The sequence below is a fragment of the Molossus molossus genome, unplaced genomic scaffold (assembly GCF_014108415.1).
Source record: "Molossus molossus isolate mMolMol1 unplaced genomic scaffold, mMolMol1.p scaffold_m16_p_3, whole genome shotgun sequence".
Taxonomy (NCBI): Eukaryota; Metazoa; Chordata; class Mammalia; order Chiroptera; family Molossidae; genus Molossus; species Molossus molossus.
Window position 1 is genome coordinate 47,832,425 of NW_023425366.1, and position 121,896 is coordinate 47,954,320.

The 121,896-nt window shown below is 43.8% G+C and overlaps 2 protein-coding genes across 3 annotated transcripts; both read left to right on the forward strand.

Annotated features, from left to right (window-relative positions):
- Positions 1-759: 759 nt before the first annotated feature.
- LOC118642003 (40S ribosomal protein S6-like) lies at positions 760-2,721 on the forward strand. The gene is made up of 2 exons (XM_036279676.1): positions 760-1,471; positions 2,603-2,721. Exons 1-2 carry the CDS (start codon positions 760-762, stop codon positions 2,719-2,721), a joined length of 831 nt encoding a protein of 276 aa, XP_036135569.1.
- Positions 2,722-19,614: 16,893 nt separating this feature from the next.
- On the forward strand, positions 19,615-116,134 carry MAP1B (microtubule associated protein 1B). Of its 2 annotated transcripts, XM_036279013.1 has the most exons (7): positions 19,615-20,028; positions 28,749-28,850; positions 90,101-90,183; positions 93,229-93,369; positions 103,403-109,910; positions 112,713-112,951; positions 114,167-116,134. In XM_036279013.1, exons 1-7 carry the CDS (start codon positions 19,845-19,847, stop codon positions 114,320-114,322), a joined length of 7,413 nt encoding a protein of 2,470 aa, XP_036134906.1. In that variant the 5' UTR covers positions 19,615-19,844; the 3' UTR covers positions 114,323-116,134. The 2 variants fall into 2 exon arrangements, with proteins under 2 accessions (XP_036134906.1, XP_036134907.1); XM_036279014.1 differs by lacking the exons at positions 19,615-20,028; positions 28,749-28,850 and adding an exon at positions 87,076-87,100.
- Positions 116,135-121,896: the final 5,762 nt, after the last annotated feature.

The window sequence follows — 121,896 nt, forward strand, 5'->3', positions numbered from 1 at the left end:
ATGCAAAATATTCAAGTACAAGATTTCTTTTTAATAGAAGGATCAGTCTTTAACATTGCACATAACCTATTCAACAAGCATTTATTGAGAGCCTCCTCTAAGCCATACTGTACACAGTACCAGGGACACACACTGAATTAGCTAGATAGGGTTCTCAGATGCACCCTTCCTTTTGGCCCAGCCTCCTGAAGCTGATACACTAACAGGGGCAGATAGACTTTTAAATGGCTTTTTCTACTGTTTTCAGGAGCCAAGAAAAATCAGCAATAGGTAAAGTTATTTTAAACAAAATACATAGGTTCAATTATAAGTAGTTCCTAAAAATGGAGTTCTATTTAGAGTATAAATACACCCTGAAGGCAAAAGACACTTTTTGCTTTTCTTTGGGATGCAAACTGTCCCTGAAAAACAGCAACGCCTTTTAACAGGAAAATAAACATAAACAACACTGAAGGTCAGAAATAGGGATGTAGAAAAACAGGACACGAATAAGTCACGGTTATTTCAGGGAGAAAATCAATGAGGACCATAGTGTGCTGGGTGTAATGAAAAATCCAAATACAGAACCCATAAGAAATCTAAGGTGGCTTGAAATTTATCAAATAGGTCAGGCTCTACTGAACTGTGACCAACACAGAAGCTTGGAAAAGTGTACTTTGCTTAATCTTTCTGCAGCGGGCTGGGATATGCAATCTAGAAATAACTCTCCAGTATGGGATGGGTGACCGGGAAACTCAAGCCACACTCACGTGCTTCGGGATGAAGCTGAACATCGCTTTCCCAGCCGCTGGCTGCCAGAAACTCATTGAAGTGGACAATGAACGCAGACTTCGAAACTTTTATCAGAAGCGTATGGCCACAGAAGTTGCTGCTGATGCCCTGGGTGAAGAATGGAAGGGCTATGTGGTTCGAATCAGTGGTGGGAACGACAAACAAGGTTTCCCCATGAAGCAGGGTGTCGTGAGCCATAGCCATGTCCCCCTGCTCCCGAGTAAAGGGCATTCCTGCTATGGACCAAGGAGGACTGGAGAGAGGAAGCGCAAATCTGTTCGGGGCTGCACTGTGGATGCCAATCTCAGTGTTCTCAATTTGGTCATTGTCAAAAAAGGGGAGAAAGATATTCCTGGTCTCACTGATACTACTGTGCCTCATTGCCTGAGTCCCAAAAGAGCTAGCAGACTCCGAAAACTTTTCAATCTCTCTAAAGAAGATGATGTCCGCCAATATGTTGTGAGGAAGCCCCTAAACAAAGAAGGTAAGAAACCTAGGACTACAGCACCCAAGATTCAGCGCCTTGTTACTCCACGTGTCCTGCGACACAAACGTCGGCTCATTGCTCTGGAGAAACGACGTACTAAGAAAAATAAGGAAGAGGCTGCAGAATATGCTAAACTTTTGGCTAAGGCGAAAGAAAAGTGCCAGGAACAGCTCGCCAAGAGACGAGTCCAGTCAAAAATGAGCTTTTCTAGGAGTAATAAAAAAATAAAAACCATCAAATCTCAAAAAAAAAATAGAGCCACACCCACACTTCCATAATGTCCCCATCATCAAGGCATAGTGGGGTCACATCAGGTACTGGATCCAGTCCAGTGGAAAATGAGGTTCAGGGACATCAGTCCCGCTGCCCAAGGCTTGCAGAAGGTGCTGAGTTAACAGAAAGATGCTCTAGGCATGTCCTGTAACTATAGTTGACGTCTATGTATTGAGCCCCTACCACGTGCCTGACACTGTGCTAAGCACTTTGGTTGTTTTTCAATGTCATTCAGTGCACATTTGAAGTAAGTACTATTATCACCCTGTATTAGAGATAAGTAAAAGAAGGCATAGAGAAGTTTAGCAACTTGCCCAAGGCCATTTCCGCTGTTCAGTGGAAGAACCAGAGCCTCTGTTTGTAACCTGTCAGCTGTGGGTGGGGGTGGGGGGGGGGTGGGTCACTCCCTTCCAAAGGCTGCCTTTCCCACCCTGGATGAGAGAGACACTTCTTGCAACATTTACCGCTGTTCCCTCTACTCACGTGGACTTTTCTGTGATCAGATTGTGTGTTTGAAAGACATTGTGAATTAATCAATTCTTCTTCCCAAAGTGGAGGGAGAGCTGGATAATGACAGGGTCAGGGAAAGTTTTATCAGAAGCCAAATAAAATAAGGATAAAAATGGACAGAGGCAAAGCCCTCAGAAAGGGGGTGGTCAGGAGCCAGCAGTGCAGTCCAAGCGTCAGCATGGCCAGTTGGCTTGACTCCCAGCGCACTAGGGCCAAAGGGAGATTCGGAGGGGAGGAGACACAGGCTAACTTCAGAATCACAGGGGAATGTTGAGAAAAGAAGTCATTTTAGATGCTTAGGGGTCAAGGTTGGAGGAAAGAGATTCAAACGATGTCAGGGATTCCCCCCCGGATACAAGAGGCTGCAGGAGGGGTAAGGGCGGGCACGACCCATGCCCAGGAGAAACTCATCAGCGGGATGAGACAGAAACCCGCCTCCCTGGGGCAGCCATCACCCGACAGCCTCCAGATGGGACTGGCACCTCTGCCGATCCCATAGCCTGACGTAAGGAAGAGCTGGGATTTAAGTAAAAGGGCAGAAAATGCTGACTTCTATTCAAGACTCGGAATTGCCTGCAGTAGCCAAGGCTCCTCTGAAGCACGTGCTCAGGAGTCGCCAAGTGTCTCACAGTGAACGAGAAGGAATGGTAGCGGGAAAGGAGCAAAAAACAGGAAACTGAAACCCTGGTTTCCAGCAAAGTTTTGTTTTTTTAAATTTACTCAGTGTCTATAAAAAGACATTTTCCTTGGGAAGCTCTGGGAGCACATAGCGTGGCACAGAAGAAGACAGGGGTACAGGTCAGCTCCCCGAAGGAGTTGCTCCTGCCGTCTTAGAGCTCATTCTCCTATCCTTTATATTTAGGTAGCAGGACATTTTCCTATTAAATATATTGATTGAATGTTTAGTCGTTATTATTTAGGATGAGAAGTCAGATACACAAATATTGGTCAATAACCACTTCCCGGGATCAGCTCCCTGCGGGCAGTGGGGGCAGCGGATGACAGTCTCGGGGGCGCACGCGTGGCTCGTAGGCCAGTACGGTGGCCTCCATGTAAAGATGACCCAAGTGGCACCTCCTCCCGCATTTCCACACCGTGTGCCACTACTTCACGCTGCTGTCGTGATTCAAGTAAAACGCTTTTTCAGATCCACTCCGATCCTTCTTTTACAATTCCGCTTTGCTTTGGTTTGTTTTTACTCCTGATGATTAATGTATTTTGAAGTTTCAAATGTTTTCCGGGGCAGCCGGTTTTTATATTGACTGCAGGAGGGCAGGCGGTTTAGAAGGCTGAGAAACAGCAGTTTCGTCCTGTTTGCTGGAGGCTGTGATAAAGCTGTTCATGATAGTTGTAATAACCTTCCCCCGCTGGTTCCTATTCTGGAGAACGAAAGCAGGGGGCCTGAGAGACACAATGTTTCCGACGCCTGCTCCGAGCTGTGAGGGCAGCAGAATGCCCCATACACCGGGGCTGCTCTGAGTCTGGTCACCACGCGCCCTCCTGTAGCCCTGGCAGATTCTGCACACTCCTTACTGCCACGCCATCCTTTCCCACGTCATGTCCACTGGACATGCTCTCACTCCAGGGTGTGGATGGAGGAACGGTGGTCCAAGGGCACCTGCGATGCCGCCTCATTCCACGTGGACTCTGTGTCACTTCACAATCTTTCCCACTGCATTTTGTCCAGTGAACCTTCCTTTATTTTCCCCTTTCCCTGGTTTTCCATATCTGCCCTTCTGCTCTCTGGAAAGCGTGCTCCATGAGGGGAGGGACCAAGTTTGTTTTTCTCGCCACTGTAGCATCATTGTAGGAACTACTACCGCATCTAGTACACGGTAGGTGCTTATGAGGATGCACTGACTGAATGAATGTCTGAGTGACCAAGTACACGAGTATCTCTTTGTGCGCTGATACCACAACTTAGAAACCTTTCTTTTCATCTGCTCGTCTGTATGTGATTTCCCTTTTTCCTATTACTTTTCTTTTAAATCTTCAGATAGAGTGGGAGGAAGGGGGAGAGAGAGAGAGAAACATCGATGTGAGAGAGACACATCTATTGGCTGCCTCCTGCACAACGTTGGCCAGGGCCAAGGACAATCTGTAAGGAGGTATGTGTCCTTGGCCAGAATCAAACCTGCAACGCACTGGTCCACTGAGCCAAACCAGCCAGGGTTCCTATCACTTTTTAAAAGTGCTCACATGTACACACAAAAGAAATCCATCTCTGAAGTAACTAATCCATAAGCAACTATAGAATTCTAAAGAGAACCAAGCTCCATTCAGAAATGGCAAAAATTTGAAATGCCGTCTAATGAGAAATCAGATACTTGCTGACCATGGGATCCAAGAGAAATTGCCCACGATTTTCTAAAAGGCAACTATTTTAAATCCCAGGGGTTTTCGGATGTTCTTGCCCAGCCCCAACCTACTAGCGGGTGATTGCCACGTGCTCTGTGAGAGTCACAAAGACGAGAAGTCCCGAGCCAGGCAGCTGCACAAGCAGTCCCAATCCTGGGTCTGTTCCCACCCAGTCCTCCCCACAGCCCAGCCCAGAATGTGGGGTGAGACTGGGCACAGCCATCCAGAATGCCAGGCTACGTAGCAACTTCCCAGAAGGAACTACTCAAGAAATTATGTTTCCCAAAGTGTCTTACCCCCTATGTTAACAAATGACCACAAATTTAGTGGCTCAAAACAACATTCATTTGTTATTTTACAGTTCTAGGGGTCAGAATTCCTGAGATCAAGGTGTCAACAGAGTTTCATTTCTTCCAGAGGATCTAGGGGGGAATCCACGTCCTTGTCTTATGCAGCTTCTAGGGGTACCCACGTTCCTTGGCTGATGCCTCTTCCGCCATCTTCAGAGCTAGCAGTGAACCTTCACTTTTTAATCTCTCACTGTCTCTCTCTTCCTCTCACCTCATGACATCTCTCTTTCATCATCACATCTCCTTTAACTCAGACTTCCTGGTCTCCCTCTTATAAGGACCCTTGTGATTATACTGGGTCCACCCAGGTAATCTCCTCATCTCAAAATCCATGACATTATCACATCCCCAAAGTCCCTTTTGGAGAGATGCAAATTAAAACAACAATGAGGTATCACCTCACACCTGTCAGAATGGCTACCATCAACAAATCATCAAACAACAAGTGGTGGCGAGGGTGTGGAGAAAAGGCGACTCTAGTACACTGCTAGTGGGAATGCAGACTGGTGCAGCCACTGTGGAAAACAATATGGCATTTCCTCAAAAAATGAAAGATTGAACTGCCATTTGACCCAGTGATCCCACTGCTAGGAATATACCCTAAGAAGCCTGAAACACCAATCAGAAAGAATATATGTACCCTTATGTTCATAGCAACACTATTTACAATTGCTAAGATCTGGAAACAACCCAAGTGTCCATCAGTAGATGAGTGGATAAAAAAGCTGTGGTACATATACACAATGGAGTACTATGCAGCTGTAAGAAAGAAACATCTCTTATCCTTGAGACGATATGGAGGGACCAGGAGAGCATTATGCTGAATGAAATAAGCCAGTCAGAGAAAGACAAATATCACATTCTTTCACTTATTTGTGGAATATAATGAACAAAATAAGCTGATGAACAAAATAGACCCAGAGACATAGTAGTAGGGTACAGACTGACAAGCCTCAGAATCAGGGGATGGGGGTGGGGGAGGGAAGAGATAAACCAAAGAACTATATTCAGGTAAAGGTAACCATGGACATAGACAACAATGCTGGGGGGGTAGAGAGTCGGAATCGGTAGGAGGGTGTCAATAGGGGGAAAAGGAGAAACATCTGTAACAAAAACAAATAAAGTCCCTTTTGCCAGGAAAAGTAAGGTCATCGCAGATTTCAGAGATTAGGACATGACAGATTTCTGAGGCCATTGTTGTCTCTACCACACCACTCCATCTGCTTTCCTTCCGATAGCCTCATAAGGTGGCCTTCAGGTCCTTCCCTCTCCCAGAGCTAAGCACACTCACAGGCTGCTAGAGGCTTCCTTGTCACCTCCTCCTGCTGAGTGTTCCCGGTCCTCCAGGCTGGATGCGCCTGCTTCTCCCTCCACACTCCTGTGAGCAACGCAGACCCTCAGGGCATTTCTTTCCGCTGCCGAGCATGTACTTGTATGTGCACACGTTACTTCCTGACTAACCTGAGCCAGGAACCAACTCTGTGCCCTGCTGGGGCCTGGAGCAGTGTGGCAGATTGCAGGGGCAGCTGTTACTGCTGGTTCTCAGCAGAGGACAAGTGAGCCACTGCTCTCCGGGCCTGGTGCCCTCCAGATGTGTTCTCCAGAGTCCCGAGCCAGGACCCCTCGCCCTCGCCCAGGGCACCTCCACTGCGGAGCAATGCCTTCCCTTCCTGTGAGTTGGCTGGACTCCACAAGGGCTTCCCTTCCCGTTTGGAAATTTTGTCCCTGGGGCCAGGGAAGGCAGCCTGCATTTAGGTCTGCAGCTTCCCACCCAGCGCAGGCAGGGCTGGTATGGCTTTGCCGTTGGCTGTGGCAGCTGCGGCTCGTCCGCAGGGCCCGCTGAGAAGCCGTCTCCACGCGGGCCTGGCCGTTCCCACTCTAATTCTCCTCCACGCAGGAGCCGTCCTCTACACGTGTCGGGATGACTCGCTTGGCACTTGTGCTTGGTACGAGCCTGGGCTTAATAAAAAGGCACCGGTTGCAAACGTCCCAGGCTCATATCAGCCTCTCCCTGGGCACACCCCGCCCCACGCCGGGCGGAATCTTACCTCCCCAGCGGGCAGGAAGGTTGGAGGCTGGAATGAGAGCTGTTTCATTGCCGGGCACTGGCTGAAGCTTGGGGCTGAAGATGAAGTGGATTCAGGGCATAGTGGGTGAGAGAATGAAAACATAAAATCAAAGTTTCTGCTCTGACACATTTCACCATCCACAGGGGAGAAAGATAAGTTACCCAGTCATTAAAAACTCTACAAATCTTCTACCAGCAGAGTGCTGTGGAACTGGAAAAAATAGGTGGATCCTTACCTCACAGCCTTCGTTTGGATTCATCTGAAATGTTAAACATGAAGTCTTAAAAGTACTAGATAAACTCGGGGAGAATTTTTCTTACATAATCTCAGAATGACAAAGACCTTTCTAAATATAACACAGGATCCACAGACCACAAGTGAGACAATAGCTAAATTTAACTACATAAAAAATATCTCCCACAGCAAAATCTAAAATTCATAAAGTGTAAAACAATACCAAACTGAGAAAAAAATATTCGTAAGGTCATATTACCAAAGAAGGCTGAGTTCCCTAATGTATAAAGAATACATTCAAATCGATGAAAGAAAAACACTAACCATCCAATCAATGGAAAATAGGCAAAAAATACAAAGAGTTCACAGAAAATTAAATGCAAATAAAATTGGCCAGCCTCACTTATAATAAGAGAAATGCAACTAAAATTATATTTGCAAAAATCAAAAAGTTTGAAACCATTTATATTGTGAGGAATCAGAAGCCTAGTCATATATTACTGGTAGAAGTCCCTACCGGTACAACCCCTATAAGGGGGTAAATTTTCAACATCTACCAAAATCACCAACATGCAGATCCTTTGATTCAGTAATTTGCTAGGAATTTATTTTAGGGTTAGTTTCTAACCTATGGGAAATGACATGTACAGAACATTATTTACTGTAACATTGTTTATCTTATCAAAAGATTGGAAATAATCATCAAGAGAGGAGTGATAACAATAGAAGACTGGTAAATTATGATATTTTCATACAATGGGATTCGATGCATAGGTCAAAAAGAATGGGGATGCTCTTTACGCCAATTATGGAAATATTTCAAAGAGATCTTAAGTGGCAAGCAGGGTGCAGAACAGCGTGTCCAGTGAGCTGCATTATACATTGAAGAATAAAGGAGTAAGCTACTAGCTGTTTGCAAGAATAAATTCAGTAAAGTTCTTCTGGTTGTTTAGCTTATGCTGGTCTCTTCATGTAGATTGTCCTTCCTCTATCTCTGCTTATTGAAAAAAATTCTTCCAGGAGAATTTCAGATGTTTCTTCCTCTATGAATGAAACCTTATTGATCTTCTGAATTAAACACTTTCTCACTTGAACAAAACTGTACAATTATTAGAATAGTTTTAAGGTTTTGGGTAAGGGATCCTTCCTAAGCAAGACAACCCCCAATAATTTATAAATGAAGAAGATTGGTTTAACCTTATACAATACTTATTTAATATTATAACTAGTAAAGACATCATAAATGGACAGAAACTTAACAAATGGAGCATCATGTATTGATAACAAAGTCTATATAAATAGATCCTACAGAAGTTTCTCAAAAAAAGTTAAACACAGAATTACTATATGATCCACCAATTTCACTGTTAGGAATATAACCAAAAGAGATGGAAATATATGTTCACCATAAACTTCTATATAGAGTTTCTAAAGAAAGAGAGAGAAGCTCCTACAAACCAACAAACATAAAACCACCAACGTCCAACAGGAAAAAGGCATATTTTAAGGAAAAAATGTAGTTAGTTAAAAAAATAAATAAATAAAAGCAAATAAAAATGCTCAATTTTAAATAACAAATATTTTTTTACATTTGATGAGCAAAAATTACAAAAATTTATACTATAGTGTAGGGAAACAGGCAATACTGTGGTGGGAATATAAATAGTTAAATTTTTTTTGTAGGGTAATTTGGCAGGAGTCAATAAATGTTAAAATTATGTATCACCTTCAATCTATCTATTCAACTTCTAGGCATCTGTGCTCAGAGATACATATATGCACTTAGCACGTACCAGCATGATCACTGTAATATTATTTATAGTAGGGGAAAATGACCTCTTAAAGGACCACCAGGGGGAAAAAGGTACATGAACTATAGTAAATTCATTCTATGGTATACTGTGCAGTAGTTTAAAAAATAAGATAGATGTCTACATATTTGTATAAAAGATAAAGAGAAAATTCCATTGAAGTACAGTATGTAAAATATTCTGTGTATGGAGGAAAAGTTGCATGTATGAATATGGGGTATGGATGTGTATATATACACTATATCACTAACAGTAGTGACTTCTAGAAAAGGGAATAGAATTAGGGGTGGGGAAGGAGAAACTTTGATTTTCTGCTTTACCCATTTACAAGGTTTTGTTTATTTCCTTGTTGTTGAAAGGTGATGAGTGGAGGGACCCAGTTCACATAGTTAGGAGAAGGAACTTGATCTTAGTCAGTTGGTCTCCTAGTGTGATATTTCCCCTACTGTTCCACCAAAAGAAAAAAGGCACTTTCTGAGTTAAAAATTATTAAACAGAAATAAGAATGAGACATTTTCCTCTGGCTATGAAGGATACTACTGAATGTTTAGAAACTTCCCTCTATAAGTAGCCTAAATAGCCACTGCTGAGAGTGAGACCCACTTATTTTATAGTCATAGAAAATAGCTGCACCCACCATGGCCCAGCACATAGATTACACTTTTAAAATCTTCTCTTGTGCCCGGCCAGTGTGGCTCGGTGGCTGAGCGTCATCGACCCATGCACCAAGAGGTTGCCGGTTCAATTCCTGGTCAGGGCACATGCCCAGGATGTGGACCAAATTCCCAGTGGGGGGCATGCAGGAGTTCAGCCAATCGATGTTCTCTCTCGTTGATATTTCTATCTCTCCCTCCCTTCCTCTCTCTCTAAACTCAATAAAAAATAAATAAAATCTTTTCTAATACTCTATACCTTGTAAATCTTTTCCCTATTTTTTCTTCCTTTCCTCAGACTGTTAATTTTTCTAGAACTAATTTAAAATTTGGAAAAAAGGACTAATCAATGTTGAGTAAAAAAAAACAAACACCAAAAAAACAACAACAAAAACCACTTTAACTCTTAAGAGACCTATTGCCCTAAATTATATTGTAGAATCACTTTAGTTTTATTTACTTTAGTTTTATTAAAAAAAATTTTTTTTAATCCTTGCAAAAGGATATGCATTTACTAATTTCAAAGAGAGGAAGGGAGAAGAAGAGAGAGAGAAACATCAATGTGAGGGGGAAACATCTATTGATTGCCTACATGCCCCAACCTGGAATGGAACCCGAGACCCTTTGGTGCACGCTCCAACCAACTGAGCCACTCCAGCCAAGGCTAGAATCACTTTAATATTAAATAATAACACAACATCAGAGGCTAATTTGATGTGAAATTTACTCTGGCTTTTAGGTCTTTCTCTTTATTCCCCTTCCCAACCAACATGTTTGCTGTAGTTTGTTTGCTTTGATGCCTATGGCATGGGGGGAAGAGTGTTATACAGGGAAGGTCATGGACTTGGAAGTCTGACATGCCTGGGTTTTCACAGGTTTTCTGTGATTTGGAACAAATTTCTGCATGTCAGGTTTTCATCTGTTAAATAGCAATAATAATAACTCATGGAAAAAGAAGAAATGGTAATGAAATTAGAAGATATTAAAAAGTAAATGATAATGAAAATGCATGTCAAGATGTATAGGATACAGCTAAGAGAGCACTTAGAGAGAAATGTATAATTTTAAATGCATATATCAGAAAGGAAGGAAAACCTAAAATCAATTACCCGAGTCTCTCAAGGAGCTAAAATTGGAAATAAAACCCAAAGAACTCAGAGGAGAGAGGGGAGGAGGATTGGGGGTACACGCTCCAACCAGGTGAAAAAGGTGAACAAATGAGAAGTACAGATTGGCAGTTACAAAATAGTCACGAGGATGTAAAGTACAGCATAGAGCATGTAGTCGGCAATATTGTAATAACTCTGTATGGTGCCAGGTGGGTACTGGAAATTTCAGGAGGAATCACTTTGCTAAGTATATGACTGTCTAACCACTATGCTGTGGCTAATACAAAATAATATTGAATGTTTAAAAAAAAAGAAATCAGAAGAGTAAAATAGTATAGATAAGAACAGAATTAATTAAAAAATATGTAGACATATGTACAATAGAAAATTATCAGTGATGCCAAATGTAGTTTTTGGTAAAGAATATTAAAATTGATAAATGAATAACAACAACAAAAAAGACAGAAAATACAAATTATCAAGATAAAAAATGTAAGAGGCCTTAAAGCCATCAAAATGATAACAAAACCCACTTCTTAGAAAGTTTGTGGGAATTCACTGAAGCAATATACATAAAGCACCTAGCATAGTAACATGGCTTATAGAAGCCAATCATGTAGTCACTGATACACTTTTATTGAGATCATGCTGTATGCTGGGCACTGGGAACCCTCAGGTGAGCTGGTGGGTATGTATCAGTGTGGGTGGATGGACAACATTCTGGCCTCCATAGAGCAGAGTCCAGTAGTGAAGATAGGCAAATTTGAATAATTACCTATAAATATAAAATTGCAATGATGCCAAGCAATACAAATAAGAAGCGGGTCATGGGGCTAAAAGTGCATATAAAAAGGTTAACTGACCCGGTGAGAAAGGACAGAGACGGTTTCCTTAAGGAAGGATGGCTGAGATGCTATATCTGCTGGACAACTAGACATTAACAGGTGAAGTTAACTAGTAAGAACACTTAGCAGGGGGAGGGTATGGGGAAAGGCCTTGCACTGGGAGGAAGCATGGCCTGATGTAAGTTCAGTGTGGCTGCAGCTGAGAAGTACAAACGAGTGGAGGGCTAGATAAAGCTAAACAGGGGCCAGATTTTGTGGGACCTTGCAGGTTACACTAAGGGGTTTGATCTTTATCCTAAAAACAATGGGAAGCCTCTGAAGGGGTCAAATAGGGGTGAGGTGACATAACCAGGACAGAAAAGATCACCCTCCACGTTGTGTGATACAGGAATGGGATGTGGACATGCTGATTTCAGTCAGATGACTATTGCTGCTGCACGGGAAAAACAATAGTTATAACTACTTCTCGTTTATGATAGAAATTGAACTGGAAATAACTCAATAATCCCAATCAATAAAAGGCTAAGCACATTATAGTAAAGACAACAGGTTAATATGCAGCTATAAAAAGGGGCGGGAAATATTAATATTAACTTCGTGAAATCATGACGTTATCTCCAGAATATTTGTTACGTCAAAAAAGCAAAGTGGAAATATTGTGTATATATGCTGCTGTTTGTCTAAAAGATAAACATTTTAAAAATGGAAGGCTAAGTAAGCCAAGGAAAAAAGAGTTATTTATAGGAACAGTGAACAGAGTGGAAGACAAAGGGATAGAGACTGGAGTTCTCAGAATACAATTGTTTTGTAGATTTGACTTTGAAACCACATATTTTACATAGTAATAAAGCAAAGTTAAGCAACATTAAGCAAAAAAATCAATTCATAAAAACTGGAAATGAAGCAAAATAAACCTAATTATGTATTGAGTTAGTGGTGTAATCATAGAAAAAATAATTCAAGTGACTTTAACACTGCATCCCTTGGGATATATCTAATAAAGAAAATTGCAACAAAAAAATTCCTAAATAGCTTTCAGTAATCCTATTGATATTGGTAGCATTTTTATTGTTATTCTGAGAGTTTTATGTATGAATTGTGGGATAAAACAAAAAAGGAATCATTTTAGTGTCTTTGGCAACTGGAAATTTTGGTTCTCTAGTGTGATACAATCTAAGAACAAAAGTAATTGCACAAAAAATGTAAACTACTTTTAGTAATTATGTTGTTGGCAGAAGTGTTGTATATTTTACCTGAGACTACTGTGAGTGTAATTTGTATATATTGTTGGATAAAGAAAATGAGAAATTATCTGCTCTTCTAATTCTATCATCCTTGATGTCTTTGAGAACTAGAATTCTTGGCATAAGACAAAGGAAATACATACTGATGTAAGATTGAAGGTTAAGCAAAATCCCTTTAGTCCTCATCCTGAACTGGCAGTATTGAACTCATAATGTATTTCATCTTGAAAAAAATTTATTTTCTGTTCCTGTCCACTGAAAATACCTAAAAACAGTGACCAAGGTAGTAGCAACACGTAACTTCTAGTATCCAGATTATGGTCTCTAAACACCATTTCCCACTTAAACCAAGGTTAGAGAAATGGCAGATTCCAGGTTCTGAGGCCAGATATGTATGTACAAGGTGAGCCAGAAACATCTTATCATACCACTGGCCAAAGACATGAAAATTAAAATATCAGACTTCCAGTCAAGATGGTAGCATAGGTAAACGTGGTATTGCCTCCTCCCACAACCACAGCAAAATTACAACTAAACTACAACACAACCATCATTCAGAATCACCTGAAATCGACTGGTAGGAGGGGCAGAGGCGCAGATGGATTGGTCCCACACCCACCTGTGGCAGATACAAATCAGGAGGATACCTCGGCTGGGAAGGTCCTCCCCAAGGACTGAGGGGGCCTCGTCCCACAACAGGCACCCAGCTCAGGGTTCCAGTGCCAGAAATAAAAGTCCCCATAACTTCTGCCTGGAAAAACCAGTGGGAACTGAGGCTGAGGGAGGCTGAGGCTGCTGGAGCCCCAGGCAGTTCCTCTTAAAGGGCCCGCACATGGACTTACTCGGACCTACTCCCTCTAAGCTCAGAGGGGAGGCAGCTTGAGGGGCACCAAAGACATACAGGGAAGAACTGAGATGTCTGGCCTTGGGATGAGGGCTGGAGAGGCAGCTTTCTCCTGGAGAGACATGCTGGCAAAGGCTGATGTTCCTTTGGTGACTCCTTCCCTGGGGTGGCAGACAGCTGTCATATCTGGAACCCCAGCAACCTGGCTCACACTGTTTGTCCTGCTCTGGTGATTCCCTGAGTCCCCGCCCCACTCAACTTTCAGATCCACCCAAGCTGTTTCCAAAGGCTTTACCATAGGATTGGCCTGTCTTGGATCCTGCTTCTGAGTTCCCTAAAATCTCTCAAACAAGCAACATCTGGTCTCAGTGAGGCCCATACCTCTTGTTAAGTGGCCCCAGGTCTGGCACTAGAAGCAAGCAGCCTTGGTTCACAATTTGGCTTTTCCTAGGCACCTTCAAGCCCAGCACAAGAAGCAGCCATCTACAGATCACTTTGTAGCTTAACCTTGCTCCAGAGCCAGCACACCCAGTAGAAAGCTTCAAACCACATCAAAACACCACCACCCAATCACCTCCACAAGTGACACACTCAATGACTGGACTCCATGGTAAGTCTTGCTGTGTGGTGGGCCCCTACTCAGCTGATCCTCCAAGGTAGTCAGAGGCCAGTGGTCAGTGGGAACAGGCAGTCCTTGCAGCTGATCAGCCTGAGCAAATCCCTCCTATTGACATGCCAACAGCAATCAAGACTCAATTACAACAGAAGGGTGGACAGTCCACACTAGGGGTGCACCTTGAGGGCCCAGCTGGGGTCATCAGGTAGGCTGTGCCACTGGATCCTATAGGATAATAATCTACCCTACCAAGCCTAGGAGACATAGAAACAACCACAGGGAAGCAGCCAAAACGAGGAGACAAAAAAACATGTCCCAAATGAAAGAAAAGAACAAAACTCCAGGAAAAGAATTAAACAAAATGGCCCTGGCCAGTTTGGCTCAACGGTTAGAGCGTCGGCCTGCGGTCCGGAGAGACCCGGGTTCGGTTCCCGCTAAGGGCACGTACTTCGGTAGCAGTTTGTCCCCGGCCCTGGTTGGTTGTGCGGGTGGCAGCCACTCGATGTGTCCCTTCACGTCGATGTTTCTCTCTCTCTCTCTCCCTCCCACTCTATCTGTACAAAAAATGGAAAAATATCCTCGGGTGAGGATAAAAAAAAAAAAAAAAGAATTAAACAAAATAGACATAAGCAATCAATCAGATGCACAGATCAAAACACAGGTTATAAGGTTGCTCAAGGAACTTAGTGAGACCTTCAAGGAACTTAAGGTGATCTCCAAGGAACTTATTGAGAACATCAACAACATAAAAAAGGAATGAAGCATGCACTAACTGAAATACAGAATAAATTACAGGGAATCAATAGTAGAGCAGGTAAAGCCAAGAAGCAAACCATCGATTTGGAATATAAGGAAGCAAAAAACACCCAATCAGAACAGCAAAAAGGAAAGAGAATCCAAAAAAATAAGGATAATGTAAGGAGCCTCTGGGACAACTTCAAGTGTGCCAACATTCGCATCATAGGGGTGCCAGAAGGAGAAGAGAGAGAACAAGAAATTGAAAACCTATTTGAAAAAATAATGACAGAAAACTTTCCTAACTTAGTGACGGAAACAGACACACAATTCCAGGAAGCACAGAGAGTCCCGAACAAGATGAACCCAAAGAGGACCACACCAAGACTCATCATCATCAAAATGCCACAGGTTAAATACAAAGAGAGAATCTTAAAAGCAGCAAGAGAAAAGCAGTTTGTAACCTACAAAGGAGCTCCAATAAGACTGTCAGCTGATTTCTGAAAAGAAACTTTGCAGGCCAGAAAGGAGTGGCAAGAGATATTCAAGGTAATGAAAAGCAACAACCTACAACCAAGATAACTCTATCCTGCAAAGCTATCATTTAGAATCAATGGACATATTAAGAGTTTCCCAGACAAGAAAAAGCTAAAGGAGTTCATCACCACCAAACCAGTATTATATGAAATGTTGAAGGGTCTTCTTGAAGGAGAAGAATAAAAATGTGAACAATAAAATGACAATTAATACATATCTATCAACAATTGAATCTACAAACAAAATGAGCAGGCAGAACAGAAACAAACTCATGGACACAGAGAACTTTTTGTTGCTTGCCAGATGGGTGGGGGCTGGGGGATGGGTGAAAAAGATGAAGGAATTAAGAAGTACAAATTGGTTATTAGACTGATGAACCTCAAAGGGAAGGGTTGGGGGAGGGTGGGATGAGATAAACCAAAGAACGTCTATGCATATATGCATAACCAATGGACACTGACAATAGTGTAGGGAAGGCAGGAGGGGGGCAGGATAGGGGAGGAGGGGGGTCAATGGGGAAATAAAGGGGGGGAACATTTGTAATACATTCAACAATAAAGATGAGTTTAAAAAAAGAAAATTGAAATATCAGCATGAATAGTGACTTCAAGTTATATTTTTAATAATATAAAAATTATTAATCACCTTTGGAGGATGTTAAGAAATTAATTCATTATTTTGAAAATCAGTAAACAAAGAGAAAGAATCATGTGTATACCCTTTCTTTCCTGCATGAACTGTACCTCAGGCTAACCAAGTGACAGGGAGAGATTTCTCCTAACAGAGGTCTTCAGGTGTCAGATAAAGAAAGAATAAAATTAGATAAGTATTATTTTTCAACTCTTAATAAAATAATAAATCTAGGTAACAATCATCAGTGTGGCTGTTAAGATCTCAGAATGAGGTCAACAAGGGTTTTTTTTGTTTTGTTTTGTTTTGTTTATCCTCACCCGAGGACATTTTTTGCATTTATCTTCAGATAGAGCGGGAGGGAGAAGTGAGGGGTGGGAGAGAGAGAGAGAGAAACACTGATGTGAGAGACACATCAACTGGTTGACACCCACACAACCCCAACAAGGGACAGTGCCAAACTACAACCAAGGTACATGCCCCCAGTGGAAACCAAGCCGATGCTCCAAGTGCTGAGCCAAACCGGTCAGGGCTGAGGTCAACCATTTTTTATGTGCCTCCTGAAGGAAGAACACAGTATCACCTAAAAGAGATCTAAGACATATCAATCAATTGAAATACATGGTCCTCATCTGGATTTGGATTTAAACAAGCAAATGGTAAAAATCATTTGATTGGGGATAATGGGTACATGGAGATTTCTTATATTCTCTCTACTTTTCTGTGTTATAAATTTTACATAGTAAAATGTTAAATAACAACAACAACAACAACAACAACTAACTTCCATTGAGTGCTTGTTGCTTACAAAGCACTGTTCTAAGACTTCCCATATTTAAATTGTCCCCTGTATTATTTTCCATACAAACAACTGTGCACCTACTTTTGCCCATCCGTGTATGTTAATTTTCCCCTTCCGGCTCCTTAGAACTGTATTTGTTTTTTTTTTTCCTTTAGGAAGGGGAGTGTTACTTTTCTAGTTTTTAGTATCACTTAATATTTTATTCTTGTTTCAGAGTTGTTGGCATTTGAGCCCAACTTGATGTCACCTGCACCTTTTGTAAGAATGCTTTTAATCCATTGTCCAAGAAACCTGGGCAAACATGTCTACTGTTCAGTCTTACTTTGAGTGCTCACTATATTCCCATCACTGTATTAGGTATTTACACATTATGTCACTTACTCCTTTCTTACACAGTTATTCATGCAGTTATACTGATATTATTCTTCCCAGTATCTAGATAAAGAGACTAAAGATCAAGAAGAATGTTACTTATCCAAAGTCACAAAGCTGTAAAGTAGCAATCGGCAGCTCCAGTTTATCTCTGTTTTTTTAACATGTATGTGAAGACATGGGTGGTTCATGGTCATGGGGTTTAACTGCACTGACACAGCAAGAAAGCTCTGTTGTTGTTTTCATTCAACCTTCTATTATGTCATGAAGAATAACCCAGGTGCTAGTGTGTCGTTAACACCTCTTTAACAGTTGCTAATCTCTGTTTTTAATCTAGAGTACACCTCAGAGTCATCTTGAGCAAATAGCAGTATGTATCGAAACTTTAATCACATTATCTTATTTTCATTATGCTTATTCTTAAGGATACTTTATATTTATAAGCAATACTAGTGTTTCCATTTATATAGCAAAAAAGAATTTCATTTAACAATAAAATTAAGTAGCCCTGGCCGGTTTGGCTCAGCAGTTAGAGTGTCGGCCCGTGGATCAGAGTCCTGGGTTTGGTTCCCACTAAGGGCACGTGCCTCGGTTGCAGTTTGTCCCTGGCCCTGGTTGGGGTCCTGTGGGTGGCAACCACTTGATGTGTCTCTCACTCTTCCCCCTTCTCTCCCTCCTGCTCTATCTGAAGATAAATGCAAAAACGTCCTCGGGTGAGGATAAAAAATAAATAAATAAATAAATAATTAATAAATAAATAAAATTAAGTAAAAGAAATAGATCTAAAGGAAACTATTACATAAATAAAAGTGATGGTGGTTCAGAGAAATGGAAGGTAATCACTAGATGAGATTGGGCTCCAATGGCTGACTTGGAAAACAGTGTTCCTCGCCAGAACCTCTCCCCCAGTGATGGTCTCTGGTGCTGGGGTCACCTCTCTAACAGCAACAGAATGCCTTCTCTTGACCAAGGCAGAATCTGTTACCACCTCACTTGGAAACTCTTTGTCACTGTTTACTGCTGAATGCACCTCACCAGTGAGCCTGTCACAGACCCAAAGTGCTGCAGACCACACAGTTATCTTTATTCCCCACTTATCAGGCTGGCATGTATGTAAGATGGGGCCACAGCCTTTGGCTGCTCATATGTCTCCTATGCCACGGTTTCAGCAAAGAACTAAGAGCAAAAAGTTTATCACCAATAAGTCATGGTTGTTAATACCTAAGACTACAAACTATTTTGGAAATCTTAGCATATCCAGGTGATTTTTTTTTTTTTACTAATATGTATTCTAGTATTAAAACTATATTGACTGCTCTAATTTCCATCCATCCCTCTTTCCTAAGCTTCTGATCTCCTAGTTATGATGGTACCATGTTTGCACATTTTGTTCCTTCCTTACCTCCACCATCCCTTTCCTGGGACAGAAGCTATATTCAGTATGTTTGTGAGAAACGGTTGTAGATGTGCTGCCTTTAAACAACATTTTTATGAGTTCTTCTAAACATAGACAAAGGCAATAAAAATTCCCAATGCTTCATATATTTTAAAAGATATTGTCACATTTGCTTGTGTGTTCCCTAAGGAACTGAAAAGTACATTATACTTATTGTAATCCTGCTGGGTAGAGATAGCATCTTCTCTTTATTCTTTATTATGCCTGATACTATCTGTTCAGCACATTATTAAGAAAAGAAATCTGTATGTAGGCTAATGCATCTGTATTCCTCTCATTTCCTAAGAATACCACAAACCCAGTACTTGATCATCATTGTGCCTTGCAGAGTAGGGTCCCAAGCCAGAACAATAGGTTTAGTTTTTGCATTTTTTAGATGTATTCTTTAAGTGAAGTTGGTTAATGTTGGTAAGTACTGTATGTCGTCCTAATCCAGAAGGCCAAAGAAAAGACCGGTTCTGTCTTCCTGGGCAGGGTACCCTGAACATCATGCGGGCTATACCATAGCTCCTGACAACCTGGCTTCATCACAGGACACGAGGCAGAGGTCTGACTTGTGCACCTCGGACAAGATAAATATCCCCATTCTACAAATGGAAACCCATCCCGTTTTCCTGCACAGGGTGGGGGTTTGGGGTGGTCAGTGGGTGTGTGAGGGATGTAGGATGGAATGTTTTCACAACTGCATCCAGGGCCCTTAGGTTTCCCCAACCCTTTGACTCTCGGCCCTGCCCTGACCATTGTCCGCACACCTCGTCCCTCCAGCTTCCGGGCCGCGAGTGAGATGATTTGCTGCAGATGACATCAGCCCTGGGCCAACGGCTGGAACAGAGGAGGCAGCCACCGCGTGAGGATGTGCGGGGTGGTCCTTTCCTCCTCGTCTTCCTCCTCCTCCTCCTCTGCTCCTTGCCTCTTCTCCACATAAAAGCAGCGCCGCCCCGCCCGCTCTCACTCCCAACTCCGCTCCGCCGCGCGCTCTACGAAAGGGCGGAGGGGGAGGCGGCGCACGGCGCCAGGAGGAGGGAGGACGCAGGGGGCGGAGCGGAGACAGCACCTTCGGAGATAATCCTTTCTCCTGCGGCAGAGGAGAGAAGCAGCCGGAGCGGGACACCTCGCCGAGGCATAGTGGGCCGGCAGGATGGCGACCGTGGTGGTGGAAGCCGCGGAGCCTGAGCTGTCCGGCAGCATCACCAACCCGGCGGCGTCCACTTCGCCCAGCCTGTCGCATCGCTTCCTCGACAGCAAGTTCTATCTGCTGGTGGTCGTCGGCGAGATAGTGACCGAGGAACACCTGCGACGCGCCATTGGCAACATTGAGCTCGGTAAGAGGCCCTGCGCCCCCCACGGGACGCGCTCGGGGAGACGCACAAACGCGACCCCACCCAGGGCGCAACAGCCACCCTCTTCTTCAGGCGCGCCCCGCACCCACCTATCCCTGTCACCTCCCGCATACGGTAGGGATTGTTCTCTGAGCTAGTTTCAGAGAATAATGCGAATATGATTTGAGACCTAGTGGGAGAGTCTCTCCTAACCTTGAGGGATCTGTCACCAAGGCTGGGTCCGCAGATCCAAGCTAGCCACCGCCTCTCCCTCTAAATGAAATGCAGGTGTCAGAGGAGCAGAGGCCACAATAAAACCGCAGTCACAGGAAGCGCTTATGCAGCCACTCCTTTCAGCCCCTCTCTCACCCCCACAAAATAATGGACATCCTTTTCTACGCCAGACCTGCGGCTAAAGCTCCATGTGCCAGGGCCCGCATGAGAATCATCCTCATCACAGCACCTCAGCCCCTGAGAAATGCCTTTTCTGGCTTAAAACCTTCCGATCTTTTCTTTCCTTGGAAAGACTAGGCTAGTCCTAGAGCCACGCCCGTACCCCCCTCCCCCGCCTCCCCCCGGGACGCAGATGGGGAGCTGCTTGCACTTCGTTCCCCGACGGTGCCCGCCTCGCAACGGCCCCTGGGACCTTGGTTACAGCTTTGAGAAAGGACAATGGGACCCCAAGTTGCGGGGTGGGGCTTCTTCTTTTAAAAGTCTCAACCTCGGGAGTGATGGCTGGGGGTGGGGGGGGTGGGGGGGTAGGGGTCGGCGGGCAGGGCCAGCGCCTCTCCTGGTGCGCGCACTAGGAGCGCGCTCCGCAGAGGCCGAATAGCGGTTCGCCAGGGACCCTAGGCGGGGCCGTGAGGGTCCCACTGGCGCAGCCTCGGGCACGCGGACCAACCCTCCCCTCAGCCCCAGCAGGGCTGCAGCAGTGCTTCCACCTGCCTCTGCACTGCGGCGCCCCCATCGGGCGCAGCCTTCCCGGGCCTCGGGCTCGGGGGTGCTGAGTGTCCCCACCACTCCCTCAGCCCAGCTTTGTTGCGCTCCAAGTCCCCGGTTGGCAGCCCTGGTCTCTGCCTTTCCCTTTACCCCAGCGTCCCAGACCTCCCCTCGCCCCTGACAGAAGTCGCCGGGTCCCCCCTAGCCCCAGCCCGCGATCTTTTTCTCTTGGGGTGGTGCTGGAGCGTTTCTGCCAGGAGACACCGGCGGGTGGGCGTGGTGCAGTCCGCAGTGCGGTCTCTACGGCAGCCCGAGGCGGACAAAGGGCGTTCACGCAGCCCTCGTTCCCCGCCGCCCCCTAAAAAAAAAAAAAAAAAAAAAAAAGACGAAAGAAAAATCTTATTTTAGATGAGAAAATAAACGCTTGTCAGTCATTTGCCCCTGCATTTGGAAACGGCCGCTTGTTCCCAGAACAAAAGGCTGCAGGGTGGGGACCGGAGTTGCAGACCTGGTTCTTTTGTTTAACTTTAAACCGCAGATTTTCGCTTTCAGCTGTGGGGGAAAAGTGAGCAGAATTAAGACTATTTTATGCGCGGGGAGGGGGGATCCAGAATAAAAGATTCCAGTAGTGATATGCTTTATTAAAGCATCTCAATAAGCCTTATTTTCAAACTATAGGCTTTTAATCTGATCTGTTGTAATTTTCTCTTGGAAAATTTCACGTGTACTGATTTTGGGTGTGGCTCTTTATGAATCAGTGACTGGCTTTTTAAAAAATGTGGGTGTTTTGTGTGTGTGTGTGTGTGCACCATTGCCAGGGAATAATAATACATTAGGAGGTGCTTTTCTGCCTATAAAATTTTCATAACCACCCAATGTGGTTCCAGGAGAGGAGCCACCGTCAGTCCCATGTTAGAGATGGGGGCCCAGAGAGGCAGCAGTGATAAGGGGACCAGCTCAAGGTCACACCACTCTAAGTGATACAAGTGCTACCCCTGCAGAAGCACTGGTTTTCTGGTCCTGGTGTTACGTTATTGCAGGGCAGGCTAATATCAGAGGGAGATCAAACACAGCAATTTTCAGAGCTTGCCTTTGTATAGTCATCCACTTGTGGGCTGTGCCCATGCAGGGAGGTGGTTCAGAAATCACTTTCCCACCATAATTATCTTCCTGCTTTGTTACTCTGCTGATCATCCTTTCAGTATCCCATTCCTCAGGGGGTTCATTCAAGCTGCTTCCGTTTGAGGATAAAATAGACACATTCAAGGACTACTGTGAGGTGCTCTCTGTCCTTACTCTTTTTTACACTAGTAGCTCTTAGTGATAAAGTTCAGATTTGTCTTCCTGACTTTTTTTTTTAATTTTTAAAAATTTTAATGAAGTAGTATATAAAGAGGAAAAGGCAAGAATTATAGATGAGGAACTCAGTGAATTTTCACAAAAATTTCACAGGAAACACCTGTGTTTTTCAGCCCAAGAACCTGACATTACTGGAATCCCAGAAGACCCCTCATATTCCCTTTCCAATCACTATGCCTTCCTGAGTTTGCATTTCCTAATTTGGTCAGGTTTTTGCATGAAAATCCGAAATGGCTGTATTGATCCCATTAAGAATCAACCAAGTGAGTGAGTAGAGCCATTTCCTTACACACAGTAACAGATGCTGCTTTCCTCTAGAGATTGCTCTCCTGAGCCCTAGGGTCTTGGATACAGCTCAAGCTGCAGGGATTTCCAGTGCTAAGTGGTCCCATAGCTTTTCAGACAGTGTGAGATGACTTAGCAACAGGGCAGACCAGCTCTGCTTCCCTGTGCCTGACACATTGCTGTCTTAGCCTTCGGGTCCCAGCTGGGCCTCCTCCAGAGGTCACTCTGATACCAATTCTGTGGCTACTGGTGCCTGTGGGCTGAACTGTGTGAAGCAAGATGGAGATGCTACAGGGGCTTCAACTCTGTATGCTACAGGCTGGGAAAGCAGTTCAGCATCTGTTAGTCTTGCTTTCTATTTGCCCTCCCACCTTGACTGATACTCTGTGGGTTTGGAGACCCTGGTGACTTAGATTTTTGCCATCTGATTATTGAGGAAGCCTAGAAAATCAATCTGTAGGAAGATGGTGGTAATGCATTAAATCAACAGGCTTGAATCATCCCAGTGTGGATGCTTAGTAAATGCTTCTTGAAACCAAGGAAGAGATGGTCACTCATTTTCTCAACTGTGTTCAAGAAGCAAAATGTAGGGTTTGGTCATTTCTTCTCAAATTTGAAACAATAGTCTTTCCTCAGACTCTTCTAGATTTATTTGATTAGTTATGTGGGACTTTATGCCAAACCATTGTCATTCCACCAACTACCGCTTCTTGGAACCCTTTTTGCCCTCTTCCTTATTAGTGCCCAGCATGGACTTAGCCATGCCATTTCAGCAGAGCCCCAACTCCTCCGTTTATTTTAGGACATAGACAACATGCATCCATGCCTTGCAAACTGAATTCTAGAGCCTTGTGAAAGGAGTTTTCATTTTATTTATTAAAAAAATATTTTTTCCTTCATTGATTTTAGAAAGAGAGGAAGTGAGAGGGAGAGATAGAAACATCGATGAGAGAGAACATTGATTGGCTGCCTCCTGCATGCCCCCTACTGGGGATTGGGCCCACAACCTGGGCATGTGCCCTGACTGGGAATGGAACTGGCGACCTCTTGGTGTGTGGGTTGACGTTCAACCACTGAGCCACACCTGCCAGACCATTGTTTCATTTTATTGCTTTAAAGGAATACTAAGCGTCAATTTAATACTTTTAATTACTATTAAAGAGTGTAACCTTCCTCTGGTATCAGCAGAGTCAGCAAGATTTGTTCATAAAAAAATAGATGTGTGTAAATTAGATGTAAATTTAGCTGAATACATTGTAACTTTGTGATGTCACTTTATTGAATATTTTCAGTCTATGATGGCTAAGAGAATTAAGAACCCAGGAAAGTTTGGGGTTTAATTTTCACTTTATTTCAACAGGAAAAATAAATCAACACATGGTGGTGGTTAAAAGAAATGTTAAGTTTTAAATTTATTATATTCATCTTTATACTTTTCAAAGTCAAAAGGCAGATGGCTTTCTGCTTACACTGCTTAATTGGTCTTATCTAAGGGTTCTATGATCCTTGCTGAAATACAAGCCAGTACCCAGATTTAAGGTCATTATTAATCTTTTCTAAAAGCTTACTTTTAAAATAAGTTCTAACTTCTAGACTAATAAATTATTATATATCATTTCTTTTGTTTGTTTTTAATGTGAAATGCTCTACAAGACCTAAATTATTTATCGTCAATGTTTTGAAATGTTGAGCTCTGTATATAAGATATTGTCAGCATTATACATAAAATATATATTATGAACATCAAGTTGTAGGCTGAAAAAAAGGAAGAAGGATCCTTGCCAGTGTTGTCCAGTGGTTAGAGCATCAGTCCATGCACTAAAGGCTCACAGGTTCTATTCCCAGACAAGGGCAGGTACCTGGGCAGCAGGTTAGATCCCTTGGGGTGGGAAGCAACCAGTCAGTGTGTCTCTCTCACACTGATGTTGCTCTATCTCTCTCTCTCCCTCTGTCCCTCTCTCCCTGCCCCCCACCCCCCATCTCTCCCTTCCACTTTCTCTAAAAACCAATGGAAAAGATGTCCTCCAGTAAGGATTAACAAAACAAAACAAAAAAAAGGGGAAAGGGAAATCAAAGGTTAGGTCAAGGAAAAATATAGGAAAACTTTTCTCTGAGAAATAAAAACCTTAAATTCAGCACTTCCTTTGTTTTAATTCTGTGTCTTTATTAGTTTATGATACTAATCTGACTTGATCACTTTTTAGCATAGTTTCACAAACAGAAGCTTAGAGTTATTAGATTAATCTTTTAGGTACTTGCAAGAAACGATGGAAAAGCCAGTTTCTCAGAGGAAGCAACTGAAGCCCATAGAGGACAATTGACCTGTTAAAGGCCCAGATAACCGTCAGAGAGAGCCCATGTGCCATTTCAACATGGAATGCATAGCCATTATGTTCTGCTTTCTTTAATCCACTGTCTCTTTTAGGAATATAGATTTTAACCTTTAAATGGAAGGTGCTTTTTAAAAATTGTTGGTTTCATGAGATAATCCTGCAAAATGCTTGCATGATTGGTAATCTTGGGCAGATCTAACCTGTACAAAGTTAGGGAACCTGGCTCCTCACTGTTCACCTTGACTTCTCTTGTGATGACCTTCCCCCCCCCACACACACATACTCATACATACAACCTTTTCTCCTTGAAAACTTCATGTGCACTAATACCCGCTGGGGTCAGAGAGCTGAGGTGGGAAGACCCTTTGTTACCCCCTGATCTCTGTGCCTGGAGAAGTGCCCGCCAGAGCAGTGGCCCTCCTTCTGGATTAGGTGGGAGAGTTCTCAGCATGCCTGGCCATGGGCCGACTTTCCAGGGCTGAATGATGCCCTCTGGGCCCAGAAGTCCAAAAAAAAAAATGGAGGTTTATCTCCTCCAGCTAGCTGGTGGAGTTGCTCTGTTTTGCCCCCACCTGGGTAAGCCAGTAAGGGGCACAGCCTTCATAGAGTCTGGAGAAGCAAAGCCTCAGAGAAGAGCTTGACCTGTTGTTTGGGGGTGGGGGAGGGGTCACGGAAGAGTCAGAGAAAGGGCCAGGGATGTATCCTGGCTTCTCTACAACCTGTCAGAGACCAGGGTGAGCTGCTTCTGAAAGCCTGTTCAGAGTGACCCGTTTCCTGAAAGCCAACACCCCACTGCCCCCTCCAGCCATGAATTCAGAGGGGAGACTGTGGGAAGGGCCAAAGAAGATATATATGAGCTTTGGAGGACCCACTAATGGCTTCCTCTTAGACACAAAGGGGAGATACATAATCCTGCTAAATGCAGTATGAACCTTCACTGAGAAATACTATTTCTCTTTACTAATATTATCTAGCAGAAGGTACAAGATAATTTCAGAGTATTTTTAAAATTGGCATAGAAAGTGGCCTGGTTCCCAGATATCCTTTCTAATTAAAATAGTCAGTCAGTCCATTATAACCTTTATTTTTTAAGCGGTAGTAGTGATTATGCATTGTTAAGAAATAGTTTGGCTAGAAATTACTCCTTTGAAAGAGAAGCTTAATTTTTTTGTTTCATTGGGAGCATAAAAATGAGAACTATTTTTATTGGCTGTTCACTAGTGTAATTTAAAATTACTAAATGATTTTTCTACTATTTCATACTTTTCCCATTGTTAAATTACAAATCAAGCAACCAGGAGTTTATGAAATATAAAGCAAACATTTAATTGCACATGTCATGACAAGTTAATTGAGGCCAAGGGAAAAATGGCCAACAACAATGTAAGAGCAAGTCTTCACATAACCTTAGATGAAGTCATTCAAATGGTGTAGCGCCTCGGACATTACACAGAACAAAGGCAGAAGAATTGTATGAATTTAATTTAAATACATATGTCTCATTATTAACTTATTGACCCAACTTGACAAGCCAGAAGACAAAGTGGAGCTCAGACCTGAGCACAGCAAATCCAATCAACAATTACTAATTAAGCAGCTCAGACAGGAGCTCCAGGATTTTTCACACTAGATGAGTATATAGTATATGTATAGGTGGAGGTAAAATATTCTAATGAATTCAGGCCTCTCAACCTGTCAAGCTTTCTGTGAAACAAAAAGAACCCATTTATCATTTCTGCACTAAAAAGATCCACAAAATCTCAACATGCCTTTCTTGTTAAAATTTAAATACTCCATTAGCACAAATGCAAACTGAGACTGTTAATGTTTCCAGGGAGACCCATAAAATTATCCCTTATAATTTAGCCTCTCTTTATGAATGTTAACTCTTTCACACCTGAATGCTTCCCCTGGATGTATGAGAAATTTCTACCTCCATTTAATGGACATACATCTATTGGAATATATTCTTTGTAGCTGAAAGGTGTTTGGCCCTGGCTAGTATGGCTCAGTTTGTTGAGCATCGTCCTGTGCACCAAAATGTCACCGGTTCAGGGTGCATACGGAAGGCAACTGATTGGTGCTTCTCTCTCATATTGATGTTTCTCTCTCCCTTTTACTTCCTCTCTCTCTCTTTCAAATCAATAAAAAAACATTTAAAAAAGAACAAAAAAGTTGTTTGGTGTATAATCTGGAGGTATTTTTGATGTGTAGACAGCTGAGTTTCCAGAATCTTTGGTAATGTGTCTTTCTTTCTTTCTTTCTTTCTTTCTTTCTTTCTTTCTTTCTTTCTTTCTTTCTTTCTTTCTTTCTTTCTTTCTTTCTTTCTTTCTTTCTTTCTTTCCTCCTTCCTTCCTTCCTTCCTTCCTTCCTTCCTTCCTTCCTTCCTTCCTTCCTTCCCTCCTTCCCTCCTTCCCTCCTTCCCTCCTTCCCTCCTTCCCTCCTTCCTATCATCTATCTAATCTACCTTGATTATTTGCAAGATAGGAAGAATGAACAAGAGATAAACGGTAGTACATGCAGATACTCATTTAGGATTTACAAGTGTGTTTAAATAACACAGTGCTGTATGTACTCCCAACTCTGTGTGCATGACTAATGACCAGCAGAAATGATGGTTCACCAGCTGTGTTATAACGAGTTTCAAGCCCCTGCCTTTAGTAGGTATGCGGTAAATGACTGTTCTAGAGATTTTTTTCCTGGCAATTAAATATGCTCCACGCAAAGGTACAATTATGAATACTACATACTGGCCCTACCATGAGCCACCTATTTGGGAAAATATAAAAAATACGTAAAAAACACACACTCCTGAATTTTGTGGTTCTCTAGTTGTCCCTGGCTTGCACCCTCGATCTCCCTTCTCTGATGTCCTGTGGGTTCTCTGCCCCTCATTGTTGGGAGGGCAGAGTGGGGAGGAAGGAGACCAGGGAGGGAGGGTGTCCGCAGTCCTTGCCCTTTGTCCTCTCAGCCCAGCTCCCGGCCTAGAGCATGGAGGCCTGCAGTTCTGTGGGAATAGACAGTTCATGGCCCCAACTCTGTGGAAAGTTTATAAGATATAAAAAGTTGCCACATTTCTTTGCTTCTGGGAAAGAAAATTCAACACAGTCAACAACTGTGAATGCAAGAGCTGCTTGCCAAGTGAGGCAGGTAAAATAAACGCCCGGGAGGACAGACAGGCCAAGTCTTGAAGATTGAGGTCCAGCCTTTTTCTCAAAGCTTGCACACATTTTGGATTGATATCCGGGGTTGGCAAACCATGGCAAAAAATGGAATGGTTACAGGCAAGACACTGTATGTGCGCACGAAATGCATAGGCATGCAGGCTGCAGAAACAGCGCCGGAAGAGCGAAGGCCTGGACTTGCATGCCGGCCCCCCCATGGCTGGTTTCCCACCCTCATTCTGCATCTTCTGGCCACTTGCAGATGGACCATGGGAAAGCCAGATTGTCTGGTGGCCTCCTAACTGCTTCAGAACTCACTCCTTCTGTCCTTTCTACTCCCTCCCTGGAGTAAAGCCTGTCATTTTCCTAATAACTGTTTTCTTTTACTCTCCCAGAAAAACTGCAGTTACGCTTTATGGGGACAGAAGTTCAGTCCACATTGCTAGTTGCTTCTCCCTTGTGGCCTGGGAGAGGCCTCCCCGGCCCTCCCATCCTGTGGGCATCACTGCTCATCACCAGGCTCTTCAGAAAAGGAGTTTCCACGTCCTCCTTGAAAGCCTAAGAAATGTCACAGTGATGCTCTCCAAACCATTCTGAAATGACTAACTGGAAGTCTGTCAACTGTCTGTCTTTCCCTCCTTAGGAATCCGATCATGGGACACAAACCTGATTGAATGCAACTTAGACCAAGAACTGAAACTTTTTGTATCTCGACACTCTGCAAGATTCTCTCCTGAGGTCCCAGGTGAGGCTGGGGTTCAGTATTAGTTAACTTCGAATTTGAAAGGATGGGGGATTAGGCCATTGACTAGAAAGTTCTGCCTGGGGCATCAAAAAGACTTTCTCTTATTGCTGAAGGATTCTTTGTATTTGTTACTATCTACTAGGTTAGCCAGAGCCATATTTTAAGAAAGTCAATTTAAGTTGTCACTGTGTGGATTATACAGCTGTCCCCCCAAAATATATATAGGGTATCTGTAGAGTCTATTACATTTTGAAAATGAAATGTGTTTTAATAAGCGCTGGCTTTGTAATGATTCAAAGTTATATATACATTTTTTGGGGGGAACACACTATGTATTTTGTGGATTCTTAGAGGTTTTTTAAAATTCTGGGGTAATTTTTTTTTTTTCTATCTCGCTGTACTCTGACCTTAAGGGATTACAAATTATTTAAATGTTAATGAATCCCACAACCCCCTCCCTTCCAAGGAAAAGGAAGCATCTGCATTTCAAAATATGTATGTCATCTTTGCAGTATCACCCACTTTTCTTAGTGTGGGTAAAAATATCTGAAGTTCCAACTGCTGTTAAAATAGCCTTTCTTTCAGAGACGAAAAAGAATACTACAGAAAAATTAAAGGTAAGGACACAAAAATTTGTTATATGCGAAGATGCTCCCACTAACCAGCCTGGGAATGTACCCTTGTCACCAGAAAGGGACAAGGACTGAGGGGGTCTGCCCCAGCACAGTCTGGAATGTGCGGGTTCGTAAGATCATAGCAACAAGTGTAAGCCTATGTGGAGCTGCCTTGGCCCTTTAGAAAGAAAGTCATAGAGGCAGAAGAAGCGAGCCAGCTGGGCTGTGTGGACTCAGGAAAACAAATTACAGAGGCCAAAGGAGGGCCCTTGGAGACAGGTTCAGGGGGTTAGTTCAGGATGAGCTGCTGCAGCCTGCTGCTCCCCTGATTGCAAGTCTCCTGGGAGCTTTCTGAGCTTAGAAAGAAAGCAAGGATACATGCCTGATGAAATCAGTGGGGAAAGACTTGAGTAAATGCCCAAGGGAGAGCGCACACTGGGTCCTTTGCCTTAAGAATTATTATCTGTTTTCTAAAGGTGTGATTTTTAGGGGAAGATCTCTATAGGTTAGTCATCAGCTTTCCAGGTGGGTCCTCTGATATGCTGATGGCAGTTTTACCTTCAAAGAACAGTCCTGGAAAGGGACTGGGACTGAGGTGGGTCTGCCCCCTGTAAGGTCTGGAATGTGTAAACCATTTGCTCCTAAGTGTCCTTGGTTAGGGAAGATGCGATCTTGTGATTTATCAGCTGGCTCTAAATTGCTTGGCTCTAAATTGCTGGGCTGTCTGCTAAACTGTCTATCTCAGTTTCCTCATTCCACTTGCCAAGAAATTTTCCTAGCTTCTGACTACCCTGCCTCACCCTGACCTCTAGGACTAGGAGTATAGTTAGACTCACTTATCTTGTCTTCTTCTTGAGAACAGTGACCCCTATTTTTCCCAGTTGGTCACATTTAAGATTATGAGCAGAATTGCTGGCCCATAAAGACTTCAAACCTGGGACTTTTTCTCCAAATCTCTGCTGTTGATCCATCGTAGATGCTATATTGCATTTTATTTCTGGAATACCACTTACATTTTATGTAAAATAGAGTAAAGAATACTCTTTTCTGTCTACATGACTTTGTTGCATGATTGCTAATTTTATTGGCATTGATATGTAATCAGGAATGGGGCTCAGCCTTTTTTGACTGACCACAGCATATTCAGTTAGCCTTGTCCATACTAACATTTGAAACCACTTATAGAATGTCAGTACCCTTCATGAATCACACTTGGCTGCAGCAATATGCCCATGAGACGGTCCCAGTTCTTTTCTTCGAGTCTGATGTTAGAATAAAATCCCATATATTCTGGTTAGCAAATGAACTGTGGCCCTCAAGCATGGAATCAAATAAGTGTGCTAAGAAGAACATAGCAAGAACTGGCACCTTAAAAGTTAAACCTGCTGCAAAGCCACATGCAGAATCAACTCTTTGTATTGATTATCGGACAACACATGATTTGCTGAAGTAAAGGTACGGTATGTGGTTGTTGCTCTCGTCATCACTGTATCGTATTTTTATGTCTTACACATTGCTATAACTTTTAAAATTGTCTCGCAAAAAAGATAATAAGAGAAGAACCCTTTTCCAACAAGTATGTTTCAAAATGTAAATCCAAGCTTTTATCCTTTCTCTGTAAGTTGTTCTGGCTTTCTTATTATAACTGTTTGTAAGACTACTTTTCTTGTTTTGTTTTGAGGGGAGTTAAACAAAGCCTGTGATCCCCATTGTGTTCATTCATATTTGGATTGACTTTATAGAGTGACAGCTGTGTATTGCAGAATGCAAGGCTGCAAGAATTGCTAAAGAGTTAACCATTTTTGGACCAAAGACCTAGCATTACCCTAGTGGATGAGGAAGGTGAAGTCCCGCAGCCCCCCACCCCGCCACTTTAGCATAATGTACTATTCTTCCTCCTTTTCCCGCCCTTACCCACTCTAAGGGCTGATTACCAACCTGGCTGTATCAGTGCTGCGCTAGGTGCCGTGTCTAGAGATGGCTTATAAAAGACTGGCGATTGCCTCAGATGCAGCCAACAGCTTGCGCAGGCAGCACAACCAGATCTGTCCCTTTGTCCTAGTTTTTAAACATGGTTTTGAGGTTCAGTTTGCCTATCTCATCACCAGGATTGCAGGTGTCATTCAAGACCACCCTGAACAGTTCAGTCATCTTGAACAAATATCCTTTAAGCAGGAACCTGGACTGTGATGCTTTCACTGCAGAAGATAGGGGTCATATGGTATGAATGGTGAGGTTGTAGGTCCCCCAGTTCTCCAGAATGTGAACCCTGGGATCACGACGCCCTGACCAACTCTGGTGTACTATGATTCTCGGAATGGCCAGTCATCGAGGGCCCTCGTACTCTCTGAAACCTGTTGCAGCATTGCTTTCCCCAAAGATCCTTCAACGAGCATCTGCTGTGTGCCCAGAGCAGGTCTCTGCTGATGTGCCCCGATGGAAAACCATCCCTGGCCTCATCTAAGCTGGGCCCAAGCGAGGCAAGTCATCTTGAGAGAAAACACTAGGTATTCTTTCACGAGTACTCCTCGGGCTTTCACGCAAATGCACGTTGAACAATTCAGTCTTTTCAAACAGAGCAACAGTCTTACATTTCCTTATATTTATGAATTCAAATACTGTCCTAAAAAAATTTTTTTAATCCTCATTTGAGCATATTTTTTCCATTGATTTTTAGAGAGTAGAAGTGAGGGAAGGGGGGAGAGAGAGAGAGAGAGAGAGAAGAGAGACATCAGTGTGAGGGTCACACATCAGTTGGTTGCTGCATGCATTCTGACCAGGGCCAGGGACCAAACCCACAACCCAGGTACATGCCCTTGCCCAGGAATTGAACCTGGGACCCTTTGGTGGACGGGCTGACACCCTAACCACTGAGCCACACCAGCCAGGGCTAAAATTTTTGCATATTATAGCATGTTTTTGTATCTTAATCATGTTGGATGAAAATCATTTTTGTAAGTCTTCCCACAAGAGTAGAGTTATGCTTACCATGCTTCATTCTCCATTCCATTTGCTTCTTTCCCTAATTTAACTTTTATTGTTATCTATACATAACAGTAGAGGAGGATGTCTCCAAGGGTTAAAGGAAGTGGTCCATGATTACCCGTGTCAGACAGACATGTTTTCAAAACAACAAACAAATACAAACCAGTCCAAGGACAAGGGATACCAGAAGAAAAACTCATTTTAATTTTCTTTTTTCATCATTGTGTCACTTCTGCCTATTAAAATAATTTAAAAAAATTGAGAACCCAAATCCTCACCAGCAACATAGCATAATGATGAAGAGTAAAAGTCTTGCTCCCAGCGCTGACAGTTACTTGCCATGGGATCTTGGACAAGTCACTTAACTATTTTATGCCTCAGTTTATGAAACAGGGATGATCACTTCTATCTTAGAATTTTCATGAAGATCAAATGAATTAATGCATGTAAAGATTTTGAAAACAGTGTTTGTCACACAGTAAAATAATAAACATAAGCTAGTGTTAAATTGTCTTCCTACTGAAAATCTATTTGACTTGTATATTTGGTGATGATTGTTATCTATGGGAAATACTGAATTTCTACATTGGCTAACTTTCTTTTTGTAATGATATTAAAATGTGTGTTAAAGATGTTTCTCAGAGAAACAACTGCCTTCAGCATTGTCAGAAGAAACAGAGCTTCTGATTATGTAAAGGGGGCAGCAACATTCCATGACTGAATTTAAGACGGTCCTTTGGGTGTGACAGCAAAAAGGAGGCAATGCATTGAGGTGCTGGCTTAGCAGAACCATAGGGCAGTATTGAAGGTCATTTGCAAAATGGTCCTGTTGGTACCCATGGGAGGATGCTGATGTAGGTGAGGGTGCTAGTCTGCTTTCTCACTGTGATAATCTATTGATGAGTAGGGGAGGAAAATATTTTTATACACCTCTCTAGGTTTTGTTCGCTGGTCTATTAATTAAATTGATGTAAAACAGATTAACGGGAGAAAAACAAATTTAACTTTACAAAGACAATAAGACCCAAGGAAGGGCAAGTTGGGCAGTTTAGGGTTTTATGCCACCCTGAACTAAGCAAAGCAATAAAGGCCTGGAGCTTCAAAGGGAGGAGGGTGATTTATAGGACAATAAGAAGAGCAGATGTTTGGTAGGTCATTCATGTAAAAGTTATCTTTGTTAATAGCTCTTTCTGTGAGCCAGGCCCCCTAATTAAATTCTTCTAGGTAGTTAAGGGAAAAGTAAAAGTATTTCTTGAGTTTTCTGGGTCTTGCCTTCAGCTCAAGAAAATCCACAGACCAAAGTGGCATATTTTGGGGTCACATACCCTGTTGCCTTCAGGGGGAAACTTCTTCCACTCCATTCTACCACACTGTTACTTCTTCTACTCCCTCCAATCAGCAAGTGACTATAGACGTTGCCAGTTTTAAGAAACTGAGATTTCTTGTGGTTTATGTTCTTAGGCAACTGAATAAATAGTAAGACCTTGGCATGTTTACTTTTGTCATAAGTTGTATAACTCCTAGATCACATTCATACAAACCTTGTAATGTGTATATGGGTGGTTCTGTTTAAGAACCCAGAACCTTTCTCTAGAAGATAAACAAACCACAGCTGAGCGTGCTCAGATTTGTGCTGCTAAAAATATCTGGCTTGGAGATTGGTTTTTGATGGAGAATTCAAATCAAGACCCCTAAATTGAAGTAATGCGGATCCTCTACTCCCTTTGACATTAACGAGGCAAGGTTTTATAGTATTTCCCAGTAGAACGATAAGAAAATGCTGAAACGCCTTTAGCAAAGGTCTAAGAATATTTTCAGTCGTCTCCTTTCTCTGTCTAGACTTGTATGTTTAGTCTGTTGTTGTACAGAATTATAGCCTAATTGTATGTGCCTAGAATGCATCAACTGCTCTATGACAGGGAGTAATGAATGTGTTTTCAGCCCAGCTCCCAACCTTTAAACAATAAAGCACACAAATACATGTTCAGTTGTATTCAAGAGGCTGACTTAACCCTCAAGGAACCTGCACTTTCAGAGGGAACTTGATCCCCAAGTTTTCTCTCTCCGGTGCGCACAGAGGGGCACTTGCCCACATGCCAACACCGCTCGGCTCACCTTGTCTCATTGCAGCGTCATCTAAGGTTATGGAAGGGATCCTAGTATTAGAAGAAAATGACAAATAGCCTTATTTTTGTTGAAGTAACCAGACCTCTGTTTAACATCCATTGAGGTCAATGCCGCCTGCCTGGGAAGGAGACTCCCTTTTTAATGCAAATCACTCGCCTTTCTTCCGCCCGGCCTCTGCCCCCAGCCTCCCCTGCGGGGGTTGCAGTCGGTGGGGTAATCAGCCCGCCTCCGGCCCTCTGCTCCCATTCACTGGAGCCGGCAACTGCCTGGTCGCCCCTGCCCGAATCCCTTCGGGAGGATGAAAGGGCCCCATTTTACAAAGGGAAGGACCAGAATTTTGTAGTGTACGCTACACAAGGTGTAATTCCTGTGAGGTTTACATTTTGCGCAACTTTGAAACATGGGGATACTTTGTGTCCATAGAGCCTCACACACTAATGTGTTTATTTTTCTGACGCAGGTTTGGCCACCAAAAAGTAATAACATGGTGTTTCATTGCCACTCATGTGTCTTCATTCCTTGGGATTGTTGATGGCTCATTCAGACCACCCTAAAAATACCTACTCATCTCACTTTTTTTTTTTTTTTTCAGTAAAAAGGATGTTTTACTCTATAAACTGTAATGGCTCTCAAGCGGTTCTAATGGGCGCGCATAGGCAGGAAGGTGGCAGAAAATTGCCTGCTTGGGCCCAGTAACCATTTGGGGGAATGTCAGTAACCTGCCATTAAATCCACTAAGTGCATTCCAGAACAGCTTCTGACAGTGCCAGCTCCGAACAGCTTTTGTCTTCATCGCAGGAACCGGAGCGCCGTGGCTTCTGCTCGCAGTTGTTCTGAGCACCCTGTCTCAGCACACCGCCGAGCCACTGCGCCCCTTTGCGCTTCCTGCCGCTTTGCTTTGTTCAGCATTTATGACAGCAGGCTAGAAATAACGATGGACCGTGAGGAAGAAAGCATAAACAGATGTCTTTTTTAAAATGTCAAGTACTATTTTTGAGTGCTTATTAAGAAGCAAGGAATCACACAGGATTAGATAGAAGAATAAGGAGTCCCCACTGTTCATAACTTAGTTGGAACAAATGTCATTCACAGCTTTAAAACACACTAACAAAGAGTGTTTTCTTAATTTACAAACTGTTGAGTGAGTGGTGTGTGTCTGGGAGAGAGAGAGACAGAGATAGAGAGAGTCAGAGAGAAAGGGGAGATAGAGAGAGAGAGAGAGAGAGAGAGAGAAAGTAGAGAGAGACAGATAAAGTAAAAGAGAGAGAGGAGAGAGGAGAGACAGAGAGAGAGAGGAGAGAGAGAGACAGAGACAGAGAGAGAGAGAGAGAGAGGAGAGAGGAGAGACAGAGAGAGAGGAGAGGGGTTAAGATAAAAATTCCTAAAGAAAAGAAGGGTGAGAATGAGATCATCACAAGCACAGCATTTTGATTGTTCAACCACAGATTCAGTGGCAGTGACAAAGGTTACCCAGGTATCAGCACCCCCACCCCAAGCCACAACCCAAGACTAATTAAATGCTACCTAGGCAACCATCAAGTATCTCCAAACATCATACTCCAGGGCTTCTGCCTTTGTTTGCTTTGCTGTGGTCTAAGGGTAATTTCTATTGCCTGGGAAGTCAGATTTCCTTGGTCATAGGAAAGTGTGAGAAAGAAAGCAGTGCCCCAGGGAAGTGCACTTAAAAATGACCACGGGGACTGGAGAAATTAACATAAACACAAGACAAAAATAATGTTATTTTAATAAACTCCAACCTACGGGAAAGAGTTGCCTCCACTCAGGACTGGCGAGATAACGGCTTACAAAAAATGCAACAAGAGGTCTACACATGATATAAAATTAAATGATCTCATTAAAAGCAAACCAAAGAAGCCTAGGGAAGGTGGTGTTTCATTGGGTGTGACCTGTCTGCTGTTGTACCTAACACTTCATTTTAGAGACTCACACTGAGTTTGCTTCTAAAAATTGCCTTCTGTGTTTGATTGTCTAGGGGTTAAGATAAAAATGAACATCCCAAGGACTGTCTTGGTTGGACAGTCCTTTAAACCTGCCCTTTGCTGGCCCTTTCTTTCTTTTTTTAAACCCTCACCCGAGGATATTTTTCCATTTATCTTCAGATCGAGTGGGGGCGGGGGAGGGAGAGAGAGAAAGATTGATTGGCTGCCTCCCGCATGAGTCTGACCAGGGCCAGGGACACACTGCAGCCAAGGTGTTTGTCCTTGACTGGAATCAAACCCACAACTCTTTGGTCTGTGGGCCGACGCTCTCAATGCTGAGCCAAACCGGCCAGGGCATGCTGGCTCTTAAACAGGTTTCATCGGAGGCTATGAGTAAAGGAGCCCCCGTTGAGCATTTGGACAAAATTCACAGATTTCCTTGTTTGCACATCACAGGAATCATCTGGGAAGGAGCAGCTGGTGCCCGGAGGGAGCACCACATACCCAGTGCACCTGCTCCACCGGTACTGCTCCATGTTCAGGTTGCTTTGGGGTTCCTGAAATGTCAGTCAATGGAAGTGTCCCATTTGGACAAGTTCACTTGATATCACTAAGACTGAAGATGGAACAAATCCTGCAGCCCAGGCCAGCAGCGCTCTGTGCACACAGAGTTCCAGAGTCATTTTGAGTGGTTGTTCCTGCCTTCTAAATTCTCACCTACAGGTTTTGACGTTTGGAAAGACCTGCAGACAGATGGGGAGAGGGGAAGGGGTGGAGGAGAGGAAAGGATACCTTCTAATCCATTTGGTAAGAGAGAATCTTTTCGCAATAGATGGTTTATCTTTTCAGAAGGTGCCCTAGTATCAGCCCCAATCTGTCATTAAATGTTTCCGTAGCAGTTCCTGGAGTAAGACACAGGTCTAGTTCCTAGCTTGCAGGCCATTAGAAGATGTATAAATAATTCTGGCCTAAGACTTGTTTACAACTGAACATGGAAATAAGATAACTAACAAGTTAATGTACCATATGTGTCAAATGAGAATTTTGTAGGAGGATACTTCTGTAAGTTGTTTGTTCAGGCTATTTTTAAAAATGCACATGCATAAAAAATAGTCACTAAGATCGTATTATCCACACAAATCAAGCAGATCTAATGCAGTGGGTTCTCTTTGTCACCAAGGAATTTTGGATCCAAAGTGAATTAATTATTCCCTAGTTTGGAGCTACATTTTGAGTTAAGCACTTTAATTTAATTATGAAAAGACTGGTGGACTATTTTAAGGATTCAGGTGAGCATGTGAGAACAAAACTGCTGAGATAAATGTATAGGCTTGATCTCAAGATTGTTTCCCTCTCTGAGTGCTGGCGCATTGTCCATTGGCGGACTCGGAAGACACTTGGGAGAGGTTGTGAAAGTGAAAGGCTTTATGGAAATAAATCTGAAGTAATTGGTTCTCTGCCTGAGGCTAGAACAGACACTTTGGAGAGCTCTGATTCAGCTCTCCTGAGTCAGGGAAGCAGGAAGGGGATTTGTGTTGCGGGGTGTTTCCCGGGGCCCTCCCCTCTCCAGAGTCCTGGACGCCTGGCCTGCTGCAGCCGCTCGGGCCCACCTGAGACTGCTGTTGCCCAGGTAGCCCCCTGAAACGTTGCTGTGAGGCCTTTTCTCTTCTGCCAAGTCAAGGGCTTAGACTAGATGAGGGTGCCTGAAACTGTTCAGTTAGCCGTTCGTTCTGGAAAACGTCAACAGCTAGTCAGTGGGAAAGAATTCCATTGTGAAAGAAGTGGGAACTGCAGCATACTAGGTCTTGTTCTTTGAGGAGTCATAAAGTAGGTAATTGCATATAAATAAACCTGCTTAATTTTGTATAACCATAAATTTTCTTAACCTATTTGACTAGTCACTTCCACCACCCCTTTCTCTAGGGATCTGGATTTCTCTAGAACACAGTTTGGGGAAGGATGGACCCAGTGATCTGAGTCTCTGCCAGTGTTTATACAGGGTGAGGCGAAAGTAGGTTTACGGTTGTTTGTATAGAAAATAATAATACAATAATAATACAAGAACTCTGTGTTTTGCTTACTCACAACTGTAAACCCACTTTTGCTCCACCTGGTATTCTAGGATGCCGTGAATTTTTACTAACCTGCCTCATCACTGACCCGGAGAAGGGAACTTGTCCTGTTTTCTGTTTAGCTTAAAATGGTTTTTTATTCAGATTTCCCCCCACCAACGAGAGAATTTCGTTCAGAAAATCTGCCTGTTCCATCTGATGGGGCTGTTAATCTTAGGGGCCACACACAGCTTTGTGACACTCAGGTTGGTTTCCTAGTTTGGGAATTCTTAGCCCTTTGCTTTTCCTTCTGTCTTTACCTCGCCGACGAACCAAACTAGATGAAACTTGATGGTGTTTGCACAGTGCCAAACACCTGTCTGGAAAGTATTCCGGAAGTCAAATTCATGAGTGTTTTATCTACATAATGCCAAACAGGAAATAGCTGCACTTCTTCCATTATAATTAGAATTTCCACATTGATGCTCAGTGCTGCACTGAGCCTCAGATTAGCTACTTAGTCACAGATTTTAGAAAGAGGCTGAAGATTAAATTTCGTAAGTCCTGGGGCTCATCTATAGGTTGACTGTGTTAAAAGCACCAGGTACAGCATTTGTGATGGCTAATTGAGAATGGCCTGCATTGTAATACGCATGATCAACTATGCATATCTTGTCATGTGAACACTCAATTAGTACAATGTCATTTAACAGGCGAGAACATGCAGATATGAATGCCCTTGGGGAGCCATGCTCAAATCACATTACTACTGACAGTGTATGACTTGCATGAAGGTAATCATTGTCAGAAAACCATGATTATCCGGAAAGAAAAGTGATTTTTATGGTAATATATCATATGATTGTTGGTATCTAATACCTTTAAGGTAACAATTTCAATTTGTCCTATGCCTAATTTGATCATGTTTGCAAAACATGTTTAATTCATTTGCTAAAACCTATACACAATGTTATTTCTACAGCAAACCTTACAGAGTGTTCTAAAAACCAAGTCAAATCATCTATGTACAATAACTACATTAATGATAATATTTCTATGGATGAGAAATAAGGTGGTCTTGTTAATCAAATATTCTAGTTAATAGAGAGTTGCCAATAATTCCTTATGGGATTATTATTTTTTGAAGTTTTAGAATTCAATAACATAGTCTTTTCTTTTATATAAACACCCCAAATTTATCTAGAATTGACTTAGAATTGCTAAACCAAATTTATACGTTAGCCCGGAATATATTTAAACCATAGAAAACAAGCACTTAGAAATCTGTTAGTCCTTCTTCCTCCCAAATAGAGTGATATTTTCAAAGGGATTTTTAAAAAGAGAAGTATTGCACTCCGTGGGCAAATATTGGCATGTTATTGAAGCACAGGCCCAGACAGATGCTCTCAAACAGGAGAATGCACTTTGCCACCCACTTGGAACCCAGACTCAGAACAGTCTCATTTAGTCTTCCTTGGATGATTCAGGAAGAGAGCCCCCTGGCTTCAGGTCCTAATTATGAAGGTTAGTGGAAACTACGCTGTCAGAAAGCGAGTTCTTATTACAGAAACATTAGTGAGCAAACCCTTTATATTGGGTTGGCCTAATGGCCGTCTCAATTTTATTAACATGGTTGTATTTCTATCTAGAACAGTGTATACCTCTCAGTAGTATACTGCTTGTGAAAAAAAGAATCATTCATTCTAGGTACTGCAAAAGAACTCAAGGCTGCTGTAGAGAGAGAAGGGAAGTGTGGAGAAAGTAATGATGGCAACTTTTACATAGCTTTAATAAAATCTCTAGAGTTTGTAAAATATGCGTTAACCCACTTAGTTGTCCTGTTGCACAAACTGTCAGTGCACCCCACTCCTAAGTCCCGACCGTTTTTCCTTTCTACTTTCTCGATATCTTGCATTGAAAACATATTTTTAAAAATAGATCATTGTTTTCTCCATGAATTGTTTAGCTTCCTAATGAGCTAATAAACACAAAAAACCCAACCAAGTGCTAAAAGAAATGAGAATTGAGGTTTTTTTTTTAAAGGCATATCGCCTGTGCTTGTCCAAAATAGCTTTAGATCCTATGAGTAGATAGGTTGTATGGCTAAAATTGTGTAGACATTTACACACACATATGTAATTATATGTGTGCAAATGACAACTTTTATATTATTTCAAAAAACATCTTCCCTTTTAAAGAAGTTAGAACATCCAAGTAAATGTCTGTTGATGAAAAAGGACATTTTATGTGAGTGTACCTCCTTTCCTTCCATTGTTTTCTCATCTGTATAACTCATACTTTTCCCCTAGCTAATGTCATCTATTTCCCCTTTGTTTCTTTTTTCTTCTTCCTCCCATATTTTCTTTAATATGCCCTCTCCTACTCTCCAATCACAGCCTTCTTTTCTGCAAATAATGCTGGTTTGGGTTATTTTAAAACATCTATTGATATCAGTGTCTGCTTTTTAAAGGAGACATTATATATTAGTTATATATATTATACTGTCTTATTTTTGTTTTATACATAGAACTGAGACTATTTGGAGTCTTTGGAATAACATTCCAGCATATAAATATAAATGAAATAACTTGACAAATTGAGTCACTCTGGGGTCATCCAGAAATATGATTCCATCATCAGACAGAAATTTCTGTTGCTGGAATCTTTTAGCCAGCAAATGGATTTTCTGTGCTTGGTAAGCAGACTTATCAAAAATATTAAACTAGTTGCCCCCCACCCCCCGTAAAAGTTCCAACTTACATCTTAAAAAGAAGGAAAAGAAAAAACCAACAAACAGAAACCTACTTCAAATGAGAACAGTGGAGACCAAAGAGCGAGCTTGAATCATAGGGCTAGATTTTTAACCTTGCAGGATTCTAACTTTTCAGAAATGGCTTTTTCCCAGTTGCAACTGAGTAATAAGAGCAGAAAAAAAAAAAAAATGCAGTTATCTCTTGACCATAGAACTAAAGAGGACTTAGGCTAATGCCGTTGGGAAAGAGTCTTAGAACAGTGCCTGGCACACAGTACCACCAGTACACGTATGATGATGAATGATGAGGTGTTGTTATGGGTTTGAGAAAGTATTATTAGCTCTTAGTTTTAAAATTAAGATGCATAGGAAATCAGAAATTTTGCAGTGATTGTATTGCAAACAATTTTAATTACAAGCTTCCTTTAAACTTTGAGGTGTGTCAAAATGTTTCTTTACAAACTATTATTCACTTTCAGGGACTTGGCAATCTAAATGTTCTGGTTAAGAGCCAGTGTGTTGAAAAGCAGTGGACAGAACCCTTGGAGGATGAGGGTGGGGTTGGAAAACCTATGCTCCAATCCCCACTCTGCTACTACGTAGATCTGCGCCATTCTAGACACATTACTTACCATTTATGAACTTTAGTTTCATATCTCTAAGGTTCCTTTTATGTTTAAAATACAGTGAAAAAAAAGTCAATTTAATATTTTTTTAATGATTTTCACGCATAGTTGATAAGCATTGCTAATGTGCAAAGCCAAAATGTGTTATCAGTATAAAGATTTTTGGAATTCTTAAGATAAAATTACTTGCATGGCTGAACAATGAATTAAAACACGTACACTCAGTCTATTCATTAAACAAATGTGTGTTACTTGTCTTATGGGGTCTGGTCCTGTCTCAAATACTGAGGTTAACAATAATAAGCAAAATAAATAATCTGCAGTTCCTACGTGGTCTCCCATGGAGCGCTCAATCAAGGTAAGGAGGCAGACATTAATGAAATTGTCATACAAATATGTTTCACAATCTGTGCTAAGTACCAGGGAAGAGAGTATGGAGCTATACAAGAATATGAAAGAGGAAACTTATCTAGTAAGGGGAAAGTGAGAGAACTGTAGAACTGAGATTTGTGATAAAACCTTTTTATTTTATATTGAAGACTTTGGGCACTGTATTTATGTTTCCCTTTTAATGCAGCACTAACAATTCAGCCTAATTTCACAGGTTCTAGTCTATATAGGCATTTCTTGAATTTCACAGGGATCAATATGAGGTTACAGTAGCACATTTCTTAGGAAATAGGAACAATGAAATAAACATGATTTAAAAATATTTCTATGGAGATTCATTCTTGTAAGGATTCTACTGCTTGGCTCTGAGTTAAGAATGAAAGTAAAAAGGAATTAGCTGAATTTTTATTGGCCTCTTTTTTAAAAAAATACTTTTTCTTTATTGATTTTAGAGAGAAAGGAAGGGAGAGAGAACATTGATTGGCCACCTCCTGTATGCAGCCCACTGGGGATTGGGCTCACAACCTTGGGCATGTGCCCTGTCCAGGAATCAAACCAGCAACCTCCTGGTGCATGGGTCGACTCTCAGCTAGTGAGCCACACCAGCTGGGCTTCATTGGCCTATTAAAGGCATTTAATTACAAATCTGCTGGGCTACAAATATCCCAGTAATAGAGAAGTGAAGCAAGCAAAGTCTCTGGATCAGAATTTGAGGTTTGTGTGGTAACCTAACTATGGCTCCTGAGGCCCTCTGGGACACACCCTGTGTACACCCTGTGTACAGCACCTTCTTCCCAGTGTCTTCCCTGAGTCTGCTTCCGAGGTATCCACTTGTTCATTGTTGATGCTTTGTTAGGCCAGTCATCTCTTACTGATGTTGTCTTTTTAAAAGACAGTTTATCAGCAGCTGTTTGCATCACATCTCTAATCACTTGTCATGGTCATTTACCTCTGGTTTAGATGTCCACTCCCCTTCCATGGCCATTGCTACCCCTTGGCCCGACTTGGTGATGTATCTAAAATCTCAACTTTTGCACAGAAAAATAGTTTATTTTTGGAGGGTATGACTGAAGCAGATAGGCTATGTATTATTTGAAACCTATGCCTTTTACTGGAAAATATAAAGGCTGGATTTACCATGAAGTTGACACAGAGCTGACTTTCTTGTTCAATGTAGGATTTTATGCGAAGGTGTTAGAAATGTAGCTGCGTGCAGATGGGCTCTCTCAGCCGTTTGCTCACTCCCCAGTCTTAGCTACTGTCCTGACTTTTCTCTGCAATGAAAATACAGTGATACCTCGGTTCTCGAATGCCTCGGATTTTGACCAAATCGGTATTCGACCAGGAGATTCGAGAAACTTTTGTCTTGGAATCCGAACAAATATTTGGAACTCGAACTTCCGAGATGAGCCGAGTTGAGCCGAATGGCGTTCATTCGGCCCAGCGCGCCTTGCTTGCGTCCTCAGTGTGAGTGCAGAGAGAGAGTCACGCTTTGTGGAGAGAGTCACGCTTTACACTGAATTTAACCCTTAGACATACTGTACACTTTTATTTCTTGTTGAGACTTATGTTTTTCTACATATTATATACAAATTAGGCCAGTAAATAGGCATTTTCTGGGGCTTGGAACGAATTAATCCAGTTTCCATTATTTCCTATTGGTTTCATTGCTTCGGTTCTCGAACAATTTGGTTCTCGACCGTCCTCCTGGAACGAATTATGTTCGAGAACCGAGGTATCACTGTATGTTATAAAGCCCTGGCCAGTTTGGCTCAGCGGTTAGAGCGTTGGCCCGCGGTCCAGAGAGACCCAGTTCAGTTCCTGCTAAGGGCACGTGCCTTGGCTGCGGTTTGTCCCTGGCCCTGGTTCGGTTGTGTGGGAGGCAGCCACTCGTTGTGTCCCTTTCATGTCGATGTTTCTCTCTCTCTCTCCCCCTCCCACTCTATCTGAAAAAAAAATAGAAAAATGTCCTTGGGTGAGGATTATAAAAAAGAAAGAAAGAAAGAAAATATGTTGAAAAGAAATGTGGAGATATAAATATTTCTCATTAAATTTCCCTCTGAAATATTCTGAACCCTTTCATTCTGCAGAAGGGGACAGTGATGTACAGGACAGATGTGAGGTGCCCCCCGAACACAGGGAAACATGTCCAAGGGCAAATGATGAGGTGGGAGGAGTATAGAAACAAGTCTGAGTAGGGGAATTGTACATATTTGTAAGGCTGAAGCAGAACCATAAGTACAGAAACAATGAAAAGGATAAATGTGGAAAAGACTGTGCCTCAGTTTCCTCATCTATAAACCTACCCTCTGGAGGATTTATGGAAATTTGGTGGCTGTGGAACATGGGAAGCATTGGAAGGGTGGCCAGACCATATTACGTGCTCTGTAAATGTCTCCTGTTGTTAACATACGTGTTGTTTTTCTGAGATGGAGCATGTTTTTGAAGAGTGTTCAAAAAATGTGTACAGTGTTTTGATTCCCTTTGGAGCTGTTCTTTCTCCCCCTGCCAAACTCTTCTACCCTCTACTTTTCAGTATGTGACCATTTCTTGACTCTAAATCACCATGGCCAGTTTTTCTGGTTTTGTGTATTTTTATGACTATCTCAGAAATTCAGACATTTGGGTAAGGCTATATCAGGTTCTTTTTTTTCTGGTACCCTATTAACCCACCAGCCTTTCTGATTCCAAGTCAAAGTGATAATTAAATGATGTCATCTTTATTTGTGAAAATCGGTGATACTTACAGAAAGTAGTGCCATTTTGGCATCTTGGATACACTTCCAAACCTTTAAGAGCGAATCACGCGTGGCATTTGAATACAAGCTCTCTGGCAAACTTTCTTGGTTCCGTGGTAAACAGCATACCATTCTTACTGTAAATAATGTGTAGATATTTGTACTATAAACCAGTTGTTTACCAAATATGTTATCTTTTTGAAGAAAGAGTTTTAGGTCCAGTGCTGTTTTTAAAAAAGGAAGAAAATCTTTATTAATGACTAATACTTTTAACCTATTGTTCAAGGAAATGAATAAGAAATGTTAGCCAAGCAGGAAAAGCTGATTCATCTGGTTGTAATCTTCAAATGACCCGCAACAGTTGCTATTTTATAAAACTACAGTGTTACCAACAATAATTTGTTCGGACTCATGGTTTCTTTATAGCATTATCAATTTTTTATACTTGAAGTTTCCTAGAGCCAAATATTTCCGTTTACCTAATCAGGACTTTACATATTTCAAAAGTGTATATAAATCCCTCTCTTCATGAGGGTAGCGTAGGTAACCCCTCCCCAACTTCTAGCTGCTGCTTTAGGAAGCGCCACGTCCCTTTTACTGTCACTGGATGAACCCTTAGGAATTGCAGCTTTCTTTTCTAACCTTTGGTTTCTGCATGTTTAGGAGTGAGAGTTTAATGTGTGCACATGTCTTTTGAGTCACTACAGTTTGACTTGGTTGAATGAGAAAAATGCCATTTTATTTAAATGGTCACTTGGGGATATAAAGTTTGCATCAGGAAATCAATTCTGAATCCATGGCTAAAACAGTGCTTTGATTCCTGCTTCTTTTAGGATGGTCACAGCAGGACTCCACCATTGCTTTAGTGGGTCCAATTGTCTTCCCAGGGAGGGCCCAGTGGGAAGGGCTTGCGGCACCTCCCAGCCACCTCCCTTATCCTGCATATTAAGCCTGTAATTACAGCGGATGTTACATTTGTCCTCAGCTCCTGTGGATGATGTCATTGCATGTCAAACAGGGGATTAGCATGAAGAGAGAAATCCTACTGACATTTTCATTTTCATTAAGAAGAACTTGGTTTTCCTTCATTTTGTTAGCAGGAACTGTTGTTTTCCTTCATCAGGAGACATTTTCTTAAAAGGAAAGAAAGAAAAAGAGAAACTTGAGAAGGTAGAAGCAGACATGCACTGACTGCTTGGACGGCAGTGTGCTCTGCAGCGCCGCTCTATCAATTAGGGAAAGAGTCTGGGACACAAAGCAGGCCTGGGAAATCTGCTCCCTTCTTACAAAGGCAGAATATCATTCTTCTCAAAGCCCACAATGCCTGGGCCCTGCTGCAGAAAATGCCCTTGAAAAAGCAAAGCAAAGACTGTGGCCACTGCTGGGGAGAAAGGGCGTGCAGGTGGCTGGTCCCATCAGTCTCTGAAACGTTTCCCTTTTTCATGCTGGCATTGATGGAGTATGTCATAAAGTCTCATTCCTTACATCTCAGGGTAAAGCTCTTAGTTCCCTTCCTATCTGAAAATAATAATAATAATAACAATAATACATCAAGGAGAGAGGCCTGATGTTGAAGATGCTTTGATCTCAGAGCTGAGTCCTTGGAAGAACATACTTTTTGTCTATCATTTCCAACTCTTCCAAAAAAAACAAACGTAAAAAGAATATCTTGATCAGACTTGGGGAAAAGGAGTCCTCTCTTCTTTTGGAGCAATATACCAGTAACTCTGCCTCAGAAAAGCTGGGTTGAAAGACTAGCTGCAGCTTTTAGTTAGCTCTGTGACCTTGGGCAACTGAATTGCCCCGAGCCTCAGTGTGTTCGTCTGTACAATGGAGTTAATAGCAATAGTGCCCACATACCATTGAGTTGTGCCTGGTACCTATTGGCGGTTGTTTTTCATTTCCAAAAACACTAGCAAAAAACAGCCTAGTGTTCTGAGGTGACCTGATTATTGTAACTCCAGTGAGTAAATGTGGCAACTTCCTCTTTTTCCTTTTTCTCTCCCATTCCTGTCATTGTCTTGCAAACAGCAGATAAGGGAACTGACTCTTGCAGGTCTAGATTCCCTCCCTGGGCTGTGGACCTGGAAGCTATAGAAACGAGGCTTTCTGGATTAGATAGGCTTTGGAATTTCAATCTTTTGCAATTTTGCCACAGCATTGGGAGAATTTTTATTTATTAATTTAATTTTAATTTTTTTTTTTAATCCTCATTCAAGGACATTTTTGCATTTATCTTCAGATAGAGCAGGAGGGAGTGAGGGAGAAAGAGAGAGAAACATTGATGTGAGAGAGACACATCAAGTGGTTGCCACACACACGACCCCAGCTGGGTCCGGGGACCAACTGCAACCGAGGTACGTGCCCTTAGCGGGAACCGAACCCGGGACTCTCCGGTCTGCGGGCCGATGCTCTAACCGCTGAGTCAAACTAGGCGGGGCAGGAGAATTTTTTTTTTTTAAAAAGTCCCCACGGATTTTTCTTGGGAGATTTTCAAACCCTTACAACATTTCTCAGTTCTTTATATTTGGACACCAGAATTTTCTTAGCATTCGGTTTCTTTGGAACAGAGTTGTCCTGTGCAGATTGGATCAGATCCAAATTAGTCCTTTTACTAGGTGATAATTTTTTATCCAGGTTGCCCTGAGGCCTTTCTATTTTCATTTTTGTTTGTCCTTGAAAGGTAGCTGGTGAGTTATTTCTCTTTCCTCATCTGAATTTTCAGGTCCAATGACCTAGCTGATTGTTGCTTGTTAGAATGATATTTAGAAGTAAGATACTGAGTTGCACCTGGCTTGGAGGTACAGCACTACACTTAACCCAAAATCTTCAGCTGCAATTCTTTCAGGTCAGTGTATTTCGTCATCTGGTTGGAAGGAAACCTGAATGTGCCGAGCTCTGCGTGAGTGTTCTAGATAGGACTAGACCATCTGAATCACCTGTCCTGTTGCCTTCAGATAGAGTGAGGAGCAGGGAGAAGGGACTGACTTGGGCTGAGCACCCACCTGCTGTGTATAGTGCCGGTTACTGCACTAGATGTACCTGTGCACACGTGCACTTTTTGAGTTTCCCAAGTTCTGTCCTGACTTTATGAAACATTGCCATCGTGTCCTCCACTCACCCCCAGCACGTCTCAGGTTATCTGCAATACAGGACAGCTCTTTTACCACAATTTACCTGAATGCGAATGGAACTCATAGGAAACATATTACAAATAGGAAATCAGCAATTGCTTTTGGAAGCTGAAATTGCTGTCTGTAGATGGCCAGGTGCTCTTTTCCCAGGTGGCTGATCGGGCAGTTGGGCCATCTTCCCAATGGCTCAGTTATATCCTTTCCAAGCTTTCGGCATGGGGCTATCATCCAAGGCTTGTCCTCATCTGTGGGTTTGTTTCTCTGGGATAAGTTACTATCTGTTCTCCACCAACCCCTGTTAAGACCTCATAGACTACATAGTAGAAAAAGGGAGACATTCTCACTTGCTTTTCACTGGGGATGTAATTGTTTTATTCTTACCTGGCCTCATCTTTTGTTCTCTCTACTTGATTGTCTGCCAACCAATTTCTCCCTTCCCCTCCAGTTAGAGTATGTTCTTGAGTAGTTTTGCATTCTCTGTTTGCTAAGATGAATGAATGATATATGAATCTTCTTTGGGGGGAGGGCAAGGACAATATAAACATTTATTAAAAATTTGTGAACTCAGTTTTGAGTGTTTTATATACATTTGGTCATTACAAGTTGTAGAGACATTCGGATTTCTGCATCTTTTCCACCTAGTGGCCTGCATGGCTTCACTGTTACTGAAGCCTGTGTTCATGGCACACAAATCATCAGGGTTATTGGAGTGATTGACATTTTTGTTTACATCAGAACTCTCAAGAGCTGAGTAATAATTCACAGTACCATAAGTCAGTTCAGTTCATTCATTAGGATGACTTTTTACAAAGCAGCTATTGCATTTTTCTTCCTAGGGATGTCAGACCAATCAGTGATAGATGCTGTAGGTCGGCTATTGACCTCCATGAATATGAGTGAAATCAATGACCTGTTGGCCCTGTCGTTATACCTAGTTGATCATCTTGACAGCCTGTTTGTGTAGAACCTTTGAGTGGATTGTATTTCCTAGATCAGTTTACTAGGGGCATAAAGGCAATAAACGTGTTCCACAACTGTCGCTTTATGTAAGTCACACATTAAGCCGCATTTTCCAGGTGAATTACATGAAAACCTTCTGGTCATTAACGGGCAGCAGCTTCCCTTAACTTACCTGGCCAACTCAAGCCTGCGTGGATTTTAAATGATCTACAACTTAGAGCCTAATCCCGTGTAGCAGAAACTCTGGTTTGAAGATGTCTCTTTCTTTAACAACAACAAAAAAAACTTTTGTAAAAGTAAATTCATTCATTTGATTGTTAAGTTTTGGTTTTCAATTCTTACGATTCTTTATAACAAGGCACACATACCTGAGTACAAAATTGGCACCAGAAATGCTTTGAGATGATTTACAACTAAACTCTGCTTTATATTAATAATATCTAATATGAGTTAAAGCATTTTGGTCTATTTTAAGTAAAGATATTTAAATATGAACAAATATTTTTAGTCATGTATATGAAATATCATAAATAACTCCAATCATTCTTCTTTTGTTTCAAAACCCTTAATATAATCAGCATGGAAAAAGTATTAACTCTGCATTCTATTTGGAAATATGAAGGTTTACCATCTATTTTGTTCTTACCAGCAGGTGGCATGAGTTATTGCTATGCTGGTGACAATGTAAAAACCATTGCATCTTGTCACTTTACATTGTTATATAATTAAAAGTGATTCCCAAAGTATTTGCCCAGTCACAAGTTTAATGTCCTTATTATATAAAGAACTCTTACAAATAAATAAGTAAAGCCTTAACATTTCTATAGAGAAATGGACACCTATATGATTATATTTATACACACACACACACACACAACTGGAGTAGGGAGGGGGTCTGGGAGAGAGTGAGGGATTAAAAAATGGTCAATAAATTAAAACATATAAAAATATTTAATCTCTCAATTAAGAAATGTAAATGAACACAACAAGATACATGTTTTTACATGTAAATAAGGCTTTAAAAATGATACTACTCATTATTGGCAGAGGACAAGATGGGCACTTTCATATTCTGCTGTTTGGTTATAAATAACCTTTCTAGAATGGAGTTTTTCAATATATATCAAGAATCATTACAATGCTTGCACACTTTGACCCAGTAATTCCCTACTGGGAATTTATTCTATTGAATCAAGAAGAAATATGCACAAACAACTATGTAAAAAGATGCTTACTGCCACATTATTAATATATGTGAAAAATTGGAAAAACAGCGTTCTCAATAATAGTGAGCAGTGTAATAGATAATGATTCATCAGTAGGATGTAATATTTGACCCACATTATAAAGCATATACTTAAACGTTCTTTAGTGATGTGTAGTGTTCAGTAAAAAGGACAGGTTATATGAGAGTATTTTTTCAGTTTGATCACAATTTTTTACCAAAAGAATTTTTGTATATTAATAGACAATAGACACCCACATTTTAATCTGAGTAATAGGTCAAATGTGATTTTAATTTTCTTTCTAATCCTTTTCTGTATTTTTAAAAAACATTTTTTTTTTACAGTGGGCACACATTCTTTTACAGTCAGATAAAAGGATGAGCATTTTAAAAAATGGTAAGCCCAGCATCGGAGACATGAATCACTATTGCTTTTGTATTTCTCATGGCAATGAGATTCAAAAGTAAGTTATATGTCTGGGGAAAATAGAGCTCATTTGAGTCAGAGGTCGGAAAGCTCTCATAAATACTAACCTCAGGAACCTCAAACTAGTATGTAGTGGAATAATGACATGTCAGGAAAAGCCACAGATGTCAGTTTGAGTTAAGGAGGCTAGAGGAGATACATAAAACAGCCAACAGAGATGAAAATGCACTAATCGGTATCTCCAGCTCTGGGAGCCTCTAGGGTCAGTCTGCGCCTCCATATTTAATCTGTATCAAAGTGCTGTGCGCTGGAGGTGGACTTGGAAGTCTGGTTGTCATTCCGGCTGCTCTGCTAATACATTTTGTACGTAACCTTGGGCAAGTGACCAAACCTTCTGAAGTCTGAGTTTTCTTCCAGTGCTAGATGTTTATTCTTTCTTGCAGTCTGGCATTCTGGTACAGTTTCAAGCCCCACAAGGTGAGGGGTGAGGCCCTGTGGTGTCTGGCCAATGCTGAGGCGATTGAGACTCCTTCTGGGTCATGGCCTTGGATCAGACGCATCTGATGTCATCCCGGTCCTGTCACTGTTTGAGTAATAAATTACCATGATGTAAGTCCTTGAAAAGGGCTGCATTTGAGGGTGAGAAAGGCAGTTTAATTCTCTTGGAGATCACAGAATGAAAGCAGAGGTATGTTACAGAATATGAACAAAGCTGGTGTATATTTTAGCAATATGTATGTTTTCCTACATAAAAATTCAAGTTTGTAATTATCGTCAAGTTAATTTTCACTCCATCAGTGGTTGAGACTTTAGGGGTAGCAGATCCGCACCTAGTATACTGGTGCATAAGAAGGGCCCAGTCCAGAGGACTTTACTGTTTAACCTAAAGGCAAACTTATACTCAGAGACATATTGTATAGGAATGTTTTGTAAACTTAACCGCAGTGTAAAAAATGTGGTGACCCATGCATACGTATAAAATTGAAACAAAAGTCTCACAAAACAATACCTGTCCTTATTATCTGCAGTGTGTTATGACATTTCCTCTTCTATTTCATTCCATTCTATTACGATATACTGGTTGTGACTCACTGATTTGATTTCATGCCACTAAAATATTGCACATCTCATTTTGAAGAACGCTGCTGTGGAGCTTTTTGAAGAGCTACCCAGAATGAAGAGAAAAACTGTTAAATATCCCTGAGAACTATTAAATATCCCTGACAAATTTCTCTACAGAGAAACAGGAAAGAAAAGTAGATCCTTTCTATAGTAAGTCCTTGTGACAGAAAGAAGGACATAAATAATAGGAGGGACATGTCAAAGAGAAGACGTACATATACCCAACACTTGTCAAGTATGAAGAATGCATCTGGAAGAGGTGAAATGGATTGTGTTATGGAAGGGATCACATGACACTACAAGGATGAATGAAATTGCCACAACTGTAGACAAGCTGGCAACATCGAAGGACGGGGACCTGAGTGGGCCCCTCGTGTCTATCTTGTTCTTTCTCTCTCTGTCTCAGTCCCAGTCTCAGTATATGGGTTCTTGTGCTGGAAAGGATGGCCATACAATAAACCAGGTCTAGCTGGGCAGCAGCCCATGGGGGTGGGGAGGGCGCACTATCCGATTCCCGTGTGCCTTCTGGACCATTCCATTACTGGAGATGCCCACTGCCCCTTACGTTCAGCAAACCTGCTCGTGCTTCTTCGGGTGTCTGTCCGTGTCTTGTGGACCATCACCCAGGCCAGGGGAGGGGGGAACACCCTGCACCCCAGGGCTTCATTCTCACCTTGTACCTCTCAACACCTGTTCCTGCACCTCGCTCCTCTGCCACCAGCTTCTTTCTTGGATTCTTTTCACCTTTTCCTCTCTTCTGCCTTGAATCTGCCCATAGTACTGGTGACCATGACATATCTCAGAGCATGACCCACAGAGCTGAACACTTGTCACCCAGTGCTCCAGGATTTAAGTGGTTGAAGGTCCTTGAAAAGGACTTGGTAGTCATAAACCTTCAATTCAGGTTTTTTAATGGCATCTGATGCCCAGTTAGAAATACTGTAGTTGAGAAGACCTGACTTCAGAGCCTTTGTGCTGGGCATTTTACCTGCAGACCAGTCCTGCTCCGGGCCGAGTGGGTCTCTCAAAATCACCCATGCCAGCCTGCACTGGGAAAGGTTAGGCCCTTTTCTGTGGGGGCCATCGTCTCAGCCCCCCTCATTGCATGACTCAGAAAGCTCGCAAGTGCCCTAGACTGATTTTCTCCATCCAGCCCAAGGAACAAGGGGTAGAATCAGCCTGTCTGGAAATTCCTTATATGGAGAGGTTCTGAGACTATTTTATGTTTGGTTTGTAAGAGGATTATGGTTTAAAAAAAGAAAGAAAAAGAGAAAAGAAAGAAAAGCCTAAGGCAATCCTATCACATTACTAAGAGGCTTGGTTAAAAAAGGAAAAGAAAATACTCCTTCCAACTATTTCCACCTTCATTCTGGGTTAGGGTGGGGGCGGCAGTCAATCTGTCATTTGCACTGGTTCTGGCTGACCTCCCCCTGCCTCTTGAAGGCTTTGGATGAGGAGGAAGCCCTCAGTGAGGAGATGCTGTCTGCCTGTCTCCCCAGCGCCGGCTGCAGAGGGGCTGGAGGCCAGAAAGTCCTGCCGCGTGTTTCTGCAAATGGGTCGTTTTTATTACTTCTGGAACATCGCCCCCAGCCCTAAATCCTACAATGCTGACAGTGCAAACGCAAATGGGACATGTGGAGCCCACCAGTGACAGTTTGCTTACCCTCTTCACCTTGGCTCTGTGCCCGGAAGAGTGAGTGACAGCAGTAGGGACTGGCTTAGGGGCTGGGCCACCCTCCCTATGCCCACATGCGACCCCCAGCCCTCCCACTTCCCCTAGGTTGGCAGTGGGCGGAGGGCAAATTGGATTTCTTTTAAAGCCAAGGTGATGAGGGGCAGGGGGAGTGGTTTAAGTCCCTCTTAAATTGAAGTGGGGGTGGGGGGGTGGGGGGTGGAGGTGGGGCTCTGCTTATGGTGCAGATGGGCCTGTGAAGTGAAGTTCTGTCCACCTGTGGGGGGCCTGCCTTTCCACATCCCTGTTCTTGTTCTTTCTTGGGCAGGAAGGAGGGGCAGGCTTTCAGCAGAACCTCGAAGCTGTTTAACTTGAAACCCGATGGCCAGACCAGAGGCGGGGAAGCTGTCTAGACGGTTGGAGCTAATTGACAAACAATAACATGGAAACAAATATAATATCATACCTTAAAAAGAGCATTGTAAAAGTGCACTTCTCATTTTCAAAGGTGGTTTGAGAAGACTTAAGGCTTTTTAAGTTAAAGAGACTTGAAATAAAGAAAAAGATTTCTCGATGGAAAAACAGTGCTCCCCAAGTGGAACATGAGACATTTCCTAGCAAAAGTTTCAATGAAAAAACAAATAAACAAAACAAGACCCCAGTAAACTGACTTCAGCACACAGTGTTGCGGCAGAGAACCAAAAACTCAATTTGAGCTGTTAGGGACCATGTTTATATGGGCTGTAGTCTATATTTAAATATTTTTAACTTTTGACTTTTGTTTTCTATTTCTTACTTAATAGATGGGTGGGGAGTATGGAGTTATAGAGTTTTTAAGTGGTTTGAAGACATGATATAATAATTCTAAATAAGATTTCCTTCAGAAATAAGATGTTCTGGTTCTTGGGTGAAATCCATAGTGAAGAGGTGCATTGCTTGGGTGTCAATGTGTTAGAGTTCTAAGAGAGGAGTCTTGTGTTCTTAAGGTATATGGAGATGTGTATGTGCAGTTGCTATATAAAGAAATATTGACTAAGTGTAGAAAAATCTTTATACAAACCAGAGATAAGCTGTATAGTTTGACTGGGATTCCCAGAAAATAAAATGTGAAATATTAGACCCGAGAATTTAGTAACAAAAGAATACACTGCCATGTTGAGATGCTAAATATAAAAGAGAATGTTTAGTGCAAACCAAGAGGCAAACAAATACATTTCCTTTTTAGGGCTGTGGGTGAGGCGGTGCAGCGGGGCCTCACTTAAACACCCTGAACAGAGCCCAGCCTTTTAAAAACCATTTCAGAGTGATCAGTATAAACTTCCACAGTTGGATTATGTCATTATGGTCCTATTGGTCCCAGCTACGGTTTTTAAGTTCATATGTCTTTTAGTAAACATATCCATTTGGTTTCCCTCTCTTGGTATCGTGCTGTAAGTTATTTCTTTCTTAATTGCCTTCCATTGTTTCTACATATGCTTTCATATTAGTTTCCTAGAGTTGCTGTAGCAAAGAATTACAAACTGGGTGGCTTGTAACAATGGAAACTATTCTTTCTTGCTTCTGGAAGCTGGAAGTCTGAAGTCAAGATGTCAGTAGGCTGATTGCTTCTGGAGGCTCTGAGGAAGAATCTGTTCCATGCCTCTCTCCTCGCTCTCCTGATGGTTGCTGGCAATCCTTGGCCGTCCTTGGCTTGGAGACTCCAATATCTGGCTTATCTTGGTTTATCACTCCAAAATCTGCCTCCATCATCACATGGTCTGTTCTCTCGCTGTCTCTGTTTTCTGTTCTTATAAGGACATCGGTCTGGACTAGGGCCCACCCTAATCTGATATGACTTCATTAAAACTATGCCTGCAAAGACCCTATTTCCAAATAAGGTCACATTCTGAGGTTCTGGGCAGACATGAATTTGAGGGGAACACTGTTCAAACCAGTACCTTCTGTTTTGTTCTTTTGAATCTGCAATAGATTCAAAACTCTGCAGCTAAGCCTATTAGACCTGCTATCTAGAGGGGAAAAAGAGAAAGAGGAGAGACGGTCCTGTGTGCTCAACTTGGAGGGATCTTCCTGAAATCAAGCCCTTGAGCTTTAGCGTTTGACTTAGTGGTATCTGTTTTGGAGCCTTTATCCTCTTTTTCTTTTCTTTTTTTCCTGAAAGTCTTACAGTTGAGACTGCTGGATGAAGAACTTCTGAACACATGATGTGTTATGCTTGACTCTTCCAGACAGTGCTTTTTAGGATGCTAGGGGAAAAATGAGCCAAGTAATGTTTCTGAGAGGTAGCCTAGGCCATAACTAGAAATGTGTGAGAAGAGGCTGTGTGGGAGAGGCCCTAGAATGCATTCCTTCTTGCAACCGAAACACAAATCCCTCTTTTCTCTCAGCCATCTGAGTTGCCGGAGACTGTGGCTGCTTGTGCGTGAGTTTAGAGGAGGGCCCGTCCCTGCCTGTCTCTAATCTGCCTGTGAATTACTTTCTGTGTTGGTGCAGATCACGTTCTGTACAGCTGTGGGGGGTACTGTCCAGGACAAACTCCCTCCTCAGCTCAGTGTATTAATATTTTCTGAGAACTTCCCTTGTGCAGATTTTACCCACCGGACTGTCGAGCGGGGGAGGGCAGTGGTCTCGAAAGAAAATGATGGAAACCCCAGTGGAAAATGTTCACCAACACAGTATGAAATTATAGAAAGTTCCTCGTGGGGATTTAGGATCTCTTGCATGAACCTTTTTATTTCTCTGCAGAAAGGAAATACTAAACCTCAGAGGAACACAAAGAAAGAGAATGATATTAAACACTGGATGATTTTAATCTTTGGCAGCAGCCCACATACTTAAAAAAAAACACCCTATTTCCATTGTCGTGCACCTGTCATTACTGTGAGTGAGAGCTTTTTGTCTCCTGATGGATGGTTGGCCGTAACCGCTCGCTGCTTTTCATTAGCAGAGTGAACCGGGCGCCAGTGCGAGTGCTTTGTCGCTCCGATGGCACATAGTGCGCGCGTCGCTGTAACGATTCGGTGTTTGTATAATCAGCACGATTTTGAAGGGGAATGTTGCACAACTCTGAAGTGGCCTAATTTCACCTGACAGTATTCCATTCAGACTCCAAGCATCTCCTCCAAGAGGCAGTGAAGTGTTGGTGGGTTTCTTTAGAGCACAAGGCAATGACGGTGGGAAATTGAGTTGTTCTAAATCACCAGCTAATTATGATGCTGCCCGGTGGAGCACTTAGAAGGTCTTGTTCTAGATGGCAGATATATTCATCTCTATTGTTTTAGAAATGTCATTTATTTATTATGCATGAAGCATGATACTATATTATTCCACATGGATCCAGTAATGAACCAGCCAAATCCATTAAATTCCATTCAGGAGTCAAGTCAGACCCAGATATATGGGCAGCTTGCCAGGAATCCTACCAGAAAGGCTGAGCTGGATAAAGAGATAGGGTAAATCAGGGACTTATTGGGAAAAGCTGCATAAACTAAATGCACACTCTTCTTTTTGAAGGAGACAATCTCTCTTATAAGAAAGGAGCTTGTTCAGTTGAGCTGTTTCAGAAACCCTCGCAATCCCAGTTGCAAAGAGGAAGACTGAATTTTGCATTAACTCATTTAAATCAATTTCTTTCAGCTCAGCATGACACCAGAATCAAAATCTGAACAGCCCCAGGGCTGGATCTCACAGTCACCCAGCTCATCTGATTTGGACTAGATTCCTTTTTTCATTAAATCTAAAAATAATTTCAGGCAGGCTACCTTTCTAGGGATTTCTGTGATGAATCATATTCTAGGGACGAGCTCTTGCTTTTCTGAGACAGAGCTGGTGACTTTTGAGTCTAGGTTTGTTCCCCTTTCCTCCATGAAGCCTGCCGCCTTGATCTGCATTTTTTCAAATTAAAAAAAAAATTTATTTTGTTAATCCTCACCTGAGGATATTTTTTTTCGGTTGATTTTTAGAGAGAGTGGAAGGGAGAAAGGCGGGGAGAGAAACATTGAAGTGAAAGAGACACATTGATTGGTTGCCTCTCACACGGGCCCCAGCCAGGCCAGGGATTGAACCTACAACCTGGGTATGTGCCCTTAAACAAGGAATCGAACCTGCGACCCTTTGGTGTGCAGGCGACACTTGATCTGCATTCTTGATGAGAGCTAATAATAATAATAGCTGAATGTTCACTGTGCACCAGGCAATGTTCTAAGACTTTACATGTGCTAACTAATGCAATCCTCACAGCCTCCCAAGAGGGTGGTACTGGGATCATCCCCATTTGACCAAAAGGAAGCTGAGGCACAGAGTGGTTAAGCGCACACAGCCAGTGAGTGGTGGAGGTGGGGCTCAGATGCCAGCAGGCAGGCTCCAGAGCCCACTGCTTAGTTCTGAGGACCCTCGGTTACCAGCGGGAAGCGTTCTTCAGTTAGAGCTCCTGCATCCCCGGCAGAGCTCTGAGGACCTTGCAGGTGCGGGGTAGATGGATTCCAAGCACAGCAAGTACGTACTTTTGATGTGCAGCATCAGGCCCTTTCGGGGGCACCTACAACCTTTTCTGAAAGCAGAGCCTAATGGCAGTGGACGTGCTAAAGGAGACTCTCATGCACAGCTGATAGACGAATATATTTTAGGAAAAGCCTCTTTAAAAAAAGAGCAATGTGAGGTACAGCGTAGAGAATAGAGCCAATAGCATTGTAACAGCTATGTATGGTGCCAGGTGGGCACTGGCAGTATCAGGGGAACACTCTAAAGCACACAATTATTGAATGACTATGCTGTACATCTGGAACTAGTGAAAACTAATATTGAGTGCCAGCTGTAAGAACCAAGAAAAAAAGTCTTTAACAACCACAACAAAAGAGTTAAAGCCTAGAATCCACACTGCTCACACCTTTCCCAAGAAAGCCTAGCAGAAAGCATGTCCTTGTCACGGGGCCAACGTCCTGAGGAAAACCTGTGCCCTGTACTTGCTCTGTAGCTCTTGATATTCCAGGTTATATGAAGTACTGAAAGGATCCTCTTTAGGGATTAAAAAGGAAAAGGGGGGAGATGTCTGGGAGGCAAAGGCAGGCCCCTGACGTCGCTGCTCCGTCCTCGGAAGCCCAGGGTGAGGACCACAGAGGCTACCCGCTGGGTCTAATCGGCCAGTAGTCCGGTGTCCGCCTAGAACTGTCCACCCTCTCCTGCCATTGCAGACCAAAGGTTGGCGGTGTGGTGCGGATGGCCAGCTGGGAGGGGAGGACTCGGGAGAGATGTCAAGGGAGAAAATTGGTGACTATTCCATGGACTGGGGTTGGTGGCTGTTGTCTGGGAAACCTTGCTGACTGCAGAGTGAGCCAGAGGAGGACCCAGTTTGCTGTCTTCACTGACAGGTTTATAGACTGAAAAACAAAGCCTTCTTACTGGACCCAAATGAAAAGTTAACATGAGAATTAAAAGGAGTCTATGCAAAGTGGACTTCAGGACTGTGGTTTCCAAAACTTGTTTTGGCTACTGAGGAGAGAAAATCACCCGAATTAGGGAAATGGAAAGTTTCCTTAAATATAAGAACAACTGGTTATAAAGATGTTACCCAGTTTATACAGCAAGTGATCCATGTTAATTATAAATAAACATTATGGTAGTTATGTGGGGTATGAAGATCTTTTTTTTAATAATCCTCACCCGAGGATATTTTCTCATTGATATTTAGATAGAGTGGGAGGGAGAGAAAGAAACATCGATGTGAGAGAGACACATCAATTGGTTGCCTCCCTCACAACCCCGACTCAGGCCTGTACGCAGCCAATGTACGTGCCCTTGACTGAAAATCGAACGCACAACTCTTCTGTTCACAGGCTGATGCTCTAACCACTGAGAAAACTGGCCAGGGCAAGGGTGCAAAGATTTAAAAAATACTAGTAATTTCATAAAACACTTCTTTTACAATGCTGCTGTGGAACCAAAGAACACACCCTGCAGAGGTAAGCCACTTCAGAAGCTTCGTTCTGTGGATTTTCTAATTCATCCTGAGGCTGCACAGGGCTCCTTAAAGTTCTTTCTCCTTCTGTCCCCTGGGGGCTCAGAGGACACCCCAAACCCTCCATTTACAGAGACCAGTGGAGGCCTGCAGAGGAAGGGTGCATACAAAGGGAGGTCTTTGCTGACACCTCTAGGAAAGACAGGAACCAGCCTCTTGTCCCCAGTACCCTGCTAGTTTTCTGTTCTTTCTGGACTTCAGAAAGCTGCATGGTTGGAAGCAGCAGATAACCCCTCAGGTCTTCAGTATCACTGTTCCTTCAAACTAAGAAGACATGTTCTGTTTCTCACCAAATGAATTATCCCCTATTGGAAAAATGTACCACGAAAGCATGTTGAGATCTAGGAGAGGTGGTAAGTAAAATCTGATGTCCCTTATTTCAAAATGACATTTGTTTCTCTGTATACTCTCGGCGTATATCTGACAAGCACTACACTGGACAAGAGGTGTTTGGTGGTTTGTTGAAAAGATTGATAGCTCGTTAGTAAGACTCTGGTCCAGCCTCCTAAGATTGGAGATCCTGATTTTCCCAACAGATTGTTGACAGTCTCCCAGGACGCCTCTGGCCAGGGTCTGTTTGCTCAGTGGGGTTGCCTCTGTCCTGTCCAAGGACTCCTCTGTACTTTCATTCAGGACCATGGAGCCAAGAGCATTGGAGCTGAAAATGGGTTGGGGTTGGGGCAGGAGGATGAGCACAAGGAAAGTCTTCTCTTTTTAAACAAATTTTATTGGTGTGACGTTGGTTATTACCATCTTGTAGGTTTCAAGTATAGGTTTCTATAATACATGACCTGTCTTACAGTTCTAGATACACCCAATAGCCAGAAGGGAGAAAGTGAGGAAAATGAAATTCAAATAAGAATTTAAATTTATTCTTCAAACTGACTTTTCTGTGTATGTTTGTGTTTTCTTCCTGGATGTTGTAGCTACTTAGGTGCACCATGGGAAAGAAAATCATAGCAGGATTAAGTTTAATTTAGAATTTGGCTCTGTGTGTGTGAGTGTGTGTGTGTGTATCTGAGTAAGTGTATCATGATATCATGGATCCCATCTTCCCGAATAGAAGCCAGGCTTAGACCATTCCTGCATCTTTTACATCCTCGCTTTTCACTCAGCCTTAATATTGGGCTGATATTTATCCCCACTTAGTTTTTACAAAAATGAATGTGTTGACTTAGTGTGCAGCACAACCAGGCTGACTTTTTAAAGCAGCACCATAGTTTTCTAGGTCTTTGTGTCTGCTATATTTATTTTATTCTACACCAGCAATTTTCAACTGGTGAGCCACAAGAATTTTTAAAACATGCAGTACCTGACTATTTAGTCAGGGACACTGACCTCTTTTCCCTCGTAATGTCAAATGAAAAAAATGGCAAGAGCCAACACAACAATAGTGGTCTGGTGTGAATGAATCAAAGCTATACTTATTTTTTTGTCAGATCAGCAAAAAAATATAGTAAATTTTTTTGGTGTGCCACAGAATTCTAGTAATTAGTTGATGTGTGCCATGAGATGAAAAAGGTTGAAATTGCTGTTATATACTAATTACTGATTTAAGACTTTATACTGGTATGACCCAGGGCATTTAATTTGCATTCTCTCTTCTCATGGTCTAATATTTTCTCTGGCATTTTATGCTAGACATTGTTAACTGGCCACAAAGCCAACATGGACCCAAACATTCTGGGACAACCTTTTCTACCTAATTTACCAGTGAGGGGTAACTGAAACCCAGAGAGCTGGAAGCAGAACTGATTTTTTCCCTTAGGCCAGTGGTTCTCAACCTTCCTAATGCCGCGACCCTTTAATACAGTTCCTCCTGTTGTATGTGGGCGGGTCTGCATGTGGGCAGTATGTGTCTTCCGATGGTCTTAAGCCTCCCCTGTGAAAGGGTCGTTTGACCCCCAAAGGGGTCGCGACCCGCAGGTTGAGAACCGCTGCCTTCGGCCATCCTGTGGCATTAACCGAACAGCTGTGCCCCTGTTGCACCCTGAGGCCAGCAGTTGCTGTCTGGTCTGGTGAACTGCAGGGCTGGTGCAGTGGCATCAGGGGCAGCCATGAACCCTTATGTTTGCAAAGCTTTGGGTTAACATGGGCAAGTCATTTATGGTAGAACATTAAATGAAGAAAGCAGGACCAAAAAATTGTGTTTCCAGTGTGCCCTCAACTGTGCAAAAAATGTATGTGTGGAAACAAAAGGAAATGTGATGAAAGATGAATAATAATGATTGATTGGTGGCGGGAGGGGGTGATTGGAGGTAAATGCAAGCTGTTGCTTCGTCTGTGTCCCCAGACCGTCCGCAGCAGCCATGCACACACTCGCACAACTGCTCCAGGTTAGGAAAACTGTCTCTGTGAGCCTGAAAGTTGTGTGGTTTTGCTGGTCGAGTCAGTGGGCTCCCAGACCTCCAGCGCAGGGCTGGCCTACACGCAGGGCCCTGGTCTGTCCCGCTGTGGTTTTCACGGCTCCCTCCCTTGTTTTCAGGTAGGAAATGACCATTCTGTCAAGACCGAGTATGTTTTTTATCACTTTGACATTTATTTTTGAATAATTTTAGATTTACAGAAACATTTTAGATATCCACGCTATCTTTTATGGCATTACAAATCAACCAGGTTTGTTTTGTTTTGTTTTTTTTTTCCCTTTTTAAATGCAGTTTTTGTTGAAAAACACCATTTTGAGTGAGAATGTTGTGCTTTGAAAGCGCTGTGGCTGCATCGTGGAGCCCGGCCCGGCGGCCTTGCTGGTACGGGACGCAGCCCGGCCCCACCAGGGGAACCGCAAGGAAACCAGGGCCATCTGAAGTCTGAGAGCGAGGCTGTCTAGGGTCCCGAGAGTAAATATAAGAAAACAAAATCTAGTCAGGAAATTGCACTATGGCGAGGTCTGGCGTCTGGCTTGATGGATTCTGACCAGACAAGACGATAGACAAGTATTTGCTGAGTTACCGTGTATTGGCCTCTGACGTGTGTTTGCTGAGTCTTTTTTGCCCAGATTTGCCTTTCTTTCCCATTTACACACATGAGGCCACATGTTGGCTTTGCTCTGTTACAGGGCAACAGGCTGCTGGTGACCATGGCCGAGCTGTCACGCGAGGGAGGCGGGAAGGATGCAGGGGTGCCAAACACGGGTCACCGGCCCTGCTGGAGACTGTTTCTCAAACATGTGGATCATGTTTACCGTGACAAGAACCACTCACTGAAGTTCAGTCATGTGAAGGTCTTCTCATGGGCTCAAATCTGGAAATAATTGTTAGAAGCAATAGTACATTGCCGTGGGTACCAGTGTTCCATTATAGTCTTGCTCAGAAGTAAGGTGAAGACAAGCGGAATCAAGGCCTAGCGTCAGCGTGGTGGTAATTCAGAACCACAGTTGGAACTGGACCCTGGTGGGACCACGCGCATTGGTGGCTTTGGGTGGGGTGGGGGGCGGGTAAACAAGATAGGCACTTAGGAATATAAGCCCTTGAAGATGTCAGAATCTGCCTGCTTTCACCTTTTATTCTCTGGGTTCCCTTCTGTTGGTTATGAAACAAGGAGAGAGACGAGGTCCCTTTCCTTTTGTTTAGAGACCGGGGGTCGACTTTGCTCAGCAGTGGGATCTTATGGACAGCAGGCTGCAAGGACTCCTCCCCACACCTGTGCTATTGCACTTTAAAAAACATCTCTTTTCTTTAGATTGACGAAATGATCTCAAAACACAGTTTCTGAGTAAAATTTGCAGATTGGAACTCTAGTTAGGAAGCAGTTCTTGATTAAAATGCCATGCCATCCCTCATGTATCAAACAACAGCAAGAACAAAAGAAGTATGCTGTTGTGGAATTATTACTACTTCTATTGTTTTGCTTTTATTTCCACTGGGGGGTTCATTTTCCTTACTACTTGCCTCCTATTTCCAGCTTCCGCTTGTATGTCTATCACAGGAGACATGACACCGTCAGATACTCTAGGAACGGTGTGTACGTGAGGTGTTCTCATGAGCAGAGGGGACAGGATTTAGGACCAAGGAATCTGGATGGCCCCCCTCGGTGCCCATATTTTGCCACACAAACCCAGTGACTTTCCTCCAAGTGTATGTTAGGCTGACGAATTTTTGGACCAAGTGAGTGTTTCTGGTCCCATTCCAGTTGGCTGTTAACAACTTGATCTATTTGTAAACAGACACAGAGGTAGTGTCTATATAACACGAAGGGAAGTTTGACAACTGGTTGTTAATTTGGCCAATACAGATGGCCACGGGCAGGCGACAGTCGGGGAAATGTTGGAGCAGTGAGGCGTATCCATTCCGCTGGGCTCATGAACTTTGCCCAGCTGAGTTCCTGCACAGCTGTGCTCATGAACTTCGCCAACCAGGGTTTTCCTGGATAAATAAGCGCAGGGCCCTTCCCAGGGGGAGAGGTGCTCATAGAACAGGGCTTCCAGGCCTAGCAAGCAGACCTGGGGAATTGGAAGCTGCTTTTGTTCATCCGGACCTCCGTTCCCCAGATCCACCAGTTCGGGGGATCCCAGGAGGTGCTGAGCTTCCTCCCCCTTCCCTGGTGTATTCCTCCTTGCGCAGTGGGCAGGCGCCCTGACTGCTCCTGCCAGGCCCCGCCCACCTTGAGAGTGTCTTCGAAATTGAGACTCTTTTATCCGAGGAACTTTTGCCCTGGAAAGTCCAGGTGTACTGCAAATATTTGAATGTTATCAGGGTGCTCCAAAGCCTAGATTTTTCTAGACTGCAGGTTGGATAATGGATGAGGTATTTTTCTAAAGAGAGTGGAATGAAAGGCTGAACATTCTGTTGAATTGGAAGTGAATCTAGGTCCTTACGCACTGTCTCAGCATTTGATTATACACTAGTGTATCTTATTTTCTAAATATTTTATATACAGAAATCTGGCTAGAATGTTAAACTGCTTAAGAGTGGTAACCCCATGTCATGTGTATCTTGTTCCCCCGGAGTACAGTGAAGAGCCAAGTTATGAAAGAGCTTAAATTCTAGGCCGAGGAGCTTGGATTTAATCCCGAGGGCACTGGGGAGCCACTGGTAGTTCTTGAGCTGTGGACCAACTTATCAAAAGTAGTGACTGAGCATATAATATGGTGAGAGTGTGTTGGCTCAGAAACAAAGAGGTTGTGGTTTTGTGTATTCCTGTCCTTGGAAGTTTCTGGTAGTTATACTAACAACAAAAGTATGTGCTGGATTAAGTGAAAACCTCACTGTGACTAGGACAGGGTGTTTATATCTTCACAAGGGCAGTGTCCTTCATTAAGGTGTTGCACAGCCACTGTGTCCAGGCGCACAGCCACCTGCAGGGTCTCCGCACCGGAACGTTCCCCCCTCAGCAGCACGGGGAGAGCAGTGGCGTTCTGATCTGCGGTGGCTGTTTTTGAAACATTTCCTGGGTCACTTCATGTCTGGACAGTGTTCCCAACACCGCTGAGTAGCCTGTTGGTAGAACATCCGATGGAAAGAGTATAGAGGTGGTTGTAAGGTTTTCATTCTGAACACACAGCTGGCTCCCCAGGCTTGCACCCCTGCCCTCCCTTCCCTGCTTTCTTCTCCTCTGCTTCTGAAACACGGATCTGTCTCGAAGGCATTTGCCATCACACTTGCAACCTCAAGCAGGGAATGCGGGACAGCCTGGCAGGGGTGGAACTTGCCCGAGACACCCGCTACTCTCTGCTGGTCAGCCTGCCCTTCCGTGTGGAATCTCTTAAGCCCCTTCTGGGGATGTGCATGCATTTTAAGAGAGAAAATAAATATATCTGGCTAAAGGAACATTTACTTATAGACCAAGAAGACAATATTGATTAAGGCAGGACATTTATTTATTTATTATTTATTTATTTATTTTTATTCTCACTTGACATTTTTGCATTTATCTTCAGATAGAGTGGGAGGGAGAGAGGGGGGAAAAGAGGGAAAGAAACATCGATATGAGAGAGACACATCAACTGGTTGCCACCCACACAACCCCAACCTGGGCCAGGGACAAACTGCAACCAAGGTACGTGCCCTTAGCGGGCACTGAACAATCCGAGCCTCTCTGGTCCGCGGGCCGATGCTCTAACCGCTGAGCCAAATTGGCCAGGGCAAGGCAGGACATTTAAGATCGTAATAAAAAGCAGGCCACCTGACAGTGGGATAACATGGCCACATCACAAAAGTCACTGTGTGCTAACTGAGTATGTAAAGCTGAAAATATGAGAGAGATGCTTAAGCACTGTAGAAAAGTGAGCTATTGCTTTCTGATCCTAAAGATGATTGTTAAATCTTAGGAATGTTAGTGGTAGCTCACATTTCTACAGGGCTTTTTGATATGGTTCTCTTTCATGTCTCGGATCAACTCTGTAGGTAAAAGTTGTCATTGTTCCCATATTGTATACCAGGAAACCACGACCTGGTAAGATTTAGGGACTCGAATATGGTTCTTCTGGTTCCATGCACTATATGGCAAACAATGTTTTCTGCGACATATACAAGGATGCAGAGCAAGACCAAAGGACCTGGTTGAGTTACCTTTGAGTATCAGAGCATAAAGAGACTCTCAAGAGCAGCCAGTCCAAACTCCCTCCCCATCTGCCCCCATTTTACAGATGAGGAGACTGAGACCCGAGAGAGCTTGTGAGTCAGAGCTGAGAAGCAGCAGATCATGGAGCAGACCTGCGGCCTTCCCAGGTCCTCACCCCTGTAGGGTTACTTGAATAGAGCAATGCATTGTCAGCTCCCTGCCTCCACCCTAATGGCTGGGGGCCCAGTGACCAGCATGTAGTGAGTGCTTAGTAAATGTGTGTCAAACAGATGTATGAATGATTCCCTGACTTTAATTGTAACCATATGCAAATTAGTACATTTTTTAATATCTGTCACGACCTAGTTTTACTACCCAAAGATGTTATTTTTCACTCTGCACTGAGAGGAAAATATTTATAAAAATCCTGAGACAATAAACTGAGAGGCGCCCTGTATGTGTACAAAGTGTTATCAGAGGTATAACTGAGCTGCTTTTCTGTGGTACTGTGGGTTAATCAAAGGCCTTTGTCATTGTTTTCAGCACAGATCTCCAATTTATTATTTAGTCCATTGCTTTTACTAACTTATTTGACATGCAAATAGCCGCAAAACACAGGTCAACAGCTGCACTGTGGGTCGCAGACAGTGGGAACCAAGGGACAAGACTGAGATGGGATTCCTGGGGACAGCCAGCTCTGGGTTCCCACGTCCCCTCTAGGAACTGACTGAGGAGGACATCTTTGGTTACAGGAAGAAGGGAGGATCTGGGGGAAATGGTCAACAGAACCTAAAAGGAATGATTTATCTCAGTCCCTGAAAGTAGAAAATCTGACTAGACAGCCCATACCTGTCTGGTAAGATTCATGGCCATACCCTAACGGATTGTTGCTGCAGAAGCGAGATCCCAGCTTTTCAGTAATTGCTTCTGGACGATGGGAAGTGACAGTGGTAAAGGAAATAACATATGCAGAGCACTTTCAACAACGCCTTGCACAAAGAAGGCAGTTACTAAATGCTAGCTATTATTACTCATTTTCCTCTGATTTCTGTTATTGTATAGAAATATTAGTAAGGGATAGTGGGAAACTCTAAAATGATGCAAAACTAAATGAACCTTACATGTCCCAATTTCACACAACTATTTAGGTAACAAGCAATTGGAGAGAAGAAAGAGGAGTTTAGAAAGTGTGATGAAATGCTCTTAAAGATGTCAGCAATGGAATCACAAGGGAAATGTCACGTGGCTGAATGGGGATAGTTTTCAATGGTGTTTTAGTTATATGATTTTAGGGTGACTAATTTGGAGAAGGTCACCAATGTGTTGACTGGTAAAGCAATGACAACTTAGCATTTTGGTGACTTCCTTAATGGGATCCCAAACTGGTGCACACAGAAATGAAAAAGGAAGACAACAGGTAAGATTGAGGTAGTACAAAATACCTGTGCTTTTTGCTCTGGGCCTCCCATGGCCACGCAGTTTAGGAGTAAGTGCTGATGGGTGAGGGACATTGAACGGAAACAATCATGGCATCTTTGAGAGGAGGAGAGGGATTTGGGTCAGGGAGGTTTTGTATAAGTGTCTATACTTTGATTTTGAAAGGGTTCATTTCTGCAAGAAGTTAGGGATTTGGGCACTATATCCAAGTTTAATTATTATAGTAATTATAGCTACACCCATTTATGAAGCACCTGCATGCCAGGATCCCTATGAACAAGACCTCATTTAATCTTCACTACAACCCTACAAGGTCCTGTTTACTGATGGGGAACCTGAGGATCAGAGAGATCAAATAATCTGCCCAAGGTCAGAGGTAGCAAGTTGTAGGGTCAGGATTTGAATTCAGGACTGCCTGTCTCCATAGCTTTTTTCACTGCCTCTATGATAGAAAGAGCCTTATGCAATCAAGACTGGAAAAATTGTATTCAGTATCTGCAAGCTCCTGAAAAGGCAGATAGATTATGTTAACACAATGAAGGGTATTACCAATTGCTTACTTCCTAAGAGCTGGCAAGTGATTAACAATAGGCCGTCTCCTAGCTTGGCTGTATATGTGAAATGATTTGTTTAAGGTGACATATTGTATTATATTGTTGATAAATATCATTATAAAAGTGAGTTAGCTTATGGCCTGGAGGAACAAGTGCCTCCCAGTCTCTAAGTGCTCATTAAAGGTTGACACGGATGGATCTAGTCACTGAGTGATGGAAATAAAGAAAGAAATATGTGTGAAGCTTCAGTAGGGATTTCAGGAGCTCTACAGTGTCAGACCAAATTCATAAACAATTTTACACAAATAGTGTGAGGTCCAGGCCTTACTTGTGGTCACTTAAACTTGAGAAGTGGGGCAGCCTCTGTCCACATGAAATAATACTTTTCACCTGGTAGAGGATTCGGACACCATCACAATTATACCCGAATTGCTCCTTCTCTATTGCTTTGTTTTTATGGTGTCTTCTAGAGCCAGCATGTGGTGACTTACAGATTTGGAGGAGGGGGACAAACATGTGATTTTGAACTGAGCAAGGGAAGGTTTCACCCTTTCATTTATCTTCTTTGTATTTCCATTTTCACTCTGAGCATAAATGAGAATCAGCAAGCAGGAGGGAAGATGTTATTGAGGATTAGCAACAGGGGAAAAGGGGGCGGTCAGTTGTATGTTCAGAACCACCCCCTCTTCAAAACAATAACAAAAAAATTTCTGCAGTCACCTCTCAGCTATTTTTGAAAAGACTCTGTAAAGAACATAACATCTTTAATCAAGAGCAATAGTATTAGTCTTTTACTACAAGTTATACTTTTCTTGGAGCCTATATTTATTTTGCTAGGCTAGAAATAGCTAAAGTTATTTTAGCAACCATGACTATTGTCTAGGAATTGAGTGTAGTCTGGGAATAGCCTGACTGATTACACTGTTTAGAAATAAGCTGCTTTTTTTCTTTTTTTTTTTTTGTAATTTCTTCATGGTAGAGAGTTCATAAATGTTCTTGTGGCTGATTTTTTTTTTTTTTTTTTTTTGTGGTGCCTTCTTATATAACAATGCAATAATTTTATTCTTGACTGTATTCTTTTAATTCCGTTGAAGAGTGAACAGGGCTAGTCCTAGTCTTTAAGACAAATGTATAGACCACCTCAGAAAGCTCGTAAGAAATCTCTTAATTCTCAGAAAGTGGAGAATAGGCAACAGTAGGACTCCTGCCCTCTCCACCTCAGAAGGACTTGCTAGAGGCTGTTGTAGAATCTCTGTCCCTGGAGAGCTGCAAGAGCAAGCTAGACAGACCATAGAATTAAGTAAGTGTTCATTGGTCCTGGGCCTTTGAGTGGTACCTGGATAGATGAGTCTAGCCAGGATTTCATGGGCCAGAGTTGAGGATTTCATGGGCCAGAAAGGCTGCACAGCACATGCCTGGGTGTCTTAACTCCAGAGCACACCATTTACATCCCGTGAATGGTGAATGGTGCTCCTGGGCCTTGGCAGCACGGTGGCCCTGGGGAGAACATACTGCTTCTGCCTCAGATTTGGTATCTCCACCTTCATGCAATTCGGTCTGGGTCTGAGGACAGAGGCGAGCACAGGCTGGATTCGGCCAGGTGTTTGATGTGGTGGTACCGAGGGGGCCGAGGAAAGAAGATGAACTTCAGTGTCAGATGCAGCTGGGTTTGAATCCTAGCTTTGTCACTCACCAGCCATGGCTTTGGACCCATCATGTAATGTCTGGGTACCCAGTTTCTCCGTGTAGTTCTGAACATGCAACAAAGTTGATCACTAGCTCTTGTTGAGGATTAGATTTAATGTTATCCACAAAGAACACATGACGAACAGTCAGTAAATGGTGGCTGTGTCGTTCCTGTGGACACTAGTACTGGTGTTACAGCGAAGGGGTGAATGAATTGAAAATGCTTCTGTCTCTGAGACTCTTCTCAACTAATAGGGCCTCTTGTCTGCCACAGGGGGGCGTCTGGTGGGCAGGCAAATGGACGGACAGACAAGGTAAGTTGCAATTAGTGAAGAGTAATGGTGATGGTCCAGGCTTCCTCTGACCTTCCTTTCTCCCCTAGTGATTTCTGCACCCTCAGCTCACACTTAGCTCTGCTGATGGCGTGGTGAAAAAACCAGACTTACCAGCTGGGTCAGAGGCCTTGTGAACTGGTACTGAGTTATCATCGCCAGGAGTGCAAAGGGCCTTCGAATCTGGGACAGCCGTAGGCAGCATCGGCACAGCAGGTGCCAAGGCCCTGGACTGATTCCATAGCGCTGAAGACCTAACATTCTGTGATCAAGGACATGGTGTGTCTCTTGGCAGAACTAGTATGACTGACACAATAAGAGTCTGAGCTTGGGAGAAAGGGACGAACCTAAAGCAGAGACTGAAGTATTTTTTTCTCCCATGACAATTAAAAAACCTTTTCATGTCCTCTGAGATCTTTTGGTGGTGACTAACTTGAAAATCTTTGATGTAAGGGCTATGGCATGATGGGGAGGGCATATTCTTTTTTCCCTCTTTTCTCTTACTTTTTGGAGGAGAGATGAAAAACAAAGTGGTGATGAAGGAAAGGAAAATGTCCTTCAAAAAAGAAAAACAAAAGGAAATAGCTCTTTGTAAACAGTGTACTTGCTATCTGACTTCTTGACGTTATGCGTATTTATGGCTGTGCTGTGAGCTAACTCTAAAGAAATATAAGGCTGTTCACATAATTTTTGTTTCCTTCCTTAGATTCTATCACCTCAGCAGAGCCCACAGCCTTTGCTGTTTACATGTGTTGTGAGAGACCAACACGGTAGGGATTTAGGAAATATTAAATCATTGTCATTAAAAATCACTTCCCACTGCGCTTTCAGACCTTTCATGAATGCACAGGGCGGAATATTAGCCGCAGCGAGTGCTGCTGGGGTGGTTGTGCGGCCGGGGTGAAGGCTTCCGGTGCAGTGTGAGGATCGTGGTCCATCTGTCCTTCTGAGCCACGAGGGCTCTGTGAAAGCAACACCTAGGAGGGCTGGAAGAGGCTACTTCTTGGATGTTCTGTGTTAGATTGGAATTCCTTGCTTCTACTCTAAATCGTTATGTGTTTTCTCGTCTAGTCCTTCCTAAAAGGAGGGAGAATGTGTGACCAGCTCCAGGCCAACAGTTTTAGCCTAAGTGGAGGAGATTCCACATTTCTGCCATCACTGACCCAAATAGGTAAGCTAAGAATTAAGCTTAAATGACTTCTCTTGTGGCCCATCTTTGGCTTCTTATAAGGAATCTGAGCAATGTCTAGATTAAGATTCAAAGACATCTTTTATGTCACTTGAGATGATATCACTTGATGGGTGTGGGCAGCTGGGTCACAGAGCAGGGAGGTCACGAGGCCCTGGGAGCCACCCGGAATCTGCAGTAGTCCTTCGGGGAGGAAAATGCTTGTGTGTCCGGCTATCCCCACTTGACTCCTGTTTCTGCCATGATCTTGCTGTGTAACTTGAACAAATCACTTAGCCTTTCTGACCCTTAATGTCTGTGTCTGTGAAATGATTTGGAATAGATCTGTCCAAATTCACATTTCTATCAACCTGGATGACAGGTTCTGGGCCTTCTGGTTGGACTGGATCACGCCATCCCTGAGAGCTTGTCCAGGCTGGTCGCCTCCCTGTTGTTTGGCTTCTTGCTTCATTTCACCCACCATCTGGATGCCGTCTTCTATAGAAGCTTTCCTAAACACTTCTGTTACCCACGACTGTCTTCTGTGCTCTCCTAAGCACTTGATCTCTCCTGCCAGTGTGTGTGTGTGTGTGTGTGTGTGCACGCGCCCCAAAGGCAGGGGCCGTCTTCTTTTTGCTGACTACCACCCCACAGTTCTGGGGGCCTGCCCATGGCCAGTGTTCTGTCCGTGTTTGGTGTTGAATTGCACCCAGTCATTAAATAAATCAAGGCCTCTCTGCCTCATCGTGTGTCCTTGTTCTCACCTTGGCTTCTAGCTCCTTTCCATAATTTATTTCCTCCTCCATCTCCTGGCTTCCTCCTGGCTGGAGATCCTTTTCTTTCATTCTGGGAAGCCACCTCTTTCTTTTCCAATTTTCTAACTTGTGAAAGTCCCTTATGATTACCTCACGTTTCAAACCTAGAGATTGCTGTGTTGATAAGTTGATGAGTGGAGTCTTGTCGGGAGAGTTGCTTATTACAATGTCGAATGTAGTTATCAATCATTGAAATTTAGGTTTAAATGTCAAAAACCTGAGAGGCTTTTAGGGAGGTCACCCAGCACTAGAACAGAGGTTCCCAAATCTGCCTGGTGATCAGAATCATCACTGGAGGTGTTACATCACAGACTTCAACCCTGACTCTCGAGATTCTGATTTAGTAGGTCCAGATCGGGCTCAGCCATATGTGGTTTTAACAAGCACCCCATGTGCTTCTGATGCTCAGGCAGGACCAGGACCCACCATTCTAGACCTGTGGCAGGTGTGCCACCAGCTCCTGGTTTCATATCCTTCCCCACCGTGGGGCCCGCTGCCTCACGAGGTAACCAACCCTGTCTAGCCAGTCTTGGAAATGTGCCTTGGCTCTAAAGTGCATTAAATTATTGGTTGATTGGATTTAAAACCCATATTTGTAGGTAAAATATAGTCATTTATTTAATGACTAGACTGAATCAGGAACCTATTTTTAACAACTTGTTCTTGGTATTTATGAATAGTAAAATCATCGCTTGTGTGGGATACACTTTTATGGAGCAACTTAAAAATATCTGACAACAACTTTTAGTCTAAATCCGTTTCTATTTCTGTCTGCTGTATTTGCAAAGCCTCTTTTCAACTACACTGTATCCATTATTCAATCAATACTTCTGTGCTCTTCTCAAAACCTTCAACTACAGTTTCAGCCAGGGAGACTTTGCCAGCCATTTCCACGGATGAATAATATATAAATGAGAAGCATCCATCTGTAAGGAAGCAACAGCTTCCATCTCGAAAGCTGATTTCTGACATCAGAATGGCCTCAGCACTGGCCACTTGCACAGCTCAGTGTGGCATTGGCGACCGTAGCAGTGAGTGCCAGCTGCCATGGGGACAGGACATTCCGGAAGACTCCGCAGAGGTGATGCATTGCACCAAGACCCGAAAGACCAATAGGAATCAGCCAAGTAAACAGCTGAGGACAGGTGTTCCAGACAGAGGAAACAGCACATTCAAAGCCCCAGAAAGACTGAGCAGAAGAGATTGAAATATCCTAGCTATGGTTTGGCTAATGTAGGGTAAAGTGCATAATTTATGAGCTGTGTCCCAGCATTTGAAGTCTCAGAAAGTTTTATTAACGTCGTCTCCCAGAGTAATAGGAGTAATAGGTTCTGTGGCTTCTCCAGAGCCTCCCTACTGGGAACACTGCTGTTTCATGATCCACACGACGAGCCCAGGGAGGGAAGGACAGCATGTGGACTCATTTCCGGTGCCTGAGAGGAGAATCGGCCACTGAATCGTGGCAGAGAAAAGTATTCCAGGGTCTTCTTATATGATGGGCACCTGGGTGTAAAATGCACGTAATTTTGGCCCAAAGAGCATTCAGTGTAGTCTGGTTCTCTCTCTCCCTTTGGGTTGAGGCCCAGAGAATACAGAGCAGTGCTCACTCCCTAGACATTACTTCCGAGCACCCAGGGATGCCTCCCCGTTCTCCCTGCCACTCTCTGAGGTGACTGCCTGTAGGTCCTTCATTGTCTGCAGTCAGGCAGCAAGACCTTGTGATAACCTGAGAAAAGTCCAATAGGGACAGCACTTGTCTTTATGGCTGTTCTCTGATAATGTGTAAAGGGAAATACGAGCCCCAGGCAGCAGTAGCTGGCCAGGTTCCAGAGCCAAAACTGAATTAAAGACTCATTAAACACTTCGAGCCAGTAAAGCTGGCGGGCTGTGCGGGGGCTGGGAAAGCAGAGGAAGGGAAGGGGCGGCATCTCTAGTTGGCAACTGGCAGGCTGTGAGCAGGGCGAGGCCGGCCAGGAAACAAGACAAAACAGGGCCGATCGCCTGTCACACAGACTTGGTTCCAAGTTGACTAGTTTGGTGCAGCTACATAATGTATGCTAATTGCTCTGTTTTCTTTGTTTCTTTCCACGGGAAATGCTAGGTTATAAAGCTCTGAAACCAAAGAAGCCATGCAGAAATGCCAAAATGTAGACATTACAAAAAAGATAGGAGGAACGAAGAGAAACACAGGATCTGACTTTACAAAATGGCTTAGCAGCCCATGCGGTGTGGCTCGGTGGATTGAGCATCATCCCATGGACTGCGAGGTCTCAGTCAGATTCCGCGTCAGGGCACTTGCCCAGGTTTCATGCTCCATCCCCAGTAGGGGGCGTGCAGCCAGTCAATGTTTCTCTCCCACATCAACGTTTCTATCTCTCTCTCCTTTGCATTCTCTCTACAAAAATCAATAAAAACCTATTTAAAAAGGGAGGGGTCGGTGCTTAGCATTCTGTTATCTCAGACCTCTCGCTTCCACATAGAGGTGAGAGAAGTGAGGCTGTGACTTCCTTGTGTGGTGCTCTCTGCAGCATCCGTCCCATAGTCTGAAACTGGTTAGTTGGATTTTTTTTTTTAAACTAGAAGCAAAATTTCAACTCTGGAAAGAATAGAAAGTGAGCAAGATGAAATCCCAGAATAGTTATCAGAGCTTCCAGTAAATATTAATAAAGTGTGAGCTGGTTCTTTCTCTACAACCTTTCTGGACAAGACACCATAGACTCAGATATAGTCCTGGCCAGGTGGCTCAGCTGGCTGGAGCATCATCCCATGCACCAAGAGGTTGTGGGTTCGATTCCCAGTTGGGGCACATACCTAGGTTGTGGATTTGAACCCTAGTCAGGGCACATATGGAAGGCAACCGATTGATGTTTCTCTCTCACAGTGATGTTACTCTCTTTCTCTCTACCTCCCTTTCTCTAAACATATCCTCAGGTAAGGATTAAAAAAAAAAAAGACTTAGATGCGTACTGAGGAGGGCACACAATTGGGCCCACTTAACATAATCATCTATTAATAGAAAAGAATCATTCGGAATTTTTTTTTACCTGTCAAATCATATAACTGTAGTGTTCCATTTGCTACCCTTGTACAACTGTTATTCATTAAATCAAATAAAAACAGACTAACATATTAGAATAATGGTTTTTCTAATAAACCTTATCTAAGTGCACAGACATTTTTATATTGAAAAAAATGGGCCAGGGAAGAGAAATATATTTTTTCTTCAACTTTGACATCAAATTCCAAGGGTTCAAGTATTGCTAACTGGCCTTCTTATCTTTACCCTAATAACCCTTAATTTTTCTATAATTAAAAAAGATGTAATTTATTCTTTAAAGCAATTCTATAGACATGAGACATTTAAGAAATTTTATAATGGATTTGATTAGATCTGATAGAAAGGCAATGTAGATATTTTCCTGAACAGTATAAAAAATACATTAAAGCATCAGCTTATATCATTTAACAATTGAGAGAAAAAAGTAACATAAATGTAAGCTTCTTTTCCAGATGTTTAAAATTCCTACACAACTTTTTGCCCTAAGACTAAACTCTTAGCCACTGTACACAAAAGATATCGAATACATAATTAAGTGCCAATAGAGGGAAATCTTAATTTTATCTTACAAAATCCTCTTCTGTTGTATTTTCCCCCTAAATCCTGGCTGTCTGAAGGCAGATTCCTTTTGTGAATCTGAAGTGATAACAGAAAAACACCCTCATCTTCTAGAGCTGGTATTTTGGTCACATTTCTTTTAGGAAGCTGCGTCCAGAGGCTGCGAGAAAATAGACCTGTGGAAGAGTGTCTTCCTCTTTCTGAAACCTCCTCACTGAAAAGGTCAGGCCCACAGACCGGCTGAGCAGTGGTCCCTTTTCTTCTTTGTGATTTGCATAACTGTCTGGACTACAGTAAACCCACTGGTACCTGGCTCTCCAGCTAGGATAAACTTGTACTGAAGATTCCAAAACACAAACTGGGGGGAGAGCCAGGACCCCCCCCCCCCCCCCAGTGCCCTACGCAGCCCAGATCGTGACCAGCACACTCCAGGCTCTGGCCTTGGACACTCCAACCTCACAATTGGGAACTCAGCAGAGTGTTCTAGTCTCTTTTAGAAAGGATTCCCAAACCTCAAACCTGACCTAGAACCCACATCACCGTTTCCTTGGTTTGGGGGTTCTTTTGTCCTTGAAGGAACTGGCAGTCGGGAACAAGGTTAGATTCCCCTTTTGTTGGCCCGCCGGACCTCAGAAAACGGGTCAGGCACTGCTCACCTCTCTTCACCCCCCACCCCTGTCCAACTCTTGCTGCTCCTCCGAGGCCCCGAGCCAACAAGGGCAGGAAGGCTCCACTCCTGCCTCTCCAGCCTTTCATTTTGAATCCTTGCATTTTCCTGATATCTGAGTTTAAATCAAGTTGAGAGTGCCCTCCACAACCTTAGCGTGCTGTCTCACCTTTCTGGCTTCTCGAGTGACAACCTCTGCTCCAAAATAAACGGGAAAACGTTCAGTGTTGCTTTCTGGACTCAGATGTGCTTTCTTGCAGTTATATTCCGGAGCTCCAGCGGTGAAGCCTGGTTTGGTCCATTCTCCAGAGCCGCCTTCCTTACCTGCCAGCATTTTACTGGGCCAAAACCTACTCCCAATGTACACTCTTTTATTTGTGAGAGAGCAAAGAATAATGTATCATAAGAACTTTGCTTAACATGTGTATGGATAATTGCATGTATGCCAAGTGTATAAATACATAAAAAATAGGCAGTAGAGAATAATGCAAGTTAGGAATGTAGAAGGTAGTTTGTGTATGCTGATTTTCTTAAGAGAAACTGTCACTTCTCGTGAAAATTGTAATCTGGAGAAATTCACAAGAGCAGGTTTTCCCAGTTTCCAGTGAGCGCCTTCCTCTCTGAACTCATTCTAAACTGAAATTCCAGTCTTTCTTAGAAGAAGGTAGAGAGGTTAGAATGTACTTGACTGCTTCTCTGAATCACTTCTGCATCATAGGTTTGGGCCTTTTTTCTCAGGAGAGCTACACCTGAGGGTCATCAGTGCCTGGAAAATGCTCCTTAGTCAGACTTGATTGAATCTGTCAGAAACACATTTCTGCTTGCTAGATAAATACTAATTAAGTGTATGGCTTTGTAGTTATCCCTGGTTTCCTACATCAAATCTGAAGATGTAGTTATTCAGCTATAAGCTCCCGGAAAAGGTCAAATGTGGTATGGGGACATGCTGTGGCATGCCATTGAGAGTGACCTTGGGAGGACCTTGTAGTTGAATATAAAGTCAAAATGAAATCTTCCTAATAAGTGCCCTATTTTTTTTTTTTTATCCTCACCCAAGGATTTTTTTTTTTTTTGGCATTTATCTTGAGATAGAGCAGGAGGGGCGGGGAGAGAGAGAAACATCGATGTGAGAAAGACACATTGACTGGTTGCCACCCGCATGACCCCAGAGAAAGACACATCTACTGGTTGCCACCCACACGACCCCAACTGGGGCCAGGGACAAACTGCAACCAAGGTACATGCCCCTAGTGGGAACCAAACCCAGTTCTCTCCTGTCCGTGGGCTGACGCTCTAACTGCTGAGCCAAATTGGCCAGGGCCTTATTTTAATTCTTTTTGGAATCATAGAGAGGCTGAATGACCAGAGGCAAAATTCAATGTACTTGTGAAAAAAACAAACAAAAACAAGTCTTAACACTTTTGGACTTTTTTTTTTGTCTTAATCACGTAAAAAGCTAAACAGTGTTTCCTTTATATTTATGTATGACACTATATTTATGGACTTTCTGCTAATGATGGCACAGGCATATATTTTTCAGATCTTGAAAGTAGATACCTGATTTGCTCACTCCTATAGGCTGTATTTCAATCTACACTATTATGTTAAATCCTACTTAGAAATTGAATAGATGTTTGTGTGTAACTAAGGATATCTGTATTTCAGTTGTCCTATTTTGCAAAACCATCAACACCTGAATGCCTATAGGTGGAAGGCTCTGACCTAGGTTCTGTGAGATTTACAATAGAAATTGCCAATTTCACGGGAAGTTCAAATGAGATTGTACATGAAAGTAAGTGAAAGCATTTTGTTAACTATGACATTCTAATTTGGTTGGATGCAGTAGCTCATATAAATTTTATGTACTTTCTCTAGTTGAGTTATATGGTATAGGGACCATGAATTACTATCAGAATTTCTTGGGGAAAGATAACTCTGAGAATTGAAGTGGACAGGGCGATATCCCCAGAGGACGTAAAATGTGAGCAGGACCCGAAAGGAATGGATTAGATTTAAGTGGTATGATGCCTTATTGTTATGGCACAGTAAATGGTATCATCAAACAACACCTTTTAGTTAAAAAAGCCATAGGCAAACTTGAATATGTGATACACTGAAATTTTAGATTACTTTGTGTGAATTATATGAAGACATCAGGATTATAAATGACCAGTTTATTTCATGTAAGCTTGTAATATTATGACTTACTGAAAGTAAATGCTATTAGGTGAAATGAAAAAACACATTGTCGGACTTGAAAGCCAAGGGCCTGCTTCCTTCCATCAAAGTACAATTCGGCATTAGGTCTGAGCCCACAGTGAGCTGGGTTCCAGACCTCTTTGTTTGCTAAAAGCAAGAAATGGTACGAAAAGCGGTCAGAGGGTCAACTCTATATATGATGTTCCTGAGACAATACTAGATTAGTTCATGTAATTGTTCCCTTTTTCCCTTCGAATAAATGTTTTACTACTAAAATGTAGGGTTTGGATTTGATTGAGGGAGGAGAGGTGAAAGTTTTAGTTGGAGAAAGTTCTTCGGATACATTTCCCTGCCTCTGTGCCCACGGACAGGAGCCGGAGCTGCCCATGCCCGGGTTCAGTGTCACCTGGGAAGTCTCTGAAGACATGTTCAGAGTAGTTAACTGGCCAAGACCTTGTGGGATGGTCTTCTTCAATTTTTAGTCAATAGGGCTAAAATACCTACCCAAAGCTTTGTGTTCATGTATTTAATCCAGTCTTCAAAACTGGCACCCTTTTTCTGTTAGAAAAACACACGGGGAGTAGGAAAGGGCAATGTGGAAGGGTCCAAGAGACACACTCCATCTTCATTTAGATAAGGAAAGAAGCATGCTAAGTAGGAAGACACGTGAGCCAGCAGGTCGAGTCTTCCGGGGACATTTGTCAGAGCACAGCAAGGGATTCGGTTGTAGTAGAGATCGTGAAAGGCTGGCTGGGAGCCATGGTTTTCAGAAAGACTTTACAGATGGAAAGCATGCACTCTGGATTCAGGCGAATGAGAGCAGAGCATCTGACAGAGGAGCAGACAACAGGCTGTCAGTGGAACTTCACTTTGGGTCAGCAGACAGCGCCCGTAGCTGAGAGCGAACTGGAAGTGGAGAGAAACCAGGGCTCTGGCCCCCGTGAGGCTGAAGTGTCCTTCAGCTCTAGCAGAGGGAAGGCCCAGGGCAGTGAGAACTGGGTGTACCGTTCTGGGCGGCCCAAGCACTGAACCATGACTGGCAGCACAGGCACCGGGGAAAGTGGAAATGTACACGCGCCAGTCCCGCAGTATGCATGAATGAGCACCCCCACCCCATGAGGCAGTGTATAAACAAACAAAACTAAAACAACACAATCGCAGCTCCCTTGGGCTGGGCTATGGTTTTATGCCAAGTACTTTAAAAGATATGACCAGATTTACTCTTACCAGCTGGAACACAGGGCCTGAGTATCCATGTCCCTTTCTCTTAATTGTTACAGACGGTGGCCACTGAGGCACCGCTTCAGCTAAGGCCAGATCTCAGGTCCCTTGAGCCTCATCCTCCTGGGTCAGGATCTCGACCTTAGGAAGTCCCTTCCTGGAAGATCACCAGCTGGTTGCTGTGCCCCAGCCTGATGCTGCCACTGTTGGGTAGCATTGTCCCCTCGGGACTCTACTGGGAAAAAAACAACTAATTACGTTTTCTCTGGCCTAGGGCTAAGGGCTTCCAAGGGGCTGGTAATTATTAGATACTTGATATAATATTTGTTATATCAGCTGTTTGTATTTTTTTTTCCTGTTTCCTTTTCAATAGCCAGCACCAAAAGGATTAATTAGATTTCTGTTTTGTAAGGCAGCCAGCCTTGAGGGTGAATAGTGTGGTGATTTGGTTCTGAACAGTAAAAGATGAGGGAGAAAGGTCAACCGTGTCTGTGGATTTGATCAATGACATGCGTTTGATGGCAAATTAAATGTCAGATAAAACTGTCAAATGATTCAAGAATCGATACTTACCAGGAAAAGTTGTTTGCGCCCCTAATGACCACATTGTTCCCAGGGGAAATAATGCTAGCCGTATGTTCAGACATTAGGATAGTCATACATAAAAACAACGTGAGGATGATTTTAAATAAGGTGACTTACTATGTTGTTATCGATCAATAGCGTATTCATCATCTACCCTATCTTGTTTCTGAAAGAAGGGTCCAGAACCATCAATATCCCCAAGAGTTTACAGAAATGCAGTCCCGGACCCCACCCTGCCTCCTGAATCAGACAGACCTCCTGAGGGTGAGTGTGCAAATCCACACTTAGAGCAACTCAGGTGATTGTCGGGCATACTGCGTTCTGAGAACGGCCAGCCTACAGTCTGTTTCTTCTACCAGGCAGATGTCTCTCAGCCAGAAAACAAAGCGATGCCCACAGACTAAGCAGTGCATCAGAGCAATGGGCGTGTAGGCCAAAGTGAGCGTGTTTTGGGTTGGATTTGAAAAGCAGATAAGAGTTGGATTAGATAGTGTCTTTGGAATAGTCTGCCTCGACTCTCCTGAATGCGGAGGTCGGCAGATCAGGACAGCCCTGCGGTTCCAGGTCACCTCGGGCTGGGGGTGGAGGTGAGCAGAGGGGGCCCCATCACTTCTCGTGCTTCTCTCCGCCGCCTGCATGGGCTTGTCCCTGCTTTTGCCCATCCTTTAAATAATGTTTCCCAAGACTGTTCTCCGTGAGCATCGCCTGGAAATACGCTGCTGCCTCCCAGAGCTGCGCTTCTGGCCCAGCCTCCTGCCCAAGCTGCAGACCGCACTTCCGCCTGCCTGCTGAGCAGAGCCCCTGGCCTCCCACAACGTGCCCCAAACCAAACTCTCTCCTCTGACTACCATCCTCCCTTCTAAAACGGCTTAATAGCCCTGGCCAGTTTGGCTCAGCGGTTAGAGCATCGGCCCGTGGTCCAGAGAGACCTGGGTTCAGTTCCCGCTAAGGGCATGTACCTCGGTTGCAGTTTGTCCCCGGCCCTGGCTGGGTCGTATGGGTGGCAACCACTCGATGTGTCCCTTTCACATTGATGTTTCTCTCTCTTTCTCTCCCTCCCACTCTCTCTGAGCAAAAAATGGGGGGGGGGGGGAGTTAAAATGGCTTAATAACTAAGAGCCTGGGCTCTTGGCATTGACCACCTGGGATTCCATCCTAGTTCCACTATGCACTCCCTTGGTCTGTTGCCAACTGCCTTATGCCTCATTTTCCTCATCTGTAGAATGGACTGGTGCCCTCCTTGTGGGTCAATGTATAGATTAAATGCGATAACTGCACATTTACGAACGTAGGCCAGGGCCTGACCTGGGCAGGTATTCAACATATCTTAGCCATTTTTATGATTCATTACTTTATCAAACATTGGCCGAGTTCCTGCTGTGTATCACACAAAACTCTGTCCTGTATTTCCCAAATTAGACAATATCAAGCCTCTAAGTCCCTCCATTAAGCTATCTTCTCTTCAAGATAGGGAGAGCACCGCATTCCTGTTTTAACGCTGCCATATGAAAGTAGCACTGATTGGCCTGAATTAAACTCCAGAAAACTGTGGTCTTTGTAAGTAATTCACATTGTCTTAACACACGAGAAATACAGCATCTCTCAGAAAGGCGGGAGAAAACCAGCGAGATTAAAAACATGCTCTGAAACTTCTCCTTTCCACTCCCTTCCACTTCTAACCCTTGAGGGCTTGGGTTCTCGCTCTTCTGCCTTGAGGACTTTAAAAAGGGGGGAGGGAAAAGGGGGGGACCTAAGGGAACGAGAGTAGGTAGCAGAAAAACCCCAAAGAGAGGAGTTAGAAAGAGGGTGCAGTGAGAACCCTGTGAAAGGAGTCACCTGGCATCCCCACCCCCACAGGTTTTCCTGGGGTGAGCAAGTGAGCCTCCTTCTGCCACCAGGAGCAAGGCTGGCCAGCCCGCCTGTCGCCCCAAGGCTCAGTTTTTCTCTGCGTGCAGTGGACACATTTAGCATAAGGAGAGAACCTTGGACGTCTGGGGTGTTTGGTTATTTGCTTTTCTGAGCATCTACAAGAAGGGGAATATAAATAAGAAGATGGCAGAGAAACCAGGGGGAGGCTGGGGTGAGAGGGCTAGCAGACACAGGGAAACCTAACCAATGACAACAAAAAGGAAAAATAGTTAACTGTAGGACATACAGAGAAAAGTAAATACAGGCTCAGATTCTATAACAACTAAATTCTCTGTAACAAGAAGATATCTAAGGTTTAAAAAAAGTCTTAACTCCCAAGCAGTGATCAAGTTATTACATTAAAAACATTATTTACAAAGTCTCTTGAAGTTGTTGATAATGGAATACGAGTTCTTCTCTTAAAACAAGCACTGAACATTGGGAGGGTGATGAGACACGCAGGAACAGTCATCAGTGATGAAACAAATGCAGAAACAAAAAAATGTATTTCCAACAGAAAAAAAGGCGCCACTTCCAGGAACATCAGGGGGAAAGTGGGAGAGAACTGGGCTCTGATTGTTCAGCAGAAACAAAGAGGGAATTGGCTCGGTGCGTGTGGGAGGCGGCGTGCCGGTGGGGGGCCGTGATTCCGCAGGCAGTGGCTGACCAGTGGCTGACCTCGCTGCGTGTTTGCCTCTTACAAAGGGGAATCTTGGCATCACACCTTGAAAACCTTTATTTTGGATGAGGGTGACCAGGAAAAGAATAGCGTCGTGGCCTGGGCCGTGAGTAGCCACATTCTGCTCTCTCACCCTGTCTGTGAGGCCTTGCGCAAGTCACTAGACCTCAGATCTTTGGTCCACGAAGAAGAGATAATAATACTTGTCCCCACCACTTCACGGGAATGTTAGGAGGATTAAACAAGGTACCATCCAAAGGACAAAATGCTTTGAAAACTAAAGTTCTCTACACGCGTGAGGGTTTTGTGCTGTGGTCTTAGGATGCCTCTCTGGTGTTCAAAGAGTGAGCGCTACTACTGACCATCCCCGGGCATTCGCCTGGGGGTGTGGCCTTATTCTGATCCAGGAAGGACAGCACAGGCACATGGAAGGTGCTCCACATGTGTGCGTGCCCTGAAGTCCACCGTCGTTCTACCCGTGTTCCCTGTGGCCTCTGGGACAACCTAGAAACGGTCCTTTTCTCAGCCTCAGGCTGAGAGCTGCAAGGACAGACAGATGAGACAGATGGCACGTTGATGCTGATGCGTGAGGGCTGATGGGAAATCAAACGCCCTCCAGCCAGGAGTTTTCCATCCCTGGAGGGGAATCTGTACAATCTCCGTGTTCTCTGCTGACACTTGGTCTTTGGGGAGCTGTGTATTCAGGAGATACATCTCCCCACACCTGTGTTCTCTCAAGAGCACCTCACTGGCAGGCGCCAGGGGCTAGGTTGTCTAGCCCTGCCTCGGGGTCATGTCCTCCCCCCGGGTCTGAGGTGATTTCTTGTTCCAGGGGACAAGGGGAGGCTTCTGGGAGGCCAGGCTCCTCAGCCCTCCGTCTGGGTCCCGCCTCTGAGCCCTCACCTGAGCACCTAGGGAAGGCCTGCTGACTGTGGCCCCCTGGAAGCCACATTCACCCCCATTTCTCTCTGTCTTTCTATGTTTCTTGCTTAGAAATGAGGAGGTAGGATGGGAGACTGGGAGACCGTCAATGCTCTTGGAAACAGGCCTTGAGGCTGCCTGTGAGGCCTCCTGACTTGCTCCTGCCTCCTCCCTCCGAGAAGGGAGCCAAGGAGACACCTGCCTGAGGCAGGGCTGGGCCCGGACCTGCTCTGTGCCCAGCGCTGGTTGTGAGGGACCGAGAAGTCATCCGTGAGGGCTCTGGAAGAAGAGATTTGCTAGAAAACTGATGGTGCAGGTATATGTCCCCTCTCTCCACACCAGCATCCTTTCTCGTCCGACTTCTCCAATCTCTTAGCCTATTTGCTTGACATTATGTGGATTCCTGCAGAAAGCAGGCCTGGGTGTTATTCTAAGTGAAACACTTATGAAAAGCTGCTGGGAGAGTTGCTGGGAATTCACTTTTAGTTCCAGCACTGTGTACTTTTCATTTCTTGCTTTCAGCCATTAACCTAAATTTTAGCCTGGGGAGTGTTTTTGGCATGTGGGGTGTAGGTGAGATGTTTCCTCTTTGCACATCCACTTTGGGGAAGAGTTGAAGCAACTCTCCCTGCTCTCACCCCCTCCCCCCCGGAAGGCGCACCTTAACGTCAAGACATCTTGTGCTTCTGACTGGTCCTTGATCTGCGCCCTTACGTTTAACTAAATACTCCTAGTCCTTCTTTACCCCACACATTTCCCTGTCTAACTCTAGAGACTTTGTAAGATTTCTGCTTCTTCACATTGGAAGTTTTTCTAATGCTGAGTCACAATGTCAGATGCCTTTTGCAAAAAGAATCCACTCTGGTTTCACCTGGGCAAGGGGCCGGAGGGGGTGGTGGGTGGTGGGCAGCAGCGGGAGCTGCTGGAGTGAGGGGCCTCCTCCTGCAGGCCCGCCCCGACTTGGTCTGGTTACCACTCCATTCTTCTCAGTGACTCCAGACCCTCCTCTTCTCCCTCCCATACTCAATACATACCGAAGGCTTTATTTTTCTATGTTTTTTCCTTTATTTTTCTACTTCTATTTCTGGATTACGTTGTAACATGTTCATTTTTTTTTTTTTTTGTCAGGAAAAGGGAGTCATAGGAATAAATGTCTGGCTTGTGATCACTAATGGAAATGGAAATTAAATATTTATCCTTAAGACATGCAGAGTTATCACTCACTTGAAGACAAGTTAGCATGACTAGTTATTGTTTTCATCAAGGGTTCCCCCTCAGCGCTGCTGAAGCCTCAGGTCTGGCGTTCTCTCCTTTGGGCCAGGCTGTTTCACTCAGTAGCTGCCTAACTGGGCTGACAGTTTGGGTGTTGCTCTGGCCCAGCAGAGACGCTGCAACATCCTCAGTCACTGTTCTGGGGCCAGTGCGTGCGGCAGAGAAGGGTCAGCTGTGCGCAAGAGAAAGGGTTCCAAGTTTTACAGGGGTTTGCTTGTGGCTGTGCCTCAGCACTGGGTGTCTGAGTTCAGCCGTGGTCAGCGTCTTCATAAACCAGGAGAGAGAGATTAAACTCTGTGAGGAGACCCCATCCTTCCCCGCCAACATGGACCCTGTGGAGCCTGCTGGGAACAGGACTTCTGTAAGGACAGATATGTCTGGACGGCTGTGGTCCAAGGCCATTTTTGCCGGTTATAAGCGGGGTCTCCAGAACCAGAGGGAGCACACAGCTCTTCTTAAAATTGAAGGTGTTTATGCTCGAGATTAAACTGAATTCTGTCTGGGCAAGAGATGTGCTTATGTGTACAAAGCAAAGAACAGCGCAGTGACTCCCGGTGGCAGACCGAACAAAACCAGTCACCTGGGGAAAGGTAGCTCGTGCCCATGGAAACAGTGGTGTGGTTCGTGCTAAGTTCCCGAGCAACCTTCCGCTAAGGCCGCTGGACACAGAATCTGTGTAATGCTGTACCCCTCAAGGATTTAAATTTATTGAAAAGTAAATACAATGGATTTGTTCTCTTGAGAAAAAAAAAATTGAGAGAGAGACCTCATAATCATCCTACGAATTCTATACCTATAAAATAACATTTTCTTTTAAGAGATTTCAAAGTCACCTGAATACAGTAAAACATAAACCACTAGAACAGCCCGACCTCAAAAGACATAGATTCAGTATTCAAAAAGGAAAAGAGCCCCCGCAATAACGGCAACATACAGGCTTATTTTAATTTTAAGCATGGCCTTTAGGAGTGGGCAGACAAAAGTCTGGTCTCCAAGGACCCCCACTGCCTCGGGGGGTCCCCAGGCCATCCTCTGTTGTTTCTAAGGTGGAGCAGACCCCTTTTTCTGTGTCACATAATAGTCCTCTCCTCCACCTCCCTGGGATGGAGCCTTCACAGCTACGCTGTTTGTGGGGAGCCCTCAAAGACTGTCTTCTCAAAGCAGTGGTGACAGTCATTTTATCTCACAGCCCTGCGTTTGCCTCCCTCAGACCAGTGCTGAGGGGCATCACCTGGTCTGCCCCCTGGTGCCCCGGGGCGCTGTTTCTATAGAATGCAACCTATAGTGGTGGAAAGTGTGACCGGCTGGTCTGTCTTTCCTGGGAACTTCGTTTCTGAAGCAACTGAATGAGACCTTTGCAGGCGAGGGTGGTGGCCTCTCCTTCAGAATGCCTGGCCCGCTTCCCAGTGTGAAACATTCCCCAAATATGCAACTTACTTTGTAAGCGTCCCAGCAGCCAGAGCCCAGAGCAGCCTGCTGCCAGAGAGCTGGCATCCCACGGGGACGCCGGGGACGGGCCATGGCTCGGCCCTCGGGCAGGCGCAGGGTTTGCCGGATGCCAGGAAGGCCCGGCCCCTGGTTACGTCGGCCCTTGGTTACGTCGTTGGGAGAAAAATCTGCCCAACAGTCTGGCTGTGACAAGAGCTTGGAGCTGCTCTCTCTCTCTCTCTCTAAATCCCCTCCTTCATTCAAATCCAATCCTATAAAAAGGCTTTTGTTGAAGGCGCAGCCATGGCATCTTGGTGCATGTCTGTGTCAGTGTTTCCCTGACGGACAGAAAGAACATCTTCAGTTGGATTCCTGAGCAAACAGGTCTGAAAATTGACTTGGGAGGAGTTGAGTTCAGCCGCCGCTGTCACATGGCATTTGTTTTGTTTGTAAGTGATGAAGCCACAGAGGAAACAAATTTCTTGTGGATGGTAAGAAGCCCCCTGCCAGGGAGTGTCCCGGGAAGGGCACGCTGGGTGGGCCAAGGCTCCGGCTGCGTGGAATGCTGCTTAAATGCTCACTGGAAGGATGCGATAGCAGGGTTGGGGCAGCACGGAGATCACTTAGGAAAGAAGGGGGCTCTGATTCTTTTCCCATCTCTTGGGGAAGGAGCCAAGTCTGCCTGTGTGGGTTCCTACAGAATATAGTAATACTACAGTCATACTGTGGCATTATGCTGCCTGAAAACAGTCAGGTCAAATGTTTGATCAAGGAAACGACCTTTCACTTCTCCTTGATCTTAAGCTTTTGTTTAGTTTTGTCCCAACTTAGTGCCTTTGAAGCCCCTGAAGTCTTTGTGACAGAGGCCACTGATGGAAGGGCTTAGAAAGGGGACGGTTTTCTGTTTTGCTGGTTGTCATTTTATCATTTTCTTGCTCAGTTGGATGTTCTTCTGCTTGAGCTTTAAATGCATCTGCTTGTCAAAAGCAAAAGCAACCAAGCCAAAAAGCATTGTCCAGCAAATCGTGGACTGTGGCATTCAGAAACGAGCATTCCTCCTGTGTCTGAGTTGAATTATTCTTCTTGAGGCTCAGTGCTTCCCCTGCTCAAATTGTGTGGCATTGTTCTGTGTGGGGGTTTCTTCATCTTCAGGCATTGGCAGTAAAGGATCACATACCTCCCCTTAAATTTACCCTCTTTTATGTGGGTGTTCTGCCACCTTTGCTCCCCCCACCCCTTTTTTGCTAATATTCTTCTGATGCTTTCTGGCTTCTTGCTTTTTTAAGCACACTTCTGATTTTATTCCTGTGGATTTTCCCCCAGTTCTTCCTTGGCATTTAACACCTGTGCCTTGTTCAAGTTCTGGCTTGACCATTTTCTAATTGTGTGACTTTGGGCTGGTTAATTGTTTTCTGTAGACTTCATTGTCCTCAAAGTAAAAGGGGACATGGTAGCTCTGTCATTGAGTTCTTTTGGGGGTTAAATGAATTAGCACATGTGCAGTGCTTAGAACAGTGCCCGACACCACTATTGTGTAGTTTGGGCTTCTTCCATGTGTAATGTGGGGTCTGCTGGTAAATATTACTGTTAGGAAGGATAGGACCATGGAAGAGAACAGGCTTGATTGCGCAGTGTTGGTATTTCAACATGCTGCTATTTCCATAGTAGTTCTGGTCCTTGATGATATGAAGGGAAAAAAAGCCCTAACTAAGCTGAGTACCCTGGACTGCTTTCTAAAACTTCATCGAGATTACAGTTTGCATACCGTACAATCCACCCATTTAAACTGTACTGTTCAACAGGTTTTGGTATATTACATTATTAAATTTTTAAGTTCTGGTAAATTATATAGAAAACATAAAATTTGCCATTTTAACCATTTTTAAATGTACTGTTTAGTGGCATTTATCACATGAACAATGTTGTGTAATCATCACCTCTATATCCAAAAATTTTTTATCACTTCAAACAAACTCTGTGCCCATTAGGCAGTCACTCTCTATTTCCTCCCTCTCAGCCTCTAGTAAAGTCTGATTTGCTCTCTGACTCTTTGAGTTTGCCTGTTCTAGACATTACATGTATGTGGAATTACACAGTATTTGTCCTTCTGTGTCTGGCATATTTCACTTAACATAGTATTTTAAGGGTTCATTCATGTTATATGTACCAGAACGTCACTCCTTTTCATGGCTGAATAATATTCCACTACATGGGTATACCATCTTTTGTTTTATCCATAGGTGGACATTTTGGTTGTCTCCACCTTTTGGCTATTGTGAATAATGCTGCAAAGAACATTAGCATACAAATATCTGTTCAAATCCCTACTTTTAGTCCACCTAGGAGTAGAATAGCTAAGCCATATAGTAATTCTATTTTAGCTTTTTAAAGAACCAACCAACAATTTTCCTAGAATACAGTTGCTTTTTGGTCATTGACTCTTCCTGTGTTTCTCTCCTCTGGTGTTTGTCTTCCTCAGATTCTATTCCATTTCCTCCCGTTATCCAAGTTTCATTGCACTTCCAAGTAGCACACATGTTCCTGTCTCCCTACCCAGCCATTGTGTCTCCCTTTCCTGTGTCTTCTTTGTTCCTCATCGATTGGCAGAGCATATGTCACCCATGCTGGCCACACATTGCCTGATCACTCTCATCTCATTGTCCAAGGAGGGGGGAGCCTTTGTAGGTTATCCGTACAGTCCTCTTCGGCTGGAGGTGGTTTCAGCCACAAGATGTCTCTAAAACCTCTACGATGTGGGAAGTCAGGGATGTGGAGCCAAAATCACTACAGCATTCCAGCCCTCCTTACACAGGCTTCTTCCTTCCCACAACACCTCGCTTTGTTGTTCCCCCTCAACTTTGCTTGTGTTTAGGGGATAATTTGGCCTCCCTGTCCAGCAGGAGAGTTGTTCTCCACTTTTCATTTGCTCACAGTTTCTCCACTTTTCTGTGAGCAAGTGAATTAATTAATGAATACCCCAGCAGACTGTAAGCCTGCCTCAGACAGCCATTCTGGTTGTTGGACTAATTGTTAGCTGGGGTTTCTGGATGTCATTCATTTCACAATAAGTCTCCTAATTAATCTCAGCACCGTTCTCACCAGAAGAAAGGCTGATAGGGAGAAACATCCCCAATTACCATGAGAAAGGAAATGTCAAGAGCCCCGTAGAGTTTTTCTGGCATCTACCCCTGTCTCTGATGAAAACCACCATTAACCCGCAGGCAGCCTGGCGATCAGCATGAAAACCAGGGGGTTATGAGAGAGTGAGGAGCCCCAGACCACACGGACCCCGTTCCTGGAGCAACCTGCCGGGGGCCTGCACACTCTTGTTTAGTAACATCCATTGTGCTTCCCAAGATGATGTGGAGAATCCTGGTGCCGGGTGCCTCCCCAGAAGCAGAAATGCTTGAGCCGTCCCAGAAGCAGGCGGGGAGGTTTTAATCCGGAAAAGCTAAAGGTCTCCTCTTTTGTCTGTGTTTTTGTGCCTGCAGGACAAAAGATCCTTCATCACCGAAGTGACGTTTTAGAAACAGTGGTCCTGATCAACCCTTCAGATGAAGCGGTCAGCACGGAGGTAGGCGTTCAGCTGGCAGCGTCTTGGGCGGGGCTCCCACGGTGGACAGGGCCCGGCTGAGTGGGGAGACTGGGCAGGTGGCAGGAGAGGGACATGGGACAAAAAAGTGCTTGGTCCAGGATGCTAGGTCTAGTCAGTTGTCTGTATCAGCACCACTCCAGACTGCCCTTGCCAATAAGGACAAAGTGGAAGAATATCCGGAACTGGAATATTTCATCGAGGCTGGTGGGTGGAAGTTTGGGTGTCAGTGGAGGGCGTGCTGCTGGGATGGGTTCTGCTTGGCTGTAGCAGGGGGAATAGGTGGCAAGCTCCGCTCCACCTGCCCATGCCCCCCCCCCCCATCACTGTTGAAAGGCAGGAGAGCAGGGCGTCAGGAGCATGGCCTCTGACCAGATGCCTGGGTTCTTCCACTTACTAGCCACTGGCCTTCGGAAGGTGTTTGCTGTCTCTCTGCCTCCATTGCCACCTCTGTGAGATGGAGATTATAAGTGCTTACATTTAATTTTCATATTTAATGTTGTGCTTTGAAATAGGAGGTACTTAGAGCACAGTATGGTACATAATTGGAATATAAAGGTTGGCTATTCTAATTAATAATATGATTATTTCCATCATATGAAATTTTTGCCCAACCGGTGTGGCTCAGTGGTTGAGCGTCGACCCATGCACCAAGAGGTCGCCGGTTCAATTCCCGGTCAAGGCATATGCCTAGGTTGTGGGCCCAATTTCCAGTGGGGGCTTATAGGAGGCAGCCAGTCGATGTTCTCTCTCATTAGTATTTTTATCTCTCTCTCCCTCTTCATTCCTTTCTCTCTAAAACTAATAAAGAAAAAGAATTAATGCCCTGGCCAATTTGGCTCAGCGGTTAAAGCGTTGGCCTGTGGACCAAAGAGTCCCGGGTTCGGTTCCTGCTAAAGGCATGTACCTCGGTTGCAGTTTGGTCCTGGCCCCGGTTGGGGTCGTATGGGTGTCAATGAATCTATACGTCTCTCTCACATCGATATTCCCCCCCCCCCCCGCTCTATCTGAAGATAAATGCAAAAAAAAAAAAATGTCTTCAGGTGAGGATAAAAAAATAAAATATAAATTAAAAACATTTTTTTTGCCAGAGAGAGTAATAGGGTATTTCAGAGCCTGCTATATGATAAGAACTTGGCTGAAGCCAAGAATCTCTGGTGACCCAGGCCAGGGGAGTTTATATATCTTCATTTACCACTTCCTTCATGACAGTTTAGCACCTCTGAGATTGGATTCTTTCTTGGACATTGAAGTAGTCATGGTCCCTGAGGGGGGGTGCTCCATTCCATCCACCCACGCTTTGAGCATCTCTGTGGCTATAGCCTGTTTTGTTAAATTGAGATATTTTACATACCATATCATTCACATACCATAAAATCCATGCTTTGAAAGTGTGTAGTTCAGTGGGTTTTAGCATGTTCACAAAGTTGTGCAACTATCCCCACTAATTCCAGAATATCACCCCCCCCCAAATCCCTGAACCCATTAGCAGTTAACTCCTCCTTCCCCCAGCTGCTGGCAACCACTAACCTACTTTTTGCCTCTATGGATTTGCCTCTTCTAAGTATTTTGGATCATGGGACTCATACATATGTGTCTGGCTTATTTCACTTAGCATATTGTTTTTAAGATTCATCCACATTGTAGTATATATCAGTACTGTATTCTTTTTTGTGGCAGAATACTATTCTCTTGTATGGATATACCACATTTTATTTGTCCATTGGTCAGTTCATGGACATTTGAGTTGCTTCCACTTTTTGGCTATCATTGTACAGCCTGTTTGGATGCCATTTCCTCCTGCTCCAGGTTAGCGGGACCTCATGGACCTCTCTGACCATCCATTAAGACACAAAGTTGAGGCAAGTGATGGGCTAGCAATCCTTCCGTAACTAACAGAATCAGAAAGTGAATATAATTTGAAAAACGCTGGAGGATGTCTGTATACCCAGCCAGACTGCCTGGAACAGCCTGAGACATGGAAAAGGAAAAAAAATAGGGAATTTCTTTAAGGAATTCAGGCTTGCCTGTGGAGCAGGTGGGGCTGGAACAGTTACTTCAGTATATGTGTGTTTCCTTGATTAGACTGTGGGGTTGTTGGGAGCAATGGACCCGTATGGCCTGTTTACTTTTGTGTCCCTCCCTGAGCGGAATGGGGACAGAATGATTACCTTGGTGCTTAGAACAGTGTTCCTGCTAAAAGACAGGCTGGCGTCCTGCCACTTCAAGTTCACAGATTATTTTTTGTTGTTGTTGTTGATTTTAGAGAGAGGGAGAGAGAGAGAAACATCTATGAGAGAACATTGACTGGCTGCCTCCTGCATGCCCCCCACTGGTGATTGGGCCCACAACCTGGGCATGTGCCCTTACTGGGAATCGAACTGGCGACCTTTTGGTGCATGGGTCAACACTTAACCACTGAGCCACACTGGCTGGGCTCACAGATTTCTTTAGTGCAAACCGTACAATTCTATTTAAAAGGTTCCCTTTCAGGGGCAGCCTTTTGTTTATGTTCAAGGTTAGGTACCTGGCTGATCTCATTTTAGGCTGTATGTGGAGCTGTGTGTTTGGTGTGTGGTTTGGAAGGAAAGGGATCCTGGATGGGAGGGGGTGACATTGGGACCCTAGTTGGAAACTTCTTTTTCCTGGGGCAGCGGTTGGGGCCCTCGAGAATACTTGGAGTGACTCACCCTGTGAGATATTTGTAAGTCTCAGACCACAAGCTTCTAGCACACACAGCTGTGGGACAAATGATCACCAGCCATGGAGGCTGCTTTGATTGAGACAAGGACACTAGGGGGAGAAAGTCATCCACCACTCCGGTCTTGGTTGTAGCCAAACTCGGAAAATGACGATCTGATGACCAGTCATTGGCTCTGTCCAGCTCCCCAAGGGGAAAATGAATAACCAAGGAATGAATGATTTCGGTTGGTAATAAACTTCAAGCATCCCAAGGGCTAGCCCTGTCCTGAGGTGGGGTGACGGCGCTGCTGTGACTCCTGTCCTGTTTCCTGTGCTTCGTTTCAGGTGCGCTTAATGATCACCGACGCTGCCCGACACAAGCTGCTTGTGCTGACAGGGCAGTGCTTCGAGAACACCGGAGAGCTCATTCTCCAGTCCGGCTCCTTCTCCTTCCAGAACTTCATCGAGATTTTCACCGACCAAGAGGTGGGCTCCTGTCTGGGCGGATCTAAGCTTTACAATCGCTCTGTGACTGTGGTAGCCTCAGGCTGCTCTTTGAAAGCACTCCAGAGAGATAGAAGGGGAGGGAATGTCACACCTCCTTTGAAATAAGCAAAACCGTGATCCAGCATACTACAATTCTATGGCTCCTCACCAAAAGAATTTAGAGCACTCATCTATAATTAATTAGAAGCATTCTTAATGGCCCGAGATACAGATGGAGAGGGGTTGGAACAGTCAACATTTTACAGATGGCTAAAATGATGGAAACACTTGAAATGAGCCCAAAAGAAAACCCAGGTTTCCTGTTTTCTGAAAGAATATTCCAAAAATCTGTTGGACTTTTGGTAGGATGTAACTGCCCTGATCTCTTTCAGTACTTGAACTTACTTTTCCTCATTTAATTTTTTTCTGATTTTTCTTACTTTTTATGCCTGGTCCCAGTGTTTGAACTTGGGCTCTTCGAACAGCCCCAAAAAGAGAGGACTCGAGAAAGGGAAAATGGGCCACGTTCATGGTTCACATTCATGCCCCAAGAAAAAGAGGGTTGAAGTTACAGGATTGTCAACATTCCTGCTGCATGTGTCTTATTCAAGGATGACACATGCGAAGTACTGAAAACTAGATGATAATAGTGGGATTTGGGGAAATCGGAGTGAAAGATTTTGGTCATTTCTGCTTGAGAATTCATCCCGGCTGGGCAGCTTCTCTTTCCAAAATAATGTGTCTCTTTCACTGTGTTGATTTGTTGAGAATAGTTATAGGAACAGTTCTGGGCCACGGCAGGGTGGGGCCTGCCAGCGGCCGAAAGCAGATTTCCACGTGGTGGGCTGAGGGGTGTGCTGACGGGAGCAGTTATCACGTCTATTTAAAACCACCTTCCTGAGAACTTCCTGAGATGGCGGCCTCTCGGTCTCCTGGGTGCTGTGAGGGGCCATCTGTCTTTCTGCATTTCCTCTTCCTTAGGCTGTGCTCCGCAGAGAGGTCTCTGTGTACTTGTCGTCGCGAGCAAGAGCTGTAAATAAACTGCCCGGCTTCATTTGGCTCACCTGGAGGCTTCTATAAAAAGACTGGTCGGATGACATAACCATGTTTCACTCTCCACTCCCTGGGAGAGGGTGGATAAAAAACTGTGGACAAGGAACATTTTACTTAGCCTTGTCATCTGGGGCCTGAGGCGGACAGTCCTGGCTTCACACAGCGAGAAGGGGCCCCAGGGCCCTGTCTCTCTCCAGAGCCCGGATCTGTCTTCCTCCAAGGCATGTCCTCCATCTCGCACCCCCTACACCCCCACATTGGAACGGCCCCGTAAACCTGTGTTCATCGGCATTGAAATTCCCAGTCTAGGACTGCAGTTCTCATTCTACCTACCACCTCAGAACTGATGAATGACCACTTTAAAGTCAGGATCTTCTGCAAGATTAGGTCCCCAGGTGCATGTTATGCCTGAGGGCAGTTTGGCATTTGTCTGGTAGCTCAGAGCTGACATACTCTATCAGTGCCTTGCCCTGGGGAAGGGAGAGCTATGGAGGCCTGGAAATTGCCCTGTGGCCTAATAACACTGTGCCTGGTTAGCTGGCCTGCTGGTAGACTCTGAGTTCAGCCCTGAGCCCTCAGCTCATTTCTGTGCATGGTGTCTCCCCTGCGCTCCCGTGCAGTTCTGCAGCTAGCTTCCGGTGGCGGGTTTCTATTTCATGTCAATGGCCTGCCTTTTCTTTTTTTTCAGTATAATCAAACAGAGGGTGAATGTAAAGAAAAGGGTTTGTTATTGCCCACATTTTAAATAAAGGGGTATCACAGTTCACTAATCCAGATCCCAAATAATACCCCTCTCTCTTTAAATAAGGCATAGTGTTGTGAAATTGCTGCTTAAATAGTTTTCTTATTAGCCCACGGAAGTAGAATTTTAGGACAATGGACTGTGCACATTTCAGAATTTACCCCTAATTACCGAAGAAAAAGAATCAGCCTTAACTGAAGAATGTGAGTTCTGTAGAAAGGCAGATTCTCCAGGGTTTGTAATCACTGGGGTGGGTTCTGAAGAGCATACACCTTCATTATACTCAGCCAGGTGTCATTTAGACCTGAGACTGTCATAGTCTCCTATGCCTGCCCCATAACCCCGGCCAAATATTTTGGAGAAAATAATGTTCAATACATGTGAGAAAGGATTCTGGAGTTCTCCCTAACAGACTAGATCAGTGGAGTCACGGGTGGTGGGGGAAGGCAAGAGAAGGGTAGAATTCACTCTTTCCCTCTTGATAGCACTAGAGCAACTCAGCCTTTACCCCTTGGGCGTTGTGGACTTTGAAGAAAGGCTGCCACAGCCAAAGTGGGTTGAGAGTCACTACACAAGAGCAACGGTTACCAGCCTTTTAGAGCTGTGGTTGGCTGTTGTTGAGTTGGAAAAAGGGTTTGAGTACAGAATGACTCAGTAACAAAACTTTCTTCCTTTTATCCAGTCCTTGATACATGCTCATCACTCCAGAGAAATCAGAAGCACAATTATGGAAACATAAAAATGATACATTTTTGGATCAGACTAGCTAAAAAAAAAAAAGGACTTAAAAATAGAATTATCAGTGCATATTGAGCTTCAGGTTTTGGGAGTCTTAGTCGTTGGAGGTCAACTACCAAACTAGAATTTAGAGTTAAAACAGCCATCTGGCTAACCCATCCCTCCCTGAAATCCAAGGACTGTGAAATCACCCCTCCTGGGGACATTTTTCAGTCTCTCTGTTACAAAGTTTTTCCTTATTTGTCTTGTTGTATCCTCAAGAAGAAATGTGATCCCTACTCCACCTGACAGTGTCTTAGACGCCCTTCAGTAACACTGCCAATTGTTTTTCTTCCAGATTAATCATTTTTAGTTCCACCCACTGTGCTTCATAAGCCAAGATATTAGTTTCCTACATTCCCTGGTCACTGTCCTTCAAACTTATTTCATTGGTAGGAAGGGGAGATGGAATGGGTATGGGGATAATTCAAGGGTTCGGTCTTGGTCATGCTTTAGTGCCTTGGTATTATCGGATGCCAAGTTGGATATATGAGTCCAGAGCTCAGGGAACTGAGATTTGGGCTGGACATACTAATTTGGAAGCCATCAGCATATGAGAAAATAGATGCAGTAATTTAGAAAGACCATGGTTTAGAAGAGAAAAGGGCCCAGGTCTAGCATTTCGAAGTGAAGGCCAAGGAGAAGGAGCCAACAAGGAGACTTGTTTCAATGTGTTTGCTTGTTTGTTTATGGTCTAGTTTCTCTAAAATGTCATGACTCATGCTGGATACCATATTTCAGGGGTGACTGTCCAGGTGAGGTTGTGGGAATGACTTCTATAGTTTTAGTACAGTCTTCTATTAAGTAAGTCTAAAGGTAACTCTGTTACCACCCACAATTAAATATCAATGAGGAGAGGATGCAGGCTTTGAGGAGCTTTGTAATTTACATAATTTGGGGGCTCCCTTTAAGAAAAAGAAAACAAAATTATTAATACACAATGAAGTACAGGGCTTTGGGAGGCACCTATGCCAGTGAGGAGGAGCCTTGAAGTTTAAGCTTCTTTAGCTTTATGATAAATCCATTTGACTGTCACATAAAATCCCTGAGTCTTTTCTATGGATATTGTTGTTAAGGCACATCTTGGAATCCTGCACTTTACCCAGCTGGCTTATTGGACCTTACATTTATCCCTTCAGAACACCATCATGTTGGCGTTAACTTAGCCTTCATCATCCCAATGTACAGAGCTTTTGTAAATGTCTTAGTTCTGTCATCCTACATTTTGCTATGCCTCTCATTTTCATGCCATCACAGATTTGATAATCATGTCTTCATTTTTATCCAGGTCAATACTCAACAGGACATATATGAGCCCTGAGGCAGCCCACCATAGACCTCTCCCTGGGTTGACACTAAGCAGCACTGTATATATGGGTTGGTACAAATCCACCTAATTTTGCTATCACACTGTCAGAGGTCCTGTTAAACGTCTTGCTAAAACCCAGAGATACTCAGTTCACTGTATTTCCTCATTAGCCAAGCAAGTAACCTAATCAAAAAAGGAAATGTAGTTAGTAAGCCATGGCTTAGAAATTCAAATCATATTTTACTAATATTATCTGCACTAAAGTAATTTATTTCTTCTATCTTCCTTCCTCTTCCAGTATGCCTGCATTTAATGAGAAAAAGAAGTTGACAAAAGAGACTATCTTTGCCCCAAGCTATATTTCTTTCAGTCATGTCTCTCATCCATCTTTGTAAGAACAAGGGGAGTGTAGCAATCAGTGTGCTTGAGAAGTATGAGCAGGCTCATGTCACTTCTCAAGTGTCCACCCCAGGAGGACAGCACATATTGAATTGATCAAGTTCAGTGAAGTTCAACAAACATCTATTGAACCTGATGCTATGTTGGGGAGACATAGGTAACTATGATACAGAGTATAGAAGATGTGTTTCCTCCTACTCAGGAACTTTTCCTATAACGGGCTATAATAGCTACCATTTATTATGGTGATGTTCTCTAATCTCTTTTGGAAGAAGCCTCAGTTTCCAAGTCTAAGACCTAGTCACAAGCTTCTTTGCCACTGCTCGCTTGTTGGAGCCTCCTTATTGCTCTCATCTGTTCACTGAATGAATGTTGATTGAGTGCCACGGTGGGCCAGACACTTGTAAGATCCAGTCTTTGCCCTTGCGGTGCTCAGTTTATAGGGTGTGTGTTAGAGTGGAGGCCTGGGGACAGGCTCACAGGGAAGCAGGGAGTTCATTTCCTCTGTGTAGCTCCAAGGCTGTAGTAGTTGTTCCTCCCTCTCTATTCCATTCATCTCTCCTTCTTGAAGGGCTCTCTCTAGCCTCAGTCTCTGCATTCTTGTCTGATCCCGCACAGTAAGCCGCTGCTTCTCCAGAGGGACCGGGTTTGCTCTCTCTGAAAAGAAACCTGTCCAGCCATGCTGACTCTGCCCCCCCCCCCCCCCCCCCCCCCATAAATCATAGTTTTTCATTCACCAGCTTCTTTGCTGGTTTTTCATTATCCTTGACTTCCTCAGAATTCTCTGCAACCTTGTTTTCTTTTAGGGTAATTTCTTTCCTTTCATAGAGCTCTCTGGATAGAGGTGAAAATATGGAAAGTGGGTAGGTATTCCTCAAGTCTCTTTACCTTCTCCTTGAACTTGGTGATTACCTATGTCACAAAAAAGGAGCTAGTGATTGAATACCTCCTACACACAGCAAGATGAAACCCTTGGCTGCCACACCCCTATTAGGGTAGAATTTCAAAATTAAGATAGACTAAAATTTAAAATTTCACTGTTAAAGAGTTAGCAGTTGAGTTAGCCTAGATTTCTCCTCCAAAATGTATTATAAACATGAACAGTTTGCATGTGCTCTTTATGAAAATTAGGATTGAGAGAATAATAATTGTGCTATAGTGGTAATGAATGGTCTATGCTAATTATTGGATAAGAGATCACATTTAGTGTTCATATTTGCTTTGATCAGAAAACAATTCCAACAACTACCCAGGGATGGTTGCCATTCACTTTTTCTTAGCTTCCAAAATAGTTGATTCTTATCCATTTTACAGGAGATTGTCAAGTCAGAGGAAGCAACAAAATCAAAGACTTGTTATTTTGCTCTGAAATGTAGGACAAATAGGCTAACAAAACAAAAATGTCTATTTTACTACAATCTTAGGCAGAAAAATTCAGATTCTATAGATTACCCTTATGCACACAGACTAGTAGCCTCAAATGTTGGCATCCAGAAGGTTGTATGAAACAGAGGAAATCACTCTAAAATTAGAAGGTAAGAGTTCAGACCTTCTGGCTCAGGGATGCCTAGATCACATGAAATCTTTGCTTTGCCCTTTCATCATTCACCATCAAGGACAAAGAGCTCTTTTCAGTTGAATCTGTGGGTTGATTTATGAGCTTTGCAGCCAAAAGAAGACTGGAGTTTATGGCATGATTCTCTCTTACTATTTACTAAGCTAAGACCATGAAACATATGGTCATAATATGGAGTGAGATAGAAATAGCATTTTCATTGAACCACAATCTCTGTTTTGGTCACAATTTGCTCTTCTGCTTTTTCGTCCTATCACGTGTACTAAATAATGTGTTGAAAAATGTTTGAGCCCATTTTTTCCCCCTGGTTTATACTCAACTATTATTTCTTTTTTTAAGTCTTATTTTTCAGTTACAGTTTACCTTCAATATTATTTTGTATTCGTTTCAGGTGTACAGCATTGGGGTGAGACAATCATATACTTTACAAAGTGATCCCTCATTATTTCCAGTACCCACCTGGCACTGTGCATAGTTTTTATAATGTTAATTGACTGTATTCCTTGTGCTATACTTTATTTAATTCCTGTGACTATTTGTAACTACCAATTTGTTCTTCTAAATCCCTTCAGTTTGTTTTACCCACGTGATCTTAGCCGCTCACACCCAGCTTGCCCTGAGAAGAACAGAACTTGGGAGAAAGTGCAGTGTCTCACCTTAGATTCAAACATGAGTGAATGGGTGATAAATTGGGATACTTGCTTGTATAATCACCCAGTTGCTTTAATCACCATCTGTTGGATTAATCACTCATGTTTTAAATAGTATGAAGTGAAGCCAATAATTTTATGTAGTAATGAGCAATCCATTACTTCCTTGTCTCCCAGGGAGGGGAAAAACACACCAAATTTTTTTCTTTTGCACCCACCAAATTCTAAAAGGAGACAACAATAAGTGAACCAAAACTAAATTCCTTCAATGTATCGATCAGGCCTTTGTGCCAAGCTCAGTGGAATAAAAGAAAACATTTTATATCAGTGGTGAAATGACTCACACAGCCTTCTCCTGTGATAGTTTAATATTTTTATTTTTTATTTTATCTAACTTATCTTTATCATTGAATGTATTACAGATGTCCCCATTGACTCCCTCCTTCCTACTCCTGCCCCCCTCCTGCCTTCCCCACACTATTGTTGGTGTCCATTGGTTATGCATATATGCATAGAAGTTCTTTGGTTTATCTCATCCTACCCTCCCATCCTCCCCACTTCCCTTTGAGGTTCATCAGTCTAACAACCAATTTGTACTTCTTAATTCCTTCATTTTTTTCTCCCATCTCTCCAGCCCCCACCCATCTGGCAAGCAACAAAAAGTTCTCTGTATCCATGAGTTTGTTTCTGTTCTGCCTGCTCGTTTTGTTTGTAGATTCGATTGTTGATAGATGTGTATTAATTGCCATTTTATTGTTCATATTTTTATTCTTCTCCTTCAAGAAAACCCTTCAGCATTTCATATAATACTGGTTTGGTGGTGATGAACTCCTTTAGCTTTTTCTTGTCCGGGAAACTCTTTATATGCCCATCCATTCTAAATGATAGCTTTGCAGGATAGAGTAATCTTGGTTGTAGGTTGTTGCTTTTCATTACCTTGAATATCTCTTGCCACCCCTTTCTGGCCTGCAAAGTTTCTTTTGAGAAATCAGCTGACAGTCTTATGGGAGCTCCTTTGTAGGTAACTAACTGCTTTTTTCTTGCTGCTTTTAAGATTCTCTCTTCGTCTTTAACCTTTGGCATTTTGATGATGATGAGTCTTGGTGTGGACCTCTTTGGGTTCATCTTGTTTGGGACTCTCTGTGCTTCCTGGACTTGTATGGCTGTTTTCTTCACCAAGCTAGGGAAGTTTTCTGTCATTATTTTTTTCAAATAGGGTTTCAATTTCTTGCTGTCTCCTTCTGGCACCCCTATGATGTGGATGTTGGCATGCTTGAAGTTGTCCCAGAGGCTCCTTACACTATCCTCATTTTTTTTATTTATTTTTTATTCTTTTTTCTTTTTGCTGTTCTGATTGGGTGTTTTTTCTTCCTTATATTTCAAATCGATGGTTTGCTTCTTGGCTTTACCTACTCTACTATTGATTCCCTGTAAATTATTCTTTATTTCAGTTAGTGTCTCCTTCATTTCTGACTGGTCCTTTTTTATGTTGTTGATGTTCTCACTAAGTTCCTTGGAGGTCTCCTTAAGTTCCTTGAAGGTCTCACTAAGTTCCTTGAATGTCTCACTAAGTTACTTGAGCAACCTTATAACCAGTGTTTTAAATTCTGCATCTGATTGATTTCTTATCTTAGTTTTGTTTAGTTCTTTTCCTGGAGTTTTGTTCTTTTCTTTCATTTGGGGCATGTTTCTTTGTCTCCTCATTTTGGCTGCTTCCCTGTGATTGTTTCTATGTATTAGGTAGAGTTGCTATGTCTCCTGTGCTTCCTAGGGTAGCCTGTTATAGTAGGTGTCCTGTAGGGTCCAGTGGCACAGCCTCCCTGATCTCCCAGCTGGGCCCTCAAGGTGCACTCCTCATGTGGACTTTACATTTTTCTGTTGTAATTGAGTCCTGATTCTTGTTGGCACATCAATGGGAGGGATTTACTCAGGTTGATCTGCTGTGCCCACTGACCACTGGCCTCTGACTCCCTTGGAGGATCAGCTGTGTAGGGGCCCACCACACAGAGCAAGACTTACTTCATCAGGACTCTGGTACCCACTGAGTCCATTCATTGACTGTGTCACTTGTGGAGGTGGTTGGGTGGTGGTGTTTTGATGTGGTCTGAAGCTGTCCACTGGGTGTGCTGGCTCTGAGGAAAGGTCAGCCACTACCTGTGTTCTATCTGGGTCTAGCCAGCATAAACTACAAGGTGGTCTGCTGATGGCTGCTTCTTGTGCTGGGCTTGAAGGTGCTCAGGAAAAGCCAAGTTGTGAACCAAGGCTGGTTGCTTCTAGTGCCAGGCCTGGGGCCACTTAACAAGAGGTATAGGGCTTGCTGAGACCAGATGCTGCTTGTTTGAGAGATTTTAAGAAACTCTAAAGTAGGATCCAAGACAAGCCAGTCCTATGGTAAAGCCACTGAAAACAATTTGGGTCACCTGAAGGAAGGATGGGTGAAGCAGGGCCTCAGGGAATCAGGGTGGGGCAAACAGTGTGAACCAGGATGCTGGAGTCCCAGATATGGCGCCAATCTGCTGCCCCCGGGGAAGGGCTCACCAAAGGAACAAAGGCCTCCTCCAGCACATCTCTCTGAGAGAAGGCTGCCTCTCCAGCCTCATCCCAAGGCCAAACAGCTCAGTTATTCCCTCTATGTCTTTGGTGCCTTTCAAGATGCCTCCCCTCCAAGCTTTGAAGGCACAAGTCCGAGTAAGTCCGTGCATTGGCCCTTTAAGAGGAGCTGCCTGGGGCTCCAACTGCCTCAGCCTCCCTCAGCCTCAGTTCCCGCTGGTTTTACAGCCAGAAGTTGTGGGGACTTCTCTTCCTGGCACTGGAACCCTGAGCAGGATGCCTGGTGTGGGATGGGGACCCCTTGCTCCTCAGGGAGGACCTTCACAGCCGAGGCGTCCCTCCTGATTTTTATCTGTCACATGTGGGTGTGGGACCAGCCTGTCCGCGCCTCTGCCCCTCCTACCAGTCTGGATTCAGCTGCTTCTTTAATTTCGTAGTTGTAGGACTTCCATTAAGCTCAATTTCAGGTGGTTCTGAAGGACAGTTCTGCTATAGTTTAGTTGCAATTTTGATGTGATTGTAGGAGGAAGTGATACTGTGTATACCTATGCCGCCATCTTGACCGGAAGTCTCATGTTTTTAAATGTCAGTTTTGCATGGCAAGTACCTAGGGGTATGATATTTAAAGCATTTCATAACTGCAGTGGCACAGGTCCTGATCTTCCAAATGGTCACTGGTACAGAACTGGACCAGAGTTCTGGAGTTCTCTACTGGATAAGAACAGATGATGTAGAGGTGTTGGGGGAAGTGGTTGAGGTGTAAGGGGGTAGTGTGTGGTGGGGGACGGTTAGGAGAGAGGCTGTTCACCTACCATTGTGGAAATATTTCAGAATTTAAACAACCAACATCTCTGAAATCAGTCCTTTGTGCATCCAATGATCCTATAATACCTAGTAACAGATGGAGATGATGGATCAACGATGACATTCACTTATACCTCTTCTTTCTTTGTTTATTATTATTTTTTAAATCCCAGATTGGGGAATTACTGAGTACCACCCATCCTGCCAACAAAGCTAGTTTAACCCTCTTCTGTCCTGAAGAAGGGGACTGGAAGAACTCCAATCTTGACAGACACAATCTCCAAGACTTCATCAATATTAAACTCAACTCATCTTCTATATTGCCAGAAATGGAAGGACTTTCTGAGTTTACCGAGTATCTCTCAGAATCAGTGGAAGTCCCATCTCCCTTTGATATCCTGGAACCTCCCACATCGGGTGGATTTCTAAAGCTGTCCAAGCCTTGTTGCTACATTTTTCCAGGAGGGAGGGGCGATTCTGCCTTGTTTGCAGTGAACGGATTTAATATGCTCATCAATGGAGGGTCAGAAAGAAAATCCTGCTTCTGGAAGCTCATCCGACACCTGGATCGCGTGGACTCCATCCTGCTCACACACATTGGGGATGACAATTTGCCTGGAATAAACAGCATGCTGCAGCGGAAGATCGCGGAGCTCGAGGAAGAGCAGTCCCAGGGCTCCACCACCAATAGTGACTGGATGAAAAACCTCATCTCCCCTGATTTAGGAGTTGTATTTCTCAATGTCCCAGAAAATCTGAAAAACCCAGAGCCAAACATCAAGATGAAGAGGAGCATAGAAGAAGCTTGCTTCACTCTCCAGTACCTAAACAAATTGTCCATGAAACCAGAACCTTTATTCAGAAGTGTAGGCAATACCATCGATCCTGTCATTCTTTTCCAAAAAATGGGAGTTGGTAAACTGGAGATGTATGTGCTTAACCCAGTCAAGAGCAGCAAGGAAATGCAGTATTTTATGCAGCAGTGGACTGGCACCAGTAAAGACAAGGCTGAACTAATCCTCCCTAATGGTCAAGAAATAGATATCCCAATTTCCTACTTAACCTCAGTCTCATCTTTGATCGTGTGGCATCCAGCGAACCCTGCAGAGAAAATCATCCGAGTCTTATTTCCTGGAAACAGCACCCAATACAATATTCTGGAAGGACTGGAAAAGCTCAAACATTTAGATTTCCTGAAACAGCCGCTGGCCACCCAGAAGGATCTGACTGGCCAGGTGGCCACACCTGCTGTGAAACAAGTGAAACTGAAACAGAGGGCTGACAGCCGAGAGAGCCTGAGGCCAGCCACGAAACCACTTGGCAGCAAATCTGCGCGAAAGGAGTCTAAGGAAGAAACCCCCGAGGTCACAAAAGCAAATCATGTGGAAAAGCCACCCAAAGTTGAAAGCAAAGAAAAAGTAACAGTGAAGAAAGACAAGCCAGTAAAAACAGAGACCAAGCCTCCAGTGGCCGAAAAGGAGGTGCCCAGCAAAGAAGAACAGCTTCCTGTGAAAGCCGAGGGGGCTGAAAAGCAAGCCACGGATGTCAAGCCCAAAGTCACCAAGGAGAAGACGGTGAAAAAGGAAACAAAAGCAAAATCTGAAGAGAAGAAAGAGGAGAAGGAAAAGCCAAAGAAAGAAGTGGCTAAAAAGGAAGACAAAACGCCTATCAAGAAGGAGGAAAAAACAAAAAAGGAAGAGGTGAAAAAGGAAGTGAAAAAAGAAATCAAGAAAGAGGAGAAAAAAGAACCCAAGAAAGAGGTTAAGAAAGAAACACCACTGAAGGAAGCCAAGAAGGAAGTTAAGAAAGAAGACAAGAAGGAAATTAAAAAGGAAGACAAGGAACCCAAAAAAGAAATTAAGAAACTTCCTAAAGACACAAAGAAGTCAGCTACTCCTCTATCTGAAGCAAAAAAACCAGCCGCATTAAAACCAAAAGTACCCAAGAAGGAAGAGGCTGTCAAGAAAGATTCTGTTGCTGCCGGGAAGCCGAAGGAGAAGGGGAAAATTAAAGTTGTTAAGAAGGAAGGCAAGACAACCGAGGCTGCAGCAGCAGCCATTGGCACTGTGGCCACTGCAGCCGCTGTGGCGGTAGCATCTGGAATAGCAACCACTGGCCCTGCCAAGGAACTAGAAGCTGAGAGGTCCCTTATGTCATCCCCTGAGGATCTAACCAAGGATTTTGAAGAGCTGAAGGCTGAAGAGGTCGATGTAGCGAAAGACATCAAGCCGCAGCTGGAGCTGATTGAAGATGAAGATAAACTGAAGGCAACTGAGCCGGTTGAAGCCTATGTCATCCAGAAAGAGACAGAAGTCATCAAGGGTCCTGCTGAGTCTCCTGATGAGGGAATCACCACCACCGAAGGGGAGGGTGAATGTGAACAAACACCTGAGGAGCTGGAGCCAGTTGAGAAACAGGGGGTGGACGACATTGAAAAATTTGAAGATGAAGGAGCAGGTTTTGAAGAATCCTCAGAGACTGGAGACTATGAAGAGAAGGCAGAAACTGAGGAGGCTGAGGAGCCAGAAGAGGATGGTGAGGAAAACGTGTGTGTGAGCACCTCCAAGCACAGCCTCGTGGAGGAGGAGGAAAGTGCCAAGGCTGAGGCAGATGTGCGCATCAAGGAGAAGAGGGAGTCTGTGGCCAGTGGTGATGACCGAGCAGAAGAAGACATGGATGAGGCATTGGAGAAAGGAGAAGCTGAGCAATCCGAGGAGGAGGAGGATGAGGAGGACAAAGCTGAGGATGCCAGAGAGGAAGACTATGAGCCCGAAAAAGCTGAAGCTGAAGATTATGTGATGGCTGTGGTTGACAAAGCTGCAGAGGCTGGTGGTGCTGAGGATCAATATGGATTCCTTACCACATCAACCAAGCAACTGGGAGCCCAGTCTCCTGCCCAGGAACCTGCATCTACAATTCATGATGAGACTTTACCTGGAGGCTCGGAGAGTGAGGCCACTGCTTCTGATGAGGAGAATCGAGAAGACCAGCCTGAAGAATTCACTGCCACCTCTGGCTACACTCAGTCTACCATTGAGATATCCAGCGAGCCCACCCCAATGGATGAGATGTCCACTCCTCGCGACGTGATGAGTGATGAGACCAACAATGAAGAGACAGAATCCCCATCTCAAGAATTTGTAAACGTCACCAAATATGAGTCTTCACTGTATTCTCAGGAATATGCCAAACCTGCTGTTACATCACTCAACGGATTATCTGAAGGGTCAAAGACAGATGCCACTGATGGGAAAGATTACAATGCTTCAGCCTCCACCATCTCACCACCTTCATCCATGGAGGAAGACAAATTTAGCAAATCTGTTCTACGTGATGCTTACTGTGCTGAAGAGAAGGGCAGGAAAGCCAGTGCCACGTTGGAGATCAAAGACTCCATCTCAGCAGTTTCAGATGAAAAACTTAGTCTATCCAAAAGCCCATCCCTGAGTCCATCTCCACCATCACCCATAGAAAAGACTCCCCTCGGTGAACGTAGTGTTAACTTTTCTCTGACACCCAATGAGATTAAAGTCTCAGCAAAGGCAGAAACAGTCCCAGTGTCTCCTGAGGTGACCCAAGTAGTTGAAGAACACTGTGCCAGCCCTGAGGATAAGACCCTGGAAGTGGTGTCTCCTTCTCAGTCTGTGACTGGCAGTGCTGGTCACACACCTTACTACCAGTCTCCCACTGACGAGAAATCCAGTCACCTCCCCACAGAAGTTATCGAAAAATCATCAGCAGTTCCAGTGAGTTTTGAATTCAGTGAAGCCAAAGATGATAATGAAAGGGCTTCCATAAGCCCCATGGATGAACCTGTTCCTGACTCGGAGTCTCCTATAGAAAAAGTTTTGTCTCCTTTACGGAGCCCTCCCCTAATTGGATCCGAGTCTGCATATGAAAGGTTTCTGAGTGCTGGTGACAAGGCTCCTGGTAGATATACCGAAAGTCCCTTTGAAGGAAAGAATGTAAAACAAGGCTTTCCAGACCAAATAAGTCCAGTTTCTGACATGACTTCCACTGGTCTTTTTCAAGACAAACAGGAAGGGAAAAGCACAGACTTTATACCAATAAAGGAAGACTTTGGTCAACAAAAGAAAACTGATGATGTTGAAGCCATGAGTTCTCAATCAGGACTGGCTTTAGATGAAAGGAAGTTAGGAGGAGATGTTTCTCCTACACAAGTAGATGTCAGTCAGTTTGGATCTTTTAAAGAAGACACTAAGATGTCCATTTCTGAAGGTACTGTTTCAGACAAGTCAGCTACTCCTGTTGATGAAGGTGTAGCAGAAGACACATACTCTCATATGGAAGGTGTGGCTTCAGTCTCCACAGCTTCTGTGGCTACTAGCTCATTTCCAGAACCAACCACAGATGACGTGTCTCCTTCTCTGCATGCTGAGGTTGGTTCCCCCCATTCCACAGAAGTAGACGACTCCCTTTCTGTGTCTGTCGTGCAAACACCTACCACTTTTCAGGAAACAGAAATGTCTCCATCTAAAGAAGAATGCCCAAGACCAATGTCAATTTCTCCACCTGACTTCTCCCCTAAAACAGCCAAATCCAGGACACCAGTTCAAGATCATAGATCTGAACAATCCTCAATGTCTATTGAATTTGGTCAAGAATCCCCTGAGCACTCCCTCGCTATGGACTTTAGTCGTCAGTCTCCAGATCACCCTACAATGGGTGCGAGTGTGCTTCACATCACTGAAAATGGGCCAACTGAGGTGGACTACAGTCCTTCTGACATGCAGGACTCTAGTTTATCACATAAGATACCACCAATGGAGGAGCCATCTTACACCCAAGATAATGATCTTTCTGAGCTCATCTCAGTATCTCAGGTCGAGGCCTCCCCATCCACCTCTTCTGCACATACCCCTTCTCAGATAGCTTCTCCTCTCCAAGAAGATACTCTATCCGACGTTGTTCCTCCCAGAGATATATCCTTATATGCCTCACTCACCTCTGAAAAAGTACGAAATCTGGAAGGAGAGACACTATCACCAAAATCTGATATATCTCCACTCACCCCAAGAGAGTCCTCTCCTTTATATTCACCTAGTTTTTCAGATTCTACCTCTGCAGTCAAAGAGAACATAGCAGATTGTCACACTTCTGCTCCTCCACCAATGGAAGCAACATCCGCAGAGCCCTATGGCTTCCGTGCCTCAATGCTATTTGATACGATGCAACGCCATCTAGCCTTGAATCGAGATTTGACCACATCTGGTATGGAGAAGGACAGTGGAGGGAAGACACCTGGTGATTTCAGCTATGCCTATCAGAAGCCTGAGAAAACAACTAGGTCCCCAGATAAAGAAGGTTATAACTACGAGTCTTATGAGAAACCCACCCGGACCCCAGATATGAGCGCTTATTACTACGAGAAGACAGAGAGAACCACGAAATCCCCGTGTGGCAGTGGCTACTCCTATGAGACCATTGAGAAAACCACCAAGACTCCCGAAGATGGCGGCTGTGCCTACGAAGTCACTGAGAAAACCACACGGACCCCCGAAGAGGGTGGGTACTCATATGAGATAAGTGAGAAGACGACAAGAACCCCTGAACTGAGTGGCTACTGCTACGAAAAGACTGAGAGGTCTAGGAGACTGCTGGATGACATCAGCAATGGCTATGATGACTCTGAAGATGGTGGCCACACACAGGGGGATTCAAGCTACTCTTATGAGACCACTGAGAAAATTTCCAGTTTCCCTGAGTCTGAAAGTTACACATATGAGACATCTACAAAAACTACACGAACCCCCGACACGTCTACGTACTGTTATGAAACTGCAGAGAAAATCACTAGAACCCCCCAGGGGTCCACATATTCCTATGAGACTTCAGACCAGTGCTATGCTGCAGAGAAGAAGTCTCCCTCAGAAGGCCGCCAGGATGTTGACTTATGCCTTGTGTCGTCCTGTGAATACAAGCATCCCAAGACAGAGCTGTCACCCTCCTTCATTAATCCCAATCCTCTTGAGTGGTTTGCCAGTGAAGAACCAACTGAAGAATCCGAGAAGCCCCTCACCCAGGCAGGGGGAGCCCCACCACCTCCAGGAGGAAAGCCACAGGGGCGACAGTGCGATGAAACCCCTCCCACCTCAGTCAGCGAGTCGGCCCCATCCCAGACAGACTCCGATGTGCCCCCAGAGACGGAAGAGTGCCCCTCCATCACAGCTGATGCAAATATCGACTCTGAAGATGAATCAGAAACCATCCCCACAGACAAAACTGTCACATACAAACACATGGACCCACCCCCAGCCCCCATGCAGGACCGCAGCCCTTCTCCACGCCACCCTGATGTGTCCATGATGGACCCGGAGGCCTTAGCCATTGAGCAGAACCTGGGCAAAGCTCTGAAGAAAGACCTGAAAGAGAAGACCAAAACCAAAAAGCCAGGTACAAAGACCAAGTCGTCTTCACCTGTCAAAAAAAGTGATGGGAAGTCCAAGCCCTCTGCGGCTTCACCAAAACCAGGGGGCTTGAAAGAATCCTCAGATAAGGTGTCCAGAGTGGCTTCTCCTAAGAAGAAGGAATCTGTGGAAAAAGCAACAAAACCTACCAGCACACCAGAGGTCAAAGCGGCACGTGGGGAAGAGAAAGACAAAGAGACCAAGAATGCTGCCAATGCCTCTACATCCAAATCGGTCAAGACTGCAACTGCAGGTAGGTGCAGTACTGGCACCCACACTATTCCACTTCTAACCGAGCCTTTGAACTGCCATTTGACTTCGTCCTGGGAAGATGAGGGCACAGCTGGGTGTTTTTTCTTCCCTTTACTATTCTCTTCTGCCAGAAGGTATCACTCTCAGCCCAATGTTGTTCGCAGGCTTGGGGATAGCTCAGCATATGGCCCAGAGCAGCTCTGAGCCACCAGGGGAGATTTCTGGGTTTGCTCATCTGGCAGCACAGCAGCTATAGCCTTACCGTAAGTCTTCGGAACCAAGGAGGTGTGTCAGGCTTCCTTGGAAGTCTGTGTTGGCAGTGGCGTCAGCCACCATGCTGCCCCAGAATAAAGCTCAGGTGACGCAGTCCAGGAGCTCCCAAAGGCCCAGGGAGAACCAGACTTCCAAGCCAACCCTGGAATGTCCACTGTAGGCCCAAGATTTCGATTTCATGTTTTTAATTAACATTTTTTAATTATAAAATATTTAATTTAAAAATATCAACAAGAGTTACATTCCCATTAAAGGCAATGCTCTGCTTTCTTATCAGCCAACTAATACCATCATCTCAGTTGACCAGTGGGTATTCTGAACAAATATCGAAGGTTCTTCTTATACCCCTACCCCTCTTACCCCACAGTCTCGCTAACAGAGGCTCAGAATTCTACTTCTGATTGAAATTGCACATGGCAGGAGCAAGATCCCTGACTTCTGATCATTCCTGTTTCGGTCCCAATTCCCCGACTTGTCAAATTCTCATCACTACCTGGGTTTTCGATGGAACAGGTCTCAGACAGCCCAGCTTCATTTTGTTGCTTCAACCAATCACATGGATTTGCATTAATACATTTTACTTGCTTTATGTAGTTAGTCCAGGATTTTAGATCACCGTTCACAAAGTAATATAAATTGACCCAAACATGGAAAGCAAAACATAACTTAAGGGAAAATCCGAACCTTGGGACTCTCAAATTCAGTGCATTTTAGGAAGTATTACAACAGCAAGTTTTACTTTAAGCAACATGGAAGCTCAATTTCAAGACCCAGTTTTCATCAGATTTCTTTTCTTTACATGTGTGTAGAAAAAATTCATGCTTAGAATTAATGGAAAGCTACCAGGTAATTAACCCCATGGTCTGGAAGAGGTGACAACTAACCTACTCTTGGGAGAAAACACGAAATCCATTCAGACAGATAAAAACCAACTGAAATTTGCTCCCTAACTTGTCAAACATATAACTAGCCCACACAGCTGATTTTAAAACCATTTTTGTCATTTAAAGAGATAATTTTAAGGCAACATAATAAATAACAATGAATTCACTTGAATGTACTTTGAAGATGCTTTTCCAATAGCTCTCTAAGAAGACAAACTTGCACTATTAATTGATTTTTCAAACAAGCCTGAGGAGACTCCTGGCAGTGCCCGCAGTCTGTGCTGCTGCGTGAGCGATGTCCTCGGGGTGCTGTGGTAGTGATGCAGCGCGAGGGAGACGTGCAGGCGCTTGTAAGTGACTCGCAGAGTCTACTGCAAGCCAGGGTTCTTTGGGAAGCCCACATATGGATACTTGAGGGCTTTCAGCTCAGACTCATTAAAATGGCTGGTTCACTTATAAAATGAGTCAGTTTATCTAAATATCAGTTTGGCTGATTCTAATCAGTCTCCCAAACATTTAAAAATAAAACTGGACCGTTGGTGGAGTTCACTGATGGTTTTGACTCTGGGATGAGTCTTTAAACATCCTATGGAGAAAGGAAATAGGATTAAGTGCATAGAATCCAGCTGGCATTTTAAATGACTTAGCAGTCATCTCACACCAACCGCACCTTAGAATTATCTGGGGTGCTTTTAAAGGTTGATGATGCCCAGGCCTCTGCCCCAACCCCAGTGAGTCAGACTCTGGAGTGTGGGGCCTGGGCACCAGTATTAAACATTAAGTCCTAATAAGTATTAGGTGATTCTAATTATGCAGCCAGGGTGAAGAACCACTGCCTTAGAATGATAGTTCTATTAATGTTTCTAAAAGTTTAAACCTTCAACTAGAACAGGTCAGAAAGCCAGCTCACCGCACACGATGCCCGGAAACTTTGGGGTTAATCTGAATCTTTGCTTTGCCCAGGTTTTTTCTCATTTAGACTGGGGATTCTGGCAACCAGATACCCCTTTCTCTAGTCTGATATATCCTGACTGACTAGAGAAGCCTCGTCTTTTACTCGTGTGGGTTCCAGCCTCGTCTAGGGAAGTGTCTCATTTTCCAGAGAACGGTGCTAAGGAGAGAAAACGGCCTCTTATCGGTTTATGAATCAGGTTGAGGTGCTGAGGGCCTTGGAAATCATCTGAGCCAGTTACCAGATCAAATGTCAGGGTAGACTATTCAGCTGTGGGCAAACTTCCTACCAAGTGAGATCCTAACATGGATTACTAACATTGCTAACTATGGTTTACCAAATGCAGATGCTTCCTTTGACTTTTAACATCTGTTTCTTAGGCCACTTTTCACATACTCCTCAGGAGTGTTGACATTGTTTAGTCCCATTGTTTGGGAAGGCCTCAGCACCCTCCTTACTTCCTCGTGGGTTGTCCACAAAGGGAAAGCATCCGTTCTCACTTCTGGTGACATGGCAAATGTCATGGAGCTTCTCACATGGCCTGTGTGAGTGCCCTGTACCAGAGAGGGAGACGCCCAGTCCCCCTGTGCATGTCCTGGGGACCTTCTTGTGGATGAACAGGGAGGTGTCCTGGGCCTGGGGGGTCTCTCCACATTCCTGTGACCCTGGCTTTCTCTTTGTTTATTCACCAAAGGACCGGGAACCACCAAGACGGCCAAACCCTCAGCTGTGCCCCCAGGCCCCCCTGTGTACTTGGACCTGTGCTATATTCCCAACCACAGCAATAGTAAGAATGTTGACGTGGAATTTTTCAAGAGAGTGAGGTCGTCCTACTACGTGGTGAGTGGGAATGACCCCGCCGCTGAGGAGCCCAGCCGGGCCGTCCTGGACGCCCTGTTGGACGGGAAGGCCCAGTGGGGCAGCAACATGCAGGTAAGAGCTCGGGGACAGGTCCGCCCGCACGTGGAGCGGTGCCCAGAGGCAGAGGGGGAGTCGTGCTTAAAGAGGCACCATTGTGACTGTGGATCCACAGGAGGTGCTCGTGGGTCTGTCAGACGTGAAATATCCTGAGGACAGAGGGGTTTTACACACAGAAGATGGTCTAAAATGTTATTCTCAGCACCACCAGCAGCCATGGCCTGGAGGAAAGCCACTTAACCGCTAAGGCAGGCATAATTTGCTGACTTGCAAAATGGGCCCAAGATTACTTGCCCTTCCTCCTAATATACAAGAGAAAGTGGATGGATCAGAGTGCTCACATTTCTATGTGAGGGCTGCTCAGGAACTGACCTTACTCCTTCGTGTTTCATGAATAAACCAAAGGGAGCAGTATGGCCAAGTAGAAAATCAACTGTCCATATGAAAGTCTACAGGAGGAGCATTGCTGGAGATGGGCCCCCCAGGATGGTCACAACTCGCTAACATGGCAGGCCGCGAACTGCTGTTATTTTAGCTGTGATCTTTGCTTATCTAAGTTTTATTTATCTGCAAAGTTGCCTAGTAAACTAGTATTTGCATAATAGTAAATAGAAGTACTTGGTAGTTAATCATATGAAATCGCATGAGAAGCACCAGAGGCCTCTTAACAAATACTGGATGGAATTCTTATAATTCAAGCCCCACCCATCTACCCACCTACCCACTCCACTCCTCTGTCCCTAACCACAGGCACAAATTAAAGACACAAATCTTTGTTCTCAGGACGCAATGTTAGTTACACACAGTAGAGAGCTTTGAGCTGCAATGATAATCAAAGCTCCTTGGATTAAACATGCAATGTTCCTGATGCAAAATTTACCAGGTGTGTTCAAGGAAATACAGGAAATTCCCCCTTAACTGACATACTTCTCTTAACACGAAAGAATTGAGAAACTGACGGTAAATATAGAACTAATCGACTAGTCATTAGTTGCTTTTTGTTCTAGTCCTTCAACTCTTGCTGCCCCCTCCCCAAAACTTGATTTTTTTCTGCAGCTTTATTCTGCTTCCTGGCAAAGTTATGTTGAAAAGACTTTGCATTTCTTGAGGAAAATAGAAAATTTTCCTTTCTTTACCCATTTCTAATTGTCGAAGTAATACCTTATCGTTTTATTTTCTCATCTGATTTCTGGCTCTGCCCTTAAACAGCTATTTTCTCTCTCCCTGCAGGTGACCCTGATCCCGACTCATGACTCAGAGGTGATGAGGGAATGGTACCAGGAGACCCACGAGAAACAACAAGACCTCAACATCATGGTTTTAGCAAGCAGCAGCACCGTAGTTATGCAAGATGAATCCTTCCCCGCATGCAAGATCGAACTGTAAAGACCGAGGCCAGACACACCACAGGATTTGAACTTTGTTTCCAGAAATTCTTCCATTTGAAACTACCTTTTCTAAAAAGTCAATTCATCTAAATGAGTCACTGAACTGTTACCTGCCAAATGCTATACTGTGTCATGGTGGTGCAAGTCACTAACGTTTCTCAGTTTTTGCTGATTGCTAAGGGAAGTATCAGTATTTCCACAATAGGGTTCAAGTTACTGCAAACTGACCTACCCCAGTTCATCTCTGCTGAACATTTGGAAACCATGCACTAGCAAACCCAACTGACTTCTGCTAGGTAGAGGCATTTGTCTTAGAGCGAAAGAGAGAGGAAGAGGAAGAGAGAGAGAGAGGAAGAGAGAGGGCGAGCACACAAAGAGAATGCAGGAGAGAAAAAGAATGAGAAAGAAAGAGAATGCAAGAGAAGGGATGTAATGGTAGAGAGCGCTGGTGACATACCCAGAGAGGAAAAGAGAACAGGGTGGGGAAGGAAGAGAAAATAACCAATAATTCAGTCTGTATTTTCTTAGGCAGTTTGTATTGTGTTGTCTACATAGGCAAAGTTTTTGACTTGTGTCAGTCTGAGTCATCAAAAAGGGTCTTAATTTTCTAAAACAAGTTGGCTGGAAAAACACCAAAAGAACAAAACTTGTTATGAGGGCATGTGAGATTTTCACGCCTTAATTAAGCTCCTTCAGTTTGAAGGCTGCACACTGACATAACACAGTGAGTGTAGATGGGATACACAGTGGTTTGAGCCCCACTCAGAGCTCTCAGACTTTAAATACACGAGTAGATTGATCTAAGGCATGCTCCCAGCATCTGTGCACCCAGTTAGTCCACTCTGAATCAATTAACCTGCATGCGGAAACACCCAAGTCCACCCCAATTAACAAGCAAATACCAAAGCAGTTGGGAGTACATACGATAGACAATATGCCTTAGAAAGTGACTTGAATGTACAAAGATACTTGATGCACTTATTATTTTTTAACGTGAAACAGCAAGTTTATAAAACATCCGTGTAGGATTATAGCTACTCCAGTTACAGGAGCATGTGTGTGCGCGCGTGGGGGTGTAGAAGCCGATCTGATTGGTGCAACGGTGTGATGCTGAGTCATCGTGCGGAGTACCACCTCAGTGCCCCTGTGGCCGCTCAGCCAAACAGGCTGAGCCTTAACAGCTTCTTTACTACTGCAAGTTCAAGATTGAAATGGCTTCTGTGATCAGAACGGGAAAACAGTGAATCTTATGGTGGAAGAGGTTCTCAGCAAGTGTACAGTAATTACCTTCCTTTGTCTTACATTGGCTTTTAAAATTTTTTTCATTAATTTCAGTATAATTATGGGAACAAGTGTACAGCAGAATTTTTTTTTTTTTTTTTTTAGCTATGTCAGAACTTTTCATAGATGAACTTTTTAACAAATGTTTTCATTTGCAGGAAAATGCGAAGAAAATTTAGAAGTGACAGTCTTTTTTTTTAAAGTGTTTAGTAAGACAAGAAAATCTAATTTTTTTTTTGAAGTTCTGGTGAGATTGAAGTCTGATATTGCAGTAATAATATTTATTAAAACCCATAACTACCAGGAATAGGGATACCTCCCACCCTTGATTCCCATAACATGAAAGTCTGAGTATGTGCTATTTGCGAGTGGGGGGGGATGGCGTGGACGGCGCCTTTTCCAGGCCTCTGCATCACCCAGTGATACCCTACATTCTTCTTTCAAGATCTTCAACCAGGAGGTAAAACGGCCTAGACAAGTTCAAAGAACCCTAGCGAAATTGCTGTGGGATTTCTTTTCTGGAAAAAAAGAAATAAAAGAAATAATACATTGAAAGCAAATGAATTCCCAACTCCTACTGCTCATCGTGTCGAGTCCAGAGATCATTTCCATCGTTGTCATCACTGAACTATGGATCTGGGAAGCCAGGTCGTGGTTCAAACTGATGTCAAGCTTCGAGTGACAGATCAATCGCCGGTGTTCACATGTGGCAGGCTTCTCAGTGACGACTGTGTCATGTGGCGTTTCCTGCAGACTCTGAGATTTCCGGAGTAGTGAACAATGACCTCGTTTTATTTTCTGTGTTAGTTATTTATTTCAAAAATAACATTTTAGTTTATTTTTGTCTGATAAGTGTGTTTTGCACTGCTAACTACTATGAGGGTTTGAACAATGCTTCTTCAGGATCCCTTCGCTGGGGACCTATGCAGTCTACTTAATGCTGTGAATTACATTTTCAAATGTTTAATGTTTTTTTTAAAAAAATTAATATTCTATTTTTTTTTTAGGTTTCTCTGGAAATGCAGCTTTTATTTATTACTCCATTTTTTTTCCCAACTCCTTAAGAACAACACATTGATTAAGGGTACAAAAAATTACCACATGATGGGAGACTCATTGTGACAAAAATGAATTTCATTGAGTATAAACTCATCTACTTCAAACTTACTCAATGAGACAACCTAAAATACTCGAGATAATTATTTACTGGTTGGTGGGTGAGTTGGCCCATATGATGCATGGGAAGAGGAACAGATTTCCAGCCTTTTTGCCAAATCTAGACCTCTGGTTGATTTTCCTTTGATAGAAGATGGAATTATTCTCCAGTTTCTCAAATTTAGTTAACACGTACATTATTTTGCTTTTAAAATATACATACATTTTAGGAGAATTATAGCCAGTCTTCAATTATAACAATTCTATCCCACTCCTTCTCTTTCCTTTTTTTTTTTTTGGCTATGGGATTTAATGGGAAAAATATACAAAACTGTTACTGGTCGGCTGGCTCTTTTTCCATCATTGTTCTCAGTGATGACCGCAGAGCCTGAGCGTACCAGGAAAACCAACATTTACATTACAGGTTGCTCTTGTCCTTCCAGAAACCTTTTCTACCTGGGTGACTAACCTAATTTTGCCGGTTCCATAAATACAGTTAGTTTAGTAACAGCCATCACAATGTACCATGTACATCCATGGTGAGAGCTGAAGATTGACACAGACTTCCAGGAGCTGTATGCGTACCGGTTACTTGGTCCAGTTGTGCAGATGGAACATTTGAGTGGAAGGAGTTTACACTCTGTTGAAGTGATGGAATTCCATCGAGATAGCACTCATGATCATGACCTTTTTGGTAGTATTCTTAAGCAAAATTCTACAGAGACTAAATGTTAGAGATGATCCTCCATTTTCAATTTTAACTAATTCTATCCCCTTTCTCAAAACCCGACCCTCGTGCATGCTTTCCCAGTCTTGTGGGACTGGATACAATGACTGACCCTCCCCTCCCCCAAACGCCATTTTCCATGGAGTTAAAAAAAATTTTTTTTTCCTTAACCTTACATTATCATAGTGAATGGTTTCCCCAGTGTATATGACTGTTTTAAGTGTCTCCAATAGCTTATGCAGTTTAGGAGCTTTTCGATACTCATATTTAATAAGATTAAATCATTTGCTAATTGGATATTTTACCACCTCCCATTGTTCCCGTACCAAATTTCAGCTCTCAGGAGCTGTTCTACGATTCTGAAATTGCTTTTCTTGCCTCTCTTAGTCACCTGTCCCAGGAGGTTGTTGCTCAGTGATGATATCGTGAGTTAGAGTAATAACTTTTTCTTTGCGCTTCAGATTTAGAAGATCCTGCTTCCGTTTGAAAGGAACTGTAAGCTTTTATCTTCTAACCAACTGAACAACACACCAAACACAGCCTAAGGATGAGCATTTCTTTGAAAGCAATTAGGTTATTCACCTGGTATTAAAACAATTTACTCTTTAAAAAAAATCTGTGACTTTCTTGATTTAAAAGGCAGCATCAAAAACTGAAAAGGAAGGGATAAAAAATAGCTTCTCTGCACTCGTTCGGAGCTCCCCGAAGCAGGGACCATCGAGATGAGGCGTGGAGTCTGGCTGCCCTCCGAGAACCCCCGCCGCGGCCCGCAGAACGCAGCCCTTCTCCTGCCAGCCTGGCGCGAAGTGGCCCTGAGCCCGAGGGCTTGAGCCCCGCAGAGAGGCACCTCCCACTCCTCTCGTTCTGAATGGTGTTTGTGTCCGTCTGCAGCTGTGTATGGTATTACGTCTTATAATCCTGCATCACTTCTATCCTATCCAGTCATATCTAATGTAGAAAATTAGTTTCCAGTGAAAGTAATATGTAGTGCTTTTATGATATTTGTGTGCAATATCCCCTCTTCCATTGAGGATATTTGATGTAAAAGAAAAAAAACTCAGTTCCACAATAAAATACAAAAGTGGCAGAAGTTCTTGTGTGTGCCGTCTTAGTTTTGTGTCACTGAGTTGGGCTCATTAGGAGCTGGGATTTGCCACCCAAGGTGGGGTGGGGAGCGAGCCTCGGAGAGGATCCCGATACTGTTTCTGTAACTGCGACCTCCTTGCCGTCTATCAGCAAGCCCTACGGGACGTTGGGGTCTCAGGACAGAAACTGGGAAGTGAGGGAAAGAGATAACATGGTGTAAAAAGAAAAAGTAAATATACCAGTGTAGTTGGAGGGGGTTATTGGAAGGGTTTCCTACATAAACCACAATGTAACCCCCTAACCAGGTGTTAATCCAAGCACTGCCACACCTGGCTACCTGACCTTTGTCACTTTGTCCCCATCTGGAGTGTCTTCTCACCTGTAAAATGAGAGGATTTGACAAGACGGTCGAACTGGATGGTGCCCCCATGGCTGACTTTCTGGGTTCTACAAGGCTGTCTTAGTAACTGATCCAATCCTTGGTTTCTCGCACAGTTACATGGTAAATAAGCTCTATATAAGTAACGGAATACACTATGGATTTGAAGATGTTTTGGAAAAGTAATTATACATAACAAAGGACCTGAAAAAAAGGAGGAATTCCTCTTAGTTATTCAAATAACTGAACCTATATACCCAGCAGTGGCTAATACCGTGAGGACTTAAAGGTGAACCAGTGCTGCCCTAATTGGGGTGGCGGAGGTCACAGCTCCCATGAAGCTCAGCGGAGAGCAGGATCCCTGTATCTGGGCCCAGACTGCTCAGCACGGCAGCGTGGGGTGGGAGGCCGGGCACCTCAATTCCCCACATGGCCACAGAAAACGTACCCACAGTGCTCAGTAGAGCCCTCCAGGACATGGACTTTCTGTCTTCAGAGATGGTCTTTTGGCCCCCAGAGGCGGTTGCAGCCTTTCCTGAGTTAATGATGTTCCTTTGTCACACACACTCCTTTGATCGCACACTGGCTGTGCCTCCAAACCATGGGGCTTCGTTGACCCTTCCATTAGAAGTCACCATTTGCCAGAAGGGATCCGGAAATTGAAGGGTCAGGCAAACATGAAATCAGGTTGAGAAATCTCAGGTTGAGAAATCATCACCAAAAGACTGTAATCACATCTACCAGACTACCCTTAAATACGTACGTTGTTTTCTTTTCCACTGTAAAACTATTCTGTGGCCTGAACTTAGGGTGACCGACCCACCCGGTTTGCCCCAGACGACCCTGTGACTGAACACCCTGTGTCCCAGGAGATCCCTCAGTCCCAGGGAAGCCCTCACAGGTGGTCACCCTACCGGACCCCTTCATGTATTTATTACACCCCTCTTCCTCCAGACCCAGGCACATCACCGATGGGGAAGTTAGCCCTTCCAGCTGGTGTTTTTCTGTACATTGGAGATAACTGTTTTCCACTTTCTTTTTTTCTGTCTTCTAGGCAAATCAACAAAGGTGTGTTCAGGTACTGTTAGTATTTTCTCTCTCTTTATCACTGTATTGCTCATCTAAATACTCGCTGTGTCCCTACAGTGGTCTTTTGACACACTCCTGACTAAGGAATTGGTCTCTTGCAAATTGAAAATTTGCTGGAGCACACATGCTGACTGACTATTGGTCACACCCAGTTCCTTTATTTTTTTAAATATTTTTTTCCTTTATTGATTTCAGAGATAGAGGGAGAAGGAGAGGGGAATAGGAACAACATTGATGAGAGAGAACATTGATTGGTTGCCTCCTGCGTGCCCCTCACTGGGGATTTGGCCCACAACCTGGGCATGTGCCCTGGGAATCGAACCAGTGACCTCTTGGTGCATGGGTCAATGCCCAACCAGTGAGCCACACCGGCGGGGCACACCCAGTTCCTTTAACACAAGCAGTTCTTCTGGCTAATTCTCTGGGGGTTACTGACAATGTTTTCACAGATGATGGACCATCATGATGAGGCCTGGGTCATGGGGTGATCTCGCCATAAATACAGGCACAGCTCTACTTCATGGCTCAGACTCTCCCCACTCAGACTGGAAATGCGCGTCCCTCTAATGCCGTCGCATGGGTTTAAGTGCCATGCGTAAACCAATGACTTAGAACGTGTGTCTCCAGTCTGTACCTCTTCTCTGATCTCTAACTCATGTATCAGCTGTGCATTACGAGCTTCGTTTGGATGTCCAGTAGGGATCTCTGGCCCACATCAAACTTAACGTGCCCCCAAGCAAACCCCTGATCTCCCTGGGCTGCTTCTCTCCCTAGGCTTTTCTGCTTCAGGAAATGGCAGATATATCATTTCAGTCGCTCAGGTCCAAAATCTTGGCCCGGCTACCTTCAAAATGCATCCAGTCTCACCCTTTCTCCTCACATTCACGGTTCCTGCCTTTGTCAAGCCAGTCACTTCCCTGTGGGGTACCTGCAGCAGCCTCCTCACTGATCTCCCTGTCCCCTTCTCCGCCCTCCCACTTTACTCTCTGCATGGCGACTAGACTAGCCCTAAACACGTCGGGTTACACCCACCGTGCCACCCAGTGCTCAAAGCCTCCGAGTGGGTCCTCATCTCAGAGTAAAAGCCAACGTCCTTCCTCACGGCTGGGACCTATCCCACCTGTCCCCCTCCCCAGCCTTTCTCTCTGGCCCCATCTCCTGCACCTGTCCCCTTACACATTCCGCTCCAGCCATGGCCCCTGGCTGTTTCCTCAGATGCTCTAGGCCTGTGGGGCCGAGGGGCTGACAGCGGCTTTCGTCTGCCATGCTTCCCCCAGGCGACTCCATGATTCTCAACCTTGCCCCTGGGGGTCTGCCCGAATGTCTGCTCAGGAAGGCCTTCCCTACCCACCGTATTTAAGTTGCAACCTCCCCCACTTAACCAGGGCGCTCTTTCCCTCGTCCATGTGTTGTCTCCAATCCACATATCACCACAGGATGTATTATAGAGTTACCAGTTATCTGTCTCCTTCCACAGAATGTAGACACCCTAAGGAAAGGGATTTTTGTCTATTTTGTTCCACGCTGTATCCTCAGTGACTGTTTTAACAGTTCCTGACACATAGCAGGTGTTCAATAAATACTTGTTGAATGAATGAATGAATGAATGAATGCACTTAGTCTCAGGTTGGCACAGTGGTTGCTAGGTGGGTGGAGCTGTTGGAAAGTGGCTTTGGAATCAGACAAACTTGGTTCAGACACTATCCTGCCACTTATTAATTGTGTGGCTCTGGGCATGTCACAGACATCTGTGTCTCCTCTGAAAAATGAGTGTAATGATCCCTGTCCTGAGGGCTGTTGCAGGATTAGGGAGGATGTATTTAATTAGGTAGGAATGGACAGTCACAGAGAGTTG

What these genes read in the sequence shown, in the direction of transcription:
- LOC118642003 (XM_036279676.1), top strand. Translation starts at nt 760, where the DNA reads ATGAAGCTGAACATCGCTTTCCCAGCCGCTGGCTGCCAGAAACTCATT. An exon ending in AAAAATGAGCTTTTCTAGGA is followed by an intron (nt 1,472 to 2,602) that starts GTAATAAAAAAA and finishes CTTCTATTCAAG; the next exon opens with ACTCGGAATTGCCTGCAGTA.
- MAP1B (XM_036279013.1), top strand. Translation starts at nt 19,845, where the DNA reads ATGGCGACCGTGGTGGTGGAAGCCGCGGAGCCTGAGCTGTCCGGCAGC. An exon ending in CATTGGCAACATTGAGCTCG is followed by an intron (nt 20,029 to 28,748) that starts GTAAGAGGCCCT and finishes TTCCCTCCTTAG; the next exon opens with GAATCCGATCATGGGACACA. An exon ending in ATTCTCTCCTGAGGTCCCAG is followed by an intron (nt 28,851 to 90,100) that starts GTGAGGCTGGGG and finishes TTGTGCCTGCAG; the next exon opens with GACAAAAGATCCTTCATCAC.